The sequence below is a fragment of the Dipodomys merriami genome, unplaced genomic scaffold (genome assembly GCF_024711535.1).
Source record: "Dipodomys merriami isolate MVZ:Mamm:240054 unplaced genomic scaffold, mDipMer1.0.p SCAF_33, whole genome shotgun sequence".
Classification (NCBI taxonomy): Eukaryota; Metazoa; Chordata; class Mammalia; order Rodentia; family Heteromyidae; genus Dipodomys; species Dipodomys merriami.
In genome coordinates, this window is record NW_027204826.1 from 11129041 (window position 1) to 11273219 (window position 144179).

General features: G+C 41.4%; 2 protein-coding genes and 1 long non-coding RNA gene across 13 annotated transcripts; 2 read left to right on the forward strand and 1 right to left on the reverse strand.

The window, feature by feature from the left end:
- The first annotated feature begins 5985 nt into the window (after nt 1–5985).
- Lysmd4 (LysM domain containing 4) lies at nt 5986–12299 on the forward strand. 3 transcript variants are annotated; one of them, XM_070043149.1, is made up of 3 exons: nt 5986–6012; nt 7998–8276; nt 10640–12273. In XM_070043149.1, exons 2-3 carry the CDS (start codon nt 8004–8006, stop codon nt 11255–11257), a joined length of 891 nt encoding a protein of 296 aa, XP_069899250.1. In that variant the 5' UTR covers nt 5986–6012; nt 7998–8003; the 3' UTR covers nt 11258–12273. The 3 variants fall into 3 exon arrangements, with proteins under 3 accessions (XP_069899250.1, XP_069899248.1, XP_069899247.1); XM_070043147.1 differs by lacking the exon at nt 5986–6012 and adding an exon at nt 6206–6686; XM_070043146.1 differs by lacking the exon at nt 5986–6012 and adding an exon at nt 8943–8968 and having other exon boundaries at nt 6712–8276; nt 10640–12299.
- Nucleotides 12300–15210: 2911 nt separating this feature from the next.
- On the reverse strand, nt 15211–100197 carry Mef2a (myocyte enhancer factor 2A). 9 transcript variants are annotated; one of them, XM_070043157.1, is made up of 13 exons: nt 100131–100197; nt 79729–79813; nt 69753–69943; nt 68484–68683; nt 58602–58805; nt 44020–44157; nt 40652–40871; nt 39365–39424; nt 32927–33114; nt 27059–27082; nt 24377–24503; nt 20714–20840; nt 15211–19250 (listed from the first exon to the last, which is right to left on the reverse strand). In XM_070043157.1, the coding sequence occupies exons 5-13, from the start codon at nt 58773–58775 to the stop codon at nt 18896–18898; spliced, it is 1413 nt and encodes a 470-aa protein (XP_069899258.1). In that variant the 5' UTR covers nt 58776–58805; nt 68484–68683; nt 69753–69943; nt 79729–79813; nt 100131–100197; the 3' UTR covers nt 15211–18895. The 9 variants fall into 9 exon arrangements, with proteins under 9 accessions (XP_069899258.1, XP_069899259.1, XP_069899251.1 ...); XM_070043158.1 differs by lacking the exon at nt 68484–68683 and having other exon boundaries at nt 32927–33012; XM_070043150.1 differs by lacking the exon at nt 68484–68683.
- A 31679-nt stretch (nt 100198–131876) lies between these two features.
- On the forward strand, nt 131877–133977 carry LOC138841837 (uncharacterized). The gene is made up of 3 exons (XR_011376514.1): nt 131877–131950; nt 132089–132156; nt 133909–133977. It is a non-coding gene; the product is annotated as an uncharacterized lncRNA (long non-coding RNA).
- Nucleotides 133978–144179: the final 10202 nt, after the last annotated feature.

Here is a 144179-nt window from a genome sequence, read left to right on the forward strand (position 1 = left end):
AAATCAGCCTTGCTACCTAATAGGGAACTATGAAAGATGATATAATCAAGATTCTTGTCCCTTCTATTTGATTTAAAATGCAAATGCAAAACACATTAGATGTGTCTTCTTGGTGGCATGTAAAGTACAGAGGTGTAGTTTGTGACCATAACATAAACACAACGAACCATCTGCAAAAGAAAGCACAAAAACAACCCATTTACAGCAGCTACCCCAAAACAAATGGCTGAGCATGGTGGCCGGCACCTGTAATTCCAGCTACTTGGGAGGAGGAGACTGAGAGGATGAGAGTTTGAGGTCAGCTTAGGCAAAAGTCACAGTTCTGACAAACACACACAGATTAGACAAACGGAAGGCTTCAGTCATCAGAGTAAAAAGTCAGCTACAGAGTGGGAGAAATGTTTGCAAATGGTGCGGCAAGTGGCTAAGATCCAAAGCATCTAAGGAACACAAAGGGAAAGACACTGCGCGTGGAATGTTCCACGCCGAGGGACAGTTATGAGAGGTGTGGAGGGGGGCCGGGTGGGCTGGGCAAAGGCTGCTCCGTGTCTATCACTAGGTCAGAATTACGTAATGGCAAACTGTGTGCTCCGAATCGGAGAGTGACTGCAAGTGATGAGCATGTTCTGTTCAAAAAGCTGTAAGGCTTCGAGTGTTTCCACCATGCAGATAGGACAAATGGGCACCCGTATTTTCACTTCTCAAGAGGCTGAGATCTGAGGATCGCAGTTTGAAGCCAACCCTGGCAGAAAAAGTCCGCAAGACTCTCATCTCCAATGAACCAGCCAAAAGCCAGAAGTAGAGCTGTTGCTCAAATGGTAGAATGCTAGCCTTAAAGACAAAAGATCAGAGACAGTGCCCAGGCCCTGAGTTCAAGACCAGCACACACACACACACACACACACACACACACACACACACACACGATCAATGTTATCAATGTTTAGAGAGACAGATACGTTTACTCTGACTTAAACATCACAGTTCACAGCTGTACGCTGGACCCAGGATCACACTGGGTCTGTGTGTGAGAATAATTAGCCCAAGCCAATTAGTAGTCTTAGTTCCTTCTACACTGGAACTCCTCCCTGCAGTGTGAGCAAACCTTTTTCACAGGTTCTGGGGTGCAGGTTGTGATGGCTTTGGGGGGGCGTTACTCTACTTTCCACAGTGGAGGAGCCTGGCTTCCGGACACAGCTCCAACCCCAGCCTGGACTCCCCCAGCTCCCCATCCGGTGAGGGACACTGATGGGCAGGTTTGCTCACAGACATGTCTGTAAGGTGCTCGGGTTAGAAGCTGGGGCACACAGGGGAAACCCTGAGGAGCAGGGCCTGTGGCAGAAGTTAACACACTCCGAGTTAGGCAGCTGCATCCTGCACCCCAGGAAACAGCCCAGGACTGTGAGAATATCACCAGGTTGGTTGATCATGGCCAAGCTGGCCTCACCGCAACACCACAGCGGCCCCTGCTGGCAGAGCGCGCTCACTGCACATGATGCCCCATGTGCTACACCTGGGCTGAACCGGGAATGGCCGTACAACAGCGCCACAAGGTGGCCAAGAGCAACCACTGCACACTCTGCTCCGTCTACTACACCTGGGCTTGAACTGAGCTGGCCTACAATAACGCCGCCTGCTGGCCATGAGCGCTCACTGCACACTCTGCTCCATCTACTACACCTGGGCTTGAACCTGAGCTGGGCCATGCAACAGCGCCGCCTGCTGGCCGAGAGCGCTCACTGCACACTCTGCTCCGTCTACTACACCTGGGCTTGAAGCTGAGCTGGGCACACAACAGCGCCGCCTGCCGGCCATGCACCCTCACTGTGCACAATATGCCCTCCCCCGGGGCCCCACCCCTCTGCCTGCTAGGCGCACTGGCTGGACACACAGCCCCTTCCATTGCACCTGGGCTAGCCGCACTATAGTATGCCCTATGCACACAGCGCCACCTGCTGTCCAGGCGTGTTCACAGCACCCACAGTGACACTGTACCCCACCCCTCTGCCAAGCACTCAGCCCCCTTCACTACATCTGGCCTGTACCTGGGCTGTCTGCACAGCACCGGCCCCTGCGGTCATTACCGGCATAGCGCGCCCGTGCTGGCCGTGTGCACTCACTGCACACAGCGCCCGCTGCCAGCAACTGCACTCATTGCATCCACAGCGCCTGCTGCCAGCAACTGCACTCATTGCATCCACAGCGCCCCTGCTGGCGGGGCCCTCACTGCGCACGCAGCGCCCTCTGCTGGCGGGGCCCTCACTGCGCACGCAGCGCCCTCTGCTGGCCGAGCACTCACGGCGCACGCAGCGCCCTCTGCCGGCCGAGCGCCCACTGCGCACACAGCGCCCCCTGCTGGCCGAGCGCCCACTGCGCACACAGCGCCCCCTGCTGGCCGAGCGCCCACTGCGCACACAGCGCCCCCTGCTGGCTCGGTGCTGACTGCACACACAGCGCCCCCTGCAGGTTGTTTCTGGTGCGCGCGGCGCCCCCTGCCGGCCGAGCGCTCCCCGCGGTCCTCAGCACGGGCAGCGCGGCGTGCCAGGCGCATGAGGTGTTCGGGTGCCTAGGGAAGGGTGTGTGGCACGCGCGGGTGCACACGCGGGCACACGCACGCAGTCTGCGCCGCGGTCTGCCGCGGCACCTGCCATCCAAAATAGCTTCGCTCGGATCGTCTCGCGTTCCAGTTTGTCACCGCGCGTGTGTGCGCGCCCCGCGTGCGTGCGCGTGCCCTGCGTGCCTGGCGTGCCCGGCGTGCGCGCTGCCAGGGCTGCAGCTGGACGTGGGCCCTGCGCAGCTCCCCCGCTCCGCGTCCCCGCACTCCGCCCTGCGCTCTCCCCGGGCTGGCTTCCACGCGCGACCCGGGTCAGGAGGAGGGCCGGGCGCGGCCTCACGCGGCCATCCCGCCGGCCCCGAGGCTGGGAGGTGAGGACCCAGGTTCAAAGCCGGCCCGGGGAGAGGAACGTCCGTGAGAATCTACCGAGTGGCCGGGCCCGGGCTCAGGGGCGGCCACTGGAGACTGAGCCGGACGCGCAGGCGCGGAGCGGCCGCGGCCACGTCCGTGGGTCACCAGGGCACGCCCCCCGGGTTCCGGTTCCGGCTCCGGCGTCCTCCCGACCGCGTCAGCGCGGATCCTGGGGGTGGCCTTGCCAGCGTTACTGAAGCTGCTGCTGTTGCTGCTGCTGTTGCTGCTGTTGCTGCTGCTGCTGCTGTTGCTGCTGTTGCTGCTGCTGCTGTTGCTGTTGCTGCTGTTGCTGCTGTTGCTGTTGCTGCTGTTGCTGCTGTTGCTGCTGCTGCTGTTGCTGCTGTTGCTGCTGTTGCTGCTGCTGCTGTTGCTGCTGTTGCTGTTGCTGCTGTTGCTGCTGTTGCTGTTGCTGCTGTTGCTGTTGCTGCTGTTGCTGCTGCTGCTGCTGCTGCTGCTGTTGCTGCTGTTGCTGTTGCTGCTGTTGCTGCTGTTGCTGCTGTTGCTGCTGCTGCTGTTGCTGCTGTTGCTGCTGTTGCTGCTGCTGCTGTTGCTGCTGTTGCTGTTGCTGCTGTTGCTGCTGTTGCTGCTGCTGCTGTTGCTGCTGTTGCTGTTGCTGCTGTTGCTGCTGTTGCTGCTGTTGCTGCTGCTGCTGCTGTTGCTGCTGTTGCTGCTGCTGCTGTTGCTGCTGTTGCTGCTGTTGCTGCTGCTGCTGCTGTTGCTGCTGTTGCTGCTGCTGCTGCTGCTGTTGCTGCTGTTGCTGCTGCTGCTGCTGTTGCTGCTGTTGCTGTTGCTGCTGCTGCTGTTGCTGCTGTTGCTGCTGTTGCTGCTGTTGCTGTTGCTGCTGTTGCTGCTGTTGCTGCTGCTGCTGCTGCTGCTGTTGCTGCTGTTGCTGCTGTTGCTGCTGTTGCTGTTGCTGCTGTTGCTGCTGTTGCTGCTGTTGCTGCTGCTGCTGCTGCTGCTGCTGCTGCTGTTGCTGCTGTTGCTGCTGTTGCTGCTGTTGCTGTTGCTGCTGTTGCTGCTGTTGCTCTCTCCGCACGTGTGCGGCGTGGCCTGCGTTTCCCGGGCGCGCGTGAAACCCGGCATCGCCGCCGGGAATATCTACCCACAGCCCTTCTCCACGCTCCCTCACTGCTGTCTTTACAGGCGAGTTGTATGTCTTCTCTCCTACATATGTGTATCATCATCACCATCATCATCACCATCATCACCATCATCACCATCATCACCGTCACCACCATCATCATCACCATCACCATCATCATCACCACCATCACCACCACCACCATCACCACGTCATCATCATCATCATCACCATCATCACCATCATCACCGTCACCACCATCATCATCACCATCATCATCATCATCACCACCATCATCATCACCATCATCACCATCACCATCATCATCACCACCATCACCACCACCACCATCACCACGTCATCATCACCATCATCACCATCATCACCATCACCATCATCATCACCACCATCACCACCACCAACATCATCACCACCACCACCACATCATCATCACCATCACCACCATCACCATCATCACCATCACCATCACCATCACCACCACCACCACCAACATCATCACCACCATCACCACCATCACCATCACCATCACCATCATTGTCATCATCACCATCACTACTACAATCATCACCATCATCACCATCACCACCATCATCACCATCACTACCACCATCATCACCATCATCATCACCATCACCGTCATCATCACCATCACCACCACCATAATCATCACCATCATCACCATCATCACCATCACCACCACCATCACCACCACCATCACCATCATTACTATCACCACCATCATCATCATCGTTGTTGTCATTTGCTGGTCCTGGGGCTGGAACTCAGGGCCTGAGCACTGTTTCTGAGCTCCTTTTGCTTGAGGGTAGCGCTCTACCACTTGAGCCACAGCACCACTTCCGGCTTGTTTGTTTGGGAATACAGAGTCTCACGGGGGCTGGGAAGGTGGCTCAGTGATAGAGCGCTTGCCTTGCATGCATGAGGCCCTGGGTTTGATTCCTCAGCACCACATAAGCAGAAAAAGCCAGAAGTGGCACTGTGGCTCAAGTGGTAGAGCGCTAGCCTTGAGCTGGAGAGCTGAGGGACAGCGCCCAGGCCCAGAGTTTGGGCCCCACGATCAAACAAAAAAGATTTAAAAAAAAAAAGAAGAGTCTCACGGACTTTTCTGCCCGGGCTGGCTTCGAACCGCGATCCTCAGATCTCAGCTTCCTGAGTAGCTAGGATGACAGGCAGGAGCCGCCGGCAGCAGCGGGGACGGGGGCGGGGATCCCGGCGGGGACGGGGCCGGGGATCCCGGCGGGGACGGGGGCGGGGACGGGGGCAGCGGGGATCCCGGCGGGGACGGGGGCGGCGGGGATCCCAGCGGGGACGGGGGCGGGGATCCCGGCGGGGACGGGGGCGGGGATCCCGGCGGGGACGGGGGCGGGGACGGGGGCAGCGGGGATCCCGGCGGGGACGGGGGCGGGGATCCCGGCGGGGACGGGGGGCGGGGATCACGGCGGGGACGGGGGCGGGGATGGGGGCGGCGGGGATCCCAGCGGGGACGGGGGCGGGGATGGAGGCGGCGGGGACGGCGGCAGACCCGCCCGCTCTAGGAAGCCACGTGCACGTCCATCGGATTCCTTTGGAAAGTTAACCGAATCTTCCAGGCTCCTCTTCACGTCGGGGGGGGGGGTGTCTCAGGCCTCCCCCGCCCTCGGAAGGCCCGGTCCGGGCCGGTGGGCCGGCGCGTCACGCCTGGGAGGCGCCTGCAGCCGGAGGGCGGGGCGAAGGCCCAGCCAGCGGCCGGAGCTCCGCCTCCGCGGCAGACCACGCCCCCAACCACGCCCCTCAGCGGCAAGTCCCGGGTCTGACCTTCCCCCCCCACCTAACACTAATTTCATTGGCTGTGCGGCAGGTCCCGCCCCCGGAAGACGTTATTTTCACAGCCAATCAGCAGGCGCGGCGACTGCGGCGGGGCTGGGCGCGGCGGAGTCCGGCGGCGGAGGTACCGGAGATCGGGAAGGAGGCGGGGGTCGCGGCCTTGGGGGGGTCGCGCGCGAGTCCGCGGCTGCCCGCCGCCTGGCTCTGCTTGTGGGCGCGGGGTCGGGCTGCCGGCCCGGTCCCTCGGCGGCCCTCGGGGCGGCGGCGCCGTGGCTTCGAGGGGGTGGGGGTTTGGGCCGTGTACAGTCTTGGGGTCCCGCCCAGGTCTCCCTGCGGGGCCCGGGCGGGGTCCGCGGCAGCCCGGGGCGCCCCGCCTCTCCCCACGACGGGGCCGCACGGGAAACAGGCCTGAGCCGCGGAAGGGGAGCGAGTCGAGATGGGGTCCCTGGCTGACCCCAGGGGCCGCACCCCGGGACCCCGGAGGCCCAGGTCCACGCCCTCGGGCGGTGTCTGCGGGTCTCGGCCCCGCCACGGGCGGAGAGCGGAGAGGGGCTGTGGCCTCGGGCTCGGGGGTGCTGGGCTGCGGAGTGACCCCGAGAAGCCGAGTTCCCGCCCCGCGCCGGCCTGGTGGACGGGTCGGGCGGCGTGTGTCCTCAGTCACGGCTCCCTGACGGAAGATGCCTTCGAGCGCCTTCTGTCCTGCACGGGATTTTTTTTAAAAATTTTTGAAACATGTTTGGTGGTGGTGCTGGGATTCGAACTCACGGCATGACACTTGCTAGGCAAGCACCTCACCACGTGAGCCATGCCCCCGCCGTCCCCCCCTTTTTTCCCTCTCCCCTTTAGGTATTTTTCCTGTGGGATCTTTTTTTTTTTTTTTTTCTTTATTTTTAGGTCCGAGATTGGGTCTCAAACTCGGTATCTGATGCTTTTCACTTACTGGCCAGCCCTCCACCAATTGAGCTACACCTCCAGCCCCTCCCGAGAGGATCTTGTGGTTTTGCTCTGACTGGCCTGAATCCTGACCCTCTCTACCCCAGGCCTTTTAAGAGCTGGGATGACAAGGGCATGCCACCACACTCAAGTTAATGCTTGAGATGGAGTCTCTGTTTTTTTGTTTTTGTTTTTTTGCCCAGGCTGGCCTTGCACTGTGATTTTTCTGATCCTTGCCTCCAGTGGAGCTAGGATTACAGACATGAGCCATATCACTGAGCCTTGAATTTCTTTTTATTTTTGGTCAGTTGTGGGGCTTGAAATCTGGGCCTGGGCACTGTCCCTCAGCACTTCAGCTCAAGATGAACTATCACTTGAGCCACAGGACCGCTTCTGTTTTTCTGGTGGTTCATTGGCACTAGAAGTCTCACAGACACTCCTGCCTGGGCTGCCTTTGAACCATGATCCTCAGATCTCAGCCTCTTGAGTAGCTAGGCTTACAGGCGTGAGTCACTAGCACCTGGCTTTGAGCCTTGAATTTTTTTATGAAAGGTTCTGAATATAAGATGAGGTCCATGGGTCTGTTTCAGGGGTCCAACCACTTTTTTTTTTTACCACTCTGAGACCAAAACTAGAAGTTGCTTCTTTATGTGTGCCATGCAGGAGACATAGATATGAATATAAAATGACAAGAGAAGGGTAGGAGACTTGCCTTCTGCATCAGAACATGCAGTTACCAAAAGAAAGTGGAGGTGGTTTGTTTGGGTGCTGGGACTTTGAACACAGGCCCAGATGCTGTCCCTTAAAGTTTCACTCAAGTTAACATTGCTACTTGAGCCACACTTCCACTCCCAGCTTTTTTTGGTGATTAGTTGGAGATGAGTCCCTCAGATTTGCCTTGCCTGGGCTGGCTTTGAACCCTGATCCTCAGATCTCAGCCTCCTGAGTAGCTAGGATGACAGGTGTGAGCCACCAGCACCCAGCAAAAGAATGTTTCATTCTGCCTGTATTTCCACCTCAGCCAGCACAAGGCCATTCTTTGGAGTTAGACTGATGGTGTTTGCTGAGTGTTTACATTAGTTAGGAATAATGATTACAAGCCACCTGCTATTTGACAAAGCCAGGGAGGAATGAGAACATCTCCTTGTGGAATTAACCCTGGGGTTTGGTTTTCAGTTAAAAATGAGAGAGAAGGAGAGGCTAAGCAAGACCTTCCAAGGCCCAGCCACTGTCTGCCGAACTCCAGGCAGCCACGCTCGCGCGTTCCGCAGTGGCAGCGGGGACTCAGAGGACTCCTCGGAAGAAGAGTCACAGCGAGTGGCTCTGCGGCCTCGGGGCAGAGAGCGCCAGAGGAGCCTCCATCCTCAGCCTGGAGCAGGCTCCGTGGTGCTGCTGCAGCGCGAGCTGGCCCAGGGCGACAGCCTCAACAAGCTGGCTCTTCAGTATGGCTGCAAAGTAAGCCGCCCCATGCTCCGCGGTGTGTGTGTGTGGGGGGGTGGTAGCTAAGACCAGAAGGCAGGTGGAAATACCTTGCATTCTGAATCCCAGGGTCAGTAAGCAGGAAACCTGCCTTCCGCACAGTTCTGAAACTTGGGAGGGTGTGTGTGCGCGCGTGTGCGCGTGTGCGCGCGCATGCTGGTACTGGGACCTGAACTCGGGGCCTTATGCTCTTGCTTGACTCTTGCTCATAGCTGCTCCTCTACCACCTGTGCTGCATCTCCAGTTCTGGCATTTTGCTTTTCCATTGGAAATAAGAGCCTTGAGTATTTGTCAGTCTACCCATGGTGGCTTTGAACTGAGATTCTCAGATCACAGCCTCCCGAATAGCTAGGATTATCGGTGTGAGCCACTGGTGCCCCGCTCATTGTTTCTTTTGAACACATTTTATTTACGGCTTTGGGGGTGGCAGGTAGGGGGAGGGTTGCTGGAGATATAGACAGAATTTACCCAGGATTCCTTTGTCGTGCTTGCTTTTCTCACTGCCTTAATTTTTCCTGACTTTTTCTTGGAGGTAGCTTATCTGACTGGTAAAGTTTGCCCTTTGCTCCTTTAGAAATGCATGATTTTTCTCTATGCTGTATATTCTTATAACCCTCTTTTTCTCTTTAATTCTGGTTTTAGCACTCAGAGTGATTAACAATGGCAAAGTAAGTAGGAAAGTATTTATAGAATTGCTGCACTTTATTTTTCTAGATTGAAACGTGTATTTTATTTTTGCCAACACTGTGCTACATAATCCTATGGCCTTCTCTAGGCTGTATATGTTACTTACTTTTAAAAAAATCTGTCTTTGCTTCAACTGTCTGTCGTTTCCCTAATGACTGAGCAGATGGGGGGATGGCGGGATGTGGGGCTTTCCCAGGCGCAGGAGCTCTACAGAGACAAATGGCATCATTAAATTGTTCTGACATTAATATTTTTTTTACAATCAGCTTCTGTTGCATAACATACAGTTTATAGAATATGGGCTGAAGATGAAATCCTACCTTACAAAGACTTAGATCAGGTGGAAAGGTGATACCTGATAAATCTACAGAGAACATCTGATCGTTTTTCCTACTGGGACTAGATAAGTTTTGCTATTAGTGTATTAAGAGACAAAAACCCAAAGCTGTCAAACATCGATATTCACTAGTCTCAGAACACAATAAAACATGTCCCCCTTTGCCAATGCCAGGAAATGGTAGTTGCTAAACAGAATAATAGACAGTTGCCAGTTGTCTTGAATGAGGGTCTGTGTAAATTTCAGTGCGCTGTATTTATATTCTTCTTTACGTTAACCTTCCAAGGTAAAGTAAAACTTTGAGTCCATTTCTAATGCTTTTGGGATTCTGTTAAAATGAACTTTTAAGAAGTGTATGTATATCTATGTGTTTTGTGTCTCATTTAGCTTTTTTTTTTCTCATGGCTGGTGCTCTATCACTTGAGGCATACCTCCAATCTGGCATTTTGCTGGTTAATTGGAGATGGAGTCTCGTAGATTTTTCTGCTCAGGCTGGCTACCTCGATCTTCAGATCTCAGCCTGAGTAGGTAGGATTGTAGTTGTGGGCTGCTAGTCCATAACCTTTTTCCCTCTTTTCCCAAAGGTGGTGATCAAACCCAAGGCCTTGTGTACACCAGGCAAGGGCTGCATCAGTGAGCTGCATGCCCAGCTCTGCACGTCTTCATATTTGCCGTGCACGTCTCCTCCTTTCTAAAATTTAAAATCTATCCAATCACAAGAGGAGATGGTGTGGATTTTGTGTTGAGAAAACTCACAGCCAAGCCGTTTGGCTTAAATTTTGAATGGAACACCTTAGTCCAAAAAGTTTCACGTGCCCTGATGAGCACTGTGGCATCTACAAAGTTAACTACCAGTCAGTCACTTTAATTTGTGTAAAGTATATATGCCCAGTGGTGTGTATGTACAAGGGCCTTACAGGCAGAGGCGGCTCTGATGTGTGGCCAAGCTGGGGCGCCTGTGGCAAATGCTGTTTCTTTCCTTCAGTTCCCGCGTGGCCTTGAAATCATAGGAGGTTACTGTTGCTCCCAAGCAAAGAGAAACAGAAGAGGCTACAGTCACTTCATTTTAGGCTATGACTGTTTCACCTCTGAAAGCTTTTTTTTCGTGGAAGCCACACTTTATGAAGTTTCTAAGATTAATGTCAGATCTGCCGATTAGTGAGCTTTTCACTAAGAGTAAAAGCCTCCAGATAAATGCTTCAACTCTTGGTTAGGGAGGATATGGCCTGACCTTGGCCGGGTTTGGTTTCAGGGCCCGATCAGTTTTAATTATCTTCACGTGTATTTTGACGTGTGCATCTTTGTGGCTCCCTAGGTAGCAGATATCAAGAAAGCCAACAACTTCATCAGAGAACAAGACTTGTACGCGTTGAAGGCGATCAAGATTCCAGTGCAAAACCATGGGATTCTAACAGAGACCCACAGAGAACTCAAACCGCTCCTAGCCCCGTCCTCAGACACCAGAGTGACCGTGGAACTCCCGGACGCAGAGGGACCAGCTGCCCATGGGGATGCAGCCACGCAGGCGCACACCAGTCACCTGACAGATTTCTTCAAGGGGATCGATCAGAATATTGAGCGCGCAGTGCAGTCAGAGGTCTTCCTAAGCGAGAGCTACTGTGTGGAGACCCCCGACCAGCCACTGCTCCCAGCTCCGCCCAGGACCCCAGCAGATGGGGCCGACTGGGGTATCCAGTGGTGGAACGCTGTTTTCCTCATGCTCCTCGTTGGGATTGTTCTGCCTGTGTTTTACCTGGTCTATTTTAAGATCCAGGCTACCAGGGAGACCCCTGCTAGCCTGAACACAACTGCCAACCCCAATGGCTCCATGGCACTGAGCGCGCTTGCAGGACCGGCCCCTGGGTTAGGGATCCCTGCGCCTACCTCCTCTTCAGCCAGCCAGCTCAGCCACCTCTCCCAGGCAAGGACCTAAGCTCTCGGGTTGCGAGAATCGGCCCAGCTTTAGCAGGTGGCTTGTGTTCTGCATCAGTTCTTGTTGGCCACATGCTGGGGGCAAGGCTGCGTTTTGTTTCCTGGTGCTCTGGATGGTAACTGGACCCTGAGAAGTGGCCTCTCCTGATCCAAGACCATCCTCCCCCTTCCTCCCCCCCCCCCCCCGGGCTACCCAAAGAGATGCAGGAGGAGAAACGTTGACAGGTGACTGGTCGCAGTTTCTTGGTGGCATCTGGCAGGTTGGCAGTGCTCAGAGGGAAAGGACCGGCCTGCCAGGGCACCTGCTGTGTGGACACGCGGGGTTGGGTCAGGTAGCGGTCGTGATGTTCCCCACCCGCTATGGAGGGGCTAGGAGGTTGTGTGGTGTCACCGCCGCCCAGGTGCTATGGAAGAGTACTGCCCGTCATCCAGGTAAAACCATCACGAGCCCTGCTTCCCCTCAGTGAGCCTTGTAGAGGGGAATGCCACTTCTAGGATTGAAAAGGCCCTCAACCCAAACCACTATCTGATTGGGTAAGCACCGGTTCTAGCCCTGGTACTTTGAGAGCAGGTAATCCACGCACCCAGGAGCCATTGTCCTAATTCACAAGAAACCCTCGTTTTACCCCCCCCCCCCCCCCATGGCCACCTGCAGTATCTCAGGTGGCGTCTTGGAAGGAGCGCTTGCTGCCTGACTGCCAGTCACCAAGGTTCCAGCCTGTTCCAACCCAAGGCCGAGCAGCTGCCTGGCTGGCATTGGAGGAACCTGTGTGCCCGCAAAGCAGAGTTCTCTTCCCGCTGCTTCCCTGGCTCCGTCCTTGGGAGCCAGAAGGTGGTTTAGCCCTTTCCTTCTGAGGCCTTGCCCCTAGAGTAACCTTTTTTAAGCAGTGTAGCTAACTGTTAAAAGAGGAGATATTTAAAGAAAGGCCTGGACAGGTGTGGTGCTCAGCTCTCTGTTACTGTAACAAAATACTTGATATAAACAATTCACAAGGCAGAAAGGCTTGTTTGGGTCTGATTTCACGGGCTTCAAACCATGGCGGGTGGGCCTGCTTTGAGGTTTGTATTGGGTGACACGTGGCAGGGAGTATGACAGCTGAGACAGGGAGGAAGGGGCTGGGGTCCCAAGACTCCCCCTCTCAGATGCCCCGTGACTCTCCCACACCCCTCCTAGGTCCCCTCACTTCTCTGTGGTGTCGGCCAAGCGGAGGACCAAGCCTTTAACACACAAGGGTCATTGGGAGACACTGAAGATCCACACCACAGGATGGCTGTGGCCATCAAAAGCCATAAAGAGACCTGACACCTGAGGTTTGCTCATCCCTCTTCTCTGAGAGTCGCCGGCCATTGCAGGAGAGCAGGTTTGGGCTGCTTTGGCCTCAGCAGGAAAGGTGTGAGGTGGCTGGCGGCCTGACGAGAAACTTGCGGACAGGGAGAAAACCCGACATGAATGTGATCCTGGGACACAAGTGCGGCATTTGACACCTGAGGGCTCACCAAGTGTAGGGAGGGGGCCACCAGCATTTGAGCTAGGTTTCCAGCTGCTGTCTCCTCTGTGTGGAAAAAGACGGCTTGCCCAGGCTTCAGTGAGCGTCTTCAAAATTAAATGTCTTCTTAGAGACCAAAATGATCTTCAGGATAAAATGAACTGGTGACCTTTGGTGCAGGGACCATTTGGGCCACATACATGCTCCGCCAACTCAGCCTGTGCCCACGGTGCTGAGTGCCACAAGTCTCTTAACGTTTGTCACCAGTCAGGGGGAGGGAGGGGGGATGGCTTTTGCAAGGAGTAAGCAAAGAATAGATGTCTCTATCCATTACTTTCCACCACTGGAATAATTTTCTCTGTGAAGGAAAACAGAAGGCCCCGTCTTTTTAATTTAGCATCAGGTCATTGTACAGGTTTCACGTGGACACGTCCACATATGCATCCAAAGTGCATTACCCAGACTCACCCCTCCACCCTTCTCTCATCCACTCCACCTGCTCCCCAAATCCCAATAAGCCAAGCCTCAGAGAATCATCTTGTATATCTAGCTTGGAAATAGAGTACTGATTTGGGTAACGAGCCTATACATAATTACAAATTTAAAATGAGAACACTAATGGCTGAGCCCAACTGTATTAAATGTGCAACACACACACTGAATGGGGTGGGGGAGGAGGATTGGCACAAAAGGAAAACACTGGATAATAAAAAGCCCAAACCAAAAAAGCTGCAACTACATAGATCTCCCACCTCACGAATACATGTGCGTTCCTCACACAGGTCTGAGTTGGTGGCTCTGGAACTGGTTTATGTATATATTTGAACTGAGTAAGAGACACTGTCACTAGCAAGAACTAGATTTTTTACTGTGAGAGAAATAAGCCACAAGTAAAAAAGGCAGACAAACCAAACCTGTGAACTGGAATCTGACGCACCTGGGATTGGGAGAGGCAGGTCTTACCTGGTGGAGTTCCTGGTGGCCAGAGCTGGGACAATGTAAGGAAGAAAGTAGTACATTAGAACAAATCCATGATACACAGATACTCATTCCTTACCGTAGAACTCCAATTGATATGACTGGATGAAAACAGGCGATGACTACAGACATGGTCCATCAGTGGGTGAACGTTCATGGAGAAACTATCTTCTCAAGGTGTAAGTAGCTTGGAGAAGATATTTATCATTACAAAGGGAAAGATGGTAGAAATCGGTTATCCATGAGATGGTTATCCACCTGTAGTAGAAGACCGACCCCATCACCTCCACGGTGCACTAGAGACACATCACTGCTGTGATGATGTTGCCCAAATATACAATCTCATGCCAGTCCAGGAGAAACATCAGAGAAACCCACAACTAAGCAGACCTGCAGACCTGTGAGACACTGGATGAACGAACGAACTATGGTGCAGGTCTCCAACTGAAAGGTATTATGGAGGCTGCTACCACTTACAACCTATGGTAACACCTAGGGCACAGCGCCAGAGGGTGGAGAACAGACTAGGAACTTGCAGTATTTTTGCTCTTGTTTTTGGTGCTAATTCTGGGATTTGAACTCAGGGCCGGGGCACTGTCCTTGAACTTTTGTGCTCAAGAATACCACTTGAGGCATAGCTCCACTTACTTTCTGGCTTTTTTGGTAGTTGGAGATAAAAGTCTCACACTTCCCTAACTGGGCTGGGTTCGAACTGCTATCCTCAGATCTTAGCCTCCTGAATAGCTGGGATTACAGGTGTGAGCCACCAGTGCCTGACTGCAGTGAACTGATTAAAGAGCTTTCACAGTAGCCAGTTTTAGCCACAGGATTCAAACAGCTTTCTAAACCATCTAACAAGAGCCTCACTGCAGTCAGGGAAAACCTGTACAAAAATTTAGCTTGGATTACCTCTACACCCAAGAATCTGCCTAGCTCAGAGCTGGTTTACAAAAACAAATGAGACGAAGAAGAGATTTTCCAGTTTCAAGGCTAGATACGTTTTTCGTTTTTTTTAAATAGCTATGAATAAGAAAGATGTCCACTGAGATGTACGTACCCAAGTAAAAGCTGCCTTCTGGTGCTTCTTCCTTGATATGTAAACTGGACAAATTGTTTCACTTCTGAATTCTAAAGTTAAATGGATCTAGTGTAACTGCTGACAATATCTGCTCCCAACACACACTCTCAAGGTTTTCTAGTGTCCCTGGAGCCTCGAGTTTGCAACTGATCCACATCAGAAAAGACAATACCCCGGCTAACCCCACACCCCAGGGCGGGGTGGCTGGCTGCTTCTTGAGGGCTCCAGTTCTGCCTAACACTGCGTGTGGGGTGAGCCTGGTGAATTCTGGGCAGTCTCCTAAGCGCATCTCCAAACGAGGCCAAGGCCCTCATGAGAGCACAGGAAAAGGAGAGTGGTGGGGGAACAGGGCTGCCTGGTGGCCAAGCCAGTGTCTACTGGTCCCCAGGGAAACATGACAGAGTCTGGGTGTGCGGTAAGAGTCAGGCTGTCTTTACTGGGTGAGTGCAGGAGACAAACAGTTCACAGCAACCTCTAGCATCGTCTTAACCATTTGATAAAAAGTTCACTATAATATTTATTGTATAATGAAGAAAAAACAACACATTCAGGGAAAAAATTGAGATTAACTTATTTTTCTTAAAAGGTTCATCTCAAGGATGGCAACAAAGTCCAGCTTGTGCCGCCAAACGGTTTTCCATGATCAAACCGTGTACAGCTTCTTGTGTGAACTGTTGACTACAAACAATTACCAAATACATAAATCTCTTTTTTTTAAAAAAGCCATTTTAAATATAGCAAAGCAGTGTCTTCTTGCACAGCAAAGTGAAGAAAGTTTCTACAGAGAAATAAAAGTTTTACATTTGTAAAATCTTTTTTTTTCACATTCTAATTATCTAGCTTTTTAATGAGCCAATGCCAGGAGTTTTCAGGTTCCTTATTTACTATGTATTTCTTGTGTGCACGATGGTGAAAACAGAAATTATGTGAATGCATTATTACTTGTCCTTACTGTTAAAAGGAAATGGCAAAACATGAATTGTTCTCTTCGAACAAACCCCTGATTTAGTCACTAACACAACGGACATAATTAGGGCTCAAAAGATGGAGTTCTGATTGGGACCACCTGTGTTCCCCCCAGGGAGACTTCCATTCTCAGTGCTGAACCACGCAGGGTACCGCGGGAAGTGCAGCTGCTGGGGGCTGCCTTGAGCCAGGGTCATGGAAGCTTTTGTTGTTTTAGTTTTACTAATACTTCATCTGAAGGGATAGGACTTTCCTGTGGTGGTGTCTTCTACAAAACACACGAGTCTAAAAGGGTCACAGGACTGTTCTAAGTCACCCGTCAGTGTCTTCCTTGCTTAGGTTGGTTTCTACTGAGACATGGAGATGTGGATGTGTTCACACATGGGCGTCTGGGTGAAGGATGTCTGTCGAGCCCATACGCTCCAAAAGTCATACTTGGGCGTATGGGAAAAAAGGTTAACAGTCAAAGATTCAGTTCCTGAAAACGGAATACATTGTTACTTGGTCAGTATAATTTAAATACAAACTCCGAGCCTTGTGTAATAGAATTTTAGAAAAAACAGTAGTTGTACTGATTATAAACCTGCATAGAAAGAAAGACTAGTAAGATACAGTCAGAAAAGCCATCTCATAAGGCACACAAGAAAATAGACAGTAAATGTGAATGTGTTAACTCCTATTCCAATATACAGCAGAAGTTCATGAACATGCATAAATAATAACAAAAGGATCACTTAACACTTCCAAAGTTATAAATGGTTTACAAAGTGGTAAGGATTATCTTGGATATTCAGTGTTGGGAGACTGTCTTGATTCAATGAGGGGTGACTTCATGAAGAAAATATGCCTAGAAGTAGTTTAATTAAGTACATTAAAAAAGAAAAATGATTTTTTTTTCCAGAATAAGAGCCAAATGTCTATGCTGATGAGGAGACAGTATATCATCCCCTTTCCTCCTCTGTTTCTACCAAAACTTACTGTGGAAACTGCCATGACAACAGGATCTCAGCAGCCCGTGAGAGCCACAGGCTGCCGCGGTCAGGAAGGAGCTGATGATTTGTCACAAACATCAGATGAGGAAAATGTCAGGAGGACATCACTTAGGGGAAATAATGTGTAGTACAAATTGTAGGTAGCTGCTCGACATTAAGTTTAAAATATAAAATAGCAGCAATTGCTCGGCCTTCTTTTAAGGTTCTCAGGAAAAGGCGTATTTAAAAATCTACAATAAAAGCTATACAGGACTTTGAATTCTATTCATGGCACAAGCCCAGAAGGCAAATGGACTGCCCTCAGCAAATGGAGGGTGGCACTGAGCTCAGGCGGGCTGGCAGGTCACACCTGGAGTCTGCACTGGCGCTGCTCCCCCACACCAGGGCCAGGCCCGAGAACAGAGGGGTGTGCAGTAGTGCATTCGGTAACGAGCGACGCCATTCCGTGTTAAGAGCGTCAGCAAACAGTTCCTTTCCCTGTGAATATTTTCCCCTAATCAGTTACCACTGAGAAAACCTTTGTGCTCATCTACTATTTTGCCATTTTTCTAGTATTAATTAAATTAGGTCATCTTTTTCTACTATATTTTCTTCCTCACAAAAGGCAAGTTTTAAATGCCTTATAAAATCTGTTACAACACATTTTATATTTATGCAGGATGAACTTAACACCAATTTTTTCTGCCACTTTGCTATTTATGTACACATATAAAATATATAATGATGCTCACCCCATATAGCACAAAGATTACAACGTAACGTTACACATTCACCACCAGTGAGGGGAGAAACCCCTTTATACAATCCTCTGAAAAAACTGGGCTAATTAATAATTAAAATTCAAAGTACAGTATATTTAACAAAATAGTAAATATTAAACAGTGAATACTCTACTTAATAAGGACTTCGCCTTTTCCCCCAAATTGGCGGCAATCCACAAAAATATACTTTTTAATCTGGTGACCATACAATACATAGGTACTTACATCAAAGGTGATAATATATTTAAGATGCTATGTACACAAAAGAGTTTGGCTCAATTTTAATTTACATATAGAATAATAAGTGTTCATGGCTTTTTTTTTCCAAGGTTCTGCTTGCAAGATATTTTTGTGGTTTTTTTTCCTCCCCTCTTAAAATAAAAACTAAAAAGTCAAAACAAGATAAAGCTATTTTCTAAAAAAAAAAATGTTACAACATCAGCTTTGGCTTATATAAATAATTCATAGCAGAATGTGTTCAAAAGTAGTGAATATAATTTTATATATAATCATCAATTCATAAGGGCGTTTTCTTTCATATAAAATATACATGAGCTAAAATCAGTTTAATTTTTAAGATATGAATGTAAAAAGAAACTTCTGACATATTCCAATTATAACTTAATATATTAATTTTATCTTGTTAATGCTCTATATTTCTAGGCTAGTATTTTCTGCATATCTCATGCGTGTTTTATATTCTTTCTTTCTTTTTATTTAGCTAAAGATCAGTTCTTTGACCCGATACATTTTTGCACGTGCAAAACAGTTATGTGTGGGGCTTTTTTGTTTTGTTTTTTTGTTTGTTTTTAATATCAACAGCCCTTTTCCATGCACCTCTTTGCAATAGAGACCCATGCCAGGTTGGGTAATTAATACAAATGACATTTATATACAGTATTGCTTTCTTGGTTCCTGCTTTTCTACTGCTCTGTTCTACAAAGCATTTTCTGAAGTAACTACAGTCACCACACAGTTAAATAAAACAAGTGGGGCCCTCTAGGTTTCTGCAAGCTAGTGTGGGAGAATTATATATGGGTACACATTTCTCTGCAAAAACTGGTTACCATATGAAACAAGTAGTCCAAGGAAGTGCCAGACTTGTCTGTGCCTACAGGGTGCTTTGTCTGCCGGGGACCCACATCTGCAGATGTGCCCACATCTGCAGACCTACAGGGAGTTTGCAGTAAGTGCCTGATTTTGTGTCTGCAACACACACCCACACATACACACTCACACTCGCATACATATATATGGAAAGGGATATATATGTATGCATATACATATAAATATATTTAACTCATGTCCTTATTTACCAATTTAGATATGTAGGGCAGTTCACTGCGGTAGCACAAGTACAAATGCAAGCCGGAAGCCCTAAGTCACCCACGCGTCCATCCTCATGCGCTTTACAGAGGGGCTTTCTCTGTCCTCAGCATTCGGAGGTCGGCCAAGCACAATCGGCGAATGGAAGTCCCCCCGTGGATCTTCCCGGTCGCTGCCATCGTAGGAGCTGCTAGAGCTGCTTAGACTGTCCACGGGGGAGCGCCCCATTTCCTGCCGGGGCTGGGGCTGAGGCTGGGGAGGTTGTGGCGGTGGCGGTGGCGGCTGCTGCTGGAAGCCTGAGGGGGTCATTCGATCCCGGGGAGGTGAGATTGGTTCTGACTTAATGTTGATATTTTGGTTGGTGTTAATGGACAGATTGGAACCCTGAGATAACTGGCCTCCAGCGCTGAGGGAACAAGAGAGAGGAGGTCATTTGGGAGTGGGTTTGGGTCACACAATGGTACTGCACACACACTGCTTGCCTGAGGAGAGTCCAGGGCCTAAAATGCTGACACAACGCCAGGGCTGGCTCTGCCATCTCCTTCCTTCAAGAAGAAACTGCATCTCCCCAGACTATATCCTTGGCAGTTTTGCAAAACAGTGTGTGTCTAATTCTGTGCCCAGAAAAGACAGAGGAGCGCCGGCCGCTCTCCCCGCTCAGCACTTTCTCTGCTCCCACCCTGTGGCAGGCAGCATCTCAGCCCGTCTCACGACTTGGAGGAGAGGTGCAAATTATTACCATGCTTGCTTTCCACGGAAAGCAGCCGTCTCAGAAAGGCTGAGGAATGCTGAAAGGGACAGGAAGGCTGGTCGGGGCCAAGCTCTTCCCATGTGCTCTCTCAGGACCTTTTGTATTTGTTAGTTGTTTTGAGTTGGGGGACTGGGTCTCACTCTGTTGCTCATGTCAGTCACCAACTCCTGGGCTCCTCAGGAGCTGGGGCCACAGGTGCACACTGAGTGCTTGACTTAGGATGTTCAGAACAGCTGTGAGGGTCAGCAGTTGTCTAGGCAAGAACTTGGCTGAATTACTCTGCTCCTTTCCTAGTGACATAACTGAGGAAATGACTGGATATAACATGCATGCAGAGTTCTTTCAGGATTCAGGAGGATGCGTTTCCTCAGATGAGGCCCTCTAGGCATTCTCTGGGCAGGAGGCTGGGAGGCCAGGGCGGCCTGCTGCCTGGAGTAGGTGTGAGGCAGCCAGCGGAGTCAGCTAGGCTATGCTACGCTATGACGCACGCTATGACGCCCACAGGCCTAACATCATCCTGCTTCAACGCAGACCGGATCCTTCACCGTGCTGCGCAGCAGTCTGCTCTCATGTCCTCACAGCCTGCCCATAGCAGTGCTCTTTTTGTGAATGAGGTATGGTGAGGGCACTGGGCTGAGACCAATTACCTGACCCTCATGGACCCTGACTCCCAACAGCATAGAGATCCCATTTCTCCTCCCCTGAGAGCGAGGGAGGAAAGACAGACGGCTCGTCTCCTTCTCCTCCTCTCCTTTTCTCCAGTCAGTGCAGCAGGGAAGGTGGGCAGGGGAGTCTGGACGCCTTTGCACTGAGCTGCTTTCTGTAGGCAGCAGAGTCAGGGGCAGGTGCTGGTGGGCAGGTGAGGAAGCCACTTTCTCTTCAGTTCTTAGGAATGTGTGGGCAGCGTCTGCACCATGGATACCAGCTGAGTGTCTACCTCAGTATGTCTGGAAAGAAAAGACTCGCTCCCTGAACTCCTTCAAGAAATGCCTGGTTTGCTCAGCATCTAAGCTACTATTTAGCGCCATGTTGGGAAAGTATCTTCTCATACCCATGTCTGTGGGCAGGGTTATTGACATGAACAGTCTGAGAGGGGAAGACTGCAGCCAGTTACTCACACGAGAGAGCTGAGGGCGGCTTGTCCGAGGTGGTGCTGCTGCCAGGCCGACGCCTGCCCCAGAGACAGCATTCCTGGGGAGGTGAAGCCTTGCAGTGCCGACAGGTCAGCGCTGGTCAGCGAGTAATCTGCAGAGGGAGACAAGGCAGCTCTCCTGGACTGTTCCGATGGTGGTGTTATTTTAAATAAACACACCTGCCATATCATATTGGAACAAGAAGCAACAGTGGAGCTCATCCAGACTGCATCTGGATCAGGAAGGCTTGAAGAAGCACAGGGGCACAGGAAAGACATAGTCGATCCGCAGGTGCCAGGCTTAGTGGCCAATATCAGACAAGGCATCACAGAACTAAATGCATTCATTTTCAGGACTGCTTCTGGATGGCATGCTTGATCATGCTGGAGTTATGAAAAACTGTGTCACGAGAGTATTTGACACGAATGCCTTAGTCATAATTAACTGTGACCGAGACTTATTAGTTAGCACTCACACATAGAGTTATTTCAGCTCATCATTAGCACTTGGCTTTTCCCTTTAGTTCCAAAGACAGGTGGCAAAAACTCTTCTACTTTTAACTTTTCTCTCAGTCTCAAGAGAGGTGTTCAGAGAAGTTGGTCTGCCTAGTGAATTAGCATTTTGTGAAAAGAAGAAGGAACTAAGTTGAAGCTGCATGGCTGGAACTCGGTCTTTCAGGACTGTCCTTTCTGGGACTTCAAGCTAAGAGTGTGTCAGCTGGCCCCTTCCACTGAAGCCCGCTCCAGCCCTCTCCAGCCTACCACTCTCCCCTGAACTCATGGCCCTCCCAGAGGTCCACCTGGCATGTCCACTTGGATGCTATTCCACTCCTCAAATGTAACATGTCCCAACTGCCCTCACGCGTTCCTCCTTAGACACTCCAGAACTCTGTAAGTGGTGAAGTGACGCTAACACCCACCGATGGCTGGTGCCAGAAAGCTGTGGTGTGATACTGCTGGCTTCACTTCTCACGCCCCACCATCCGTCTGCTCAGCTCCATCTACTGTCGCTCAGGTCAGCTGGCTTCCCTGTCTCCCAGCCATTGCTACTGAGACCACGGTACCATACTAGACTCTCACATGGCTTCCTGCTCACTTAGTCCTTAGAGACACCAGAGCCAAAGTGTTGTTTCTATATAACAAAATATGATCATAACACTCTTATTTAGCAGCCAAATGTCCCAAATCTACAACATGGCCACAAAACGCCTACTTCCTCTCCAGTCTCATGCCTGACTGCCCTGCCTGCAGCCCTCTCTCCGTTCTGTCTGGCTAAGTCCTGAGCCTGTTACCATGTCCTGGCTGGCAGGCATCTTTCTCATGACAACACTGCTTTCCACTTGCTGACTACGGACCTGTGTGTTCCCAGTACTCTGCAGAGCACCTGCCATGCTGTGTCTAAAAAACATTCGCAGGACAGTTGCACAAATGCCTTTTGTCGCTGGGAGCAACGCTACCTCAGCAGCATGAGATGTTCTACAGGGTTTCCTTGAGGACACTATTTTACTTTTATTTCAGTTTCTTCCTATTCATCCCTTTAGCTTCTGACTGACATGAATTTGTCAATAAATATCTACAAAAAGTAGGTGATATGTTAAAAAAAAAAGGATAAGTGTTTTAAAAAGGCAAATACGTTAAAGATAATAGGGTAAAACCAAGCAGAATAGGCATTCTGAGATAGAGAATTAGACTGAAGCCAGGGGAAACATGATTTCAAGAGGGCCTGACTCCATTTTTGTATGTTTCTATAATTCCTTTTTGACTTTAGAAAAAATGTATACACACAGCAATTTATTGTATGTAAATAAATATATATATAATATCTTTCTAATCTAATAGTGTTTATACAATTCAGTATAGTTGAACGAGTACCGTGAAAAGCCTATAATGACATGCAACCTATTTAACACCCACTCCAGTTCTACTTTTCAGTCTCTGAACATCTAGCCTCTGAGCAACTCCTTTGCTAACTTCTCAATTTCAGAGTATAAACGCGAAAGCTCAGCAGTACTGCACCTCTCTCCCCAGGGGGAACAGCCAACTATTTCCTCTCTCCTTACAGAAAATAAACTTCAGAGCAAAGTCATGTTCCTAGCACGGTATCTCTCATTTTAGCAGGTGATTCATGTACTGAAACGACTTTCTATCAATGTTTAATCTCTGGCTTTACTCTAGAACCTGTGCTGTGTAAGTCATAAATATAATTCACAGGCCCTGAGCTAGTTTATGGCTGACAGATTTTGGCATTCTCCCTTTTTTTTTTTTTTTTTTTTGAACAATCAAATCGGGAGTTTTTATAAAAAAAAAAAAAAAAAAAAAAAGCCAGCAACTGCACAGTGGTCTCCTGTCTCAAAGACCAGCAGCCCCGCAAATACACCACTGTCAGAAAACTGATCCATGAGAGCTGGAGAGGAAAGAAAAAGCAGACAAATAATACCAACCAGCCAGATCAGCTCCAATGGAGAACTGAAGTGGGTTGCCATGGTGACCAGAGGAGAGCCAGGAGACGGAAGACAGGACACGAACACGGAGACATGTGGCATGGCGTAATGGTTCATTTTAAACTTTTCTTTGATCTCTTTTTGTTTTATGGTACTGAGGATCGAACCCAGGACATTGTACTCGCTAGGCAAATGCTTTGCCACTGAGCTACATCCCAGCCCCTTTGGCATTTTTTTTAATACTGACTGCTGAAAAAGTAGTGGGTATTTTCTATAAGTCTTTTCTTTTTCAGAAAACCTTTTCAGATTGTTTCTGTTTTAAAGGAGTAAGAGCTTGAATTAAAATGGTAATTTAACATGTCAACTGCTCTCCCTCAGCTCAGGTAGCTCCAGACAGCAGTAGTCCAGGAGCAGTATGCCAAAGCAGTTACCGTGAGGGCTAAGATTAGTTGATTTCTACCACAGTGTACTTAGAATCATAAAAGAGTAACTTCCCTGCAGTGCTGTCTCAGGATAGCTGGCAAGACGTAATTTACTGCCTTCTTCCTTGCTCCTTTGAAGCAACAGGTGTCCGGCTCAGGTAGGGCAGGAGGGAAACTATAGGCCAGTCCAGGGGAACCGCTGCACACTGCGGCTCTCGGCACTGCACCGCTCCCACCACTGTGATACGCTCACACCTTCCTACAAGCCCCCACATATGGGCACTTTAAGAGGAGCTGTGTAAGTAGACACCAATGAGGGTAAAGCTCTTCTTAAGGAAGAAAGAGTGCCTGGCTGGGGTCCTTGCTTTACCCATCAGGGGCAGTGCCAGACCATGGGAGTAGTTATGGAAGGAAAACATACTTGGGCTTTCTCAGCTAGCCTAGTAACTGCCATGTCCCAGAAGGGACTCAAGGTCTTTTCCAAAACACAAAGACAAGCAGTTTCCTCCTCCCCCCTCCGCCTCCCCAAAGCTGAGCAAGGTACTGTGTGGTGAGATTCTATATGAAAATACCTGAGCCACACACAGGGCACTGCCACCCATGAGTTGGCAGAGCTCTGTCAACTCATTCTGCTGTCAATATGCTCTGTAACTTTTAAAGGCTTGAATCTAATAAACTAAGAGGTGGTTTATTTCAATGCATGTAAAGTTGTCATAAACCCCACAGAAGCACATATGGACCAGAAGACAGAGACAGCAAAGGCTGGAAGAGGCCTGGGGCACTCACCAGTGTTGTAGGCCGTCGGCATGGCGGAGTACACGAGTCCCTGTGGAGGCAGGCTTGGGGTTGTCACAGACACCACGGGGGTAGCGAGAGGTTGAGTGGCTTGAGAGCTGCTTATCCTTTGGGTATTCTGTGAGAGATCAGAGAAAAGAGTAAGTGTTATTACGTGCGCTTAGGTTCAGTCTCATTACTTTTCAAGTAACTTTCAATTTAAATGTGATACTTTTCACAGTTTTATGTGAGTATCATTATTTCCATACAATACTAATGGGAATAATTAAATACATAATTTCAAGAGGCCTGTTTTTCCATTAATTATCCACTTTTTCTTCTTAAAATATGGTTTATGAATGTCAGAGGCACAGCCTTAAAATAGAAACTGGCCTTCTGAGAGTTAGCACTTTACGTGTTAGTACATTGAGGACTTGGAAGTCACTGCAAACATTTCTAGGCTCCTTTAAATGAAAAGTGTGCGAGTTTCAATGCTGAGAACAAAGGTCACATGTATACACAGGGATTCCAAGTTCATAGGAACCACGAGGGTCTGTCTTTGCAGCACTGATGTATTAACATGGTTTGGAGTTGGGGCTTAGGAAGTAAGTGCAGCTTATATTCTGCTTTCCTGTTTTGATTCTGTACATGGCCTATTTTGTTTTTAAACAGTAGAGCCAGATCTGTATTCCATTGGTCCTTCTTAAATGAGAAGCTTTCATTAAGGAGCTTTGAAATAAATAACTGCTGATAGGGAAGCAAACACATCACTATTAAATGCTCACTGATTGCAGCTACACAGGAGATGCCACATTGAAAATGAAGAAAACAAGAAAACTATGAAACAAGCAAGCTGGCTTAAGATAGTCAGATAGCCATAGTCTTCTAGGTGTAGGAATCTGATAGACTCAATTTCTCCTTACAGACTTACAAGTAACATTTTTCAAAACCAAACATTAGAGCAACAGAACAAATTCCACAGTTAGTATGCAAGAAGGTCAAGGCACAACTCCAACTAAGTGTTTTATACAAATGAAGTTACCGTTACATAATTGATATTTCAGAGTCTAGCAACAATGAAAGTGCATCTCAGTGCTCTGGGATTTTGAAGAGTTAGAATATGACTTGATTTCATCTATCATTTTCAGAAGGATGAGATGACGGTGTCTGGCTAAATACTTGAAAAATAATCATTTGAGGAACCTGATCTCCATTCATTCATTTGTTCTTCCCTCCTCTCTTTCATTCTCTCCGTGCCCATTGGGGATAAAACTCAGGTTATTGAATGTGCCAGGCAAGCACTCTACCACTGAACTTGGCTTACTACTTTTAGTTTATCTTTTTAGACTCAGAGGATGCCAAAAAGACCATGCAGTGTGTGTCATACTGTCTGAGGTTTAGTGACAGGTTCACTACTTCCTAAGCCTGGGGAAATCATTCAGTCTTTATGAACCCGTAATTTGTCATATAGGGAAAATAACAATCCTTGCCCTGCCTGCTTGCAGTGCTACTGTGGTATGTCAGAAATGTCCTCAAATTCCTAATTTCAACAGCACAGGGTTTTGTATGAGTAAGTGACTTTTTGAATCACTAGGGGGCAACATAGTGCCAGATAACTCAAACATGCATTTTAGGACACCTTAAGGGTAAACAGAGAGGGCCAATATGAGATGAATTATTTCAATCTAAACCCCAAACTTTGATAAAGAATAAAATTTTTTATTAATAAGCAAACATTATTTCCCCCAGATATATTCATGATATATTCTAATATAACATTTAAAGCTAACCAATATGAAACCACATCTTAAACTAATCACAAAGCTAAAAACAAAACAATCTTCTCTTCTTATATAAAAAGCAATCAAACCATGCAAACACACCAGCATGCATGTAATAGCAAAATGTAAATAAAACCAATTGAGCCTTTATTCCTCATGCTCTCATGCATTCTTAGCCTTGTCCATAATGAAAACTGAACACTTTTAGTCATCTAATGAACAGCTGAAGTTGGGTTTTAGTTTCCAATTTAAAAGTAAATGATTTTTAGTCAAGTTTTATTTTCCAGAGGAAAATTAAAAAGAGGACATTTGTTTTGGAAAAGTCATAGGAGCTACTTTTCAGGATAGAGTGTTTCTTTTAGGAAAGTAAATTTGTATATGTTCAATTACAGATATTCCTTTTAGTAAACAGGGAACCCCTTGTGGTTCAGACTGTCTCATGCAGGATGAAATAATTCCAACTCTGAAAAAGGTGACCTCACCAAAAATGATGTAATCTCTTTGAAAGAAAGAGAAATAACACAAGACTCTGTTACAATCTGAGGAACTTTGAGGATGAAGTCATTTTCTAAAAATACTTCAATAATTTCAAGAGCCATATAGAGCTATATAAGGTATTTCACATATTTTCTTAAAAACAAACAAACCTAACAAGTGTCCTGTGCTCATGGACAGCTGTCTTTAAAGGCTCTACTCCAATGTTCCTTCCAACAAATAAGTCAACAAATAATTATAAACAGACAGATTAGAGTATGTAGCACCAGAAGATTGCTTTCTTCAATCAGTGTTTGGATAGTGATTAATAGAAAAGTATTGTGTAAACAAAGGAACATTGGTTAAAAAAACACATTTAAGAGAATTAGTACTTTCCATATACTTTTTCAACTCCAATCAAGCAGAAACCCACACTCACCAACTCCAATTCCTCTTCCTCCGACTGGACTCAGCACATAAGAGGAATAAGAGAGTTACTAAGACTGTCAGGACTAGCCATGAAATCTTTCTTTAGGAAAACAGCACTTGGACATGAGCAATTTCTTGGAACTCTACATAGATGATTATATACACAACTAAGAGAAATAAAATTCTGTAGGGTACGTCTTCAATCTCCTGCCCCCTTCCCCCTGTCCCCAACCTGCTCTTATAAGGCTAACTTCTTCTACACACAGTGGTGCTCCTGGGACATCTACAAAGCTCATCATCATAACTGCCGTCCGTAGTGGGGAGTCCCGAGAGTATTCTGTACTTATAACTCGATCCTCCATCACTACCCCACACCTAGCACATAGCCCCTGTATCTCCTGCTGGACTCTGGGCTCCCTGGAGGAAGATGCCTACTGTGTGCTCCATTTCTAACAGGAGCCACCAGTGTCATGAAATGACAGGAACTCAAATACTTGTTAATAAAAATGAACTTTTTAAATAACATTTTATGTATTTTATTATTTGCAAAACACAGCTCTTTTCGTTTTTTTTTGGGGGGGGGGCTGGTCGTAGGGCTTGAACTCAGGGTCTGGGCACTATCCCTGAACTTTTTCGCTCACGGCTAGCACTCTACCACTTTGAGCCACAGCACCACTGCTGGCTTTTTCTGTGGTTGATTGGAGATCAACGTCTCACAGACTTTCCTGCCTGTGCTGGCTCTGAACTCTGATCCTTAGATCTCAGCCTCCTAAGTAGCTAGGATTACAGGCATGAGCCACTGGTGCCCAGCTGAACAATAGCTTTGATATAAATGAAATACTTGTAGCAGAGTGAAAGCATGTATATAAGGAAACAGACTGGGAAGAAATGAACTTATAAGTCATGAACGGTAAAGAAATGAATGAGACATACTTGCTCCTTCTAAACATTTGAAGAATATTACTATGCTGGAAAGTCTACTCATTCTTTCTCTTTTTCATTTTACTTATATAAGCAATTGTGTTGATTTTTTTCCCAGTCTGTGTAGTGTCATTATAAGCTACATTGATACATGAAGCCCTAGTCTCCAAGCTTGTTTCTCTGCAAATGAACGCAGTGCGGAAGAAGGGAGGCTGACTACCCACTCTACTGCACCTGCTGCTGCTGCTGTCTCAAGTGCAGATAAATGCGTGGGTGCTGCCCCTGAATTTCTTTTGCTCAAAGCTAGCACTCTTACCATTTGAGCCACATTGCTACTTCTCACTCTTTTCAAGTACTTTAATGGAGACAGGAGTCTCACAGACTTTCCTGCCTGGGCTGGCTTTGAATCATGATCCTCAGATCTCAGCTCCCTGAGTAGCTAGGATTATAGGCATGAACCACTGGTGCCTCGCCTATATTAAATGCTCTTTAGCTCTTCTGTTACACAGTGAGGACATACTCTTAACTAGAGGATGTAGATCACAATACCATCAAGCACTCTGTGTGTATGTGTGTAAAATAGATAATTTTCACATTCATCTACAGGGATATGGGTGTGAATAGTTTCCATGGCAATTTTGACATTTCCTGCAGAGGCTTCACGACTTTAATAAAAAATACATAATTTTATTCAGCAGTGTCTAAAATGCCCAAATGTAGTTTGGCATTAAACTTTTCAGTTTACTAACACTAATAATTCTTATAAACGTATTTCATTTAAGTGGAACTCTTAAGTCTATTTCTGAACGATCTTGCACATGCAGTCCCTAAGGTGAGCCAAATGGCCATCCAAATGTCCTCTGTTTGGGCTATGTTTTTAGCTTTTGTTCTGTATGTGTGCAAACTGATCAAAAATAACAGCAGCGTAAAGAGAGCTCCTTATACCTCGGTTCCCCCTGGGTAACATTCTAAATAAGCACAAAGCCTTGTTAAACTAACAGCAATAATAAAAGTTTTCTGATTTCACTAGTCTTTCTACCAAGATCCTTTTCCTGACCGTGGACCCCAAATGCCTGTGTTTGTGTGTATGCAAGTTTGTACATGCAATGTGTATATGCAAGTGTGAAGGAATGTATGTTCTCATTTATGGTACTGGGGACTGAACTCAGAGTCTTGCTCTTGTAAGACAAGTACTCCACCACTTAGGTCACACCACCAATTTTTTTTTTTTTTTGAGGTTGTTTGTCTGTTAGGGCTCATACTAACTTTGCCCAGGATGGCCTCAAACTGTAATCTTCCCTACTTATACCTCCTGAATAGCTGAGATTCTAGACATGTACTACCAACACCTGGCTATGCTGCTTGTTAAAAAATTTATCTGTTTTCTATTTTTCACTTTTCTTCTTTTTAGAAGACTGTAAGAAAATTTTGTTATCTCACTTCTCCTCTCAACGGACTTACACACACACACACACACACACACACTTTTCCCCATTCTTCTCTCCTACCCATTATTGTCATATTTTTTACATGTTCTGTAGACACAAAATTAATTAGCATTTTGCTTTATCTAGTGGGCTATCTTTTAGGACAATTAAAAAAAGAGAAAAAACATGCAGATCTTAGTTTCCAGTTCCATTCTCCAACAAAAGGATCCAGGGTTCCTTGGAGAAATGACTGAGTCTTAGAGGTGCAAAAAAATCATTAAAAGGGCCAGAAAATAAATATTTACCCTATTCCTACAAATTTCATAAGGTTAATGGTATGTCAATATGATATAAAAACCAAGTGAACAGCTCCCAAAATCTAATGCTGGAATGATTTGAACAGCATTTAAAAAAAAAGTGGTATTGCACTATAAGCTAAAATATAAATGCTTATGAGCCTATATTTATACAAGTAAGGAAGAGCAGATAAATCTTTTGCACTGAGGAACTTTGATTTCTGTAGAAACTTTCATCAAGGAGATGGTTTTATCAAGAAGGTAGAGAGTAACTCCTCAGTCCTAAGAGCATGCGTAGAGTGATTTCCTTCCAAAGACTACAGTGTGAAAAGGTGAAAAAGAGTAAGTTTACAGTAGAGAAACCTGTGAGTCATACAGTTCATCAGCTGGGTGGCCAAGTTAACATCAGTAGTAATTGGTTGGGTTGAGACTGGCCAACCCTGACACGATAAAAACACCACCTTATTATGTATGGCTTCCTCATTCCAACCAACAAACCCACACTAATCATGAAAAACATCAGGTAAATCTCAATGGAAGAACATTATATAAAACACAATACTCCTTAAAAAGCAAGGAATGCTTTAAGAACTATCACAGCCAAGAAGAGTCAAAGAAGACATGCCTACTAAAACAAATTATTTCCTAGCTCGGATCTTTTTTTTTTTTTGGTTGGTCGTGGGGTTTGAACTCTGGGCTTGGGCACTATCCCTCAGCTCTTCAGCTCAAGGGGAACGCTCTACCACTTGAGCCACAATGCCACTTCCGGTTTTCTAGTGGTTTTTATTTATTTATTTATTTAGTGAGATAAGAGTCTCATGGATTTTCCTGCCCAGGCTGGCTTTGAACCATAACCCTCAGATCTCAGCCTCCTGAGTAGCTGGGATTACAGGCATGAGCCACCAACACCCAGCCCTAGATTGGATCTTGAACATAAAAAAAGGTTACAACTAAGAAATTCTGAAAAATAGGGCTTTTAGTTGATAATAATCTATCAGCATTGGTTACACTCAACAAATGTACTGTACTAATATATTAATAAGAAGAATTGGGAACTTACTGGCCATCTTTGCATTCTTTCTATACATCTTTTTTCTTTCTTTCTTTCTTTCTTTTGGCAGTCCTGGGCTCGAAATTAGGGCCTGGGCACTGTCCCTGAGCTTTTATTGCTCAAGGCTAGCAGTCTACCACTTGAGCCATAACACCACTTCTGTCTTTTACTGTTTGTGTGGTACTGAGGAATTGAACTCACGGCTTCATGCATGCCAGGCAAGCCACATTCCCACCCCTATTCTTTCTATGTATCTAAAAACTGTTCTAAAATAAAATGTTTATAGAAATTGTAAACAGAAAAAAAGTAATTTAATCTTCATTTATTCCATTTCCACTCTTTCTTGTCTAAGACTCAGGTATTTGTTAGCATCTCCATCTACAGGGGCCTTTCTTTAACATTGTGTTTTTGTAGAGTGTATCCCTTGGCAGTCAATTCCCATTATCTTTGTTTGAGAAAGTCTGTTTTGCTTTCATCCTTTAAACATTTTTGCTGGATATAGAATTCTGGGTTGAGCTTGATTTATTTTTAATTTTAGCACATTAGATAAATTACTCCAGTGTTTCCCAGCTTGCAGTTTCTGAAGAGAATTATGGTGTTAATTCTTATCTTTGTTCTCTATGCAATGTGCCCTGCCTTGCCTCTGGTTTCCCTGGCTGTCTTTAAGATTTTTTTTATCTTTGCCTTTTGCTTTGGGCAGTCTGGGTGTATGTGTATGTATGTGCATATCTGGTAGTTTTTATCCTATTTGGTATGTGTTATTATTCCTTAAAGTATTATTGCTCCTGCTGTTTACTTTTTGGAATTCCAATTCCAATTATAAATGTTAAATGTAATCTGACAAAGTCTCCCAGTTCTTGGATGTTATTTTTTATTCTTCTTTTTGTATTTCAGCTTGACTATTTCTTACTATTTACAGTCTATATGTCTTTCTTTCTGCTGGTTTTGTGGTACAGGGTTTTAGTTCATTTTCTGGGAAGTAAACTGGCTTTGAACTTCACCCCACCTGCCCTTTGATTAGGGAAACTGTCTTTCCCATAGTATTTGTCTTTCCCTAGCCTCCCCACCAGATGGCTGTCCTAAAATCTCAGCACTCAATGGGCTGTGAACTCAACTGTGAACATGCTACACGTTGAAGTTCTTTTTCACTATAATGCTCAAGTGAACATGCTATACTTTGAAGTTCTTTTTCACTAGAAAGCTGAAAACAATACGGTTTTCAGTATTTTGTTATCTTCGAATTAATAAGTATTTCTTTGTATCAAGCCTTGAACAGATTAAAAGGTAAAGGTCCCAGCTGTATTTCACACTAGCCTTTAGCTCAATTTTCATCTCTCCCTAGTTATAATCACAGGCTTACTATTGTGTCTAGAGGGAGGAATACATACATGATGGAGTTTGGGAATCTGTAAGGCATTAATATGAATGTAGAATCAGGGCCTAAACCTGATAACATCTTTCCACTTAGCAGGTATTTGAAACAGCAAGTGTCACAGATGGCCAGCAGAGTGACTGCCTGTACCTCACCTGTACCTCACCCACTCACAGCTGCTAGGTTAAAATGGTTGTAAAACCTGAATGTACAGTCTTAACTTTTTCTACAAGAAGCTAAGGACAATTAAAATGTTCTCCTGTTTTTCACATACAAACACACAATTCAAAAGCATCCTCTAGAGTAACATGAAAGGTTATTTGAGAAGGAATATGCCAAGACACTATGCAAAGAACAACTCATTCAAGGGTGTATGCAGCTTTCTATAGATATTTTACAACAGTTTTCTTTGGTGTGTAGACATTTTTAATGAATTAGTGTTTCTCTCACAGAAAAAGCATGTAATAGATTACAAAAAGTATACCAAGTACAGAAAAGAAATAAATCATGTTTAACTCATAAATTAGGAATTAAATGTCTAAGCCAAGTGCCTAGTGTGATAAATTTAAGATGAAACATAACAAGCTCTCCATATTTACCTTTAATTTTAAATAACTATTAAGCAAATTGACTTCCTATCCTCTCATAATTCAATGTTTGTGCAATTAAAATAGATTCATGTCTTACAATGCTAATTCTGAGTTGTAACACTATGATGTGGACTCTGTGGAGGAATACACAATCCCACAGGAAGATATGACTGAATGTAAACATGTGTGTGTGAAAGAGTGACGGGAGAGGTTCAGCTCACCAGGGGAGGCATCATGCCCTTGCTTGAAGGGGGGATGACAACGCGAAGGTCAGGCTTCCGACTGCTCATTCCAAGATTGCCACCACCTGGGGGAGGGGGAGACTTTGTAGGCATGACTTTGCCTAAACTATTTGCACCAGTATTTCCAATCATATTTGGAGAAGCTCTTGAGTTTACAAATCCATTTCCTAGAGAGAGGAAAAAAAGTATTACTGTTTATGTAGAGAGCCATTAAAATATTTTAGATTATTACTAAATCTACAATCGTGTTAATTTCCCATAAAATAGATTCCTTATTTTTAAATGCCAATTTTATAAACAAAATATAAAGAACTTAAGGATTACTAGGCATACAAGGTGCTGTTAGTAATACGAAACAATATCATGAGTATTGTACCATTATTCTATTTGGAGAGTCCTTAATATTTAAGTCTCTAGTACAGTACAGAGATAGTAATTTAAGAGCACTGGGCAAGATCAATTTGTTGGTTGAAGAATTTCATTCTTAGTGTTTATTATAAAGTTGACCAAATGCAATACAAAATACAATAGTGAACTACATGTTCCTAAAGGGCTGAACAGACCTTTTGAAGTCTCTGTACAACTCAGTATTCAAAAGGCATTAATTCTTGCAATCAAGTAAAATCAGATTAAGCCTATAAAACTATCTTTACTAAGTGAAAAATTTTTAAAAATGTAAATAGTCACTATCTATAGAGCATTGTGTTGTGGGGAGGGCATAAGAAACAGAATTGCATAAATGGTCTTCAAGTAGCTTTTACTCTAGTCAGCAACAATAGGAACATACACACAGGCATGACCACGCCAAAATGCCATTTGACTTATGGCTATGGGGAAAAACAGCACAACAAATATCAACCACACAAAATCAGAGGCAAAGAGTAATTATCACAAGTATGTAGGCTTCATTAGGACACAAACTGTAACAGCAAATAAAAAAACAAAAGAACAACAGAAGCAGAAGGCAAGGCTAATGGGTAAATGTGAGAAAATGCTCTGCTCAAGCAGAATAAATGGTATTAGGAAAAGCAGCATGGATAAGCCTGGGGAATCCATGGCTCCAGGAACCATCAAGAAGAGAGGATAGCTGTATTTGTTTCCCTCCTTCCCTTCTGGTATAAAGCAAAAAAGAAAACATGGGAGTCAACCAACAATAGGGAGACAATAGATGGTAAGTTATTTACAGACACACCCAGCTACCCTAACCTTATGATAACATATACAGGACTCACAGAACTGACCGCTCTGTACTTAATACAGATCTTCCTAATGATCTCACCCAGAGAGACCACATTCTGAGAAATCAAATGATTTGCTCTAAAGAAATACAACAAATAATCAAAACAACGAAAATACAAAAATAATCCAAAAATATGCTTGAAGAGCTTTTTTACTGATAGCTGTATCATTTCAAGTCTATACAAATTTTCTGAATGGAACAGAAATATGATTATTTAAAACCTGCACAATACTTGGCAGTTTACAAAGTACTTTCAGGGACATTAATCCATCAGAGTCCATTGATAAACAGATAAATATGAAACTTTAAAAAAAAAAAGAGGAAATTAATTAAGAGCTTGTAAAAATAACCTGTGGAAGTAACCTAACTTTACATTCGTTCTTTATCTGAACACCTAAAAAAAAAAAACTAATATTTTTGCCAATGTGCTATTATTAACTTCATTGAATCCTAACCACTACATTTCCAAGTTTGACATCTCAATATCACAAGGCAAAAAAAAAAAAAAAAAAAAAAAGAGAGAACTGCAAAGCACTCAGGAATGGCTGGCCTCTCCCTAGAAGGAGCCATTCAGAAATTCAGGGATATATATGGTTCTTCCTCCCCTGCCCCTTCTGTCACTTAATTCTTGTATTCTACAGAACTCGTACCAAGTAACCTAACAGTTTGATTACTTCTGTGACTTACTAACTGGTATTTCAGTTAACTGTATGAGGCTATTTCCTGAATTCTGCTTCCATTATCTAAAAGGAGCTTGTTATTAGGTCTCGGATGAATCTCCTTTCCACACCCTGTAGAGTAATTTCCTGCATCCTGTTTAGGCTTCAGAAAGCCATGCTGTTCACAAAACTACCTCTGCTCCAAGCCTTCTCCTGGGGAGTAGCACTCTTCCCAGAGCTGGACAGGGGCAAATCACTAATCTAGACATCTGGAGAACACGAAATGCCTATCAAATAATTATCCAAAATAGAAAGACTTAATAGAAACTTTATAATGCAGAGCAGTATGAAAATTATAGATTGACAAAGTTTTTCTTACTATATAATGACCAGAGCAGTATGAAAATTATAGATTGACAAAGTTTTTCTTAATATATAATGACATGGGTGTGTGTTCTGATTCTCTGTTGAAGATTAATTGATTTGCACTCCAATATGAATGATTAAGCAGAATTTCCTCTTCATGGTAAGTTGATACAAATATATAATTTAGAGGAATATATCATCAGGAAGCACACGTTCAATTTTCCCATGTGGAGTCTATGGTGCTTTTTATATGGTACCCTCATAATCCATGAAAATCAGATTACAAATGTAGGGAGATCTAAAGGCACAGCATTTTAGTAGAGTCCGTCTACAGCAGATAGTCATTACAGGATGATGTAGGCATCTGGTAACTTGCCAGGGTGAACCTGATTTCACATATACAACTTGGGATAGCACAGGATTTAGCAATGTATTACCCAATATATGTTTCTTACCTTCAGTTCAATTCTTATGACAAAAATAAAGACATTTTTGAGGTGTCATAGTACGTATCTTTTCATCACAATTTAGAAATGTCTGTTGGGTGTCTACGGTTCATGTCTGTAATCCTAACTACTCAGGAGGTTGTGCACTAAGGACTGAGGTTCACAGCCAGTCCAGGTAGGAAAATTTGCACGATTCTTTTCTCTGATTAAGCATCAAGAAGCCATAATCAGAGGTATGTTCAAGTGGTAGAGCGCTAGCCTTGGGGGGGGGGGGGGGAGCTCAGAGACAGTGCCTAGGCCCTGAGTTCAAGCCCTAGGACAGGCACAAAAAAAAATGTAATCTTTAAGTGAATAAATTGAATTTGATTGTTATTAACATGTCTTCTAAGTATACATGCTAATTTACTATTCCTAAAAAAAAATTTAAAAATGCTTTTGGGAAAACTGTATAACTCCAAAAACTTAAACCTAGTCTCAATCATGGTCCTCCATCTCTAAGTGAAGCTTTTCAATTCTGTTAGCCTTACTCATATTTCAAAATGTAAGTCACTTCAGCTGAAATAATGCTTTTAGGTGGCTGGCATGCATTCCATGTCCTTAGTACTATTCATCTAGGGCTAAACTGTAGTCAGTGATGTTATTCATGTTTTACTACAAACTTATTTTACACATTAAACTGATAAGGAAACTTCAAAAGATCTTGAGTCGATAAAGCATCCATAATTGATTTTTTATCATATTTGGCAAACTTTTTAAAAATTTGAGAAATGTTCAGTGAACCATTTGATAAGTAAGCAACAGTTTTAAAATCCCAGCTGGGCACTGGTAGCTTATGCCTATAATCCTAGCTACTCAGAAAGCTGAGATCTGAGGATTGTGGTTCAAAGCCAGCTTAGGCAGGAAAGTCCAGAGGCCTCTTATCTCCAACTATCAAAATGTCAAAACTAGAGTTGTGGCTCAAGTGACAGTGACTGACAGTTTTGAGTGAAAAGCTAAAGGACAATGCCTAGGCCTTAAGTTGAAGCCCTAGTTATTGGATAGATGGACAGACACTGACACACAGACACACACAGAGTTTTAATATTATATCATTTATGTAAAAAGTTACCTGAAGTTCCTGATACTAAAAGCCAAACCTAATGAAAACATGGTTTTGAAGTAACTGATGGTAAATGTATCTAATTGGGGGACAAGTCTTAGGCGATGGACAACACAGGTTCACACATATGGGATACTTCTTTCCAAATAATGAATTCCCTTCCCAGTCGCTCTTGGGTTGGCAGGTACAAAGAGGCAATTTTCTTCTCTTGTGTCATGAAATATGATGGCCCAAGCAGGCCTGCCTTCAGTGGGAACAACGCTTCAACTTGAATTTCTGATTCATCTCTCTATCAACCATTAAGCGGTCACAAAGTCACAGATATGCTGCTGTCACTGCAACCCAATCTGTTCAGCTTGTTCTGATACTGTCTTCTGCTATCCCTGTCTTCTCTTTACAGAGCTACCGAGCTTTTTTTTCCATTCTTAACTTCTTTCCCCTCATCTATTTATCTGCCACTGTCCTGCACCAGGAAAACCCGTATTTCATCTTCACTCAACAATTCCAAGAGCATCTTGAGCTTTTCTGTTTCTACTCCCAATCTATTCTTTTCTTTCTCAACCTCTCTGTAAAAAGTGAAGTTGATGGATTATCTGTGATTTCATTTCATGTTTTATATTTAAACATATGCCTCAAATTAAAAGGAGTCTCCAAAGACATCAGAACCACAGTATAAACTGAGTATTAAATGTAAACTTCCAGTAGGAATGTGAGTCTAGTAAATCATAATTAAATGTCTAGATCACCACCATAAAAGATATGCATTTTACCATAAGAACAAGCTGTCAAGTTTAGTTTGCACAGATAACATAGACTTAAAAAAAAAAAAAAAACAAGAAATTACCCAGTTATGGGAGAAAGGGCCAATTTCAATTTATTATGATAAAATGATAGAAACTACTGGATGACATATAACTACAGCATCACAGAAAAAATCCAAAGCAGAGAAGGAGGGAGAAAAGCATTTCTATTTCCATTATCCTAACTACTGTAATCAGTTTGGATTTTCTCTCTTCTTTTTATTTTCCATGAGCATATATTTTGCATAGTTTAAAATCACAAGTAAAAAGAATTCAGCTGAAATTACTTAATTTTCACATTGCTGAATATGCTGATTTCTTCCTATTATTCATTACTATAAATAAAGTTATGATGAACCTTTGCATATTCAAATTTACTTCTAGTGAGAGATTCTCTGATATGAGATTAATAGGCTCAGAGAATACACATTTTTACTACTGAAATCTCGCCAAATCCTTTCCAGTGAGACTGCTACCAATTTACAATGCTTTTTTGCACTGGTTGTTTTTGAGAAAGGGTCTTGCTTTCTGCCACATCCCTCTACCACATCCCCTGATGTACATTCAACTATTTTAGTCTTTCCAATATAGCTGGAATTATATGCCGCCAAGCCCAGCCCAGCTTTCTGTATTTACAGATTTAAATTTCTTATAAAGTATAGAGCCATTTGCATCCCATATGGATTTTCATAAGGCTTTCTGAATCTGTGGCTTGTGGGATGTTTTTGTTGTGGGCTTTTGTGGCGGATTTTACTGGTCAGTTTTGGAAATTTCTGTGATTATTGTTTTAAGTACTTCTACCCAATTTTCACTGTTTTTGCCTCCTGGGACTTCAATTTAATATATATTATTAAACATTTTTGTTGTATACTCTAGGTCTTATTCTTTGTTTTCATTTTATATCCTATTACATCTCCCAAATTCTGATTTTTTTCCCCTGTTTTATTCTTCCTTCTTGGCAGCCCTAGGGGACTGAAATCAGGGCCGGTGCTCTCCCACTTGACCCCAGCCCTTTTAGATTTTTAAATAACTTCATTTCTTTATGTTCTGGTCTCTTTGGAAACATATTATTCTGTTGTAAGACTCGGTAGTTTGCTAACAGTCTAGCTCTGGTGGTGAGGAAGGAAGATAAAAGAAATGTCTCCTTAAGAAACTATCTTGAGGGGCTGGGAAGGTGGCTCAGTGGTAGAGCGCTTGCCTTGCATGCCTGAGGCCCTGGGTTCGATTCCTCAGCACCACCTAAGCAAAAAGAAAAAAGCCGGAAGTGGCACTGTGGCTCAAGTGGTAGAGAGCTAGCCTTAAGCTGAAGAGCTGAGGGACAGCGCCCAGGCCCAGAGTTCAGGCCCCATGACCGGACCAAAAAAAAAAAAAAGAAATTATCTTGAAGCCAGGTGCCAGTGGCTTACGCCTGTAATCCTAACTACTCAGGAGGCTGAGATCTGAGCCCGGGCAGGAAAATCCGTGAGACTCTTTATCTCCAATAAACCACTAGAAAACCAGAAGTGGTGCTATGGCTCAAGCGGTAGAGTGCTCTCCTTGAGCTGAAGAGTGCAGGGACAGTGCCCAAGCCCAGAGTTCAAGCCCCACGACCACTGGAAAAAGAAAAAAAGAAATTATATTGACATAAACGTTGCTAATGCAATGGAGTCTTTAGAAAAGGACAATGTCTAGAATGGAAGCACTGAGTACTTAATGAATGAAGCATAAATGAACTTAAGGCCACAGTGAAAGGGAAAGGAAAAAAGCAGGGGTATTGTGGGAAAAGTTGTAAGTATCCTACAAAATCAAACAGTAGGAATTTACTCACCCACTGGGCTACTTCCAGCTCCATTTGGCACTGTGAGGTCTGTAGTGTTCAACATCCCACCTAACAACATTATAGAGAGAAGACAGTGTAGATGATATATTTGAATGAATTCTATGGTAAGGATAACCCTCACTCAAGTTCTAAAACTGAAAAACTAGCCCAGTCTAAAGTTAAAACCTGTCACTGGATATAATTACATATGCATATACCCCTGCATACATATAGTTACACATACACACTTTCATGTGTATGTGTGTGTGTGTACTATATAACACTGTGTATGTTTGTATACAACCGCACACATGAATTTACCTATGCACCAATACACTAATAAGAATGAGCACAATATATACCGAATATGTTGGGTACCCTTAATATAGTATGTAAGGGAGACAATGCATTGAATACATAATGTATCAAATGAACTTTAGGTTTCTACTAAATTACTGAACTAATTCAGGCAGGAGGATGCACAAAACACTCCAAGCAGGTGAGTGTATTTAAACATGAGGGTCACATTTAGCTTTAGGTGTTTGCTCATGGTATCCTGATTACATTTTCTGCCTATTGAAGTATAGCTGTCTCATGATAAGAAAAGCTTACTGATGGAAGGTTCATTATATTATTCTGCTTTGGCTGACATTAATTTTGCCTTCATAGATTTTTTTTTTTAATCTTAAAATAGGGCTGGGAAGGTGGCTCAGTGGTAGAGCACTTGCCTTGCATGCCTGAGGCCCTGGGTTTGATTCCTCAGCACCAAAGAAGCAAAAAGAAAAAAGCCGGAAGTGGTGCTGTGGCTCAAGTGGTAGAGCGCTAGCCTTGAGCTGAAGAGCTGAGGGACAGCGGCCAGGCCCAGAGTTCAGGCCCCACTACCGGACGCCCCCCCCCAAAAAATCTTAAAATAGCCAGGCATTGGTGGCTCATGCCTATAATCCTAGTTACTCAGGAGGTTGAAATCTGAGGACCACAGTTCCAAGCCAGCCACACAGGAAAGGCCATGAGACTCTTATATCCAATTAACCACCAGAAAACCAGAAATGGTGCTGTAGTTCAAGTAGCAGAGTGCTAGCCTTGGGGAGAATTGCTCAGGGACAGTGCTCAGGCCCTGAGTTCAAGCTCTAATACCAATAATAAAAAAAAAAAAAAACCTTAAAATAGATCCAATTATATTGCAATGACTTTTGGCTATCCAGATAATAACACTAAGACAGAGTGAGACATTTCTTATGTTAGCAATTCATTTTCTATCATCTTTGATAAAGAGCCAGCAAAGATATCATCACCTACTTGCATTGCCCGCACTAGGTGGTCTCTGAGGAGCTCCGGGGGACACATTTCTATGCAACGTGGCTGGAGGTGGAGAGAGCATGCTTGTATCTGTTAACGTTGAGCTGGCTGCCAAAGACGGTGAGACAAGGGAGCTCCCTGGGTTAGTGTAGGACAACGCATTAGGGCTTGTCACAGGGACGGTGACAGACATTGAGAAGTTTTGAGGCGGCAAACCCGGCTGTAAAGAAACAAGGAGAAAAATGTTCATTTTCCTCTATGTTAAATAACTTAATTGTACTCGAACATGAATATGTTTGTTATGACCATTTCATCTTCAATATTCTATATATTAATGCACATACAGTAACATGATAAATACATGCTATATTTCAAGTACTCATAGACATGATAATTTGATTAAAATCTGATATTGTTGAACTTAGACATTACAGAATACATAGTTGTTACCAAGTAAGCATTAGCATTACAATGCAAACTGGTTTTATAACATTATCCTTCTACTGGGAGACCCCAAATGTAATGGAAGTGGGAGCATTTGTCATTTTATTATTAATGCATTATTAAATTAATAAATACATCAATTTTGGGGACACTTTAAATAAAGCTAGCCTGATTTGATTGACATTATTCACGGTACAATTAAAGAAAGAACAATTAGTTATAAACAGAATACAATATAATCTGAGTATAATTTAAAAAAACAAAGAAACAGTCCAAACAACAAACTCAGTCATAAGCAAGTACTAAATATTCTGGTATCTTCTTTAAATCACACAAAGATTAAATTACAAAATTACACAAGATTAAATTACAAATATATCCATGCTACCTTCTCTCCTGCCAAAATATTCCACATTCCTTTAAAAGGGTATTTTCCTACTTTCTTATTGTATTTCCTCCATAGACTATTTATAATACACTTGTCAACTATGATAAATGATAGGACTCTTTATAATTTAAAGTGACAGAGGGGAAGAAAAAAACATTTCCTCAACCCTCATTTTAAAACAGTAACTTGAAAAGTAAAGTACCACTGTTAATTAACTCAGAATTAGAAGAATATAATTAAAGTCTGTGTATTCTATTCAATGGTTAATTTCAGTTGGAAAAACTGTATTTCATCAACAAATATAAAACAACAGACATATAAGAAACTTTGCAGATATACACCAATTTGACTTGGGAAATACTTTTGCAATTTTATGCTAACTACAACAACAACATCACTATGAGGTTAGAGGGGATTTTACTTTGTCTGGTAGAATTATCTTAAGAATAACAATATTAACCCAAAGACGTTTCCTTAAGGGTATTTTTCGATAGGACTACTTTGAAGAAATGATATATGATGCCTATTTTAGGGCATGGTTTCTTAGAAAATGAACTCTGACAGTAAATAAGTATCTGCACTGGAACCAATTTACTCCTTGAAGGCTGCACTTATATAGAGTTAGGAAATTTGATCTAGAATGACAGTTTTAAGTAGCTCTTGCCAACTGCGCTGTACCAAGTTGATGTACAGAAATGTCACAAACACTTGTATATGTATGGAAATGTCACAATGAACCCTACTTCCCTGTACGCTAATAGAAAAAAAAGATTTCTCATATCCAGGAACATAAGCTCAAAAAAGTACTGATTTCACTATGGTTAGATAAAAAGATTTATGTCTAGGAATAAAAGCTCAAAAAAGTACGTTAGATACATGGCACTAAAAAATTTACAGTAACTATTTGCTTTGGAATCAGTTTAAGAACATTTTTTCTTTAAATTACAATTAACCCAGGTTTCTGCCTTAGTTCCAACATACAGAAAGAGTAATTATTTGGTGATATTACTGCCAAGTGCCATGGGACATATTCAAAGAGCCAAACAGTAAGCTTTGTTCTTTAATATTAAAACAATTATACAAAGTAATTTAAAGCTGGGCACCAGTGGCTCATGCCTGTAATCCTAGCTACTGAGGAGGCTGAGGTCTGAGGCTCGTGGTTTGAAGCCAGCCTGGGCAGGAAAGGCTGTGAGACTCTTATCTCCAATAAACTACTCAGAAATAGCTAGAAGTGGTGCTGTGACTCAAGTGGTAGACTTGAGCATGAAGAGGCTCAGGGAAGAGCCTAGGCCCTAAGTCCAGCCCCAGGACTGGCAATAATAAAAAAATAATAACAATAGTAAATCATTTAGAATAATTTCAGAACATGAAATTCTGCAACAAAATATAAAATCCAACTACTTTACATTTGGTGCTCTCAAGATTTGAGTACCTATTTTATATATAAAATAGTTGTTTATATATACACATATATAATTTGTATATATGACATGTATAATATAAAACTTATAATTTATAAATAATATATACATGCGTATATGTGTACACATACATACAGTTATGGAAAAGAGAGAAAAGCCTTATATATAAATATAGTAAATACTATATACTTTATAGTAAATACTATAGAATTTTAGAACTGGAAGGGACATTAAATTATGTAAGCCAACACATTCACTTTATTAGATGTAATCAGGAATTCAGGATATTTGGGTTACCTATCTGAAGATACAAAGAATAAGTAGCAGAAGCTTGACTTAGGATGTTTTCTCCTCTACATTTAAGATACTGAACACGACAATCCACCAGTGGCTCATACCCACAATCCTAGTTATTTAAGAGGTGAAGATCAGAAAGACCACTGCTTCAATGTCATTAATGTAAGACCCATCTCAATCAATAACTGGATTTGGGAGTACACAGCTAATATTGTAGCTATCCAGGTAGCCCAAATAGGTGGGTCTTGGTTCAACATGGCCCACGCACACACGGAAGACCTTATTCAAAAAATAAAGACAATAAAAGAACCTAGGGGTATGGCTCAAGTAGTAGAGCACTTTCCTGGCAAGTACAAGGCCCTGAGGTCAAGCCTAAGTGCCACTTTAAAAGAAAAAAGAGCCAGGTGCTGGTGGCTCATGCCGGTAATCCTAGTTACTCAAGAGGCTGAAATTTGAGGATCATGGTTCAAAGCCAGCCCAAGCAGGAAAGTCCGTGAGATTCTTATCTCCAATAAACCACTAGAAAACCAGAAGTGGCACTGTGGCTCAAATGGATGAGCACTCGCCTTGAGCTGAAGAGTGCAGGGACAGCGCCTAAGCCCAGAGTTCAAGCCCCACAACCAAAAAAAAAAAAAAAAGAACATGTACTATTATGAGATTTCAGAAATTTGAAAGTTCTATAAAGCCCCCCCAAAACCAAAAAGAAGCCTTTATTTCCTCTTCTACTTATTACTGACATCAATCCACCATATAAGATGTATGTATGGTCAATTTCTTCATGCACAAGATAAAAGCATAAACCATACTTTAGTACTCACTGCGATTTTATGATTCCGCATCATATTATCAAACTCCTCGTTAATTTTTTTATACTTTTCTTCTGTATGTGGAGTTAGCACATAGGAAGTATCGGGGTCTGGGCTGTCGCACCCTCTGTGCTCCTTCTTGTTCAGAGCCTAGATGACGAAGTTAACAGAAAGATCAACAAATAAAAAGTAGAGGTAAAGTGAAAGTACTTACAGGGCCTCGTTTGAAAATAAAATCACTATCTTCATTTAGTTTGCTGAATCTGTCCTCCGAGAGTGGACTGTGCTCAAAGTAATCGTCAGCATCAGGGCTCTCACAACCATTAAGGCCTTTCTTTCTTAACGTCTGAAATACAATTGGAAAATTCACACACAAAGAATACTAACTTGCCATGAGTTTTTCTGTAAAATTGATTAAGAGAGCACAGGGTTGAATGAACTTAATTATGTAAGAGCCACTGAAATATGTTCAAATGACCACAAATGTACTCTGATTCTTCATGAAAGGCAAACCTAAGATAGTGGCAAGATTAATTCTTCCATTGTAAGCTAGAAAATAGGACAGGCACTTTGTAGTACTGTGTGGAAATTAGAAATTGTATTATTTGGAATTAGAAATCTATCAAAATGGTGCTTTATTTAGTGTGCATTTGTACACTGAACATCCCAGCTACTTCATCTACTGACATTCCTTTCTGCCTGTGAGAACTTCTCCTGTCCAGAGAAATTAGCCCCAAATCTCTCTCATTTCTTTTTGAGTATTATCGTTTTCTTGTATAATTAAAAATATAAAAGCTCAAATCTAATATTTATATCAATACTTTCCTATGATGAATACTCATATTATTACAGACTTTACATGCTTCAAAATTTGTCATCAAGTTATTCAGAATGGGGCCGGGAAGGTGGCTCAGTGGTAGAGTGCTTGCCTTGCATGCACAAAGCCATGGGTTCAATTCCTCAGCACCACATAGGCAGAAAAAGCCGAAAGTGGTGCTGTGGCTCAAGTGGGACAGCATTAACCTGAGGGGAAGAGCTCAGGGACAGTGCCTAGGCCCAGAGTTCAGGCCTTACGAATTAAAAAAAAAAGAAGTTATTCAGAATGGCTCACTCTCCCCTTTGCTAGCTCTTCTATAGAGCTTCTTTTATGATTTGCTTTGTGGACTGACTTTCCAGATAACTTTCTTGAGTGTCGTTTTCATATCTTCTGGATCATGCTATTAACTTTTTTTTTCTTTAGGGTGAAAATTTAGTGGACAATTGGTTAAATAATTTTTTTAAAACACGGTCATCTGAAATAACTAGTATTTAAAAGAATAAATTTTAGCCAGGCTCTAGTGGCTCATGCTTGTAATCCCAGCTATGCAGGAGGCTGAAACCTGAGGATCCCAGATCAAAGCCAGCCCAGGCAGGAAAGTCCGTAAGACTAGTATCTGCAACTAACAACCAAAAAGTTGGAGATAGAGCTATGGCTAAAAGTAAGAGAGCACTAGCCTTGAGCACAAAAGCTCAGGAACAGCACCCAGACCCTGAGTTCAAGCCCAGAATAAATTTTAAAATCAAGAGCTTAAAGAACAATGATTAGTAATCTACTTGAAGAATGTCTAATTTTTAAAAACCCAATAGGTTTTCATTTTTAAGGTAGTTACTGGGTTCAACAATCTAAATAGCTTTAAGACAATGAATTTCCAGCAAACTTGAGAAGTGTTAGGACATTAAAAATTTCCAAGTATGCCTAACTATGAGAGGCTACTTAGGAAATAGTTTGATGATAACACTAATTCAAGATAAGTACATCAATAAATTATTGTTTAAATTAGATCTAAAGTACATTTTAAGTTTGTTCTGAAAGATATTAGTATCACTTTAAAAATGAAAACAATTTGCAGTAATTATGGATGCTTACTGTATTCCTTTTTTCCTGAAATAGAATGCAAACATAGTATATGAAGATCTAAGAAATTTTTTGTTTCTCCGAAGCCAAATTACCTTAAAACTTCATTTTATCTAGTATGTTTTTTAATTTTACAGGCTCAGAGAAAGTCACAAGCAGTTATGAATATAAAATATGTTCACTTCTCCAACTACTTGTCACCTGTTGGGAATCTCATACACCATGTCTCTTATTAAAGCAATCTTTAGCAGGGATGTGATGATATATGCCTGTAATCCCAGCACTTGGGAAGCTGGAAGGAAGATTTTCAACTTGAGGCCAGCCTGAGTTACACAGTGAGACCTGGTCTTGAAGAAGATGGGGAAGGACTGAAAGTATGGCTCAGGTTGAAAGTCCCTGCCTAGCAAGCGCAAGGTCCTGAATTACAAAACAAAAAAATCCAAACACAAAAAGGCCCATAGAAAATACTGCATCTATTTCCTCAACTGCTCCATGGAGTTCCATTATTACATATGGACATCTATGTGTACTTAACCACAAAAGGACCTGTTATTCAAAATCCTAAGGGATGGAGACATTTGTCCTCTTCCATCCTTGGTAGCAAGTCCTACCTGTCCAATCTCTTCCAGTTGCTATCAGCAGTGAAAATGCGAATACTCTGAATAACAGAACACACAGAACACTTACAATCTACCCAGCTCAAGAAACAGAATAAATATAGTAGGTGCCCATAGATCTTATTGTGACACTGATTATTTACTCTAGCCTTACTCTATTTGGCTTCTTCATCCTAATTGTCACATATCTTAAAAGTAGTTAATGTAATCTTGCTCTTGTTGGTATACTGAAATATTTATCACCGGATTTTCTTTTTTTCTTTCTTTCCCCTTCCCCTTCCTTCCCTTCCCTTTCCTTTCCTTCTTTTTTTGTTGGTCATGGGGCCTAAACTCTGGGCCTGGGCGCTGTCCTTCAGCTCTTCAGCTCAAGGCTAGTGCTCTACCACTTAAGCCACAGCGCCACTTCTGTTTCTGTGGTGCTGAGGAATCAAACCCAGGGTCTCATGCATGCGAGGCAAGCACTCTACCACTGAGCCACCTTCCCAGCCCCTGAATTTTCTAACAATAGGAATCATCAAACATATTTTTCCTCTCAAAATTTTTAAATCTATAAGAGAAGATGAGCTTTGTTCAAAACTTCCATGAAATTTTTATCCTACAAAAGGAGGGCTAACTCTACGTGTACTTCTGGACCAGAAAAGTGCTCTGCTATCTGTAGCTCTGCAACCCTTCACTTCAGATAGGTTCCTGGCACAGGGAGGGAGCTGAAGAGGCAGTATCGGCCCTGCAGATAACAAGCTAGTGTACCTCTGTTTGACAGCCAACTAGTGTCTCCTTATCACAAGCATGAAGAGTTGCTGTGAGGACCCAGCTTCCATAAAAAGACTTTTTCTGTCACCTTTATCATTACTAAATAGCATAATAGTAAATGTTTCTCCTGTGTCGCTGGCATTAACAAGAGTGGAATGTTGTAATCTATTAACAAGGCCAGGCCAGGCCCACCAGAGAGAGACCAGCTTCAGCTGTCACTCACGCTTCAGGTTAGGTACAATAAAAACACTTGCTCAACGACAAAAAACTGTCTGAGTATATGAGGGAAAGAAAATATCAAGAACGTGGCTACTGTTGTTCTCTTTGGCTTCTGAGGCTGGTTATCATGCCATGTACTAAAGTAAACAGAACCCCAGCAAACTTCATTTCTTGCAATGTGTTTTCACAGCCACTCTGGCAAACCTAAGGAGGAAACTCAGATGTGCCAAAATAGCTTCAAATTTCAGTGGTATATACCATTCAAGTTGATTTATCCCATTTTCTTAACTGGATCCTGTGCCAAAAAGATCATTTGATAAGCCATTGTTTATTAATTTGAGTTGATACCATCTGTCTTTATAATAGTATTCTAAACATATTTAAAGGTTCTCATTGATTTGATGAAATTATTCTTTTTATAAAAAAGTCCTAAAACTAATGTACCTAAATTTCCTGTCAATCCATTTCTATATAAGTTTATTTTTGGAGAGTTAATAATTTGCTTTTTTGGGGGGGGGGGGCGTTAAAGGGCAGTACTAGTTTCAATTCAGGGTCTCAGGCTTACTTAGGTAGGTCGTCTCCCTACCATGTAAGCCATAGTCCCAGCCCTCTTTTACTTTAACTTCCAGGTAGAGTCTTGTGCTTCTGCCTGGAGTCAGAGGTGCACACCACCATGCTGGTCTAGCTTACTGACTTAGACGAAGAACAGCTTTTTGTCCAGGGTACCCTCAGACCCATTTCTCCATTTCTGCCTCCCAAGTCGCTAGGGCCATAGGTACAAGCCGCTGTTTCCAAATTCATTTGGTCTTCTTAACAGGATTATATGTTCGTATCTTTAGATTTATGTTAACCAGTTGTGACTTTTTAAATTTTTTTTTTTTTTTTGCCTGTCCTGGGACTTGAACTCTGGGCTTGGGTGCTGTCCCTTAGTTCCTTTTGCTCAAGGCTAGTGCTCTTACAACTTGAGCCACAGTGTCACTTTTGGCTTTTTCAGAGTAGTCTGTTAGAGATAAGAATTTCACAGACTTTCCTCTCTGGGCTGGCTTCAAACCATGATCCTCAGATCTCAGTCTCCTGAAACTAGGATTACAAGTGTGAGCCACTGGTACCCAGCCAATTCTGACTAGTTTTAAAGAAATTGTAAGTAATCATTAGTATAGATTCTTACAGATATTAATATATTAAATCTTGGTACTTGCTCATTTTACATTTAAGAATCATGATTTTGTCTTTAAAAAACAAAATTGTTCTTAGTTTAAAGGATGCTGAGTTACTCTTAACCTTAATAATATCTGAAGAGATAGCTAATAAACTTTGACAGGACTTAGTATTCGACTATAAGTTTTTGAAAGAAAAAAACACTGAGCTCTTTTTTTAATCCTGAAACTGTTTGACTATGTAAGTATCCATATTAATTCATTATGGTATCAAATACTGAAGAAATGTGATTAGCGAGGGCTTATGACTTTTCAGTACTCTTCAAGAAATTAAAGAGTAATTCTTAAGTCCTGTGACAGTATTTATGATCACAGTATTAAGGGTGTAACTGTCTGAAGCAAGACACCCCACAATCCCTGAAGCAGGGTTCCTTTCTATCTGAAGCTACTGTGACATAAAGTGAAACTGAAGCTGGTAAGGTAGAAGTAGGTTGTGTTCTGCTAGTATGCTTTTATATTTATGGGCCTAGAGAGTTATTTCAATAAGTAGATAATTAGATAGATAGATTCTTATATCCTATTGTAACATAGGTAATTTATGAGATTGTAATTTTTATAATTTAAGATAAAACAGTGTTCAACCTTGAAATTTAGTGGATGGAACACCTATTTAGGCTAGTTACCTTTGTTTCTTTGACTGGGCTATTTTATAATCCTATAAAGATGGAAATCAGTTAACCTGCAGAAAATAGTAGCTGTGTATGTAGCAATCATTTCCTGAGTAGTGTCATTATCACCCTATGAATACGGATGGAATTTATTTATATAAATTCATCTCCAATAGTTTCAATTAAATTCATTGCGTTCACTTGGACATGGACAGCATTATCTTGTCTCAGAAGACTCATGTTGCCAAACATCTTTGGTGGCAGAGAGAACATGGAGCCCTTGGAGACAGGTCTCTTTGTGTCAGCCTTCAGGAATCCATATGTCTGTATCCTTTCAAGAAATTACTCTTTTAGCTTAGGCCATTTTAAGTGGGTTTCTCTTCTAATCAAAAAAACTTAATGAAGGAAACCATTTACATATCTCATGAAGGAAACCATTTACATATCTCTTTACATGTCTCTTTATAAACCCTTAGCCAAGTCTTATATTTTTCTAAATCTGGCTACTATCTCTACAACCAAGAATTCAAAAAGGGTCTTAACCCTCTAAGTAAATTATTTGGCTAAAGAAGGACTGATACAATTCAACTTGTCTCTTGTTTACTAGTATTCACTTAGAGATCTTACATTGTGAAGAATTTATTTCTCTTTAGAATTCTGTTGGCTAGCTCCATATGAAGAAAGAAGAGATCCATCCATTATTGTCCGAAGTTCATACAATTTTCCCCCTTAAAAATCTGTCAGTACTTGCTTATGAAATCATTTGGACTTGGAAGTTTTGTGGTAAACATGACAATAGTATTAAGAACGTTTTTTTTGTTTTTGTTTTTATTGATCGTGTTTCTTTTCTGGGAATCTGTCCACTGAGTGAAAATTTTGATGAATGGTGGGACCCTGAGATCATATTTGCTCAAAAAGGTTTGTTAGCTGTTAAATTAAAAGTTAATGATACTTTTATGACTCTGAAGTTCATCTCCTATCTTCAGAGGAGACTAAGGCTGGGAGACTCAACCATTCATCTCATATCTATTTGATCACACAACTAGTGTGGGACAGAACTAGGATTAGAGTCTAAGTCCCTCATTTCTGCTCTTTCCACCTCACACCAGACACATAGAATAAGGAGTCTTTTCAAATGGAAGCAAATGTGCTTCTTCCAGGTACCTGATGAACTAGTTTTCTTAAAGTTCTTGTGTTCTAAGACTGTGGCATCAAATTCCACCTGATGCTGATACTTGGTTTACAAATGCTCAGAGGTAAAATTCTTTTCTTCCTTTTCTCATTTTTTTTTTACCTCATTTGTTCAAAACTAATTATTTCTGCAATCTTTTGGGAGCAGAAAGTAGTTGTGAGTCAACTGTTGGAGACAGTTTATTAAGCTCATAAAATAAAAGTTCCCTTGCTTCTAAATTTGTCAGAACCTGAAGTTCTGCTTTTTACTTCTTTGTCCAGACGGATAAAATATCTGAAGGTGTCTAGAGCTTTAAAAACTTCTTTACCTTTGTGTTCTCACCTTCCCTTAGACTTCTGATACATTCTTTAGAGCTCTTTGGCACTGAAAAGATGGCCTTTTATAGTTTAGCTAGCATTTTTAGTTGTTTGCAGCAGGAGAGTTGGTCCAGATAGCATGACCCCAAAATACTGAAATTTTTTAAATCAGTATTTTTAAAAAGAAATGAACTAAGAATTTTCTCATAAAGGGCTGTTTTTTCTTGATGCTTTTCCTTTTTCTTTTTAAGATGTAGAAAATAATTTGGCAGTTCCTCAAAAATTAAACCACAGAACTTACCATACAACCCAGGAAATTCCACTCCTAGCTAGATACCAAAGAGAAAATAAAAACATATGTTCACACAACTGTGCACAAACTTCAAAGCAGTAAATACAATGGATTCAGCCACAGAATGAAGTACTAATTTATGGCACAATATGGATAAAATATCCACTTAAGTGACAAAAGGGTCCACAATGGACTACATATTATATAATACCATTTACACAAAATGACCAAAACAGGAGAGTTCATTGACCTTTCAAGTAGTTTAGTAAGTTAATATCAAGTATGTCTGGCATATAAATCAACATGCTTCAATTCTATAATAGTGAAGGATACTTGGGGAAGTGGTTTCTAGGGTACTAAGTAGTACTTCATGTAGATTATTGAAAGCTTTGGAAATGTTTACTATGAACATGAATAATTATCATTGGTATTTACATGGATTAAGTGCTGATTAAATGCTATCTCTAAGTATATTAAGATTTCCAATGAACACACCACATAAAACAAAAACAAAAAAACTTAGGGAAGTAGCATATTTTAGAACCAAAATAAATTTAGGAAAATAAACAATTCTAAAAGGAGAACTATAAGAAATATTTTTGAGTAAATTCACATATCAAAATCCTAAATATTTAATGAAATGATTCCCAGAATATAAGTAGAATGCACAATTCTAGAATACTTAGAATTGTGAATCAACCAAACAAAAACCTGAGAAATTCTAACTATGCATTTACATGTCCAAAATGTAAAAATATAAAACTCTCATACAACCAATTGGAATGTTTTATAGATATGATCTGAATCATATTATTATAATCTTAAAAAGAGAAGCCAGGAAAAGTAGCTTAAGCCTGTAATCCTAGCTACTTGAGGGGCATAAATGGATGGACTGTAGGTCAAGGCCAGCCCATTTCAATCAAAGGCTGGGCCTAATGGCACTTATCTATTATCCAAGCTATGGGAGAAGCACAATGACTGGGAGTGGTGGCTCATGACTGTCATCTCTGGAGACAAGGAAAGCAACGTAGGAAGACCTCGGTTCAGGCTAGCCCAGGAATAAAGTGAGACCCCTACTTTGAAAATAACTGACATAAAAAGGAGCTAGAGAGTGTGGCTCCAAAGGTAAAGTGCTTGCATATTAGCAAGTGTAAGGCTGGAGCACAATCCTAGACAGTCCCTCCCATAGCTGGGATGATAATCATGCACCACCATCCCCAAGATTGTTTCAGGTGAGACAAGGTCTCATGAACCATTTTTTCCTGGGCTACCCTGGAATTACAATCCTTCCAATCTCAGCCTCCTGAGTAGCAAGGATGACAATCACATACTACCATGGGATTGGAGGTCGTACAAACTTTTTGCTATCTCTGAACTTCAGTCCTCCTATCTGCCTCCTGAGTAGCATGGGTTACAGGTGTAAGTTCACTGGCACCTGGTGGAAATGCCTAGTCTCTTATAACAGGTTATGAATGAAAATGAATAATTACATGATATCCACTTATGCTCAACTACGTAGCAAAATAAAAATAGCAAAACTGAAAGTGCACGAGTGCTAGCGATTGCTGTGTGAGGTGATGGCACAGACTTGGGAAGAGGAGAGGACCATGAGGATGGCATGGTGTGCCTAACCCTGTTAATCACCATCCTGTTGCTCCTGGCTATGAGGAAGGAAGGCTGGTGCAGAGGGAGGAGGGGACAGGGAGGGGGAGGGGGAGGGGGAGGGGGGAGGAGGAGGAGGAGGAGGAGGAGGAGGAGGGGGGAGGAGGAGGAGGAGGAGGAGGGGGGAGGAGGAGGAGGAGGAGGAGGAGGAGGAGGAGGAGGAGGAGGAGGAGGAGGAGGAGGAGGAGGAGGAGGAGGAGGAGGAGGAGGAGGAGGAGGAGGAGGAGGAGGAGGAGGAGGAGGAGGAGGAGGAGGAGGAGGAGGAGGAGGAGGAGAGCTTAGTCTTACAACCAGATGTCTCATTATTTGTTTCCCTTCCCTGCCACTCCAAATGAAGCTCTGGAAAACATTAGGCAAGCCTCTTAAACACTCTGTGTCTGTTCCATTCCTTCTCTATAACATGGTGGCGCTGGGAGGGTGATTGTTTCCAAAACCTCTTTGAGGATATTATAAAACTGCCAGAATACCAAAAACAGCACCATGCCCTTCAAGAGACAAAAGACATTTCACTTCTTTTTTGTTCATCTAAGAAACCAGATTCCATCTCCCACTAACTCATGCCACTCTCATAAAGCACCTCTGAAAGAAGTTCTCATACCATGTAGTAATAGTGAAATATAAGTCATTACAACAGTCAGTGTTCACAGGTACTAGTGACAGGTCAGTGGCCTCACAACAACTGGGCTGTGACCCTTCCCCAGGGGCCCATCAGCATTCTGGAAGCTTACAAAGGTCTCCAATAGAGTTGTCACTTTTATCCCAGCTTATATTTTGGTGTTTGGTTTTGTGTTAGCTCTGCTTGGTTGACACTTCAGGACTCCTGTCTTCCTGTTTGGTGATAATTATGAGTTACACAGCTTATTCTCTCCCCTCCTCAGAAAGTACAGGCCGCAATAAAGAACTACTATTCCTTTTGGTAGATCCTCCTTCAGGGAGGCAAGACTGTATGTCACTAAGGAGTTTCTCCATTCTTAGACATTCCCACTGTTTCTTTGTGGCTGGGTGAGGTACAGCTGTAACTAATTCAGTCACATTTCAGTTGCCTTTGAAGGCAGTGAAACCAACTGGGAATTGGGAAATGACCCAACAGCTCTGGCCTAGTTGAACATCTGCCCTTGTTTCCAATGAACCAATAGGCCTTTTGCCTATGAGCCCACCTAAATGTGTGCCTGCCCCTAATACAATCAATGAAGCTTGGGGGTAGACTCCAACTGAGAGAGAATAAAAGGAGGTAACCTGCCCAGCCAAAACAAACTCCCAATTTCTAGGTGCTGCTGTCTTCTCTTCCAGGCAAATTTTCTTTCACTTTGCAATAAACTATCTTTATTCTTTTTTTTCTTTGTTTCTTTACTGTTCCAGAGAAAAAGGATCCACCTGTTTGCGTATCACTAGCATGCTATTTTTAATTACTTTTTAAAGGGTTTTTAAAAAAATTACTGTTTCATGTTTACTCACTGCCAAAAATTATTTCTGTGGATAGTCTTCAAGCTAAAAACAGTTTAAAAGCTAGATATAGCCATTTCCAAGAGATTCTGTGTTAACTTTCGGCTCACAACTACACTTAGGACAAGTTAATACAAGATTATTTAGACTTCTACTAAAACTGATACGGTAGATCTGCGGTAAGACCCAAGAACTTCTATTTCTAAAGTGTTCTCTAGTACTGACCAGTATCAACATGCTGGGCAGAATACCACATTTTGAGAACCACTGATGCTCCTGGCACATGATCACTTTCACTGGCATCTGTTTTAATTTTCTAATTGATAGATGTAACTAATCTTAACTATTTTCTTCCCCTCCCATCCCCTTCATTGCCATATAAGCTACATGTCAATAATTTATATGTATATGACATATACATATAAATATATATAAATATATATATATATTACTAGCTGAGTATGGTGGTACATGTCTATAATCCTACCACTTGAGGTGGAGGCAGGATGATTCTGAGCTCAGTGCCAGCCTAGGCTAAAGAGTGAGCTCCAGTCCAGTCTGAGGTCACTGACCCTATCTCAAAAAAACCAACCACCAGTAAAAATTGTTTTTTTCCAATAGAAATATGTACTATTTCTACAAAATGAAAGGGGGGATACAAAACAAAACAAACATTTCTTATGTAGCAGCTACTAAAACTCATTTCGTGCATTTTAGCATAACACTTATTTTGATGCATAGCTCCAAAGCTTCTACTAGTTCTAGACTTTTATTTAGTATAAATTCAACTTATATACACATGCATGTATATAAATAATGGGTGACTAGTAATGTTAGTGATTTTAGTCTCTAGTTTCCTACATGCTAGGCCATATTGTTATAAAATTACATAATAGAGCTGGCCATTTTCTAATCTGAATTTACTGACAAGAAAATATAGGAGGTTCTAATATTTTCTTTAAATGCTTTAACTACTTCTCTTTGCAGGACCAAAAAAAGCCTGCCACCTAGGGCTGGGGGTGTAGCCTGGTGGCAAAGTGCTTGTTTAGATGTGCAAAAGGCTCTGGGTTTGATCCCCAGCACTAAAGGGAGAGAGAGGCCCCTGTCACTTATTTTGGTGCCAGTGCTCAATAACATGAAAAGACTCCACTGATATCTTTGATGGCATTCACTGTGGACTGTCACCTAATGAAATGCAGGAAGTAGACCTTTTAGGTTGGTAAAAGCATCTAGTGTTGGGGTGGAGGGGTGCCCCTCAAGTCCACAAGGACAGAAGCTCTGCAGTGAGGACCCCGTTCCTTTCCCTTTGTAGCTCTTCATCATTCTATTCATCTGCATTATAATACACTGCAGAATAAATTGCAAGAGGTAAGCAAGGGCACCCCTGAGTTTTGTGAGCTATTCTAGCAAACTAACCAAACCCAGGCAGGGGCTTGAGGGAGTTGGTTTGTAACAACTGGTGAGGAGCACAGATCACAACCTACTATGATATGAGCTAAGCTCTCATCCAGTGGTTTCTGACGCTAAGTACTCCAGGAAGTATCTAAACTTGGGAATACGCAGCTGGATACACAGAACTGCTTGATGTGTGGGTTAAAATCCCATTTATATCTGGTTACACAACTGTTTCGTGTGTTGAGTGTGGCAGTTTATTTTTTCCTTCAAAGCTGTATTAGTAGATTATCAAAATGATATTTACTTACTACTGCATGTATTCCTATTCACACACCAGAAATGGTTGGATAAGTAGTAAAATAAGGATATGTATTACTTTTATATATATCATATTCATTTTCTCATCTTTATTTCAGTGAAATCATTCTGTTATGAGCAAGATTTTCAAATAATATGTGTTCTACTGATGGCAATGAGCTAAAGAGTTAAAAAATTGTATGCAAGTAGATCTATACTCAATTAATGTAAAACTAAAATTATTTTAATGCTTTTAAATAGTTTTTGTGAAGGTCCTGGCCTGGGCCCTCACTGTTCAAATCTGGTGCTCTACCACTTGGCTTCTGGGTTAATTAGAGATAAAAATCTCATGGACTTTCTTGCCTGGCCTGGGGTGGCTTTGAACCATGATTCTCAGATCTTAGCCTCTAGAGTGGCTAGAATTATAGGCATGAACCATTGGTGCCCAGCCTTTAAATGCTATTTTTAATAATTAAATGATTTTTTACAATAAATATAAAATATAAAGTCTAATTATTAAGATTTAGGTTTATAGAAAGCTAACATTTTAACTTTTTGGGAGTTGGTACTGGGGTTTGAATTTAGGGCCTCATGCTTGCTAGGCAGATACTGTACCACTTGAGGCAACCACATTCACTTTTGCTTTATTTTTCAAATAGTGTCTAGTAATTATGTCTAGGCTAGACTGGGCTATGATCACCTACTGATCTTCCTCAGTAGGTAGAATGACAAGCCCAGTTTTTTTTTTTTTTTTTATCAGCTGAAACAGGGTCTCATGAACTTTTTCCCCAGGCTGTCCTTAAACCACTATCCCTCCAATCTCTGCTTCCTGAGTAACTAATATGACAGGCACAATACCTGTCTTATTATTTTAATAAAAATAAAGTTCTTTGTAATTCAAACATTTAATGGTAATTAACTACCAATGTATTTTCATGTTTGGTCTTGTTAGATCTAGACAAGCATATATACAAATTTAAGAGTAATGTGAATTTCTCATTATAAGGAAATGTTCCCAGCTACCCTGAGCAATATGTCCTACTAAGAAACAGCACAGCATTATGTAAGAAAGCAGTGCAAACCAATTGAAAGGAAGGTTTTGATAAGCTGATCAGTCTTCCCTAGTTACTTTCACTGTTCAAATCATCCTTGAATATTTTGTTTTGTTTGTAATTTTACACTGATTAGAATTTCACTTATTCTCTATATCATCATTTATTGGGAGGCAGGCAGTACTGGGATTTAAACTCAAGGAAGGCTTCATTCTTGCCAAGCAGGTACTCTTATACTTGAACTATGCCCCCCAGCCCCAAACTGCTTATATTGCTCTTTAAAATGCATCCAACAGCATTTAAATGTTTTAGCTACATGACATAAGCATCGCCCTCAGGGTTGATTTGGATGACCTTATTAACAGTTTTAGATAAATGTGTGTATTATCACCACTAGGAGGAAGAACTGAGATCCAGACATGCACTACAAGTAAGGGTGCAGGTGCATCATCTTCATAGGAGAAAAAAGACCAATTTTATGTGTTTAGCAAACTACCTATTTGCAACCTAAATTCTTGTAGCTTCCTTGAAATATAGTCCATTATCATTAACTATACAACCTTGCTAAATAACAGAACACTAGAACTTATCTCTTCTTCTTTGGGGTGGCACTAGCATTTGAACTCAGATCCTTTCACCTGCTAAGCAGGTATTCTGCCATTTGAGCCACAGTCCCAGGCCTTTTTGCTCTATTTTTCTTTTTTAATAGATCTTGCTTTTTGCTTTGCATGTAACTAGGATAACAGGCCTGAGCTACCATGTCCAGCTTTTTACTGGCTGAGATTAAGCTGACCTAAAACGGTGTTTCTCTAGATTTCAGGCTCCCAAGTAGCTAGGATTATAAGCATGAGCTGCTATGTCTGTCTGACTATGGTTTTGCTTTATGAAAGTTTTATTTTTTTGGGAGGGGGGGTCCGGTTGTGGGGCCTGAACTCTGGGCCTGGGCACTGTCCCTCAGCTCTTCAGCTCAAGGCTAGTGCTCTACCACTTGAGTCACAGCGCCACTTCTAGCTTTTTTCTTTTTGCTTATGTAGTGCTGAGGAATCTAACCCAGGGCCTCAGGCATGCAAGGCAAGCACTCTACCACTGAGCCACCTTCCCAGCCCCGAAAGTTTTATTTTTAAAAGACTCATTTTGAATAGATAAAAAAATCATTCTTTAAGAAGCAATTTCTTTTTCACACAATTAAGTTGACAGAACTATACAAGATACTGAATGGGTTATGGATAAAAAGAAAACAAAACAAAACAAAAAACCCAAAGATGTTCCTTCCCTCCCCCAACTAAAGCGTTCTTAACAAAACAAATTATTTTCTTCCCTTTCATTAGTGTTGAAAGTTGTGAGTTACTGCTGACATAATGCAATTACTAAAGCCTATTAAAATTATAGCTTTTCATTTAAAACCATAGAAAATACATAATCATAGGCAAAATGTTAAGATTATACTGGCTGTTAGATTTATGTGGGAAAAGAGGCCAGTTTATTTTGTTTGAATGAATAGGATCTGTTTATAGCACAAGTGGGTCATCATACAGCAATTTTAGATCTTTATAAGAAATGGTTCAATATTTTGGACATGCAAAGCAATCTGGCAGTTAATGTTACTTAACAGAAGATTTAATTGTTATCTGCAATTCATGCATTACTACATGTGTGTTACCTCCACAATATCTGAGTTGGTCCTGCTTTCATGAGGCTCATTATACTCTGTGTACTTGAGGAGAACTTTGTCCATGTCGGTGCTGGCATACTGAAACAGTTTGTTAGAGCTGTTGAAGATGATGAGCGCTATTTCACAGTCACAGAGCACACTAAGCTCATAGGCTTTCTTCATCAATCCAAACTTCCTCTTTGTAAATGTGACCTGCACAATCCAAGAAAAAAGTACCTTTTATTGAAAGCAGTATAGTACTTGACATTTAGGCTATTTGAAACTGAGTCTTTTTTCAATATGGAGCCAGATTTCAAAGATAGGAATTAGTCTTAGCCTCAAGCTCTACCCGTGCCTCTTCCTTTCCCCATTCTACCACAGGACTACAGTTTTTCCTTGGTCAAGGTTTCTCCTTATCCTTAGTTGAGCTACACAGAAGGGGAAGAAACAGAAGGAAACACTAACCAGTGAGGTCTTTTACTATTCAGCTTGAAACTATTATAACCTATCCCCCAACTCCATTTTAGGTAATCCAACAGCACCCAGGCTTTAATCCCTAAACAGCTAAATCTATTCACTAATCTAAGCTTTGCTTTTCTTCACTCTCAAACCTTCCTACTGTGCCCACTGAATTCAGTTTAGAAACAGCAAATTCTCTGATGCTGTCAAATGTTCTTTTACTATTTATTCTTCTAACTGAAATCTGCTACTTATAAATCCTTTCACAGAACCCCTCATTTTTTCTTTAAAAATATTATACTCAAACCCCCTAAAAAGTAATTCTTTTTTGTTCCTTATTTCCTACTCTTTCCTTTGAAAATCTCAGATATTCTGAAGTCTATGCCATGAAATCATACCACCTAATAATCCACCTTGTGGTGAGTCCAAAGTGATCCAGCCCAATTAATCTTTCTCATGTAGTTGCACCTGACCACCCTGCTTTTCTAGTCTACTTCTACGCCAGCTGATTTCAGTGCCTGTGCACTAGACTCCCTGTTCCTTTCTCTCTCCACCTCGGATACATGCCCATCACTCCTATGGTCACATCTTCAACTTCCCCTTCACCAAGAATGTCAATTTCATGCAATTTCCCCTTTGCTTCTTCTCCAGTTTTTCTAATTTGTATTACCTCTCCTAAAACTGTTTGTTACACCTTATTAAGTCCTCCAATCCAGTTTCCATGTCATTTTATTGTTACAGGTCAAGTAGCCCTTATCCAAAATACTCAAGACCATATGTGCTTCAGATGAGGGGTTTTTGTGGACCACCTGCATGAACACAATGAGATAGCTTGGAGGTTGGAACCCAGCTCAAGCCATATATTTATCTTTCAGATACATCTTATACACACACCTGAAGGTAACTTTACACAATGTCATTGTGTGTGTCTGAGTTTTGACAGCAACCCATTACATGAAGTCAGGTGGGAAATTTGTCACTGTGTGGCATCATCACTGCACTTGAATGTTTCAAATTAGGAGCGTTTGGGATTTGGGGCTTCAGATTGGGATTAATTCTTTCTAGTTGATAGTCCATCACTGTTTCTTTCTTTTGTACATATAACACCTTTACATAGTTTCAAGCAAGAACTGACTCCCTAAACATACCCAATTACCTTTTTCATCTCTATGCTAGTAGCTGATTAAGATAATTCCTAGGAATGGAACCTCTCACTCCCAAAACCTGGTGCATCTGACGTGAGGCCTGATATTACTAACTTCATTTGTTTGGTCATTACCCCATTCTGAATCACATTTGTGATTTTCCTTCTTCTCTCCCACAACTTCACTCCTCTGATAACCTCACTTCTAATTCTGAAGAAAATGGAAACAAAAGAATTACCTCACGTCTCCATCACCAAATCTATCAGTCCAACAGTTTCAGCTGTACCTTTCCCAACCTTGGTTCTCTGCTAATGCTGACATGCCTGCTCTTATTCTTTCCTGTGTTTCCCAAGCTCTTCCTCCTCATGGTCATCTTCTGCTTTACTAGATGAAATACATTAGCATTTCCACATGTCCTGACATTTCCTTAGACAGTCTCCTACCCTTCTCTTTGATCTTGACTTCAGAATAAGAACGTCTGAAAGAAATGTCTACAGTCACCTATTTCTTACAACCAGGTCTCTCCTTAGCCAATTGGAAACAACTTCCATTCCCATGTTATACCTAGACTGTTCTTATCAATTGTCATCTTTAATTTATGTGATTAAAGTTCAATGTCATGTAAATTCTTATCTTTACATATCAGCCATGTGACTTGATTTTTTATGATTTTTTAAAAAGTCTGTTAGCTGGGTACTGGTGGATCATGCCTGTCATCCTAGCTACTCAGGAGGCTGAGATCTGAGGATCGAGGCTCAAAACCAACCCAGGCAGGAAAGTCCATGATACTCTTATCTCTAATAAACCACTAAGAAAACCAGAAGTGGCACTGTGGCTCAAGTAGTAGTGTTAGCCTTGAGCTGAAGAGCTGAGGGACAGCGCCCAAGGCCAGAGTTCAAGCCCCATAATCCTCCTCTCCTCCCCACCCCGAAAAAAAAAAGGAATAGGAAAAGGAAAATCTGTTAGTTGTACAAAGAGGTTCAATCTGACATGTCAGTTTATAAGATAATGTCATCCCTTCACCACTCACTCTTCACTTTCTACTGGAGAAACTCTGGACATGACATGCCTGGAGTTCACTGGCTGCTCCTCAGGTTTGACTGCTATCTCCTCTTCCTTTGCTTAACCTCCACACTGAGCAGACAAAGAGGCTTTCAGCTTAGGTTCCCCTCTCCTTCTATCCTGTTTTTGCCAGTGATTATATCATGGTCTTAAAATCAATAAGCTTTTTCCACACACATTTGTTTCAATGAAGATAATGCCATCAAATAACAACCACAAAAACAACTGAAAGAATTACCCTTGATCATTCTTTTTATTTTTTTATTTTTTGCCAATCCTGGGGCTTGAACTCAGGTCCTGAACACTATCCCACTATCCCTGAGCTTCTTTTGCTCAAGGCTAGCACTCTACCACTTGAGCCACAGCACCACTTCCGGCTTTTTTTTATTTATGTAGTACTGAGGAATCGAACCCAGGGCTTCATGTATGCTAGGCAAGCACTCTACCACTGAGCCACCTTCCCAGCCCCCCTGATCATTCTTAATAGTCCATCCAATTCATCATCAAATTATGCCAATTTAACCTCTAAAATATATCATAATTCTTTCAATTTCTATCTACACAACTACCATTCAAGCTAAGTTACATCATAATGTTCTTACATATAATGACCCTAATGAATTTTCTGCTTCATCTCTAATTTCCTAATTGTCAAGTATTGTAAGTTGATATTTTTTTAAATATAACTTTATTGTTATATTGAGAAGTTGTACAGAGGGGTTACAATTCCATGAGTCAGGTAATAAGTACAATTGACATTGTCACCCCTTCCTTCGTTTTCTCTCAGGTTTCCCCTCCTATCTTTGAGTGGTATTTTTAAAATAGGGTTTTTCCTACAAAGAAAATAATATCCAAAAGACAACTGCCTGGCACCCATTAGACCATACTAGCTACTGACCACAGCTTAAGATAAGAATATTCTACCCACAAGACTGTAATAAGACATAAGACACAAAGTACAAAAATAAGCCATTAGAATCTACACTTTGCCTTGATTTTAGCATTTTACTTCAGAATAAGCCTGGTACCATACAAAGGTTTCCCTCACCTTTAGAAGACATATAAAACTGAAAATCAATAAATATCAACTGATTAGTAGTGTTCATTAGTAATGTTGCCCTACAGCCCATTACAATTCATACATTTTATGCGATACTGACAACTTGACCTAAAATTAGGCAAGTCAGAGAATGCTAACTACATAATTACAATATACAATTTTACAACTCCAAGACAATGAGAATTTCTTAAGGCAACTATATTAATTACACTAAAATAAGTTGGGCATTGGCAGCTCACATCTATAATCCTAGTGAGTCAGGAAGTTGAGATATAAGGATCATAGTTCAAAACCAGCCTGGGCAGAAAAGTCTGTGAGACTCTCATCACTATCAAAAAGCCAGAAGCAATGCTATGATTCAAGTGGTAGAGTGCTAGCTGACCAAACAAGAGAACAAGCAACATGAGGCTGAGTTCAAAATCCAGTATCCAAACAAAAAGATTTTAATCCTCCCACAACAGTTCTACATTCAGTTAAAAAAAAAATTAACACTCTACGGAGAGGGCTGGGAAGGTGGCTCAGTGGTAGAGTGCTTGCCTCGCATTCATGAGGCTCTGGGTTCGATTCCTCAGCACCACATAAGCAGAAAAAGCTAGAAGTGGTGCTGTGGCTCAAGTGTTAGGCTGCTAGCCCTGAGCTGAAGAGCTGAGGGACAGCGTCCAGGCCGAGTTCAGGCTCCACCACCACCACCACCACCACCACTACTACCACCAAAAAAAAAACAAAAACAAAAACACTCTAGGAAGATACTTGATTGTTGTTGGATTAACACTAACTGACAAGTAGCTCCATTTGGAAACAAAAGGGGTGAAAACTGTCAGCCAATTCTGCAGAAATACAATGGTAGAGGACTATGCTAGCAGATATAAAATGACAGTAATTATAATAGTACAGAATTGAGAAGGATAAACAAAATAATCAAATGGAACAAAATAGAATGAAGAAATAGTCCCACACATATATTGTTACTTGATTCATGACAAAGGCAGTGAGGAAAGGATGGCTTTTGTAATAAGTTATGCTGAGCCAACGGACGATTTCACTTCTAAAGTAACACATCTTGACCTCCTACTCTTCAAGTCATACCCTCAAATAATTCTAAATGGTTAACAGATTTCTAAAACATGAAAGAGCAAAACTAAAACAATCTGAAAAATATCCAACAAGAATTATCTTGAGAGTTTGCCTGAAGGTTCTAGCAGAAGGGCACAGCTACTCATACACAGATGCTTGAGCCAAGAAAGGCTCTCTGGGAAGGTCATCCTCTGCCCAAGCATGTCACTCTGGGAGAAAAGCTGATGGAGTACTAAGAGACACCACTTTTCCAGTCAGATTAGCTGAATCCAACCTTAGTGATCAATGGGGTGACAGATGTCACAACCAGACCACCCTTACATCTTATGGTAAGTATCCTCACAGCCTTGCAATATGCAAAGATTTCTTAAATGGGATACAAACAGCATTACCAATAAAGGAAAGAACAGAAAAGGTGATACAAGGTTGGCATTGTGGTACATGCTTATAGTCCAACCTAATCAGGAATGGTAAGGTGGGAGAATCATATCAGTCCATAAGTTCAAAATGAGACTGACAACATACTAAGACCTTATTTTGAAAAGGGGGGGGGGAAGGAAAATGAACTAGAATGAACACCTATAAGCCTAGCAATTGGGAGGTAAAAGGATAATGAGTTCAAGGCCAGCCTGAGCTACACAGAAAGACTCTATCTCAAAAAGAAAAAAGAAAAAAGAAAGAAAGAAAGAAAAAGAAAGAAAGAAAGAAAGAAAGAAAGAAAGAAAGAAAGAAAGAAAGAAAGGAAGAAAGAAAGAAAGAAAGAAAGAAAGAAAGAAAAGAAAGAAAGAAAGAAAGAAAGAAAGAAAGAAAGGAAGGAAGAAAGAAAGGAAGGAAAGGCAACAACAAAATGAGGTATTTATAAAGAAAAGGATTAAGAAAGAAAGGAAAAGGCAAGCTAACTATGATGTGGCACAAAATATTTGTCATGCTTATAATAGAAAAAACACCTTTGACAAGTATATGTATAAGACATATTACATGTTAAATATTAATTTATTTACATTAGCAATATCTCCCATTAGAGAAAACAGAAAAAAGTGAATAGGCAAGTCATAAAAAAGGGTAATTAAATGGCCAATAAAAAACATAAAAAGGCAACAACTTTATCAAACATTGTAAAAACAAGATTAAAATAAATGACTACTGTTCATTATTAGACTAACTAAAATGAAAAGCACAATACCAGCACAGGTGAGGATTTGGAGCAGCTGAACTCTTATATACTGCTAGCAAAACATTAGAAAACATCTGTCAACCGTTACAGTAGTTAATCGCATGTATGCTCTATGACTTGGTACAGTTAGATATCTAAGTGTCCACATGTCCAAAATAAGAATATTAAGTAATATTAAAAAAGCATCCTTCAAACTAGTATCCATATAGAAAACTGAATTTCTATTTATTTTTTGTATATATTTTTATTGTAAAAATACTGTACAGAGGGGTTATAGTTACATGAGTAAGGTAATGAGTACATTTCCTGTCAAGCATTTTTACCTCCTCCTTTGTTTTTCCCCTACCATCCCTCCCCTCCCCACCTCCATGACTTCTCCCTCACTCCAGCCCCAAAGTTGTAAAGTTCATTTTCAACATACTAAATTTCTATTTAAAATAGTAAAAAAAAAAAAAAAGTGGAAAAAGCCATGAAATTTTGAACAAAAAGAACAAGGCTGGAGGTATCATAATACAAATCACAAAACACAAACTATTCTACCAAGCCACAGTTATAAAACATAAGACACTGACACAAAAAGAGATATGAAGACCAATGAAACAGAAAACCTTAAAATAAACCTATATTATCTATAGTCATCTGATTTTTGATGGAGGTGCTAAAAACATATTAGAGAAAGTACATTCTCTGCAATAAATGATGTTGAGAAAAATGGATATCCATATGTACAAAAATAGAACTAGATCCCAATCTCTCAGTCATGTACAAAAATCAATTCAAAGTGGATCATAGATCTTAATGTAAGACTTGTAACTTTGAAATTATTACAAGAAAACATAAAAAACTTAAAGATGTAAGCATGGGCATAAACTTTATGAATAAGACTCCAATTAATCAGGAAGAGTAAGAATTTACAAATGTGACTGCATCAAACTGAGAAGCTTCTGTACACCAAAGGGAACAATTACCAAAGAAATAATCTACAGAATGGAAGAAAATCTTTGCCCGCTATTCATGAGGCAGAAGATTAACATTCAGAATACAGAAAGAACTCAAAACTCAAAGAAAAACAATTAATAAATGGGCAAGTAAATTGGACAGTTCTCAATAGTAGTACAGATGACAATATATGAAGAAACATTTGACATCCCTAAACATAAAGGAAATGAAAATTAAAATAACAATTAGATTCTATTTTACCCAAGTCAGAATGGCTATCAAGAAAACAAAAACAAATGCAGAGTATGGGGGCAGGGAATGACCCTCATATTAGGGCAAATCAGTATGAAGGTTCCTTAAAAAACCAAAAGTAAGTCATTTGAGGTACTGCTCAGCAGAAAAGCACCAGTCTAGCACACTCAAATACCGGTGCCACAAATAAATGAATAAATAAGACTAGAACTACCATTTACTATACAGTAGAGATAAAGGCACACCTATGTTTACAGCAGCACTATTCACAATGGCCAAGCCATAGGATTAGCTGAGGTACCCATCAACCAATGACTGGATAAAGAAAATATAGCAGACACATATACAATGTATATTTAACATATAAACATATATATATAATGGAATATTATTCAGCTAAAAAGATGAAACTATGTTATTTGCAAGACAACAGATACAAAAGGAGATCATCATGTTAAGCTAAATAAGTCAGACTCAGAAAAATAAATATTGCATGTTCCCTCTAATCTATGGAGGGGGCATATGCATAGTAACACATGCCTATAAATCCTAGCTACTCAAGAGGTAGAGGTGAATGAATCACAGCCTGAGGCTGGTCCCGGCAAAAGCATGAAACCCTATTTGAAAAGCATGCTAAAGCAAGAAAGTGCTAGAGAACACAGCTCAAATAACAAAGCACTTGCTTAAGCAAGTCTAAAGCACCAAGCTCAAAGCTCCTCCAAAAAAGAAAAAGAAAAATCAACATAAAAGGAATACTGTTTGGTGGGGGCCAGAGGGAGATGAGAGTGAAAGGAAGAGTACTGGGGGTGAATATAATCAAAATACTTCATATCTATATATAAAGCTAGAATAATAACATTCACTAAAAACTTTTTTTAAAAAGGAAGACACAAGATCATTTGCACAACTAATATCTCTAATAAAAATTATATCCACACATGGAATACTGTGCCCTAAAGAAAATGTACCAATATGTTTGTGTATATGTATATGCAACAATAACATTGGTGGATTTCACAAACATAACGCTGCTTAAGAGTATACACTGTTCAAGTAAATTCAACAACAGCAATAATCTACAGTGTTACCAGAGCAGGTTGCTAACTTTCCTAGAGCCAGAGGGATTGTGAGGCAGGTCAATGTGCCTGAATGTACGCTGGCTACATAGCCATGTTCTGTCTTCCAAATTCACCAAACCACACACTAAAATCTGTAAACTTTCCTTTTTGTTATACTTTAATACAAAGTTTGCTTTTTAAAAAAGTTGATTAATCAACGCCTTCAATGATTAATGCAGTTTCACTAAAACCCATCAATGGGAAGCGAAGTGAAGCAGCTCTTCATGTGCACAGTATGGTCATTTCTCAGATTTTCCATGTAGTCCTGAGTCCAGTGACCTACCTTCTCCAGCAACTGTTCCCTGAGCCACCCCTTTAAAAGTCAGTAGTTTGTATGTAAACTTCCCTGGTCCCTAAATTTACTTCTATGGACCATATACTTAAATATATACCCAGGCTACATAATTTAATGACTTCCAAGAACCAACAAAATACATACTTATCTGGATAAAGGGCATTAGAAACAATTTCCTCCTTGAATGTGGCTTAATGGTAGACTGCTTGCCTAGCATGCATGACACCCTAGGTTTGATTCCTCAGTACCACATCAACAGAAAAAGCCAGAAGTTGTGCTGTGGCTCAAGTAATATAGAGTGCTAGACTTGAGCAAAAGAAGCTCAGGGACAGTGCCAGGCCCTGACCTGAGTCCAAGCCCCAGGACAGAAAGAAAGAGAGAAAGAAACAGAAAGCAAGCAAGCAAGCAAGCAAAAAAGAAAAAGAAAGAAAGAAAGAAAGAAAGAAAGAAAGAAAGAAAGAAAGAAAGAAAGAAAGAAAGAAAGAAAGAAAGAAAGAAAGAAAGAAAGAAGAAAGAAAGAAAGAGAAGGGGATCGTGGGAGGGAGGGAGGGAAGAAAGGAACAGAGAAATAAAAAGAGAGAAAGAAAGCAAAAAAGCAGAAGTGGAGCTGTGGCTACAAGTGGTAGAGTGCTGGTCTTCTGCAATGGAGCTCACAGTGCCCAGGCCCTGACTTCAAGCCCCACAACTGGCCAAAAAAGAGAGGGGGGGGGGAATTTTACTCAGAATCTATAAATTTAAAAAACAGTAAATTTAAGGTATCATTTTGGTTTATGAAAAATTGTGTCTAGGGGCTGGGAAGGTGGCTCAGTGGTAGAGCGCTTGCCTTGCATGCCTGAGGCCCTGGGTTCGATTCCTCAGCACCACATAAGCAAAAAAAAAAAAAAAGAAAAAAAGAAAAATTGTGTCTATGCCCTCAAAAGTCAATTGCATCACTGTGTTTTTCTTATCTTTTCTTGGTTCTTTGTTGAAATGATCTGAGAGAAAGATTCAGATAGCCCTTGTCCTGTTTGGCAGCATTAGTTAAAAAGATGACTTAGCAGATAAATCCATTAAAGAAACAGGCTAACCGCAGTTGCTCCAAGCAGAGGCAGGTTCCATCTTTTTAACAAAACTTAAAAGCTTAACAGCAAAGTTACCTACGAATTCCTAGCTCCTGTTTTCTTCTAGGCATGTAGATTCTATTCCACAGGTAGGTCCAGTCTAGCTAGACCCATGGAAATATGATTATCTGTAATATGAGAGCTCAGGAATTTTACGACTGCTGCTACTTTCCCACTCGTGTTATTCTCAAATGAACACTATTTAACACTTACACAATATACATGCACAGAGAGAGTCCCCTCCTCTACATGTCACAACCTTCAGATTTGTGAAAGGAGATTTACTTGCACCCTTGCTTGGAGAATCATTCCTTTGGGATGATGATGATCATTTTATCAATCTGGCCTGGTTTATCAGCCTTCATAATGCATCTGCATCACACTGTGTGAGCCTTTCTCCTTTGCTAAGGAACCTGCATGAGTGGAAATGGGGCTCTGCTCAGTCGATGGGCTACTGTGCTTGCTCCCACTAGCTGTTCCACTGAGTTCTGTCCCTGATTCTACCTACATTCAGTTAAACTACAACCCTGATGGCAGAACACATCTTCAGGGTTGTTGTGTTCCAGTAAATTCAGAAACTGCACTTCAAAACTTCCCCAGTGTTCTCACAGATAACATCTCTCCTTCTTGTACATGCTTTAAATAGTAGTTTATTTCTGATATTCTACAAAATTATTTTTTCTTCTTTTTTGTAAACCAAGGAATTAGCAAACTTTATTTTAAAAGGCCAGAGAGCAAAGATCTTAAGCCTATAAGCCATATATGTAGTCTTGGTGGCAACAACTCAATTTTGTTATAATGAAAAAGTAGTCACAGAAAATAAGGAAATGGATGCATTTATCTGTGTTTTAAATAAAGCTTCATTTCAAAAAACAGGCAGCTAGCCTATGGGCCACAGTTTGATCCAAACACACCTTTGGTCTCTTCATACATCACTGTCATCATCATCATCATAATTATTCTGAATTGATAAGGATTTACTGATACTGGTACTGCAAATCTATCAATTAAAGCTGTTATTATACATAAATGTTTTAGAGATGTGTGACACTGAATTTAAAAATCAGCAACAAACTATTGTCATTACTTCTAAGTTAACCAGAAAGTGTAGACAAGAACACATTCACTGATAATTTCAGTGAGACTTTACCTAATAATGAACAGAGATATTTGAAAATAATAATCAATATAAGACTAACACTCATACAAATAATGCATCAAATGCTGAATATCGTATGAAAAATCTATGCCATTGATAATAGCAGGACTATAGTGATTTGACTTTTTGCATATCTAAGTCATCTATATAATTTCTGTAATAAAAAATATCTTTAATGCACAGAATGGTCAGACATAATCTTATGATTATAAAACTAAAAAATAGTTAAGACTCAAAATTAAAGTTAAGAAAATATCAACCATTCTATCCTAGGTTTAAAAATAAAGTCTGTGTCAAGTAAGTAAATTAAAATTTTCATTTACCTGCCGGTTCCTTTCATCCATTATGCGTGTGATTTGTATTTTCTTCCGCCCCATTTTCAGTCACCTTTCTTTCCTTATATGCCAAATATTTAATTCAAAATTAATTTTCTTCAATACCCTAATGCATCGTACACAGCTTCTATTATTTCAGTTTCTAGTCCAAGGGCTACAGCTGAAATCTTCTCTAAGATCTAAAAGAAAACACAGATTAGAAGATTTCAGTTCTATAAGTTTAAGAATCATAAAAATGTCATACAAATTTCAAATCTACTTTTAGGGCATAAAAGTAGACAGCATTACTAACTGAGATTTCTGAGTAGATACCATTAGTAAATAAGTTGAAATATTACTCATTTTCCACCTAAAATATCTTTTGAATCTCTTTGGGCTCCTAGCTCTGGCTAAAGTAACTCACTTGCAATGTTGAGGTTTTTCTTCAATAAAATAGTAACTGCAACAACAGCAACATTACCCAGATTCTTCTATGTGCCAGGCACTTTTTTTAAGTATGTACAAATCCTAACTCATTCAATCTTAACTAGAATCTATCAAGTTAGATAAAATTATCTCCATTTTATGAACAGGAATATTAAGACACAGAAAAGTTAAGAAATGTGCAAAGGCACAGGATAAGGAAGGACAGAGTTCTGCAAGTCTGACCCAGAACTTCTCCTAAACATCATGATGTATCTTTATAAGCTTTGATGGTCTTCTTGACAAAGGTAAAGCTGCCTTTACAAATTCTGGTACAACTCCAGTCAAATTATTATCTATCAATTTACAAAGACGCTGGTAGAACTTTCACATAATATGCCTTTAAATGAAATACAGCTTCTTTGGTTATTTAATAAACATTTCCTTGTCAGTCAACACTCAGTTCAAATATCATTTCCCTGATGAAACCAACCTCCTCTTGGTAGAATAAACTGTAACATCTTTGAGAAGAGAAAGATGGAAGAGAAAGAAAATGAGAATATGAGAACAAGTAAATTTTACATTTTTCTATCTTTCAAGAATGTTTTATTCAATTTATCTTTAAAGAAGAATGACAATAATATGGACAATAATATGCTCTGAAAGATGGTTATATTGCTTTAAAAATCTGCGACTAAAACCTACATAATAAAAAATAACTAATGAAGGAATGAGAAGTAAACACTTAAAAAAGTAATAAATCTACGGGCAATATTTTTGAAGTATTTTAATCTATAAGACTTAAGTCATATTGTGCAAATCTGATTAAGTCTGAACAGGATCCCCATGTTTTATCACTACCAAATGATCATCAGTGCATCCTTTCTTACCTATCTTCCCTCATTTACTGTATTTTTTGCATTCATACAAGTGATCACTTATTGACAATTTAAAACCTATTAACTGATCACCTACTTTTTTTTTTTTTTTTTTTTTTTTGGTCATGGGGCTTGAACTCTAGGCCTGGAAGACCACCTACTTACAGTAAATTTACTTCCAAACACTGAATGAGGCATAAGGAAAAATAGTATGTGGGGGACATGGTTATTATTCATAGAGTTCAGATTCTATAGAGAGAAAAAAAAACCATCAAATGATTGTATAAAGGAGTTTGAACAATTCAAAAGTTAAAAAGTTCATTTATCTGACCTAAATTCAGAATGTTGTGACTCCTATTCAAAACTTGAGTATGAAGATCTACATGCCAACCAGAGAGACTAGCATGCCCTGATGATCCAGGACAAAAGCCTGTAAGAAACATCAGAGGAACTGAAAGATGGGGACCCAAACAAAGAAACTGCTGTGTTGGAGATCACTTCTCCTTTCCTTATCAGAAAGGCATTATAAATGGAAGAGCCTGACCTACTTCAAACCATGTTCTCTAACACATTACACTCTGCCATTATAAAAATGTGTACTGTAGAATGTAAGATAATTATTCATAAATTTCAAGTATTCAAGATCTGCTACTGCTTGTAAGATATACACATTGTACTATCTATCTTCCATTTTTTGCTTATGAATTCCAAAACTATAGAGTGAGGAACTGAGAAAGTAGACTGAGTTTCTGAGAGATCTCCAAGTAGGGAAACAAACATTAGTTACAAGGGTCTGCCCAAGAGTACTGGCCCTAGTAAAACATACCAGCCATCTGGAGAGGCTCCAAAGAACTGTATCCCAGGCACAGAGATAAACCAGAAATAGACTAACACACATGGATGGAAGGAAGAATCACTACGAATCATCTCAAGCCCAGATCAAATTAGAGGTAATCTAGACTAGTAAGGGTTATTAGTACAGCTACATACCAGTAGCAAAGGTAACATTAACCAGAATTGAAATTATAATTTTACCTATTTTCATATAAAATACCTAGAAATAAAAAATAAGCAACAAGATATAAGCAAAAATTCCCAAGATTTAAAAATGGCATTAAAAACAGACTTACAACTGGGACAAATAGAAAAGGTCAAAAGCTATATACATATGACCAGATAAGATGAAGTTAAGTGAAATGAATCCCAAGATAGGGACACAAGTGTTTTTTTTTTCCTTCCTTGCTATTGTTTCTAACATATTTATAAGGTACTATGTGATTATTTTGTTGCTTTATATGTTCCTCCCCCATGGTATAACCCGTTTTCATTGTATTTGATGTCGGTATAATTTGGGGATGGGAAGGGAAAAAAACAAAATGTTTAAATAGGAATATAGGTTGACCCATTGTATTAATGAGATGTACAAGACACTATATTGAAAAACGAACTTTACAATTTAGGCTGAGGAGGGGGAGTGTAGTTGTGGAGGTGGGAGGGAAGGGATGGTAGAGGAAAAACAAAAGAGGAGGCAACAATGCTTGATAAGAATTGTACTCATTACCTTGCTCATGTAACTATAACCCCTCTGGTATGGTATTTTCACACACAAAAAAAACGTATTTAAAAAAACAGACTTACAAAAGATCCATTAAGGATTGAAATTTTAGTTAAAACTGTTCAAGAAATTTAAAAAAATCTTCATAGACAATAATAGAAAAAAAGTATGAATCTGAAAAATTAACTTATGGACTAGTTTATTAACAGGTTAGGCATCAGAGGGGAAAAAGCAACAACCAATCAATCACTCCAGAACACAGAAAAGAAGAAAGCACACTGTTCAACACAAAGATATGAGACTGACAAATACAGAAGAGTATTTAAAAATATGGAAAATGGGCTGGGAAGGTGGCTCAGTGGTAGAGTGCTTGCCTCACACGCATGAGGCCACACATTTGATTCCTCAGCATCACATAAACAGAAAAAAACGGAAGTGGTGCTGTGGCTCAAGTGACAGAGTACTAGCCTTGAGCTGAAGAGCTGAGGGACAGCGCCCAGAAATTCAAGATCCATGACCAAAAGAAAAAAAAATATATATATATATATGGAATATGGAGAAAGGAGCCAAAAATATGTGAATGGAGTCCCAGAAAGGGAAGAGTAAAATATGGTAGAGAAGTAAAATAAATATAATAAACACACTTAGCCTCATCAAAGAAGGATGCTGATCTCCCATAGAAAGATGGTCAGAGGGGCTGGGAAGATGGCTCAGTGATAGAGTGCTTGCCTTGCATGCATGAGGCCCTGGGTTCGATTCCTCAGCACCACATAAGCAGAAAAAGCTGGAAGTGGGGCTGAGGCTCAGGTGGTAGAGTGCTGGTCTACAGCTGAAGATAGTGGGGATAGCGCCCAGGCCCAAAGTTCAGGCCCCACAACCAACAGAAAGGAAGGAAGGAAGGAAGGAAGGAAGGGAGGAAGGGAGGAAGGGAGGAAGGGAGGAAGGGAGGAAGGGAAAGAAAGGAAAGAAAGGAAAGAAAGAAAGTCAGAGCGGGTTGCTTGACCTTAAGACACAGAGTAAGATTTACAGCTAGCTGACTGTTTCATGTAAATAATAAAGGGAGAAGCCAGAGGAATGCTATCTTCAAAGTGCTAGAGGTGGGGAAAGAATGCCAAACAAGAATTCTTTATCTGAGAAACAATATCCTTCACTGTGAGGAGAAGGGAAACAGAACTGTCAACACTGAAGAGACTTCTTCAAGTGGAAAGAAGATAACAGAACAATCAACAGGGTAAATAAATAACTGATGAATGAATATTAACAAAATATCAACAACAATATTTTGTAGGTTTTAATATTATAAACAGAAAAAGCCAGAAGTGGCACCATGGCTCAAGTGGTAGAGTGGTAGCCTTGAGCTGAAGAGCTTTAGGGACAGAGCCCAGGCCGAGTTTAGGCCCCATGACCGACAAAAAAAGAAAAAGAAAAAAGGCAGAACACTATTTAAAGACAAAACCCAATTGTAAGATGATTATAAGACTACATCTTAAAAGAGAGGACAAAAATGAACAGAAATTCAATTCAGGGACTGGGAAGGTGGCTCAGTGATAAGAGTGCTTGCCTTGCATGCATGAGGTCCTGGGTTCAATTCCTCAACACCACATAAGCAGAAAAAGCCAGAAGTGGTGCTGTGGCTCAAGTGGTAGAGCATTTGCCTTGAGCTGAAGAGCTGAGGGACAGTGCCAAGGCCCAGAGTTCAAGCCCCATGACCGACAAGAAAAGAAAGAAAGAAAGAAAGAAAGAAAGAAAGAAAGAAAGAAAGAAAGAAAGAAAGAAAGAAAGAAAGAAAGAAAGAAAGAAAGAAAAAGAAAGAAAGAAAGAAAGAAAGAAAGGAAGGAAGGAAGGAAGGAAGGAAGGAAGGAAGGAAGGAAGGAAGTCAGTCAGTCACCAGGAAGAATGTAACAATTCTAAACTTGAGAGTACCTAATAACACAGTCACATTCCTAACAAAAATCAGATATTCTGTGCAAAAACTGTAACAAAAGGTTTATTTGCTATTTAAGTAGGGAAAATTATATCCTTACACATTAACACATAATCCCCAATCATTTCTCTTTTAAAATTTAACTGCAAGACAGAAAATGCCCACTTATAGTAGTTAATTATCATGGGTAAGATGTAAAATGCCTACTACATGACCTTATGGCAGGTAGCTTTTTTTCTCTGCTCTACAATTTCTCAACACTTTTGTATACTCTATAAATCAAAACAAAAGTAAGGGCTGAACATGAAAGACAATTAGAAAGGTGTTCAGGACAAATACATGGCAATGAGGCAATGTTTTTAATGTATTAACACATCTTGCTAATTGCAACAACATCAAAGATGCATGCTCTTTTTTTCCGACACTAAGTACACTTCTAACCAATATTTACACGTGACTCCAATATTCCACCAATTGTAGAATACTGGAATGGGATGTGTGAAATTTCCCATACACAAGTCTGTTTAAAGATTGTACTGAATTTTGAAGATATAAAATTATACTCTTCCTAAAGTCCAGCTAAGAAACGTAAGTATAACAATACATATAAAGCACAATCCCCGTAGCACGCATACTTATAGCCAGCTGATTTAATAGAACCAGATCAGAATGAATAAGCAGAATGAAATAAAAAGAAAAGGATTTAACAAGGTTAAAATGTAACATAGAATACTACACCAAACAACTAAAAAAATACTTTCTTCATAACTACATACAAAACAGACATGTTCTCTGATCTCAATCTAGACATAATAAAAACGCTACCTATGTGTAAGCATGAAGCAATAACTGTAAATGATCCACACTGTAAAGCAGTCACAGTGAAAATGAGAAAATATTTCAAATAGAAGGCTGTTAAAATATTCTGTATCAAAATTATGAGATACAATTGAAGTCATATTTACTAGAGATAAACATTTCACTTTAAAATAGGTATATATAGGGGAGGAAAGGCCAAAATTCAATTTCTAAATAACAATCTTAAAAAAGAATAGAATCTCAAGCAGTAGAAATGAAGAAATAAAGGTTAAAGTAAAAAAATAAATAAAACATACAATAAAGATCAACAGTTCCTTGGAAGAACTGCATAATAAAATTAATGTCACTGGCAAAAGTAATGGTGAAAAAAAGAAAAACAGTCTCAAACACACGTGGTTACCAAAGGTCTTCTTACATAAAGGAACATGGATATTTTAATTAGGCCTGAAAACATAACTGTCACATAAATACTAATACAAATAACCCACAAAAATCTGCTAATAAATTACTTGTAACAGGCTAAATTATTAGACATCATCCCTATTACCTCTTATGTTTCCAGTTTACATACTCTAATAATCTAAATGCAACAATCCTGATTCTACACTGTCCTGGAAATAACATGTCTACCACCTTCCCACTGTCCCTGGCCCACATTTTGTTCCTTACTTGGCTCCTATTCTACTTCAATTTTCACAAGCTCTCATGTCTCTTGGTCTCTATCCTTTTGCCCCTCTCCCTCCATCCCATGTCTCCATATGATGACAAAATTCTATTCTGGAGAGGATCTGCTCCCTGCAATATAGGTAAAAATGGCTACAGGGGAAAAAAATGTTTTTCTGTTCACAAATGTCAATGGACTCAGGCCTCAAACACCCCCTTTGTTTTTTCCCAACAGTCTTCCATGTCCTAATTTCCAGATTAATTATTTTTATCTCTCGTGTTCATGCTCAGCTGAGAGTTTTGCTATCTACTCTCCAGTCAAAGTACAAGCCATCAGAATTTAGGACCTCAAATTCTTGCCATCACAACTAGCTACTCATCAGTGATTTCTCATATACTCTGCTCTTCTTTCTGTTTTAGATCTTGGCTCTAACAATTCTTTCCTATGATATAAAACATTTCTTCTATACTGGATCATTCCTATCAGCAAAGTACATAAACGAGTAAAGCATGTGAAACAAAACTTGAAAAAAAAAATTTCCAGACTGAGAGAAACTTAAAATATACTGAATAAGACATCACATTTGCAGAATTTCAGAAGATTCAATTTTATAAAAGTACTCTTTCCAAAATAATCTAGAGATTTAATATAATGCCAACAAAATGTCAACACGTTTTCTTTACTGTTGTGGTGGTACTGGAGTTTGAACTCAGGGGTTTGTGCTTGCTAAGCAGGTGCTTCTACTGCTTCAGCCAGTATGTCCAGGTGTTTTTATTCTGGTTACTTTTAAGATAGGGGTTCACATTTCCTGAACCATGATCCTCCTATTTCCATTAGAATGTCAGATGTACACTACCATGTCCACTGAGATGGAGTTTTGTTAAGATTTTGCCAAGGGTAGTCTGAAACAGTGATCCTCCCAATTTCAGCCTCCCATACAGCTGGGATGACAGGAGTGTGACACTGTGCCTGGCAACTGGATAAGATGGGATCTGGAAAACTACAGAAACAGAAGTGGAAAGAATATAGAACAGGCTAAATCTTGAAATCAAATAAGAGTTGGAGAATTTATACTATTTGATTTTAAGACTTACTATAAATCTATAATCAAGAGAACGCAACATTATTGTATGGCTAGACATATAGATCAACAGAGCAGAATTAACCGACACATAACAACTAATTTTCAACAAAGATGTCTAAGTAATTCAACAGAGGAAAGGCTTTTCAAAAAAGTTGCTAAAGCCAGCACTGATGGCACATGCCTGGAACACTCCGCTACTAAGGAGACTCCAGGGATCTCAATTTGAAGCTAGCCTTGGCAGAAAGCTCCATGAAACTCCATCTCCAAAATAACCAGCAAAAAGCTGGGCTGCAGAGGTAGTTCAAGTGGTAGAGAGCCAGCTGAGCAAGGAAGAAGAGCAAGTAAAACCTTGAGATCAAAACCAGGATGTACTGCCCACCCTCATCCCAAAAAAGCTACTGGAACAAACCAATACACATATTCAAAGAAATCAACCTCAACCTTCACTTCATACTACATTTAAAACATAAATAAAAACTGAATTACAAGCTCAGGGTTCAATCCCTAGTATAAAAAAAAAGGACAGACAAAACAAAACAAACAAAAAAAGAATTACAAGCCTAAATACAGTCCAAGGCATGAGTAAAAAAGCAAATGCTAAGAAACAATTTTGCCCAATCCCTGTGACAAATTCCAAATTTCTACTCTTAAACTAGGGCAGAACTATAGGGAAATTCCTATCTGACATACTATGGTCTACTATGAATCTCTTTAAAAGAGCATCTTCCTTTAAGAAATACTTGAGTAACTCCCACGTGAGTCACTATTAATGCAAATACAATCAACAGAGCCACAGAAAACCTGCCATGAATAAGACATACTACACTGGGAGGGCCCAGTGGAGGAGGCAGCACCTAAAAAGTGATGGACAGCATTGTTACACAACCACTGAAGCTGTGACCCAGCTGTCAAGGATTCACAGAAAGTTCAGAGGTCTATGATTTAAACAAGGGAGTAGCTGAGATTCACACAGTGTTTTTGCTCAAGTCATTCCGTTTTGAGCAGTCAATGAATAAAATACATGAGAAATGGAATCGAGAAAAATTTAAAAATTCAAACATTTACAGAGGACTTTATACCCAGATTTGTATTTCAAAATGAGATTTAAAATTTGTTATCCCCACTTGATTTGTACATATAGAAGTTCTGGGCTGAAGGTCACTTTGGGTCAGCTGGGAAAACAAGCCCTTTTCTCCTTATTCCTAAAGGATATATTATATTTTATGTGATAAAGGATATCATAAATCAATCAACTTATAAAAAGAAATATATAGTCATATGAAACTGACAACATACTATGATATTTTAAAAAAAAACACTAGTTCATAAAATGTTTTCTATTATTTCTAAAATATTTTTCTATTACTCAGTAAAAAACTTAAGATGGTGTGCTTTTTAAGTTGCTAGGCTATCCCTGAACTTGTGATTCTCCTGCCTCAGCTTCCCTAAATGCTGAATTACTATGCCCAACATCCAAAGTATTCTTTTTTGTTTTGTTCTATGAGATAGAGTCTTGCTGTACAGCCAAGGCTGCCTCAAATTCACAATCCTCGGGCTTTGTTTAGCTTCCTGAGTGCTGAGTATACCACCATGCTCAACTAAGCAAAATGAAAAACAGAAACTTTTAACATACCTTCCCCAAGGTTGTTGTTTTTTGTTTTGTTTTGTTTTCAGTTGTGGGGCTTGAACTTGGCCTGGGTGCTGTCCCTGAGCTCTTTTGCTCAAGGATAGCACTCTACCACTTTGAGCCATAGCTCTACTTCCCCAAGTTTTTATTAATAACATAATCAGCAAGAAGTTCAATAATACTTATTATTTTAAATGTTAAATTTTTCATAACCACTGAACATTACTCCTATGAACATGTTTTAAAATTACTTACTTTCTTTTCTATATTAATTTGTCTTTTCTATTTTAAGTAGAAAGTAGTCAGATGAAGTTACATTCATTAAAACTTTTGAAGAAGATAATCTTACTGACATGTTATGAGCATAAACCTAAGCCAACATAAAATTTTCAATCAAAATAACCTTCACTGGTACTTTATAAATATCAATCTATGAAGCGATCAATTTTTTTTTTCTTTTCTTAGCTGTACTAGAATTTAAACTCAAGGCCTCATGCTTGCTATATTGGTGAGCAGTGAGCTACACTTCCAGCCCAAAGGCACAAAAGTAAAAATAAAATAAGAAGTCCATATTTTAAGATTCCCTAAAATTTGCTTATTTTTTCCTCCAGTCTCTCCTACCTCTTCTGATATTTTCCTACTTAACTGTTCATTTAAAAATCTTTCTAGGATAATATAATTCATGTCCCCAATCCTTTGTCCTTTACGCTGTGACAGTAAATAGAAAGGAACTTTTAAAAATAAAAACTTATATATTGATGGTTATACTGAATGAGAAACTAAGCATTAGGAAGTGTAAAAGTTCAAATAGTGTTATCTCTGCAGTATTAGACAAAGTGCACCACTATTATACATTTCAAATAGTTTATTAACTTAATTGATCTGCAGTAAACCCTAAGATAAAATTCTAAGATTTCTATGATCCACAATCACAAAAACAGCTTGATTTTGAGACAGCATTTCCATTGTGTTTTATTTACTCCATAACATAGAAAAAGGAAAATGTCTTACTAGAAATAAAGTATCAGCAAAAGTGCTCTGAGAGGCGATCCCTGAAGAAGCAGGCTTTGTTGTTCCTTTTTCAAAAATGCAATTCCTTAAGAAGGAAAAAAATTGAGATGGGTTATTGTTCCTGATTCTAAAGGAGAATTAAAAATACATGCTATTATTACAAAATTCTTGCACTCAACATCATTCTTGGCAGACAGCACCACAAATACTTGCCGAGACAGAAAATTAAGCTGGTAGTCATTTGTTTTATTTAGCTGATAAAATTAAATGTCTCTAATGTCACTAAGCCACTTTTTTTAATGAAGTATTACTCAAATGTTTAGTAATAATATGTGTACTGCAAGATTGAAAAACTGGACTCATGGGCCCTATTTTCCTATCCTCTGCCTCCTATATGCTTGTACTTATCTATACTGTATACATGGCTTATTAAGCGTGTGATAAAAATTTTCAACCAGTTGAAAATGTTTATTGCATTATGTTTTTATTCAGAAAGGTCAATGATTTGTACCACCATAAAATATGTCTGCATGCCAAAACAATATTAATACTTATGCATTCCACTATCTTTAAAAGAGAATAATGAACACAGAACGAAAAAAATAAACAAAAAAAAACCCCTATTCACTGCCAACAATTCAGGCTCAATAAAGCTGCACTGGTTAACACAACCCAAAGAATTAGATGTATAAATTAACAACCCAGTCCCTTTACATTCTTACTTAGAGAGAACAAGGAATTGGGTGGAAAGGAAAAGACAGTAAATGATACTCATGTTTCCTCACCCCAACTGACCAGGATCAATATTCTACTGCTAATATCTATATAATATATAACTACATGATTGAGCAACTCAATCAATCTCTAAGTAAATCTGCTTTATTATATGTAAATGGGCATTAGTTCTCCATAGAAAATTAAGAACTTGCTTCAGCAGTGTTAATTGCTATGACAGTATAATTTTATTTCTATTTGGAAAAGATACCTTCTTTAGGGGCAACACAAACTGCCAAATATTCTTTTTATATTAATGCAGTATTAAAAGCATTAAGACACACACACACACACACACACACACACACACACACACACACACACACACACACACACACACAAGCCCCTTTTTATTTTTGCAAGGGTAGAGGGAAATTGCTGTTAAAAAAAAAAAAGTTCAAATGCAGCTTTTACCATAATTGTGAGCTAGTGGATCACCCCTGCAATCCCAGCTTCTCAAAAAACTGAGGCCTGAAGGATCATAGTTTAAAGCCAGCCCAAGCAGAAAAATATAGCAGACCCCATCTCCAAAATTCCAAAATAAGGAGCAAAAAGACAGGCCAGATGTAGTCTGAAGTGGTGGAATGTCAGCCTAGCAAGTGAGAGGACCTGAGTTCAAACCCTAGTACCACAAAAATAATAAACAAAGTAAAAACCAAGCTTTATAATTATAACTATAAAACACTATAAACTATAGCTAGTTATCATAAAATTTCATGCAACTAAACCTACAAACCTTCTGCTACTCAAGAATAAGACAGGTGTCTCTCTCCCTTGGAGAGCATCCATTGTCTGTCTGCTTTTTGTCTGTTTGTCTGCTTGCGTGCTTGCTTCCTTACTCAATAAAGCTCTGCCAAACTTTCTTACCATTAAAAAAAAAAAGAAGCCAGGCGCCTATAATCCTAGCTAGTCAGGAGGCTGAGATCTGAGGATCACGGTTCAAAGCCAGCCTGGGCAGAAAAGTCCAAGAGACTCTCAAATACCACCCCAACGCCCCCCACCAGAAAACTGGAAGTGGAACTGTGGTAGGGTGGTAGAGTGCTCACCTTGAGCTGAAGAGCTGAAAGACAGTGCCTAGGCCCAGAGTTCAAGCCTCACAACTGACAGAAAAGAAAATTAAAGAAGAAAGGAAAGGATACCCCTCTATCCCTCCAACCTTTCATCTACAATGCTGTTAACTGGACCACAAGCGGTCAAGCTCTGTAACTTCATTTAAATTTTTACTTATGCCTGAAAATGACTTCCCTTTGTTTCTTAGTTCAAAGACACTTTCCTAGGAGGTCATCCTTAAGATAGCTTTACCATAATTAACTTTTTAAAAAATCACTAGTTTTGCAAGCATGAGCCTCCTCTGTATGTTGTATATGCTTTTTAAAATTAAAAGAGAAAACTTTGTTCTATTTGTGGTATTGAGGTTTAAACTTAGAGCTTCACACTTTTAGGCAGGCACTCTACTCTTGACCCACACTTACAGTCCTGTACTTTGTTCATTTTGTTGTTTTTGTTTTTGTGCCTGTTCTGAGATTTGAACTCAGTGCCAGGGTGCTGTCCCTGGGCTTTTTTGCTCAAGGCTAGTACTCTACCACTTGAGCCATAGCTTTATTTTAAGCTTTTGGGGGTTAATTAGAGGTATGGATTTTCCTTCCTGGGCTGGCTTTGAACTTCAATCCTCAGATCTCAGTGTTATGAGTTGCTAGGATTACAGGCATGAACCACTTGTAACTTTGTGCCTTTTGATATCCAGAATAGCCAGTCAGTATCTGGCATACAATTCAATACAATACATTTAGAATCTATTTACCAAGAACCTAATAAATACCAGGCCCTCTTCTAAGTGTTAAGCATAAGCTTCTATCCTTATCCCTGACCTGTGGAGCCAGAGAACCATAACACAAAATGAGTAAGGAATATACAATACATATGGCATATTAATGGAAAGCCCTTAATAAGAAAAAAATACAAAAATCAAGCAGGGAAGGAAATACAGGGAAAAGGAACCAAAAAGTATAGAAAAGGTATTCAGAGAAAGCCAAACACAGCAACAGTTGCAAACAAGGCAGAAATATTTCAGTCTTATGTAGGATAGAGCCACACACTAATTGCTTTACATACATTACTTGATGTACAGTCAGAACTTCCTTACTACCTCATTATTATTCTCATGAGAAAATTGAAGTAATAAAGTAGCAACTTCTCAAAGTCACACAACTAGTAAAGTGGTGAAGCACAGATTCGAATCCAGGAATTATTCTGCTATGCATAACTATAATTGAGTTCTTGAATAAAGAAAACAAGTGAAAAAAAGAATACCTCCAAAAGCAATAGCTCAAGAAGGCCAAAGCTCAATCTCAGAGGACCAATACCTTTCAGCAGCTTCAGATCCACATTACATATCAATACCTAAGAGATGACAGCCACCATGCCAAAGAAACAAAACCTACTATAAACAAAATATTATAAAGACTGATAACTTTTCATTATCCCAAGTATACTTTTAAGTTTCTATATGACTAAAAGTTACAAGAATATCATGCCTGAGGCCCTGGGTTCGATTCCTCAGCACCACATAAGCAAAAAGAAAATAAACCGGAAGTGGCGCTGTGGCTCAAGTGGTAGAGCACTAGCCTTGAGCTGAAGAGCTGAGGGACAGCGCCCAGGCCCAGAGTTCAGGCCCCACGATCGGACCCCCCCCAAAAAAAAAAGAATATCATACCAACCACCTACATAAAGTTATGTGAACTGTGATACACTAAGAAAAGATATATATGTATATTAACATATGTACATATATGTATATGATCTCTGCCCCTAGTTCATTCCTTCCTAGGAATGTCTGAAGCAATCATGGCATCTTTTCTATGCTAACGAGATGAGACTGATTAGAGGACCCTAGAGTTAAGAACTTCTGGATATGTACACATCAGTCACCAGGAAGACCAAGGCACGATTAGAAGAACCATAACAATCTAACACATTCCAATGAGGTTTTCCCTCACAATAACCTCTGAGGTGGGGAGAGGGGCTAGAGGTTGAGTAGATCACTAATGGCCTAAGACATAATCAGCTGTGTCTATGTAATGAAGCCTCTCTAAAAATTCAACAGGACAACATTTGAAGGGCTTCCAGAGAATAGCACATTAGAAGAAAACTCTGTACTCTTCCCCACATCCTGTGCCCTATGCATCTCTTCCAACTGACTGTTCACTGCTTGAGAACCATACTTCAAAAATCCACAATCAGAGGAAGTGGCGCTGTGGCTCAAGCAGTAGAGTGCTAGCCTTGAGCTGAAGAGTGCAGGGACAGCGCCCAGGCCCAGAGTTCAAGTCCCACGACCAACAACAACAAAAAACAAACAAAATACTGGCCAAAAATCCACAATCAGAAATGTTCTGAACACCAACAGGACCTGACATGATGTGTGACTGTCATGTGATAGACAGGACAGCATTTGAAACACGCAAAATACTGGGTAAAATTACTTTCCAGCTATACATAAGGAATGTATGAGACATAAACAAATAGCATTGAAGACTTGGATCCCATTCTCAAGGTTTCTCATTATGTTTATGCAAATCTTCTAAAATTTGGGGGAAATTTTTCTTAATGTTTATAACCAGAAGCCTCCAAAGGGTTTTTAGGAATGAAACTCTGAAGCTCACAAAGTGAAAATGGTATCTAAGAGTTAAATCCAAATGACTAATCTATTTAAAAGAAACAAACAAGAACACCTACACTAGTGGAAAAATAACATTTGTGTGTTCTTTCAGAAGTCATTTGACACTTCTACAGTCCTGATTTAAACCTTAAAAGAAAAGGAACTGGCTTAAGGTTATCTTTATAGCATCCCCTTTGCTTGAATTCTGATATTCCTCCTTCAGAAAGGGAGTTGAGGGAGATTTACAGATACTACCATAAGAATTACATATTATCTACTACCTGTTATATGTACAATATGTCCCTGCATAGTTGTCACTATTTACTTCTCTACTATAAAAGTCCACTGTAGTATATCCTGTGTGTACAAATTTTACTTACTTTATTTAACAGTATGGTGGCATACAACTATAATCCCAGCTCCTCCAGAGGTGGACATTGAGAGAATCACAATCTGTAGCCAGTCTGGGCAAAGGTTAAGACCACTATCCCAATAAACAAGTTTAGTAGAGTGGGATCCTACCTACACAAGAGGACATTGGTAGGAGGATATTAGTCTGAGACTGGTCCAAAAACAAAACCTTATTCAGAAAGTAAAGCAAAAAATAAAAAATTAAAAGGCTTGGGGTGTTGTGCCAGTGGTAGAATGCCTGCCTAGCCAAGCACAAGGCTGAGCCTGAGTTCAATCCTTAGAACCACTAAAAAGTAAGTAAAGAGTTTAAAACAATTGCTCTAGGCAAGGCCAAGTTAGAGATGCCTTAAAAGTCAGTATTTTACAGCTTTATCTAAGTCCAAGTCAGGTAAATAACAACTTCTCAAAATGTAAAAGCCCTGAGTCACTTGTATGACAATAAATTCAAAAAAGAAAATGGGGGGAATTTGAGGTCCCACAAGACAAGAGAAATTGAGAAAACTGAAATTCTCACAACTGTGCTCCAATCATTAAAATAAAAACCACTGAGGTTGAGAAGACTGTTCTATACTCACCAATAAGGGAAATACTAGCATCAGAACACTGTGAAAACAAACAAACAAAAAAAAACCAACCAACAACAAGAACTCAAACATAAAAATGAACAGACAGAAAGTGAGGTCCAGAATTTGACACCTATCAAATGGGGAATGCCTTCTACCCCCAAACAATCACCTCAAAACAGGACAAAGCAATAAGCCAATTATTTCAAACAATTAAACATGCACACAAGCATTATTAAATATTAAAACCAACTTGAATTGGAACTCTAAAAACTAAAAAATAGAAATGGACAAAACAAGCAATTAAAATTGCTGACTGAATTCAGACAAAAAAGTGGGATAAATACAAAAGTATTACTACAGAGGTTATCATAGAGGACTGACTCCTGAGCTACAATAGTCCACATGTTATGAGACACAACCACCATCCACAACTGGTGTTCTGTTTCATCTGATTTCTGGTCTTCTCTCCTATCACTTCACAATGACTCACAAGCCTCAACACTTGGGGGATAACCACATAAATAAGTGCCACAGCGTTTTATCATATGGAGTATATGAAGCAGTACGTCTTAACAGTTTAACATGTTTGAAAGCATGCTACTGTTTTTTAATAAGGCTTACTAGGGTTCTCATTTTTCTCTTTTAAGTTTTACAAACTTTCAAGTGTTGTTTCCATTACCTCACTGATCCTTTGAACCATGTGGTTTTCACAGGAGGAGTTTGTGACTTTGGGGATGGGGAAAACTGAGGTTTGAATTCAGGGGCTTCTCACTTGCTAGGTAGACACTTTAACACTTGAGCCACACCTCCACCAACCCTTTTTGCTCGTTATTTTTGACACAAAGTTTCACTTTTTCTCCATGCCAGCCTGATCTCTGATTCTATTTACACTTCCCACTGAAGCTGTGATGACAGTCACACATCATCAGGCTCAGCTTTTTCTGTAGAGATGAGGCGTCAAGAACGTTTTTACCTGGGTTAGTCTTGGAACATGATTCTCCTGATCTCTGCCTCCCAAGTAGCTAGAATTACAGGTGTGAACCACCAGCACCTGGCTAGCATTGCAATTTTTAGAAGCACATATCCTGTGTTACAGAGCTGAACGTTGGTGTGTGTATATATGTGGGTCAGTATACAGGCAAGTATTTCTAAGCACCATCTGTTCAGTGGACCTAAGGGTAAAAACAATCCTACTGTAGCAATGACCACTCCTAGCATCAGATCTTGTTTTTTTAATTAGAAATTAGAATAGCCTCAAAGCAGCTCCTAAAGATAGGTATCAACTATAAAAGCTAAAACTGACTTTACAGAAAAGAAACCAGCAGACACCACTTTAACTAAGTGAACAGATTAATATTACCAGTAATAAGACATTGACCACATAAAACTTTCCAAGCCAGGTGCCCATGGCTTGAATATCTATAATCCTAGATACTCTGGAGGCTGAGATCTACGGATCTGAGTTCAGGGCCTGAGCACGGTCTTTGAGGCTCAAGGCTACTGCTCTACCACTTGAGTCACAGCTCTACTTGTAGCTTGTTTCATTTTTTGTGGGTTTTTTAAAATAGTTTATTGGAGATAAACACCTCACACTTTCCTGCAGGGGCTGGTTTCAAAAGGCCAATGCTCAGATCTGAGCCTCCTGAGTAGCTAGGATTACAGGTGTGCCACCAGCACCCAGCTTCAATAGACTTTTAAGCAGTATTACATTAATATTACTTTCCTGGTTTTAAAAAGTTGTGTTATGGTTGCATGAAGCTGCAGAGCTTCTGCATGGCAAAGGACATAGCTTGCAAGATCAATAGAAAGCCCACGGATTGGGAGAAGATCTTCATAGCCATACAATGGATAAGGGTCTCATATCTAAACTATACTTGGAACTCAAAAAATTAAATCCCCCAACAACAAATCCTCAAAGAAACAACTGCCCAAAAAATAAGTGGGCTAAAAACTTAGAAACTTCTCTGAAGAGGAAATAAGAATGGCCAATAGACATGAAGAAATGCTCAACCTCTCTAGCCTTTAAAGAAATGCAAATCAAAACAACATTGAGATTCTACCTCACCCCAGTTAGGATGGCTATAATCAAGAACTCTAATAACAACAGATTCTGGAGGGGATGTGGTCAGAAGGGAACTGCATTGTTGATGGCAGTGTAAACTTGTTCAACCACTTTGGAAAGCAGTATGGAGGTCCTCAAAAGACTCCACATAGCACTCTCCTATGACCCAGCAATCCCACTTTGGGGCATTTACCCAAATGATCACAAACAAGACCATACTAAAGCTACCAGCACAACTATGTTTAATGCAGCATTATTTACCATAGCTAAGATATGGAACCAAACCGGATGCCCCTCAGTAGATGAATGGATCAAGAAAATGTGATATGTAGAGAATGACATTGCCCCACTTGTTAGGAAATGGAAAGACTTGGAAAAAATTATATTAAGTGAAGTAAGCCAGGTCCAAAGAAACATAGGTCCCATGGTTTCCCTTATTTGCAATAACTAGTATATGTCTGGGACAAGCAGAAAAGGTCAAAAGCTATGTGCATATGACCAGATAAGATGATGTTAAGTGAAATGAACCCCAAGATAAGGACACAAGTGGTTTTTTCTTCCTTGCTATTGTTTCTAATGTATTTATAATGTACCATGTGATCTAGTATAACCCATTTTCACTGTATTTGATGTTGGTGCCATGCATCTTGTATATACACTTCTCTAATTTGGGGAGGGGAAGGGAAAAACAAAATGTTTAAATAGGGATACAGGATGATCCATTGTAACAGAGATGAACAGACACTATGTTGAAAAATGAACTTTACAATTTAGGTGGGGGGGGTAGTTGTGAAGGTGGGAGGAAAGGGATGGTAGGAGAAAAACAAAGGAGGAAGTAACAATGCTTGATAGGAAATGTACTCATTACCTTGCTCATGTGCTCATGTAACTGTAACCCCTCTGTACAGTATTTTTACAATAAAAAAGTTGTGTTATGGTTATGGAAGATGTCTAACATTAGAGGAAGCTAGATGAAGAGCCAGTCATAAGCATTCTATTTTGCAACTTTTTTCCATGTCTAACACTAATAGTAAAAATTTTAATTTTTTTTTACTGAGACTATTTTTTAAAGGAATACTCATAGTAGTAGTCTAGTTTATATAAAAACTAATAATGACAATTCCTATGGCAATTCAAAATGATTCAAGGACACAGGATCCCATCATTTTGGTCCAATGTTAATATTCAATTACTGAAGTGAGCAGATAAGCATTTACACATGAACTGTTTGTAGAGACATAAATTAGTACTGCAGAGTTCAAAACACTACTGTTCACTGATCACTTAAAAATGAATGAATGAACAAGGTGAAAAGGTCTATTGTATTTGTCCTATAAAGTAATCATTACACTACTATTCGCTATCATCTTGTCTGCCCAGTGTGTTTCATAATTTTAGGCACTGTTAAAAGAGTATTTTTATTATTTTAGGCAGTTCAGTCACTATTGAGGAGCATTTTTTTATATGTGGGCAATGAAATATCTCCTGATTAGGAAAAATGTTTTTATGTGGGCTTTTAGGACAGTATTATTGAAAATATAACAGCTAAGATTTTCATTTTTATGTTCCAAGACCAAACAATGAATACCTTGAGGCTATCTGAAACAGGGCAAACTTGTCTGTGCAATTTTCTCTCAGATAAATCCTCTCACTTCCCTGACCATTTGCAACCTTCACCTTTACTTATTTTCAAACACCTATGCCATGGCCAAATTCTAGGCTAGGTCACTGCCAGAATCTGTTGTCCTTCATCTACTAGTAAAGTCAGATTTTCCATTCTCTGATGACATCTTTCCAAAGCACTCTCACAGACTCCTTACTGACCTGCCAGATCTGCTCCCTCATGCTTCTTCACTCCCTGAGCAGCCCATTCCTTCCCCCATTGCTGAAGCTATCAACTTACTCTGCCCTCTAACCATATTTCTCTCTCACCTTCAACATATAGTCCATCACTGAGCCTTGTAATTCTACCTACTACACAGCTCAAATCCATCTTTTTCTTCCATTGCCCCAAGCCACCTTATGATTTTCAAATACTTTTAACACCTTCTTAACCATCTTAACTCCCTCCAGGTAATTCTCCACAATGCAACTGGATTATCTTTTCTTTCTTTTCCTTCTCTTTCTCCCCTTCTCCTTTTTTTTTTTTTTTTAAGATAGAATCCAGCTATATCCCAGGCCAGCCAGCATTATCTTTTCAAATAATTTCCTCTTGGGTTTATGATAAATCCCCTCACACAGTTTGAGAGCTCTTCATAATCTAGCCCTCTTTCGGCCTCATCTTTCTCTGCTCTTTGGTGCCTGCCCACTTTCGTACTTCCTCTGCACAAATTTAAATCCAACTCACTCTCCAGGCTTCACTGAGCACTGAGCAAGATACTCCTGGTCTCCCTGACACTGAGTTAATTGTTCCTTATACAGTGCCCTCTGCACTGTACACAGTAAGTGTATTCTGCACTGTATACATTAAGCACACATTAAAATCAAGCCACTAAATCAAAGTGAGTTACAAACACATATGGCTAATACTCCCCATCTAAGCATGAAAAGCTAAGCCTTGCTCACAGGTAGGTAGGTATTCTACAGCATCTAGTTCAGTGTACCAAATAAATAAGGTTGTGAAGACTAAAGTGAAAATAGCAAAATAACATAATGGTTACAAAGAATTTGAACCCAATGAATGCTTCCTGATCAAGATAAGATACTCTTCTTACTGTTCATTGTGGCATTTAATTTTGCTTTCAAGAAAAAATGTAATGTTGCTGGTGATGGACATGCCTGTAATGGCACCTACTTAAGAGGTTAAGGTAGAAAGATCATGGCCTGAAGCCTTCTATTTAAACAAATGAAATTACAGCCCCAAATGGCTGGAGGCCTGGTTCAAGCAGCAAAGTACTGGTCTAGTACTTGACTCTGATTTCATACCCTAGCACAATAAAAAAACAAACTAACCACAAAAGACATGTAATTAGCTATAGAGCATGTAACACAAACTTTGAAAAAAGAGTTTAAGATTTCACTTTACAATTAGATTGACATTCAGAAAGGTTATTACATTCTGAAGAATAAAACACTAGCCCCTTGTTTTGCCCCAGCTCCCTCTCAGCCTTTCCCTTCCCCCGGTTCTCTTCCCTTGCAACCCCTGCACACCTCTAGCTTGTGCAGGCTGGCTGGCAGTATACTCCTCCCCAGTAAATTCTTTTCTGTCTGGGGGGGAAGGGGAGGAGGAAGCACTAAAACAGCCACACGACGCATTTTGATGCTCTGTAATAGATACTTTTTTTATATATATATTTTATTTTACTTTTAATCTCAGGAATTAGACTAAATTTTAAAAAGTGTGTTGAAAATGTTGAAAAATGTTGAAAAGTGTGAAGGTTTTCATGTCATCTAAGACAGAAAAGTTATTCAAATCAGGAATTACCAATTCACTGAAAAGAAAGTGCTCCACAAAATTAACTGAAATGTTTTAACAAACAGATGAATATTTAATTCTGCTATTAAAGTAATAAAGATAAAAGAGTCAATATTATAATAATATGTCAAAAACAACATATGACTATCAACTATCAACAATGGTACAAATTCTCTGAGGAGACAGAATTATAAAATAGTATTGCTACTCCTAAGAAGCTAAAATGTATTTTGGAAGATAATATACAACCACTGCAGAATAAAAGAATCAGGTGAAAGTAGTTAATTAAGATTAAAACTTTGAAACTGTTAGGCATTTGGAACGTAAGGAGAAATTGTAATCTACCTAAAGAATCAGCATAAACTCAACAGGTCTTAGCTTGAGACATTGAAAATGGTCCTAAAACAATGCAATTTCAGTATCAACAAAATACCAATTACCATGCCAAGGTCATGATTGCCTTACGCTCTTAACTAGTTTAAAAGAAGAAGAAGAAAAGGCCTTCAAGTAATGGCTGTTTCTAGGACAGTAGCAGGAAAAGCCTGATCAGCCTGGAATATCTAGTTTTTCCAGAAAGCAAGGAAGTGCTCCAAAAAATGATGAGAACATATCAAAACAGCCAATGAATTAAGTTGAAGGAATTCCCATGGACCAAATCTGGGTTAATTTGAAACAGCAAAATGAAGACAGATAACAGAGAATAACCTATTTAATAAAAAAGGATCTATAAATTCTTATTGATGTCAAATAAGCAAATCAGAAAGAAAATTCCTTCACAACAGAATACCAAGTAATTAATGTAGAGGAATAAAGGGAAAACATCGTTGGCAACCATAGTATATTTATTAACTGGCTGAATCAAGAATCATCAATAAGTACTAAATTATTAGGTGAACATTTTGGGGTATTCATGTATCGATGTTGTCTCAAAGATACTCAACCATAACAAAGGGGACACAATGACACTATTTACAGTGGAGAGAACCAATGACACTATTTACAGTGGAGAGAACCATCAGGCAAAACTTTCATAACTGACAGATCCAAAATATTATCAGCATGGCCAAGCTGCCTTCTGATGAGATGTTCTATGTAAGAGGGTGTGTCATCACTTACATGGGATTTCTATCCCAAAAGCATAACTTGAATGAAATTACAAAGAAGTGAAAAGACCAGTCCAAACTGACAGCCTGTAAGACACAGGGTCTGTACTCTTCAAGAGTATTAAAATCAGGAAAGACCAAAAAAGGTTGAAAAACTTTCAGATTTAAAGAATACAACACTATGACAAGTAAAATACAATGTATATAATATCAGAATTGGGAATTCTTTAATTCTATTAAAGAATGTTTCTAGCTCAATTGGAGAAATTTAATTATGAACTATATATAGTAGTATCAATATTAAATTACTTGACCCCACTATACTGGGATTATATACGAACACAACCTTGGTCTTAGAAGATACCAGCTGAAGCATTTAGGGATAAAGCATCGCATGTGTGTAACTTATTCTCAAATGATTCAATAATAGAAATTTTTAATAGAAAGAGAAATAAATGAGGGAGAAAAAGAGAATGAAAAGAGCAGTCTATATAGTAGATATTAAAGTGCAATATAGGTATGTTCAGTGATATTCAATGTTTAATATGTAGTCTCCTCAATTATCAATGTATACAGTGCATTACTTAATACAGCATTTCAAGCCATTATTGTAAATGCATCTATATGTTTTGCCTTAGGTGTTATGTCTAATTTTAACTAAACATGTACCTTTAGAATACTCCAGAAGATGCAAGCAAAGGAGCTCCGAGCTGTAAATAAAGTATTTTTCCCAACTTTGTGTCTACTTTGGAAACATAAAAAGAGGTTTTTTTTTTCTAAGGAGTGATAATGCCAGTACGAAAACTGGTAAATCTAGATTCAGGCATACATATGGGAGTTTGTTTCACTATTCTTGCAACTTTAAGTTTTAAAAAAAGGTCTCCCCATCATAATCTGTGTCATCAAGTTATGTTTAACACCATTAATTAAAAGGTTTTCAGTATCAAAATAAATATTTTGCTATAATCTTTACTTTGCAAATGTAATAAATTATAAGGGTCATCTGTGAATTAGCTGTTCCAAATATGTAAAGATTTTCACTATCACAAAGGATCTTTAGGTTCCTTATGTTGGCCACAAAAGTTCTTCTCCATTAGTAATACAGCTGAATTAGCAGTGTACTAAAGCTGTATTAAATTAGAAACTTTGAGATAATATGTAAAATTAGCTGGATAAGCTGAAAGAAGTGAATGGGAATAGGGAGAAGTTTGGTTAGTAAGAAACAAGGATATACATTTCAAAATGGAGATGGGGCTCTTACATACTGGCCACTAAGAAGGCAAAACAGAATCTCAGGAAATGCCACTGGCACTCAAATTCCTTCCCTTAAAATGTTGATGAAAACATGCTAATACATACTAAAATGTGTAAGTTAAGACTTAAGATCTAAGAAGTATCTTTGTAATGTTTAAAGTCTGATTTGGTCTGTGATTATTTCAGTTAATTTGGACCACATCTATGCATTACAAGGTTTCCTGAGAAATCTCTCAGCATCATACCTTGAATACTGAACAGCCAATGATTTTGGCTTGCTGTCTGCAAGCTAGTCTCTGACAGAGGAACTCAGACTAGCTGGAGAAAGTGATACCAATTATAATACTCTAAAATGGAATTTACTCTACAAAAGTATACATAAAGAGCTTTAGAAACATAAAGAAAAGGACAGAAAAACTTTATCTGGATATATTATAACCAGACCACAGAGGAGAGATGACACTGACATAGCTAAGACTTTACGGATAAATGGTTCAATAAGCATATGAGCAAAGGAGTGTCACAATCATTGGGCAAAACATGAGTAGAGATACAGACACATTCATTCGATGTCTTCCATATACCAGGCAGTGTGTTGCTAATGCCTGGGGTAGAAGCTATGCAGAAGATTGCCCAGGCCTCTGCCTACATGGAGTTTACCTTCAGTTAATAAAGGAAGATTAAAAATGGGAAAGGATGTATATAGAGATGGAGGAGCACACTGAGGCCCTAGTGGCCAGCACCAATGAACAAAGGAAAGGATAATGGGAAGGAGAAATACAATGTAGTACCATTTAGCTCATGGAAAGGAGTAAAGGAACTATTTTGAAAGGAATGGGAACCTATGGCAAGATTTTAAGCAGAAACATAGTGATTAAAGCTCTGAAAATGATCCCTAGGGCTGCAGTGTGAATAAATTGTTGTATGGAGTTTTGTTTTTTTTTTAAGGGAAAGAAAAGAAACAAGCCCACCGAGTCTATTGCAATAGTTCATTCAAAAGGTAACAAGGCACTGGTGGCTCATGTCTATAATCCTAGCTCCTCAAAAGAGGCTGAAGTCTGAGGATCTCAGTTTTTTTTAAGTCAGCCCAGGCAGAAAAGTCTGACTCTTACCTCCAAATAGAGAGCAAAAAGCTGAAAGTAGAGCTGTGACTCAAGTGATAGAAAGAAAAAGCCAAGAAAGAGTGTGAGCCCTTGAGTTCAAGATCTAGTACGAGGAAAAAAACAAAAACAAAACAAGACAAAAAGACAGGTAACAACAACTTAGACTAAAGAGGAAACGTCAGAGCAGTACACAGGCTCAAGATAAACAGGATTTGTGAATAGACTGTATCTGAGAATAAAGGAATCAAGAATACCATAAATTTTTGCTTCAATGTTGTCATTTACTGTGATGTGGAAGGCTAGCAAAAGCATAAGGTTTTGAAAGAAAGCTGAGGGAGAAAAAGAAACTGAATTTTAACCACATGGCTCATACTATGTTTGAGATCCCAAGTATCTATGCAGGTATCAAGCTCAAGAGAATTATGGGCTAGGGAAATAAAAATGGCAGTTACTGATTGTAAAAGGGGGATTTTAGTGGGGGATCAATGAGAGGAAAAGAAGAGAGTGATAGGGGTATTAGTAAGTGCATTGTAAATATGTATGAAAGCAACATAATGAAATCTCCCCACAAAAAAAAAAATGTTAAAGAACAGAAAAAAAAAGTAATACAGGAGTGAACTTGATCAAATTACATTATATGCTTGTATGGAAGTATTACAGTGAAACTCTTTCATATAATTAATACATGCTAATGATTTAAAAAAAAAAAAAAAAGGTGGTAGTCCTTAGAATAAAAAACACACTGCCAGGCTGGGAATGTGGCTTTGTGGGTTCAATTCCTCAGTACCACATAAACAGAAAAAGCCAGAAGTGGCACTGTGGCTCAAGTGGTAGAGTGCTAGCCTTGAGCAAAAGAAGCTCAGGGACAGCGCCCAGGCCCAGAAGTGGCACTGTGGCTCAAGTGGTAGAGTGCTAGCCTTGAGCAAAAGCTCAGGGACAGTGCCCAGGCACTGAGTTCAAGCCTGCAGAACTGGAAAAAACAAACAAAACAAAACAAGGAGGAGCAAAAGCTGGCTAACACAGGAACTGAAGAGTCACAGCTGACAATAAACCTGGAAAGGCAGGCTGGACTCATGATAAGCCTTAGGCTAATACTGGCCATAGCTGTAATAGCAATAGCAGAGGTAAAATTACTGTGTACTATGTGTCAGTGACTGTTTTATAATCACATCTGGTTGGCTTCCTTCAACAACTCTCTGCAGTATTTAATGTTATAATCATTATTTTATTCACTGACCCTCAGAGAGACAAGAAACTTGCCAATGAACACAGTAAACAGAGAGGATATTCTCCCCTAGCAGTCTGATTTTAGAGGTCCATCTTTGAACTCTTACATTATGGCCTCTCTATTAACCTTAAATGCCCTCAGAATATTTTTTTTTTAAGAAATGATATATCAATCTGAATTTTAGAAACACAATTTCAATCTCTTATGTGGTATATGGATTAATGAGGATAAATATGAAAAGTGAGACAGGCACAGTATTACTCACTGAGAGAGCACTTTGTTTATAATAAGCCCCAAAGTTACAAGTTATCTTACCAGGTCAAAGCAGCAGCAGCTCCTTGTTTCAAGGGTCACAAACCACAACTCAAACAAGTCCAAATCAACCTGCATGTGCAAGTCTCTGGTCATAGAAATAAGTGAAAAAGGACCAGCTACAACATAGAAATTCACCACCTACTAGTGAAAACAATTCCTAAAGCATATGCACCCATACAGTTTATAGTTTTGAGTATGAAAACAAAATTAATTTAATTCAAAAGAACCATTAAAAAGATGTTGCTTAGGGGCTGGGAATGTGCCTAGCGTGTACGAAGCCCTGGGTTCCATTCCTCAGAACCATATAAGCAGAAAATGCTGGAAGTGGTGCTGTGGCTCAAGAGGTAGAGTGCTAGCCTTGAGCAAAAGAAGCCCAGGCCCTGAGTTCAAGCCCCAGGACTGGCAAAAAAAAAAAAGTACCTTAGCTTAGAAATTTGGTCAAACTTCCATTTTTCACCCAGCTTAACAATTCTTCTGGCTTTCTGTATCACCAGCTGCTACCTGATGAAGTTATCTATAGTTACATGAGTGTCCAAATGGTTTTCCACCTCACATATGAGCTAATGTTTTTAACATGTTTGTGACTTTATCTTGAATATTAAGACAACTAATATTAAGTAAAATATTAAATTCAGTAAAATACAAATATTAAACCTGTAACATACCTATATAAAATATTACCTGCTCAACTTATGCCAACATATATTCTATTCTATGCCTGAGACTTACTCATTAACAAATGAGTTTATACTCTTTATAATAATAAACTGGATACGGGTACACAAAGTATACAAAGATAAAATCATTTCACTTTACAGACCTGAAAAAGAGCATTAAAAAGGTACATACTACCTACTAAAGAAAACTTATTAAATATACTTACGTTTCTAATTTCAAATATTAAAGATAGTTTCTTTGAGATAATTATCTCACATAAACTCACTAAAGAGTAGAAAAACTACTTACACTTAACTTTAATTTTTAAAAAAAGCTGGGGGGAGATTATAGGCAATAAAAACAAATTATTAATGCAGATCAAAAACCTAATGTAGACCATCTAAACATTTTATGTACTACCTGATGATTAATTTAAGAAGGACTTCCTGATAAAATCCTTTTGGTCACAAACCCCAACTGGGCACTGGGTATGTATGGAGATCATCATCAAAGAAAGGAGGAGATGGAAAGAGATTGGCAATATGAATTTGTACACTAAGCTCAGGTAGTGAGCTAGAAACTTTTACACTCACTATCTCATTTAAATTCTAACACTACCATGAGGTAGACCTTGCAATTCCTCCCCATTTTACAGAAGGTATTTCATAACTTTGGGGCTAGAAAGGTGGCTCAGTGGTACAGCGCTTGCCTTGCATGCATGAGGCCCTGGGTTCAATTCCTCAGCACCACATAAGCAAAAAGAAAAAAAGCCAGAAGTGGCGCTGTGGCTCAAGTGGTAGAGTGCTAGCATTGAGCTGAAGAGCTGAGGGACAGCACCCAGGCCCAGAGTTCAGGTCCCACGACCGGACCCCCCCCCCCAAAAAAAAAAAAAACATTGGGAGCATAATCTGATTATAAAACAGAATATTTAAAATTAAAATATCCCACCCCCCCAAAAAAATCCACGGTCATTACCTCGGTATGTTAAACTAAATTCCTCTTGCCAGAATATAAGCAGCAAAGAGAGGGTACAAGATGGCTTTCAAAACTGACTGACTAGCATGCTGTCTTTCCAGTAAGAAATTTGCTTATGGCTTCTCCTCCTAAGCCAGAACACAAATCTAAGATTCAATTAACTATCTCAAACTTCAAAATCATTTGCTAATGAATATTTCCATAATTATTTAACCAACCTCAGAAACATTTCAGTATTTCTCTCACTGGTAATCTGACAATTAATGGATGACACAGCTATTACTTGAAGATTTGCAAAAATATTAACTTGTATTCTAAGTGGAAAATACAGAGCTGTAATGAACCTGCTCTCAAAAAATACAGCATCAGCACCTGAAATAACATCTTAAAAGGATTATTTCTAATTATATTTACAAAAAAAAAGTTTGTCTCATATAACCATTATGGAAACATATAATCTCTACACAGGAGAGAGAGAGAATGATGGGAAAGGGCGACATTGATCAAAATGCACTGTACTCATAAACTAACAAGATTCACTGAAACCCCTTTGTACAACTATTTAAAGATAATAAAAAATTAAGCATGAATGGAAAAAAATTATATACAGGAGGAAATTTTTCTAGAGGCATAATTTAACAGGCTGTTATTACAATTACTTTTGAGCCTCAAAAAGTTATCATTTCTTCCCCTGATCATCCTTCTGATAATTAAAAAAACCTCTGATAAGACTAGTTAAGTGTAATTAATTGTAATTTTAACACCTTTGTTATAACGTGAAAATAACTAAAATCCATAGTGTGAGTTAAATGAAATAGGTAAGCAAATAATTGTTTATAGAGAGGCTACAAGTATTGACTGCTTTAGTAAATGAGTGTTTATGAGAAGCACTCTTCCAAGAGAATTAAGAGAGTCTACAAACAATTCAAAACCCCTAGCTTGAGCTCGTCTAAGGATTTTCATTATTATAATATCACTATCTAGGATTTTGCAACCACACTCACTGAACACTAAGTGATACCAGTGTCAATGATTGCATCACCGTATACAACGAATGAGAACCATTACGGTCTAATATGACAGGCACGTGTTTAGCAATATCCCCTTTACATAAACATTACATTTAATATCACCTCTAATTTAAATCGGCACCTGCTTCGAAAACACCTCACTCTTGCCCTGAAAGTTGCCTTTTACAGGAAAATAAGTGACAACGCTCCCCCAAAACAACTGGACACACCAATGCCCAAGAAACACAATACAGTTATTTTTATCCTCACTTCCTAAACCCACATTATTACACGAAATGTCATTGTAATGCATTTTTTAAAAATCTATTCTGTTTACTTTTTCCACGGCCTGTTCAAGTACTGCCAAGGCAACACAGATTTTAAAAACTGACAACTACAATACTTAGCAGTTGCCAAAACAACACAGCTGGATTCTTAAAGGGAAAGTACTCTTGTGTAACCTACACCTAATTACAGTTCCAGAGCGCCTCATCTTATAGTAATAGACGCGACAAGACACCGGGGGAAACGATCAGCGCTACCAACGCGAAAACCTGTTTAGACAATGTGAGTTTAAAACCTGTCTAGTATTTATCCACACATGACGGCTGTTAGGGCTTCCAAACAGCACACGGTTACTGGAATCCCCTCCTCGGTGATAACTCAACCTGCAGGTTAACACGGGCTGGATTCAGGCTGCACATGAACTACACCCCCCCCCACACACACCACATCGGATCAGCACAGGAGAGACTCGTTGCACAACTAGGAAATCCCTTCCCAGATTTGTCTGAACCAAGAATTGTTATAGTGACACTTTCACCAGTTGTTGTTGTTTTTAGATTCTCTCCCCTTCCTTAAGAAAAACCACCACCACCACCTCACTCAGAAAAAGGCTCACCTTTCCCCAAACTTGTTTGCACTGTCACCTAGTGTTTTGTATATATATATAGAGTCCTCACGGTTGGAGTGACAGGAAATCGGAAGGCGACCACCCAACGCCGTCCTGCCTGCCTGCTGCTGGGGGGAGCCCTCGGCGGACCCCTAGATCCCGAGAGGTCGCCTGGCAGCGTCCGGCGTCCGCACCCCGCAGGTGTCCCCCCCCCCCACAACACACACACACACACACTCGAGTTCAAACCCAAAGGTTCCACCCCGTTACATCAAGCTTCTCCCACCACCCAAGTGGGAGAACTTGTTCAAGTCCAAGCCCGAGCACCCCCCCCACACACACACACACTCACCCCAACACTCGCGGGGTGCGAGGGGGAAGATCGATCCTCCCAGGGGAGGACCCCTGGCCCGGCTCCGCAGCCCCCACCCCCACCCCACACACACACCCCGCTCCGGGAACTCCTTCTTCAACTTTCAAGGAGGAGACCGCCGCCGCCGCCCCTCGGCCCCCCACGCGGTGCGCGCACCCCGAGGCCGCCCGCCGCGACCCCGCGTGGCCGAGCACCCCCCCCCCGCCCTCCAGCAGCGCCCCGCCGGACCCCCCCCTCCCGGGCCCGCCCGCGGGCACCCCGCCCCCACCGCGAGGGCGCCTCGCCCCTCGGCGTCCTCCCCCCCCCCCCCCGCAACACACACCCCTGCGCCCTCCGCGCCCCGCCGCCGCCAAGCCCCGCGACCCCGTTCCCGTCCCGGCCGGACCCGGCCTGCTCGTGGGGACCCCCGCAGCTGCTCACTCCCCCCGGCCGCCCCAGCCACACACACGCACACACACACGCACACACTTCACGGCCGCGCCGTCCCCGACCCCTGCACACCCCCCCCCCACCTCAGCCCCGGCGTCGCCACCTCACCGGGCCACCGCCCCCCTCCGGCACCACTGCCATCCCCGGTGGGGAGCACCCCCCGTCGTCCGCGGCCCTCACCGTCTCTCCGGCGCAGCTGGCGGGCTCACACGCGCCGCAGCCCGGGCCCCGCCACCACACTCCGCGCGCCGCCCGCCCGCCCGCCCGCCCGCCCGGAGCCGCCGCCTCCTTCAGCCCGGGACTCGCCGGGACATCCGCGCACGGATCCCCACACCGGGGCTATTTTTAGGAGACAGGCCTCGGCCAGACCGGAACTCGTTCTTCGAGGCGCGCATGCGCCCTGCGCCTTCGCGTTCAGTGTCCCTCCGCCGGCCTTGCTTCTTTCTCCTCCCCCCCCACGCCAACCCCCCCCACCAGCTCCGACGCCCCTCCCCCTGCCTCTCCCGGAAGGTTTCTTTTCAGGGATGATTTCTCCTCTCGGTAGGTTCTAGAGTGCTTGGAATTTGAAGGACAGCTATAAAGGCAAAGGGAACCACGCGGTGTAGAAGCGAGCGCTAATTCCAGAAGGACGTGAGGGACGGACTATGTTTTTTTCCCCCGGTGGGTGAGGAAGGAGACGGATCACCCAGCACAGGAAGGAGATGACGGCGGTTTGGCGCCGGTGCTACATGCTGGAGCTCGCTTGAGGGACCGTGTTCTCCTGGAAGGGATACTGGTCACTTGACAGGAGCCTCGGGCGCCTCCTAGGGCGGGGCGGCCCCTGGCGGCACCGCTGCCGCCCGCCCCCGCCGCCCCTGCTTCCCTGACCAGCACGCGGGAGCAGGAGCCGGGAGCTGCCCTAGTGACGCGGCGCGTGACAAATAGCCGCGCGTGGCTCGTAGTCCCAGCCAACCCGGGACGCCGGGAGGCGGGGCTTTGCTCCTTGGGCGTGGCCTTAGTCTTGGGGGCGTGGTCTGCTTCCCGGGGGCGGGGCCTCGGATGGGTGCGTGTGTCCAGCAGTCTTCCTGGGGCAGGTGCCCACCGAATGCCCTTCGGGTCGGCCCCCAAAGCCCCCTGCGGAGCTGCGGGGCTAAGGCTAGCTCCCCCGCCATCAGATCCCACTTGGTTTCCGCAGACCTCGGGGGGGAGGGGGAGTGGGGAGATGCACCTGTGCTCCCACGAGTGCAACCACCTGGTCACCCTTCCTGGGTAAGACCATACTTGGTCTCCACACACACACGATGCCTGAAGAGCGGCCACTTGGTCCTGGCCCCGAGATCCTAGGACCTGAAGGAGCTTGGAAAGCCAAGGACATCGAGGTTCAACCAGCCCATCTCCCTCCCCCGTGTCCCAGGAAAAGAAGCGACCCGCCTACCTTCACTATTAATCAGTGTGCCTTTAAAACTAAATGGTGTGATGACCATTTTGTGAAGCCGATTTCAGTTTTTTGTGCCCATTTTACAAATGAGGAGAAGGAAGCTGAGAACCAGGTGAACTATCACGTCACTGGGCTTCAGGAAAGGGCACCGAACACCTGGCCACTTTGCATACTGATTTCTCTGTAAGAAGGGCAAAGGGGGTAACTGTTGTGTTTCGGGTTAGTTTTGTGAAGAGAAATCTTTAGGGGCTGAGCTATATCATCCTGAAAGCTGCTCACCCTCTGGATGGGTCCTCAGAGCTATGCTGTCTGCATCTGCACCCAGAAGTTCCTCTGTAACAAGAGGCCAAGGAAATTCAATCCTGTGCAAACTGCTTTGAAATAAAGTGGCAGGGATGGGCAAGCCAGATGCAGAGAGGCTGTGGGTAGAGGAACTGGGAAGTTACAAAGGAAGCTGGAGGCTCTCTGGTCTCCTTGCACAAGGACAAAAAAGCAATGAGCTGGGGAGAGTCCAACATCAAGACAGCACAGAGACACCAGACACTGAGAAATAAAGGCAGAGCGCTGCTCAGAGCCCTAAATCAATGTCCAGTGGGGGGGGGGGGGGAGGAGAAGCTTTATCTTCCCCCATAACCCTTTAAAAGAAGTATTCAGCCTCGACTCCAAGGATTTTAAAACACATTAAAATTTAGTGTAAATCAGCAAGTCCTGTTTAAAAAAAAAAAATGCCTGCCAGAAACTGTGGAGCCAGCTGGATTTGGCACCTCTGCTCCAGGAAAATAGGACGCATTTGATTTTTTTTTTTCTTTTAAAACTAAGGTTCTAGGGTGAAGGACAATGAGGAAGGGTTCCTCTTCCCAACCTGCCCTTCATCTTGAAAAAGAAAGAAGACCCTGAAGACAGGCTTCCAAAAGCACCCTCAGCTGGCTTCACTTCAGCACCCACTAGAAGATAAGCCTTGAGCAGCACAAAGACTCAGCCTAGACTGCCCACCACCACCTAGTCCAGTGGTAGAGAGGCCATCCCTGAAGCCAGAGAACATGGCCACACATCCAGCCCAGGCAGAAATGATGAATATTTGAATAGCTTTAGAGAGAACTTTCTGCCTACCACCTTCTACGTCATGAAGCCCTTCTGTAGGAATTGCCTTGGGATTAAAAAGGAAAAGAGGGAGAGAAAGAAGGGAAGGAGGGGGAAAGAAGAAAGAAAGGAAAGTAGGAAGGAAGAGAGAGAGAGGTAGGGAAAAAAGGAAGGAAGGAGGGAAAGGCAGGGCTTAAATTTTGGAATACAACTGTTATAAAATACATTAGCGGAATACCATCAACAGTTATTTATCATTTAAGTAACTAACTGGAGGAAGTCGTTACGGCCTTGGTTCAGATCTTGAAAATCTACTCCTAAAGCCAACATGCTCTGACTTCTAGAGTTCAGCCCGGCAGGGACATGTGCTATTTTCTTGGATGGAACTTCTGAGAAACAACATGAGTCAGTCCTCCTACTCTACCTGGCTTCCTTAAAGGCACGCAGGGTTCCAGGTGTGTGTGAAACTGTGTCTCAGTGCCTTGTGCAATGCACAAGAGTTGTGAAGAAGAGCAGCCTCTCCCCTTTCAAAGAGGCTCTCAGGGTATTGGGAGAAGATAGAATTTAGAACATAATCCAGTTTGACAATACAGTGAAAGGAAGTTACCTGAGCAAAGAACACAGACATTGAACATCTAAAGAAGGAAGATAGGAAAGTTTTCTTAAGCCTCCTAGAGGACAAGAAAGGGCTGCTCCCCTTTCTCCCCGTCTTGATAGGAAACATAAACCCAAGCTGCCTAGGAAAAGATTCCTGATCAGAGTGGCCTTTTAAACCTTCTCCCTGCCTGTCACCTCCCTGTTCCTATCTAGAACCCCAAGAAGCAGATTTGTGCATATCTGATTTTTTTTCCCTTTATATCCATCAAATCTCCACTTAGGTGTCACTTTCTCTAAGGGCTATCTCAAAGACAGTGCCTTAGTCAAAATATAAGCATTTCTTTATGTATGTCTGTCCTCCTTCCTTGGAGAGAGTTAGTTTCTTAAAGACAAGAACTGTGATTTACTTATTTTGTTGTCAGAGTCTGGCATATGGTACAATCAAATGAATGGTTTAGGAGCAGCCTTTAGACAAAGAGAGTGCTACATGTAGGAATCTCTTGACTGAAGCCTAGGAGAGGACCAGGGCTGGTGTTGTATGCCTAGAATCTGGATGGAGTTCCAGGAAGTGGTGGGAGATGAGGTTAGAAGAGCGGTTGGGAGGGAGATGACTCAGAGCCTGAGCATGTTGGATATTTTCTTGTAAGGCCATTTGCATTTTGTTCTGCAAGCAATGGAGAACCAATAAGACATTAAGCAGGTTAATAGCTGGGTCGTTTGGCATATTGAAAAGAACACTAGGGAACTAAGCAGAGAAACAGTCCCAACAGATTCAAGGAGACCAAGGAGACCTGACCACTAAATGCAAAACGGGATCTCAGATTGGATTCTAGATCAAAAAGAAAACGTAAGTGAAATTTGAATAAGGTCTGTAGTTCATAATTGTATGATGTAATAGAGTCATGTTGATGGTTTTGCTAGTAGTCATATCCTTCCATATGATAGTAAACATCCAGGAAATAAAACAATGAATTCTGTGCAGCAGTTTTGAAATTTTGGGTAAGTTTGAATTATTTCAAGATAAAATAATTTTAAGTGATAAAATATTTTAGTATTTTTATAATTCATACAGTGTCCCAGTTATAACCTTCATATGGAGTTAATAAGAAGCATTTCTGACAATACCTTAAAAAAGAATTAAGTTTAATTTCCATCTGAACATATTGAACCCATTGGTAAAATGTTTATAAGTGTGAATATTTTGAGGTTACCAGTGCTCTGAATTGGAGGGAAAAACAAAGAAATTAAGAAAATATGTTCACTTACTACAAAAGCAGTAAGATTTCATGTCTGCTATGTGGTTGTTCCTAAATATCAGAAATCCATACATCCATATGCGTAAGTTCTGGTGTTGCTAGTTACATTCTTTACAGGCATTAATAGTGATGTTTTCATTTTATTTTCCCATGAGCTTTTATTCTTGAATGTCTGATAATGAAAAGGATGAGTTCAGATTTCTCAAAGAAGGGGATAAAAGAGCTTTTCTGGGCTCGGTTTATATTCTTACCTGTAAAAGTCTACATAAAGATTAAATAAACTTTAAAAGTCTAAGAAATTCTATCTTTGACAGCTAGATGGTTTATACAATTGAACTTCAAATAAGTCTTTCAATTTCTATTATATGTTGTCATTTTGTTATAGTCTTTCTTCGGCATAGAGTTTATTCAGACTTTGTGATTCTTTCTAACAAGCAACAATATGTTCACATATCAATTATAGTGCATAACTCCAAACCTTGAATTTATTTTCTTTTCACATTCTGTGTCCATCCAGAGAGTCTTTCACATACACACAATATTCCACCCACATATGCAATATCAACCCTTTACATATGAAACTATTGTGACCTCCTTTACTGTTCTCTTTATCTGTATATTTTGTCACAAATATTTCTCCTCAAGACTGGAGCTGTTCACCAAGCAGTTACATTTTGATAATGCCTTTCCAAGTACATTTCAGGCATGACCAGTCTTCTCCCTATGTATTTGAATGTCCACTCAGATCCATCTTGGGACTATGTTTCCTTAAAGATTTCATTCAGAGAGAATAGCCACAAGAGCAAACTATACAAATTCTCAAATTACAATCAGGACCTAGCAAAGATTTTTGTCTGGTAGAATTTTATAGTAGTGAGATTTAAGATCGATTGGATGATCACTGATCACTGAAAAATTAAGACCAAACATTGGGGAAATGAATGGGTTTGTTTTGTTTTGCTTTTTATTTTTTGTCAGTCATGGGTCTTGAACTGTGGGCCTGGGTGCTGTCCCTCAGCAATTCAGCTCAAGGCTAGCTCTCTACCACTTGAGCCACAGTGCCACTTCCATTTTTCTGAGTGGTTTATTGGGATAAGAGTCTCACAGACATTCCTTCCCGGGCTGGCTTTGAACCAGGATCCTCAGATCTCAGCCTTCTGGGTAGCTAGGATTACAAGCATGAGCCACCGGCGCCCAAATGGGAAATTAATGTTTAAATCATATGTCTCCCATCTTCCAGGTAGGTTATATTAGACAGGTTGTTCAGACTCTCCATACCTTAGTTTCCCTACACATAACCTAGTAAGAATACTCACTCAAGGTTATTTCATGGATTGAGTCATCCATGGAAAATGCTTACAATAAGCTATATGATTCCTACAGAAATAACAGCTCATCCATGTGGTTGTTCATTAATGGATTCCATAAACATCTTTAAAGCCTGCCTATGTGTCAGGCATTGTTCTCAGTACTGGGAATACAGAGGAGACCTGGGTTTTCTTAGAGCTTGGGGTCTGGAAGTAAACCCCAAATTTAAAGAATACATAAACAAGAAAATGTCAGACAGTGATAATAGTGTGATAAAGACAACAGACCATCATGAGATGGATAAGTTGCATAGTACCTTAGCTTTGGGGAAAGTTGAGGTTTCTCTGAATCAGGGAAATTTAAACTGAGTGGCCAAAGGAGCTAGCAAGATGAACAACAGAAGAGTGAGTCAAGGAAAAGAATGAAACGCTTGGGGCAGCATGGTAATCATTTAGCTCCAAGAACAGAATGAGCAGTTGGAGGCCAGGGAGAAGGTTTTTGAAGCCACTGGAGGGTTAGGGTTGCATTGTTGTAATCCAGGCAGGATAACCAGAAAGAAGCAATAGATTAAACCTCCAGCAGGTTAGTATAAAAGGAACAAATGAAGCACCTATTAGTCCATTAGTCAGTTGTGTTTTAGCTTCAAGTGACAAGAGCTCATGTCAAACCAACTTACACCAAAAATTAAAAGAGGGAGAATGGATCAGCTTATTTACCTGAAAGATTCAAGGGCACCGTAGTTCTGACTTTTCCCTTGGTTTTGTATCTTACAGCTTCAGTGGCTAGCAGTCAACATTGAAGGGTGAGTACTGTAAAATAAGGTATTTTTTCTGAAGCATAGTGGCTCACGCCTGCAATCACAGCAACTCAGAAGGTAGAGATTGGGAGGATCATAATTTGAGGGCAACCTGGGCAAAAAGCAAGATGCTTATCTCAATCAATAACACATTATCATGCATGTCAGTCATCACAACTAGACTTGGAAGCGTAAGTAGGAGAATCAGGACCTGTGGCAGGCATGGGGAAAAGTGCAAGCTCCTACCAGAAAAATAAAGCAAAAAAAAAAGGGCTGAAGATCTGGCTCAAGTGGTAGAGCAGAGTGCCTGCCTAGCACAATATGAGGCCCTAAGTTCAAATTGAACACCACCAAATAGTGTGATGGGGCAGGGGGGAGGGGGTGGGGGGAGGAGAGAATAAGTATATCAAGAGATCACATTCATAAAATTTTTATTATGGTATATTATTAAAAGTGTTCCAGTCTGTCATTAGTTGTTGAGGCTGTTAACTTCTTTCTGTGCTTATTTTATGAATTTAGCTGTAGCATAGATAACTCTACATAGGAAAAGCATAGTAGAGATGGGGGAAACTGTATAACTGAAGCTTCAAGCATTTACTGGGAGCCCTGGATTATCATCCCCTACAGATAAAGTAGAACCACCAGCATTCTTAGATTGGAAGCTGAAAATGGCACTCTCCTTCCGCATCCCTCTTCCCAGTATTCTGTTCTGTAACCTTTTCTGCTAACCCTCCCTCATGGGCAGTCCCCTCTTTACATCTGATCCTGCAACAAGTCTAGTCTTAACATTTCCAACTTAACAACCTTCATAGAAAGCAAGCTTTGGTTTTTATAGTTCATGTGTCAAGTCATGTTTGAGCCTGGTCTGTGTTGCATCCCTCTCTATACCAATCTCTGCAATAAGATGCTCTATAGTTAAGCATGTGTCACAGCCCACCGCTAGAGTCTCTCGAACGGATTTGAACTCAAAATTGATCTCCAGATTGGGAAGTTCTTTTAATATCAGCCAGGGAGTAAGACAATAGACATCACAAGGGTAGAGCCTTGAGTGCTAATAGTAGGCTTGAGTTTAGGCTGTAAACAGCAAAAACCTGGCCCAGACCGTTAAAGCTAATCCTAGGCTCCTGTTAGAAAGTGATATAGAAATCTGTAAGCAATCTAATGGATTGTATTGGAAGGCCTGAACTTCCACGTGATGCATTGACATCTTTGATTCCCACCCAGGGCCCAAAGGCTGAGTTCCTTCTGCCCTCACCAGAGGTGCCTTCCCCCACCCAACTAGTCCCTCCATTCATCAGGCCAGCTGCCTGTCATCTAGTCCTAAACCTGGTAGGTAGGTTTCACATTCTTAGCAGCCTGCAACAGGACTCAAGCAAAACCATCCCATCCTCCTACAGGAGCTGGAGGGCATCTCACCCACTCCATCTGAACAAAGCCTGCTGAGCACAAGCCCTGCAGGTTCACTCTGTGTGGGCCCTGCCTGTCTCTATATGGCATGTACCATCCTCTTCCCGCAGGCTGTGAGTATATGTGGCTAATCAGCTGCAGCCAGGCTCATCTGTCCAGTGCCAGGTGTCCTGCGACTGCCCATCTCATGTTAATTAGGGCAAGGGATGCTTCCTTCATCAGTGGTAGAGCAGGAAATGATCAGATCATGAACTTCAATCACTTTTCCAAGAAGTAGAACTCTTGGGGGGCAAGTCTGTTCATTTGAGCTCAAGAATTCCTGCTGGTAGCCTAAGATTGGCCACCTAACACACCCAGGCCTCAGTCCCTGTCTTCAGATTATTTTCTCTCTAATGGAAGACTTGGCCAGCAACCACAGTATCTTCCTCATTAATTCCTTCCCTAGGGTCCAATGGGGACCCAGTCCGCTGTAGGATTCCAATAAATGTCCCCTGAGTGAAAGAACAGATCTTTGTGTTCAATCAAACAGTGGGAAAGTATGGGACACTCTGGTCTGATTCAAAAACTTGGTTTAAGCTAGAGCCAAAATGACCAACTCAGAAAATTCCAGGATGGAAAATCTATTTCATCCTGAGCCTTATGGAGGAAAATAAACCCTGGTGATCAGAAGCTATGGTTTTCAATGTTTGTGTTAGTGATGTGCTAAAATGGTAAAGAGAGATAGAGAGCAAGAGCTTCATCTTATGCTTAGATTTTCAATAAAGTCCCAGGGTTGTTTTTTTTGTTTTGTTTTTTGGTCAGAAATTTCAATCTCTACAGGATCATTGCACAACTCCTGACTCCATTTGGCTGCAAAGTCTTGGCACTGTTGGCTTTTTTTTTTTTTTTTTTTTGGTATTTGCTGTAGGCAATATTTTTATGAGGCTTGATTCTTGTCTTGACTTTATTTGATCATGTATATCTGTAATTCAGCATACAGATGAAAGCAGACAACACCTCTCAGCACCAAAAGGGGCGAACGGCACAGAAAATGATAACAAGTATTTATCCTATACAGATCTATCTACGGGAATGCAAAAAGCTTTCCAGAAATCATGTCCTGGCACGTTTAAGCACACCGTTTCAAGGGGTTGGGTCCTGTTTCTGCCAATCATCTGCAATTTCCAGCAGCTTGAATAAGTCGCATTCAACTTGCAGAAAGAAAGAAAATAAAATAAGAAAAGCTAAAATTCTTCTCCACCAGCACTCTCTGGCCTGGCCTTTGGATTTATAAGAGGGTACGTTGTGGGAACAACTTATCTTCAGAATACTTATTCTAGAATTGAGCAGAGCAGCAGAGCTGAGGTTACAAAAAGGGTCTATTTTTCACATGCCAGACTAAAAAAGATGAAAAGTCGATTTTTTTTTTTACCTGCTGAGTTGGTAAGGATAGAGAGAAACAGACATCCTCATACATTGTTAGGGAGAATAAAAATTGGTACAATCTCTTGGAAGGCAGTCTGATTAATATCTGCCATAATTTTAAATGTCTATACTTTTGACATTGAGACATTCACCACATAGCGATCCTTACACATAGTTACCGCAGCAAAATCATTCAAAAAGTATCTATCGGAGTAAGACTGGCTAATAATAATTTAGTATATCCATACAAAAGAACGCTATTCAGCTATTATATTTGTAAATAATAGTCCCCACACCACCCCCTATCTGCAGGGGATTTGTTACAAGACCCCAGTAGATATTTGAAAGCATGGATTGTATGTCTACTCATTCTATACTATGTTGTGTTTTTTTCCCACTTATGAGTCCTGCAAGGTTGCCACATAGTTCCAGAATTTATCAGTTTTTTCATGTGTGTCTTTCCATCATTATACTTGCTATTTGTGGGCCATAATTAGGCAAAACAAGGATTATCTGAACACAAGCAATGTGATACAGCAGCAGTTGATTTGATAACCAAGAAAGCTTCAATGTACTAACAGGAGGGTAGCATATAGCACATGAATAGGATGAATGAAAGGACAATTTACATTCCTGGTAGGACACAGCAGGAGAATTCAAGATTTCACTAAATTACCAAGAATGGCACATAATTAAAAACTCATGTGTGGTTTATTCTGGAACTTTCCATTTATATGTTCAGCTCATGGTTGGAAATGTGTTCTTGAAACCACAGAATGCAAAACCTCAGATAAGGGAAGACTACTATTATGACAGCTGATTGATCGGTGTGTGTGTGTGTGTGTGTGTGTGTGTGTGTGTGTGTGTGTGTGTGTGTGTGTGTGTGTGATTTTCAGCAGGAAAGATACCTATCATCACGCTTGTAATCCTAGTTGCCTAGTTAACCAGGAGGGTAAGGTCTGAAGATCCCAGTTGGAAGCCAGCCCAGGCAGGAAAGTCTGTGAGACTCTTACCTTCAATTAACCACCCCAAAACCCAGAAGTAGATCTGTGGCTCAAGTGGTGGAGCACCAGCCCTGAGCAAAAAAAGCTAAGAAAGAGTGCTCAGGCCCGGAATTCAAGGGCTAGTATCGCCCCCCCCCCACACACATATTCACACACACACACACACACACACAAACACACACACAAACACACACACACACACACAAACAAACATAGAGATAGGATTTAAATCAAAGAACCCCTAACTTAGAATTCCACATGTATCTTACTATCCTGTGTTAAATACTACCAATGGTACATACCATGTTATAGTATGCATCGCACATTATATAACACTGCACTTGACCAAACATCATACTATACCATGCTACAAATTACACCCCATGCTTTATAATACTATGGGAACACATGATAGCATACCACACTATTCTATACTATGCAGTAATTTTAAAGGCACTTGCCTTAAGTTACTAATAATGCTTTTTTTTTTTTTTTTGTCAGTATTGGTCTTGAACTCAGGGCCTGGATGTTGTCCCTGAGCTCCTTTGCTCAAGTCTAGTGTTCTACAACTTTGTGCCACCGTTCCACTTCAGTTTTTAAGTGGTTAATTGGAGACAAGAGACTTCATGGGAACTTCCCCCCCCCCCCCCCCGGGGTTGGTTTTAATCTTTGATCCTCAATCTCAGCCTCCTGAGTAACTAGTATCACAGGTGTGAGCCACCAGTGCCTGGCTGCCTTTTGTTGTTGTTGTTGTTGTTGTTGTTGTAGTAACTTCCTGATGATAATCAGAAATCATTTTGCATGGGAAAGAGGCTTTCATTGTCCCTCACATTTTTAAATTGCCCCATAGAGAATGAACATTTCAAAGATGTTAAATAACTTAAGAGCTAAGACAAGGGACAACATTTCCTGCTCAGGAAGCCTGGGAACTCATCTTCATTTCCTTGGGGTCAGGAGGCGGAAAGGACAGAGCCCTTGCATCTCTTGTCTGAAACGAACCCAGATGGAACATGGGTAGGTCATGAGGTGACCAGGCCAGCTTCCATTCCTGACGCTAGCTCACAGGCTGGGAGCCTTGGGCATGCCACCCCGTGGGAATTCAATCTCCTCATGTTTTAGAAAGCGTATGTGAGACTAGCTAGTCTTACGTAAGGTTTCCTCTAAGGCAAATAAACAATAATTTTATAGTCCAGACTATATTATATTGTTTTCATTTAAAAAGCACACAGCTTACCAGAGTATTATCTATACAATAATCCAAATAGAATCTGAGACTACATACAAAACTGCTAACCAAAAAATCTCTGACTTCCTTTGTGTTTTTCTGCCTGTATGTATTATTTTGTTATCTGAAAAAGAAATGTAATTTTTTTTTAAAAAAAAAAGTTGGAACTGCAAAGGAATCAAAAATAGAATAAAGCAACCCAAATTTTAATATAACCAGGATACCAGACAGAAGGCCCAACAACCCACATCTTCTGGAATGCTCAAAGAGGTCAGGGGGTCAGCATCTCATCTGACAGATGGACTCACCAGTATCCCTGCCTTCTCTGCAACATCTGGGGACAGTATTTTTGGTAATGATTCACAGAGATGGTGTCATCCAGGTCCAGATCGCAGCCGTTTCCATTTTCAGCCTCAGAGTCATGCTGGCCTGATGCTGTGGTTCTCATGGAATTCTGAAACCAGCCTGGCTTCATAATGAGTGGCCATTCAAGGCAAACAGTGAGAAGGAGGGGTGGGGGTGACTAATGACTTTTGGAGGAAAGATGGGAATGAACCCAAAAATTCCAGTGACTTTCTGGTTAGGCACAGAATTGTGTCTTCACAAATCCAAGAGTATGTGGCCTTGGTCAAAGGGCCAAAGGCAAAAATAAACAACAAACATGCCCAACTTGTCAGTTTTCATGAATGTCTTGACATCCAGGCTGAGAGTTGGGCAAGAGGCCACGTGACAGGTGGACTCCTTCAGGACTGAGGGCACAGTTTCTTGGCTTGGGCACCATAGAGAGGAGAGCCATCCTAGCATGAAGAATGTGTCCTGTTGTCCGGTAAACACCAGTTTCTCTCCGGTGTACCAGAACTTCCCTGGTGAGTACCTCACCATTACTGTGGCAGATCCAAATTGAATCACCTCTAGTTCACAAGTTGAACCAATTATGTAAACCTCACACCTCTCAGGTCCTTCCATTCTGTTAATTAAGACTGAGATTCTTATTTTTGATCCAAAGATCTCCAAGGGGGGGGTCTGTGGACAGAATTAGGGAGCCCTTAAAGTTGGATGAGAGAGTGAAGTTTATGTTTATTTGTACTCTGCTTGAAGTTTAGCACTCCCTTCCACAAAGTACACTGGCAAGAAATCACTGTCATATTGACAGTACATTGACATTGTCATTAAGAGAAAATATGGGTATCTTAAAATCACAATACTATTTTTACATGGATCTGAGAATGTCACTTATACTTATTACTTGGAAAACTAGTTACTGTATTAGATTCAATACTATACCTTGTGACTTAGTGCATTCATTAAGAAGTGTATCATAGCTGGACACTAGTGGTTCATACCTGTAATCCTAGCTACTCAGGAAGCTGAGATCTGAGGCTGGTGATTCAAAGCCAACCAGGGCAGGAAAGTCTATGAGACTCTTATCTCCAATAAGCCATCAGAAAACCAGAAGTGGCACCGTTGCTCAAAATAGTAGAGTGCTAGCATTGAGCAAAAGCACTCAGGGACAGCACCTAGGCCCTGAGTTCAAGCCCCACAACAGAGAAAAACAAAAAAAAGTACAGCATATGCTATGCCTTTTCCCATGTACATATATCTATGGTTAAGATTAATTCATAAGTTAAACATAGCAGGAAATTCACAACAGTAACTAGTGATATGATAGAATAATTATAACAATATTCTCTAATAAAATTTACATAACTATGCCTTTTTCTTCTATCTTTCTCTGAAAGTATCTCATTGTCTTCTTTTTCTTCTCTTTTCGTCTTCTCCACTTCCTCCTTTTTCTCTTTCTCCTTTTCTGTCTCCTCTTTTCTTCTTCCTTTTCCTTTTCCTCCTCATTTTCTTTCACTTCTTCCTTTTTCTCCTCCTCATCCCCCCCTTTATATCCTCTCTATGGCTTCTTCCTCCTCCATCTTGTCCATGAGTATCTAACACAGCAGAACACAACATCTCAGATAAGGAGGAAATGCTCTAAAAGGTCTGCAGTGGTACTGTTCCAGTCACCTTGCTTATCTAGCTGGCTTTTAGCATGTTCCCGTCGTTCCTTAGTCTTGCTCATTTACCAGTAGCCTTAATCCTAGTTAGGACCACAGCAGCTGCTCAATCTGCACATATGGCATGGACTGGAAGGAGAATGAGAACTAATCCAGAAGGAACTGCAAAGCCTTTAGAACCAGTAAGAAAAACAAATCTCATTTCCTAGCCCTAAGAGCAAGTAAGAGTAAAATAAACAGGCCTTGAAAAAACCCACACTTTAGAGAGTACCATGGCTATACAAATATTACCTAAAATTGGAAATAAAAGGGAGACTGAACTTTTCACAATCTATCAATTCTGAACATTTTTTGGGGGGGGATAAGAGTGGTGGCCATGTTATTGAGAGCCAAATTATTGAGAATGAAATCCAACTGGGAACCTCCCCCCAAAAAAAGCATTTCTCAGATGAAAACTGACATTCATATTTTATTTCATTACACTAAATGGATTTTTTCCCCTATTCTGGTTAAAGGAAGAAAGTTTAGGTCTCACCATAGGAACAAGAGCATTCTACTTACTGTGGTTCAATGTATGACTTTGTGATGGTGTGAATAAAATATATGATATATATGTATATATATATATACTTTATAAAATACAGTAGGGTTTGTGTTAGATGGGTTTGCCCAAATGTAGGCTAATGTAAGTGTTCTTAGCACAAATAAGCCAAACAAGGGCTAAGCAATTGTATATGTAGGTTAAGTGTAATTTATTTTGACTTAGGATATTTACAATGTGTTTATCAGGCCATCATCCCATGGTTGGTCAAGAAGTATCTACGTAGTGTTTAGGGCACACACATGCCTGACATATTGTAGCAACATGTGTGTGTGTGTGTGTGTGTGTGTGTGTGTGTGTGTGTGTGTGTGTGTGTGTCAGTACCAGCGCTTGAATTCAGGGTCTCATGCTTTGCATTACCCTTTTTGCACAAAGCTGGTGCTCTACCACTTGGGCCACAGCTCCACTTATGGTTTTTTAGTGGTTATTGGAGAAGAATCTTGTGGATTTATCCGCCAGAGCTGGCTTCAAACTGTGATCCTTAAAGCTCAGCCTCCTGTATAACTAAGATTTCACGCAACTGTTTTTGATAACTTAAATAATTACAGTATTATAGTAACAATATAACATAGTTTTAATCTGTAGGGTAACAGTTCCTCTGATGGTTAAAGTATGAATGTCACTGTGGTGAAGTAGTTTTTAGTGAGATGAAAATGTAAGCAATCAGAAACTTCGTGGCACTAACACACACTGACCTTTCTGCTTTTGTTGTTGTTGTTGTAGGGCTTGAACTCTGGGCCTGGGCGCTGTCCCTGCGCTCTTCAGCTCAACTTGAGCTCTCTACTGCTTGAGCCACAGAGTGCCATTTCCTGTCTTCTATAGGTTTATTGGAGATAAGAGTCTCATGGATTTTCCTGCCCGGGCTGGCTTTGAACCGTGATCCTCAGATCTCAGCCACCGTCATCTGGCTGTTTCTGCTTTTTTCTTTTTTTCTTTTCTTTTTTATTGTAAAGATACTATGCAGAGGGTTGCAGTTACATGAGTAAGGTAATGAGTACACTTCCTATTGAGCATTGTTACCTCCTCCATTGTTTTCTCCCTACCTTCCCCGAGGTTCTTTTTTTTTTTTTTTGATTGTGATTAACTGATTACATAATTTCCCTATTATTCCCACAGTATTGTGGAATAATGATGCTCATTTAAAGTCACAAGTTCATTCTAACTTTCCTGGAGCAAATTCTCTATCACAGTCTATAACATATAACGGTGTACACATGTTATACACCATACATGTGATGCTTTTTCTTTTTTAAAATACTTATTTGCTTCTTGTGGTTTGCCAGAAAAAGATATGCCTGTCTTTTATTATCATTGGACAATTTTCAAATATTTCCACATATGTTCTAGTATCAAACAGGTATATTGAAGGTAGGGAAGTTTAATGTCCTAATTTTCCATGCATTGCCTAATCATTTATCTTAAGGGAAATAAATCTATTCTAAATGTATACGTCTGCTTTTGGGCCTTGATAATGTACAGACATTGTATTTATCTTTGCACCTAAATGACTAGAAACTTGTTTAAAAAAAAGTGAAAGAATTTTTTTTTTGAGTTATCACCATCAGACAGCGCTGGGATGTGAGAAAGGAGACAAATCAGATGATCCCTAAAGATTATTCCAGCTTTCAGCCTAGAGGCAGGTTTGAGGCTATAGCACAGCTATAACCGAATTTGGCATTAGGAAGTACTTAAGGATAAGTGAGACCGTAAGGGTTGGGGCCTGGTACTCTAGGATTAGAGTCCTTCTGAGGGAACTGAGAAAGGCTGCCCGTCACCCTCCAGGCATACATCAAGTCAAAGCCATGTGAGAACAGAGTCAAGGGGGAAGGTGGCTATCTACAAGCCAGGAAGAGAGCACTTACCACAAATAGAATCGAAATCCAGGGCTTCTGGCCTCCAGAACTATGAGAAATACTTGTCTGTTATTTAAGACGCCAGCCTGTGGTCTTTTGTTAGAGCAACGGTGTTTTCTTGTAGCAGCAACAGACTAAAACAATACTATACCAAGCAATTTTTGGAGATAACACAGTACTATGAATAGTTCATGTTCCCATAGAAAGACTATTTAACACACAGGACCTGGGATGGTAGTAGAATAAACTTATCTCAAGACTCTGTACTCATTAGAACACAACTGGAAGTCAACTTGAAAGAATCAACTTTCCCAAGTACCTTATATGTATGTTGGAACAAAGGTTAGCACTATTTGAAAATCATAACATTGATCAAGAGCATTTGTTCTCGGGGCTGGGAAGGTGGCTCATTGGTAGAGCGCTTGCCTTGCATGAATGAGGACCTGGGTTCGATTCCTCAGCACCACATAAGCAAAAAGAAAAAAGCCGGAAGTGGTGCTGTGATTCAAGTGGTAGAGCGCTAGCCTTGAGCTGAAGAGCTGAGGAACAGCGCCCAGGCCCAGAGTTCAGGCCCCATGACCGGACCCCCCCCAAAAAAAGAGCATTTGTTCTCACAAATGGACAGGTTGAATTGAAACCTCTACCACTACTTAAGGAGAAGAGATTTTTTTTTGGGGGGGGGGTCCGGTTGTGGGCCTGAACTCTTGGCCTGGGTGCTGTCCCTTAGCTCTTCAGCTCAAGGCTAGCGCTCTACCACTTGAGCCACAGCACCACTTCCGGCTTTTTTTCTGCTTATGTGGTGTTGAGGAATCGAACCCAGGGCCTCATGCATGCAAGGCAAGCGCTCTCCCACTGAGCCACCTTCCCAGCCCCAGGAGAAGAGATTTTTAAGAAGAAAAATAAAACAAATAAAATTACAACAAAATCCAGCAGCAAGCACTGTAAAATTCACGATGTCCAAATACAAAGTCAAGTACAGAAAGAACCAAGAAGCGTGTTCCATTACTAGAAGAAAACCTCAAAAAATAAAGCTTAGATTGGATTAGAAGTGTTCAATCTTTTAGAAAAAGTCATTAAGGTAGCCTCTATGACTCTGCTCCACATGTTCAAGAAGATAGAACAAAATAGAGTAGAAGATTTAAGATAACCTAAATGCAACTTCTAGAGATAAAAAAGTATTTCCAAAAGATTAGTGATATTGTTCAATGGTAGAATATTGACCTAGTACATCTGTGGCTTTGGATTCAGTTCCCAGGACCACAAAAATTTTTGTTTATTTGTTTAAAGATATGGAATGAGATTAGTAACACATTAGACACACCAGGGAAAGAGATCAGTGCCTTTGGAGATATAACAATAGAATATCCAAAATGAGGCGCAAAGAAGAAAAAGTCTGAGTTGTAAATGAACAGAGCACCAGGACTCAGTAGTTCACATCTATAACCTAGCTACTCAGGAGCTGAGATCTGAGGATTGAGGTTCAAATCCAGCCCACTCAAGAATGTCTGTGAGACTCTGATCTTCAATTAACCAAGAGCCAGCAGTAGGTTTGTACCTCAAGTGGTAAAGTGCTAGCCTTGAGCAAAAAGCTCAGAGACAAGGCCCAAGCCCTGAATTCAAACCCCAGGACTAGCACAACACAACAAAACAGATCATTAGTGCCCAGTTAGACTATGCAAGACATAAGCAGCATGTGGTTGATGTCCCAGAAGCAGAAGAAAACAAAACAAAACAAAACAAAGGAAAAGTAATGATCAAATCTTATCCAAATTGATAAACACAATCGACTTATGAAAGAACTCTCTAGTACCATAAAAACAAACAAAGCAAAATACCAAAAAAAAATCAAACCAAAATAACATCCCCAAAAATAAGAAAAATGAAAGATTGAAAAAAAATGAAAAAGGAAAAAGTGAAGCTGAAGATCAGATCCAGTTGATAACCTGTTCATACAGAGAAAATAATTATTTCCAGTAACTCACAAGACTGAGTATATCCTTAGAGGTGAGTGAATTAGTTTTTGAATAATTTGGGACAGCAGACCTGGGAAAAGTAATAGTAAAGAAGAGAGTAAGTATGATTAAAGTACTGTGTATGAATGTGTGAAAAACCACAGTAGAACCTCTTTGAAGAAGTATCCTATGTTAAACAAACAAAAAGACTGTGAATGTAAAGAATGTAAAACCAGATCCTGTCTGTGGTGTGGGCAAAACTGGGGGAAGAGCAAGCAGAGAGGATAATGGAGGAGGGTGAAGCAGGTCAAAACACCTCCTGTACACACGTGAAAATGGAGCATTGAAGCTTGTGGAGACTGATTTGGCAAGAGGGAGGGGAGGAAGGAGAGCGATTGGGGAGATTGATCAAAGTCACTTGCTTGCATATGTGGGCTGCCAGATGAACTCTTTTGGACAACTAATTGATGCAAATAAAACTATGAGAGGAAAAAATGATGTTGATGAAGTAAAAAAAAGAAAAGCAAGAAAATATACTATAACAGTAAGCATAGGAGAAAAGTCTCAAGAGACATCATATTCTATTCAATAAGTTTCTTTATGAACAAAGATCTTCTTTCACAACTCTTAATTATCTGGTGTAAACCAAAAACTTAACAGGAAAAAGAAACATGAGAGAAAGGCACTAGTGGTTCAAGTTGTTAATCCTAGCTATTTCAGATACTGAGATCTGAGGATCAGGGGGTCAAAGCCAGATTGGGCAGACACATTTTAGAGTCTCTTGTTTCTAGTTAACTGAGGTTGGGGATGGGGAAGCAATATGAGGTGTCTTTTTGATTATCATTGCCCAAGTAGAGAAAAATACAATGATACTGCCAGGGAAACTATTGAAAAGATTACAGAGCTGATTGGTAGAGTTTGGAGAAGAACATTCCAACAAAACTGCTGTGTTTAATAGGACTTTAAGCTGTGTAAAGCATGTAATTTCTTGCGCTGTTTTCTTAGTGTGGTGTATTTGGGGTCTGTGGAAGATGGTTTGGTGTAAAGAGTGAACATGATGTTGCTAGTTTAGTAAATGAAAATAAAAAAGTACTTGGTAAAGATCAATTCACCACAATCTCTGTAGATAACTTGATTGAAAACAAAGAAGGTCACAGAGAGGACTAAGTCATGCCTGCCAAGCACTTCCTGTTTGCCATAGACATTGCTCAACTAAATGATAGAAGGTTTGCTTATAGTTAAGCCAGAATAACTAGAAGGCTTTGATCTTTGGCATTTGCTATTATCAGGAAGCAACTCCTCATTTTCCAGAATTTTGAATAAAATTATTATAGCAAAAGGGAATGTTTTTACTTTTAGTCTTTAAAAAGACATTTGAAGGGATGACACTGGTCTAGATGCATCACACTCAAATTGACATATTGAATCAAAACCCCTTTGTACAACAAGATTTAAAGATAAAAAAATAAATGTTATTAAAAAGACATTTGGGCTATTTAGAGTAAAAACAATGGATTTATAATATATTATGGATTTATAATATATTGTGGATTTATACACACATAGATAAAATGTATGACAATTGTAACATAAAGGTCAGGCGAATAGAAATGGAATTTTTTCGACCATTATAAGCTTCTTATATTTTGTAAGTTATAAAATGTTATTTGTAGTAAGATCAGGATAATGCCAATAGAAATAAATATATGTGATTTCATACATCCTATATATACTTTTATATATTCTATATAAACACATAATAAACCTAGACCAACCACGGTAAAAAAAATAAAGCCAAGAGGTAACAGATAATGAAGATATGAAGAAATTTTTTTTCTAAAATAAAAGAAAAACTCAAAAAAGAAGGAAAAGAGCAAAAATCAGAATCACTAGTAAAAATGTATCAAGATAGAGATTTAAATCTAAACTTTACTGATAATCACCTTCAATATGGATGATTTATAACATTTTGCTAGAAGGCAGGGATGTTAAAGATTAAAAAATAAAGAGAGAGAAAAATAACATAATTTGTGTGCAGAAAAGAGTTGGCATAGACCAGGCACTGGTGGCTCATGCCTGTAATCCTAGCTACCTAGGACACTGAGATCTGAGAATCTTGGTTTTGAAATCAGATTGGTTAGAGAAGCCCATGAGACTGTTGTCTCCAATTATTCACCAAAAAGTCCAGAAAAGGAGCAGTGGATCAAGTAGTAACGTAATAATGTTGAGTGAAAAAGCAAGAGTATGAGACTCTGAGTTCAAGTCTGAGTAGAGGCACACACACACACACACACACACACACACACACACACACACACACACACACACACCTCACAAGGATGTAATTTTGTCCTCATATGGAAGCTGGAGAATGAAAACACCAAAGGAATACAAGCCCTGGTCATTTGTTCATATTCTGAATTGAACTCTCAGACACAAAACCATCTCTTTTTCCCCCATCACCCAGAAAATAGTTACTATTCTAGGAAGAAGCTCCTCAAATCCTTTTTTTAAAAGTTTTTTTTTCATAAACCACAAAGTATAACTGAGCACACTTTATGCCTAGGGCAAGTTCCGAGTGCTCCTCCAATTTGCCCCCCTAATTTGCCAAACCATGGAACAACAAATCTACAATTAGAGTTATATTTTTAAATCATCTAAGTTTTATGTGGTACTCTCCTCTTTCCCCTACACACATAACGTAGCCCAAATGCTGTTATTTTTTGCTGGGGAAATACAAAGAGTGGGCTTACAATTGCAAGTCACACACTAAGTCAGGAAAAGGAAGTGGGTTGTCTGGGACAAACTCCAGGCTGGACTCTACACAGTTGTCCTAAATTCAAATGCCACCAAAGTTCAGCATCTAGAACCAGCCAGGGTGTGATCCTGAACTGAAATGGAAAGATTCTTGCTTCCAGGTCCACCAAGATTCCTGTAATATTTTATTGTCCATTGGACACGTGCGTCTTAGTTGGACCTTACACATTTGAAACGTTTGGCCTCTGGCATCATGCTATTTAAACCTTAGATATGTTCTCAATGGCTCCATGGGCAAAATGGTTGAGTTTCCTTATTTTGTTGTGTTTTGTGTTTGCCCCATCCCCCCTTCCACACACACACACACACACAAAAAGCTTATGACATTTGCGTGTGACATTTCATCTGTTCTAGAAATGACAGAAGACAGGTCCCTCTGGGATTCACGCGCCTCTGCTGGGATTTTCACACCATTCGCCACGTTAGCATGAAGCAACAGCTGGGTTGAAGAGAGCTGATAAAAATAGCATCATCACCCTGCAAGTGAGCTGCATGGAAAAGAAGAGAGTCACGTATTTAATGCAGAGTGGTACTGATTTCTTTACTCTGACTCCAGAGTTGCATTTCCCAGAACCTCAGGTTATTTTCGGTACGAGAAAAATGAGTTAACTAGAAGAATGTGGAGAGGGCGAGGCTCCTGGCTGTAATTATTTTGTTGACCTGGTAACTGATAGATCAGACAACCAGCCTCTGGAGAAGAGAGCCCACCAAATAAATTTATTTATTTGTTTGTTTGTTTGTTTGTTTGTTGTGCAGACACTAAGACTTGAACCCAGGGCCTGGACACTGTCCTTTAGCTTTTTTGCTCAAGGCTGATGCTCTACCATCAGAACTAAATTTCCAACTTTTTGGGTGGTTAACTGGAGATTTGACTTCCATGGAGGACTTTCTGCCTGGGCTGGTTTAGAATTTGGATCTTCAGATCTCAGCCTTCTGAGTCACTAAGAGTATAGGTGTGAGCCACCATCAGTCAGCTAGTTCAACCAACTTTGAGAACATGGTTTTCAAGGTGGTTGTGTGTGAAACTTCCTGCTGGTACCTTCCCTTTCTATTCATTAAAATGTAGCATACAATTGAACATTCTGATATAGCATAGCTGAGATTTTTTTTGGCAGTCATGTTGACCGACTTTAAATTTTCATATCCTCATGAATGCTAACCACCTTCCTTTAATAACTTAAAAAAAAGCTTCTCTTAGAACTTCGTTGTTCCAATATTCCCCCTTTAACACATTTACTCTTTTTAGAAATACGTGAAGTGTGTATATTTATACAGTCTGGTGGACATAGGTGGGTTAGAATTTGACATCTTATTAAAAAGTCAGCCATCTGAATGGACCTTAGAGAAAACTTAGTAGACAGCTAGTATTTTCTTCATCAGACCATATTTTTCCTCCTTCTACACTATTTGGTCATGTCACCACAAAATTATATTTTGTCAAAAAGGGTATATTCACTAACTCTTAGTCTTGGGATTTGAAAATAGCCTTTTACATCTCTAAGGCAAAAAAAAATATATGTAGGGAAGTTAAAATGGAGAGTTGGGGAAAATGAAGGTTTCCTTTTATTCTGCCATAATAAAATGTACTTATATACATTTATTCTAGTAAAAAATTTAAATGCCAAATTAATTGGCTCTAAATCTCTAGCTATCTAGACAACTGGAAATACTGTTTTTAAAAACCCATGCTCATTAAAATGCAAAGTAATAAAGGGCAAAATGTAATGGGAAGACAAAACAAATTCATAATTTCTAAGTGCCAATACAATATGGGAAGTCTATAGTCTTCTTGGATGGCAAATGATTTAGTAAGTTCTCTGATTCAAACAGTATTTATTTGCAGCCTGAATGATGGTAGCAGGGTTAGGGTTCCCCCAAACTTGAAAAAGCATTATATAACCTAACAGGATATGGTTGAAGATGGAATTGAACTCCACTTATGAGATCACTAAATCCAATGAACTCCATTCAAAATTGGAAATTAAGATATGGCTGTGGTTCTGTATGGCTGAACCTCTCCTCATTGCCAATATTCAATGTATAAACAGGATTAGGGCCTGAATAGCCATAATACTCATCTTGAATTTACACTTCAAACCCTTATGTTACTGATGAGGAAAGAGAAATTAAAACCTTGTCTGAGCTGACATCCCTAAATGGGACTTGCTGGTTCGCAGACTCCAGCCTCGCCAATAGAACCAATTGTGTGATCTAAAAATTGCTGCTTGAACTTTATATGCGGCCTCCTATCTTTTTTCTTTTGTGCCAGCACTGGAGCTTAAACTCAGGGCCTGGATACTGTCTCTTAGCTTTTAGTTTGCCCAGGGTTGGTAACCTACCACTTGACCCTTACTTCCACTTTTAACTTTTTGCTGGTTAATTGGAGATGAGTCTCACAGATTTTCCTGCCTGGGCTGGCTTCGAATCACAATCCTCAAATCTCGGTCTCCTGAATAGCTAGTATTAAATACATGAACCATCATCAGTACCTACCTCTCCTGTCTTTGTGTGAACTAAAATTAAATAAGATGTTTTTTGTTGCCTTTTCCCCCTGAATATGTGAAACACCAAAGAAAAAAGATTCCAGATGGGATTCTGGGATATGATTTCTACAACAAATGGTTTTTATACATGTATCAGGCTGTACTCGCTTAGGTTGGCCAGATGCTAAAATTGTATCACCATAGTTTGGGCAGTTTCAGAGGAAATGGGGCCACTTCCTGCATGTTTTTTTGTCAAGTCTGCTGTGGCTTTAGTCTTTCTACCCACTAAGGTACATCTGGCCAGAGCATGTGTCCCAGGCAAAAGGGCCAGGGTCAGCCACACCAGCAGCCCAAGAGTACAGAGCCCAAAGAGTGGAGTTATGTGTGAATTTTGGTTTCCCAGAAGAAAATAAAAATACTATGGGGAGTGTGAACCAATAGCCAAAGCTGCACAAGAATCAGAGGGCAATCGGGTGATGTATATGGTAAGAAGGAAGGGAATGAGGGGATTGCAGGGATGGAACATCTGACCAAAACTGTGCCAGAGGGAGAGGAAGGGAGAGAAGGGTATGTAAAGGTACTCGGAAGAAAATCAAGTCTGTGCTGGGAGGAGTCAGTGCCCACTAACAGGCATGAGGGACAACCAGCTCTAAATCTAATGGAATTCGAGAACCCCTTCCCCTTCCATTCCTTCAACTTAATCAGACTTTTTATGGTTTAAGGTGTGTAAGGAAAACTGAACTGAACAATTTGTAGGTAAAATTAGAGAAATATATTGCCTCCTGCAGCCAGGCCACCAGGGAGACCAGCCCTCCATGGGAACAATGGAGCCCAGAGCATCTGAGAGCAAACCATTCTCTGGAATGTTCTTTGCAACTCTCTATTTACCATCTGGGCCCTTCTTTATGGTAGTAGTCTAATAGTCTAAGACTATTGCCCCAGGAGGCAAGACATGCATGGCCCTTCCTCTCAGTTACATTCTGGCTTAAAGGCCAGAGTAGCAAGATCTTTCCTGACTCTGTAGACTTAACAATACTAGAGATCCAGGCAAGGGTAGGCCACGTGATAAACCCTCTGAGCCAATCCCTGTAGCAGAAGCAGGTAAGCCTCTAGAATTGGCCCAGAAGTGGCCATGTCTCCACCTCCTGACCAATAGCTGCATCCAAAGGTAGGTAAGGTACTCTGATTGATGTGACTTTGGCCCTATGCCTATGGATGGAGGAGGATATACAGAGTATCTTACAAGGGTGCTGTGCAGATGAAAGAGGTGAAGACCTAACTGACTGCTTGTTATTGTGTTCTGGCAAGGAGTGATCTATCAAGGCTCGAACTGAGAACTGCCAAGCTATCATTGGTGGAGGATGCTGTCTGTCAAGATCCCGGGGGTGGAGACAGTTACATCAATGTAATACATCATATGATTCATTTGTTTGGCTTTGAATTGCAGTACTGTGTTTAACTGCATTGAAAACGTCTAATACATTTGAGGAATGCCACACAATGTTTATATTTATAGAAATGAGGGCATGGATTAAAAATGTTTGCAAAATTGCATTATAACTGGAAGCTTCTCCAACAATCTCTCATGGGTCCTAGTGGCTGAGTCCATCCCTGTTTGGATGGAGGCTGACTTGGTCTCCTGTGGAATGAATGTCCAAAATGATCAAGACACACTCTGAGTAGACAAAAACAGAAGTGCCCATAAACATTTTTAACATGTATCAGACACATTGTGAGTACTTTCTCAAAGTGGACCCTGCTTCATTTTCCTGGCATCTCAGGGAGGGGTGGCAGCTTGGGTTATTTGTCATATGCACACTGGCTGTGAGAAGGGCATCTTGGCCTCTTGCTCAAAGTCTCAAGATGCATCAGGACATCACATCTGCGTCAGTGGGCAGAGGACGGATGATATTCTGTTGGCAAAGTCAAGAACGATGAAGACGCTGATTTTCTGTTCTGAACCCTTATTAGGAAACCAGAGAGTTCTCCCAACCCAGCATCCACGAGGGTTTGGTTCTTTAAAAAAAAAATGTTTATTTTCATTTCCTTGCTCAGGCCAGCTCTCAGCAGATAGTAGCAGGGCTTAGTGGAGGTCTGGGTGACACAGGCAACAGAGCCACATGGCCCTTGCCCTGAGATTGGAGGTGACAAAGCACATCTTCAGTGGTTTTGCTAAGGGACAGGCCAGGCATGACATGTTTCTGCTGCAGCCTCTAATGGGCACACTGGGATGTGCCAGATACAAAAGAGCTAGTGTTACAAAGGGAACCTACACATCTGCCAACTTGCTTTTTATTTGTTTACTTATTTATTTATTTTTACCCTGAGCTCAGAGGCTGCACTTTGCACAGCTCTCTGGATGGCAGCCAAGTTAAATTAACACTCTTATCTTCTGGCCCCTGCAGCTGGCAGCCTCCCCATAAGTCCTTGCGACATTTACTTTTAGGCTCAGCCATGTGTGCTGGGAAGCTATCCTGGGCCATGTCCTCCGTCATGGGTTCCTTCACCTACTTGCAGGGGAGACCCCTCCCCCTTCCCGCTTCCTGGGCTGTCTTTAGGGCCAGCTGAGTTCATGCGTTTATCCAGGCAGAGGGAGGTCAATGAAGCAGTCCAGAGTCCTGCACACGGAGGAAATCCAAACCATCTCACTTGCTGGAGAGCAAAGGAGCAGGGTGCTTAAATATTCAAAACAACCCCCTAGTTTTGCCAGAGTAGACAACATGATATATTTGAGCTATTTAGCAATCTGGACTATGACATGGGATTTTTCTTTGTTCTTTCCCACCCCCCTCCATTTTTTTTTTTGGTTAGCATCAGTTAGTTGTCCAAGGGCTTTCATTTTGACATGTCTGGATGTGCATACTGCACCTTGGTCAGATTCAGCCACTCTATCACTCTCCCCTAACCCTTCCTCTCTTTTCCCAAACAGATCTCAGTAAGCTTCATTGTTCCATTTTTTTCTCACTGGCACACAAAATATTTTTCTAACATAAAATATTTTAACTATACTCACCTGTTCCATTTATCCCTCCACTTAACCTGTCCCCACCCACATCCCAGAAAGGACCTGTTTCACAGTTCTCTCATTCAGAATAGTGATGACAGCTCTCCAAGAAGCTCAGCTCCGTGACACAATTTCCCCAACTTTAGCCATGGTTTCTGTCATATACCATCTGTGTGTGTGTGTGTGTGTGTGTGTGTGTGTGTGTGTGTGTTGTGTGTGATTGTGATGTGTGTGGGGCTTGAACTCAGGACCTACCTAATGCTTTCATTTGGCTTTTTCACTCAAGGCTAGCACTCTACCACTTGAACTGCACCTGCACTTTTGTTTGTTTTGCTAGTTAATTGGAGAAAAGAGTTTCACAGACTTTCCTGCTGGGGCTGGCTTCAAACTTCCATTCTCATCAGCCTCCTAAGTAGCTAGGATTACAGGGGTGAGCCACCAGTGCCCTACTAACGTATGCATTTTGATTTCCATGAAGTCATGGCGTTACTGAGTGATTTTTTTGCTATATGACACCTTACAAAGACAACATCAACCATTAAAAGAGAAAAATAGTCACCGATGGTAATGTTAGGTCTTACCAGTGGTGTGTCATCATTGTTCTAAGCCGCATTGGTTTCAGAGGCTTGGGAAGAGCTATGGCCGAGGCCACCCAGAATTGATGGGGTTTTGTTTGTTTGCTTATTTTTTTTTTACTCTTGAATTTCAGCGGTCAGTAGTTTCTGCAGGATTCCTCTAAGGGTTATGAAAGGGCATCAGGATGATTTGAGGGACAATGAAATAACTACAGGAAACAGCACCTTCCCCTGTCTGGCATATCATGAGAAGCTAGAGCACCCGTCAAGACCCGGACCACCACAGAGGGCAGGGGGACGGCCACAGAGTCTCTTCCAAAGCTTCCATCCAGATTGGCTTTTCTTTTTTTTCTTTTTCAGTTAGCCACAGTTTTGTAAAAACCTGTGCAGGCAACTAGAGATAGAGTAGGGGGAAAAAAACAATCCAAATTCCCTGCTGACTCTGAGGTGCTTGTTTACAAAGTAAAATGTCCCTGGTGGATCATTTCATTTATAATTAAATCTAATAATAAACCATTGTGGCTAAATTAATTTTGAGCTAATTCCGTGGGAACTCCATGTCCTGTATGGCTTGTGAACAAAAGAACCTGATGTGGTGCAATCTGACTCATTCTTGAGGCCGGGCCTCCAGGGAGGAGCTCCAGGAGGCTGATGAAAAAATACTATGTTAAGAGAGCTAATCATCAGGACCCCTGGAGTCCAGAGACACCTGCATGATGGCTTCTGAAAGTTCTGGAGTCTGTGCAGAGTTGGCTTCCAGGAGACTGGCTTTCTGCTCAGACTCCCAGTCTTCGTAGCCTTAGACTGAAAGGTTAGAATTTTCCATTAGAACCTGGCCCTATGGGCTGGGAAGGTGGCTCAGTGGTAGAGCGCTTGCCTTGTATGCATGAGGTCCTGGGTTCGATTCCTCAGCACCACATAAGCAGAAAAAGCCAGAAGTGGCGTTGTGGCTCAAGTGGTAGAGCGCTAGCCTTGAGCTGAAGAGCTGAGGGACAGAGTTCAGGCCCCACAACCAATGCCTAGGACAAGCCTGTTGGCAATTCCTTTATGCTTGAAAGAAATGGCCACAGTCAAGTCTCCCTTCCTTTGCTTTCTTTCCTCCTTCCCTCCTTCTCTCCCACTTTTCCTAACTTTGTTCCTTCTTCTTTTTCACATTGCTATTTTTCTGGCTTTGATTTACTTGAGTAATGAAACAAAGACAACATCTTCCCACTTTGTCCCTAATTTCCCCTGGAGTTGTACAAGTTCATGACTTAGTCAATTTTTTATATAGGTTGAAGTATCCAGAAGAAGACACAGGGTTATGGTGCCATCTAAGGAAACTCAGTGCCCATGCCATCGTCTCCAGAATCAAGGCCCTAGTGATGAGTGCCTTCACTGGCACAAGCAATTACCACAAGCGGCTGTGGAGGGTTTTCAACCATATTAGAGCAGAATCTTTTCCCGGTTGTGCAACTGGTTTGGATTATTAAGATGACCTTTGAAAGAATTCATAGAGTAGGTCCTTCATTGGGTTTCAGAAGTGATGCATTCTAATCTGAGTTGTTGTTTTGAGAACAAAGAGATTAGGTCAATGATACCACTCCTGGGCTTCCTGTTTGCTTGCTGACACTGTGGTCTCATGAATATCTTGGCCTTTCCACGTTGGACAGGTTGTGTCTGAAGGCAAGGACAGAGCCATTGCTTGGAAAATTTGGAGTCCTAGGGGCTGAACAATGCAAGGCGTTTTGGCTGTGTTGGGGCCTGGGGAGAAGGATATTTATGTCCCAGAGTAGGCCGTCATTTCTAACAGAATAGCCTGGGTACTTACCCAGCCTTCACTTCAGCCCCAACTGTGTGTTTAGTGAAACCAACATCTCTTTGAAAGGCTCCTAACAACAGCCTGAGCTGGTGTTTTTCTTTCTAACCAAAGGAAGTTGGTGGTATTAGAGAGAGGGACAAGTCCCTGGCGCATGGCAACTTCAAGAGTTCAAGGGGTGGGAGGAGCCATCAACCAGGCAAATTGGTGAGCAATGGCCCTGAAGTATCTATTTCTCTTCTAGGCTCTGTTCCTTCTCTGTCATCTAGTGGTTTATGTTTGACCTTCCCAACAGGCTGCAAAATAATAGTAATTGCTTCCTTGGGGGAGATGAGCTCCAAATGGAAATATTATCCCTGTAGACAGGAGGCCACAGGCAAAAGGTCATTGATGGGCTGGCTTCAAACTACAGTGCTCAGATCTCAGCCTCTTGAGCATCTAGGATTACAGGCATGAACCACTGGCACACCCAGGCCCCTCCTTTTCTGCCACCGAGTATATCTTATATGAAAGAAGACCTTGTGATTTGTTTTGATTTCTCAAGATTGGGACCTTGATCTTTATTTGGAGAATTGCCAGATCAGAGGGGAGGAGGTCTTGGTGAAGAGCAAATCCATGGTTCAATAGGTATTGCAACAATCAGAGATTTCCTGTTCCCAGCATGCCTAGCAGCTGGAGTACAATGATTGGGGCTTCACCTCTGCCAGGCAAGTGCATCTATGGCAGATTCAGGACAAGCGATTCAGGGAGAAGGGAACAATGGTGGTTATGGGGTCAAAGGGCAGCCACAGGCAAGGCTGTTTGGTGGTAGTGGCCTGTTCTGTGCTGTGGTTTCACTACTCCTCAAAGGTTAGCTTTGAACTTGACCTCTAGGACTCCACTGTTCCTACTGGTACTTGAAGTTCTTTAAAGAGATATCCCTTTCTTAATTTAGCACAAGTGGTGTCTACTGCCTGTTTTTCATAGCTTTATTGCCAAGGGATGGTATCTTCCTCTACATTAAAGCACAGCATGACCGCTGCCAGTTGAGAGTTTTCCTTTGTTTTATTTTCCAGGTAAACCTGCAGATTGCCGCTATATGTGGAAAGGAGGAAAGGAAAGTTGTTTGAATTTCTGAATGGGTTTTTAAAAAACATATAGCAATGCTACAAGTCTTTTTAAAGCCTAGGCTTTAACCAGCTACCGGTGGCTCACACCTGTAATCCTAGCTACCCAGGAGGCTGAGATTTGAGGATTGCGGTTTAAAGCCAGTCTGGGCAGAAATATCGGTGAGGCTCTTATCTCTAACCACACACACACACACACACACACACACACACACACACACACACACACACACACACACACACACACAGAGCTGGAAATGCAGCTGTGGCTCAAAGTGCCAGAGTGCTAGCTTTGAGTAGAAAAGCTCAGGGACAGCACTCAGGCCCTGAGTTCAAGCCCCATGACCAGCATTTTTTTTTAAAGCCTAGGCTTTGGCTTCTTTATTATAGAGCAGTTGAAGACAAGCGGGAAAAGCAACAGGATAAACAAGTCTCTATCTTAGAGTAGTCCACGTACACCATATTACCAGGATGGTGGCAATCAGGCCACGGAAGGAGAACAGGCTGAAGAATCTCAGAGGACACTGAAGAACCTGCTTGAATCTTTATTCCTGATTATAAGTGAAGTCGAGTAAGTGTCAATGTCCTGAGGCTAATGAGCACTGACGCATAGCCACACAGTTCCGCCTAACCCATAATTTACCCAACTCAAAATTTAACATCTGGAGAGGAGGCGAGGGAAGTGGAATGGAAAAAAAAAAGAAATCATAGCCGATTGGATTTTTACCCAGAGGACACTGAACACAAATCTGATAATGACCAAATGTAAACAAAAGTTTGGAAACCTAGTAAGTTCAATGGAACAAAAAAAGAAATGAAAGCAAGCAACCTGGCTGCGCGAGTCTGAAGAATTTGTACTCTTCTTACCTTCTGGGGGTTATCCTGTTTTGATATGTACTAGATTTTGGCAGGGGTGGAGATCAGGAATATATATATATTTTTTTAATCCATCTTCCTACTCAGCTTTCTCTTTCTCTAAGAACTCCAGGTTTGGGGCTAGCCATGAAAGAATTGATTCTACTTTCCTTCTTGCTTTTGTGACATCTTTACGTGGGGCCCACAACACTTGAATGTCTCCTGTGCACGTGCCAGCTCATATACATTTGTTGTTTGGTGCCCCTGCCTTTGAAGACAGACACTGTACCTGTTGCAAACTTGAGACAGGGGTTCTGACGCATGCTCCCGAGGAGGCTCACTTCCTACCTTATGCAAGATACTCTTCCATGTGGCCTCAGCCTTCTTTTGCAGTGGACAACACACACACACACACACACACACACACACACACACACACACACACACATACACGTCTCATACACATATTTTTCACACCACTGTGCCTTTAGCCACGTTGTCTCCTCAACTCAGAATACCCATTAGCCTGCCTCTCCATCGTCTCCTATAAGAGTCATGGTGTCATTAGACGCTTCCACCGAGATTTCAGAGGCAAGCCTAGGAGGCCAGGCAGTGCATTGCAGGTCAGATTCCCCTACAAGCAGCTCCTTGCCGTGTGATATGTGGAACTGTGAAAGTGAAGTGTAAGCTGTAATGGAGGCCCCCACGAAGGAAAAGGGGCTGGTGATAGGAGATGCCTGCTAAGGGAAGTTGTCTTATGCAAAAATCTGCCTGAGAGGGGCTATGTGAATCCAGCAAAGCCGCAGGACCCAGGCCGACCGAGATATCGGGAGCCCACATCCTGACCTAGTGTGCCCCAGATGGTGGACATGAAACTAGAGAGTGTGTTGTTTGCCCTGCTGGGTTTTAGTCTTGTTTTGCTCCCATCCCTCATCATTTTTTTTTATTCTTACTCCATTTGAAATAACAATGTTTACTCTGGACCTGCACCATCATCATATCTTGGAAACATGTGACTTGTTTTTGTTTTTTTTTTGTTGTTATTGTTTGCTTTTGATTCTTGAAAGGACTCATAGTTGAGTTTGCCTTGAGTTTCAGAGGAGCTTTTTGGACTTTGACTTTTGAGCAATGCTTCAAGAACTAAGATTTGGTTGGGGGTGGGGGCAGCTCTTAAAGATGGACTTGACCAGTCTTCCCCAGGGGCGGAAGGCACAGTTTTAGATCTTAAATGAGCCTCCTTCCTCAAAAAAAGCCTATGTGTCAAAGACTTACTCTCAAGTAGAATCTTTAAGGGGTGGGGCCTAATGGGAGGTCCTCAGGTTATTGGAGGCGTGCCCTTGACAGCATAAGGCTCCAGCCTCCTCCTCTTTCTCTTTCTTTGTTCCCTGGCTGTGAGGTGAATGGCTTTGCTCTGCCACATGCTCCTACCATGATGGGTTATCTCACCATAGACCCAAAGGTGAGGAGGTCAAACCACTATGGAATGAAATCTCCAAAACTGTGAGTCCCTTAGACATTGTTTGTCTCATATATGTTGTATAGCAATGAAAAGCTGACTGAAACTCCATCTCCCTTCATCCCCTCCCTGCCATGATAGCATGACAGGTTCTACTAATGACCAGACTCCATGAAATGGAGAAGCCAAGATCACCAGAAACATTCTTGGTAAGTCTGAACCCACCATGAGTGGAAGATCTGTTGGTTAGTTTATCTAAAATGAGATTTTGAGCCAAGACCACGGCTAGGATATGAAATGGATCAATCCGCCAAACCCCCTCTCTATCTGCTGCTTCACCTACAAGCTGATAAGGTTGGGTGGATGGCCCCTGTCTATTTTAGCCGGCTGCTGTAATTCTGGGCCTATCCCATGATGGGGTTGCTCATGAAACTTTGGAAAAGAAATCTCCGTTTATTGCCTGATAGAGCTGCCCAGGAGGGTGTTTGAGTAACCTGGCAGAGAGAGCCATCGAGGAGGCTGTGTGTCACAGGACTCCTAATCCAAATTAATTAGATTAATCAGTATCTTCCCAAAATCTTTTGGGGAGAGATTCTTTAGGAGTACCCGACTGCAGGATCTGTATATTCTGCCCTTTTGTTGCCCAAGGAGGCTGAACCCTAGAGAAAATCACTGACCTCCAGACATCCATGGGGTGACCCCAGGTGACTCTCACGTAATCTGTTTTGACCCTGGACGATGGAGAGCTGATCAGGAATGTCTAGTTTGCCTCCATGCAGAATATCAGCAACTTCCTCACCATTTTGGAGGTGGGGGGAGAGAAGGGATGTGGGAGGCCTTTTAAAGAAGAGAGAACTCTGAAAGGGACTTTAACATTTTAATCAACTAAATTAAACCCTCAGTTGTCTGAGCAATTATACGAAAAGAGATTAAGTTTTTAAACGAGAGGGCGAAGTGGCCTTCAAGCAGTAAGATGCGTTGCTTTATTTGTTCATTTGTTTTATATTCTGCTTTTAGTGGAACTAGAAACTTCTGAGTTTGATAAAGTAGAATTTAGCAGTCCAGCCCTCCCTCCCTCCCACCCTCCCTCCCTCCCTCCATTCCTTCCTTCCTTCCTTCCTTCCTTCCTTCCTTCCTTCCTTCCTTCCTTCCTTCCTTCCTTCCTTCCTTCCTTCTCTCCTTCCTTCCTTCCTTCCCTCCTTCCTTCCCCTCAGGCCCTTGCACCTTCCAGGAAAGCACTCTGCAACTTGAACTATACTTCTAGCCCTTTCGCCTTTATTTTGTTTTTGAGATAAGAATCTTGCGGGCTGGGAAGGTGGCTCAGTGGTAGAGAGCTTGCCTTACATGCATGAGGCTCTGGGTTCGATTCCTCAGCACCACATAAGCAAAAAGAAAAAAAGCTGGAAGTGGCGCTGTGGCTGAAGAGCTGAGGGACAGTGCCCAGGTCCAGAGTTCAGGCCCCACAACCAGACCCCCCCCCCAAAAAAAGAATCTTGCTAACTTTGCCCCAGGATGGCTTCAAAACTGTTACACTCTTGCATTAGTCTCTTGAGTAGCTGGAATTATAGGCACATGCCACCATCCCTGGAAACAATTTCTTATAAGTGGTAATTTCCACTATAAGAATTTCCACCTACGCTATGCCTAGTTATTAACCCCAAAGCAAAGAAAGCATATGTCTACATCAAACATTGCACAAGAATGTTTATAGTACAACCCTCTTTGATCAACTATTAAGTGCCAATAAAAAATCTTCACAAAAGAATGTTTATAATAACCATACCCCTGAGAGTTAATCACTGGAAATAACTCAAATGCTTGTGGACAGAATAGAGGCACTAAATGTGGTATATCTGTTCACCGGAATATTGCTCGTCAAAACAAAGAACCATTTACTGTTGCATCCACCACCAGATATAGAATGAGAGATACTATGTAATTCCATTTCTGTAAATTTCTAGGAACAGCAAAATATACCAATCCTGATTGAAATCCAAAGGAAGTCAGAAGAAGGGACCTTTTGAAGATGCTACACCTTGCTTTCAATGGCTGTTGCGTAGCACGTGCAACATGTTGAGTTTGAGTCATGGTGCATGGGTACATTCTATTGTACATAAATTCTATTCATTTTAAAAATAAAGACTCAATAAACACTTGATAGAGTTCGGATTCAAGTTCCTTCTGTTTATAGGCCTGACAGACAGGATTTATACATGAGACCCAGAAGGTTCTATGTCTTTGAAAACATCTTGCCAGGCACTGGTAGCTCATGCCTGGAATCCTAGCTACTCAGGAGGCTGAGATCTGAGACTCAGGGTTCAAGGCCAACCCAGGCAGGAAAATCCAATTAAGTACCAGAAAACAGGAAGTAGAATAGTGGCGAGTACTAGCCTTGAGCAAAAATGTGCAGAGACAGTGCCCAGGCCTTGAGTTCAAACCCCACAGGCCCCCCCCCAAAACCCCATCTTTTCTCTCTAGATCTATTATAATATTCATACATTCTTTTTTTTTTTGTCATGGGGTCTGAACTCTGGGCCTGGGCACTGTCCCTCAGCTCTTCAGCTCAAAGCTAGTGCTCTACCACTTGAACCACAGCACCACTTCTAGCTTTTTCTGCTTATGTGGTGCTGAGGAATCGAATCCAGGGCTTCATGCATGCAAGGCAAGCACTCTACCACGGAGCCACCTTCCCAGCCCTTATACATTCTTAAACTATACAGCGCTGTACACTGGAGGAGCGTGAGCATGCACACACACACACACACACACACATACACACACACACACACACAACAACCCCTTCTTCACACCCAGAGGTGACTCCTTCCCTGCATATCCTTCCTCTCACCTGAAGCCTGGAGGAACATTCCACCACTCCATCTATCCCTCACCTTCCTGCCCACACTTCCTAACTGTGTTAGTGTCATCTCCAGCTCTAAACCTCTGTACACTCTAACTCATAGTGTACGTGTGTGTGTATGTGTGTGTGCATGTGCACATACACGCTCAGTGAAATAAAGATGCTTCTGAAACCACTCTCCCTTCTAAAGGCCTCCTTCCTCGTTAACTCTGGCCTTGGCAGTTTCATAAATAATGCAACGCCTTCTCAATTACAAATGTGGAGCTCTCTTTCTCTCTCTCTGTTTGAAGGATTAGCCCAGCCTCTTTCAAGTGGCCTCCTGGTCTCTTGAGTCTGGCTAGCAGCCACCCATGCCTTGTGCTGAGACAGGTCATCTGACTCCCTTAGAGAAGGCTTTGCTCCGTGCTCAGCCTTCTGGTAAAAAATATATTGATTTTGCCCTATGATCCTCTCAATATCCATCTTCTAAGTAGCTGGAATTATAGACATGAGTCACCACGCCTGGTCCTCTTAAATTCAATTCGTTGAGAAGTCTTGTTTTCAACTCATTCGTAGGAAAAGATGAATCTCATTGATCCGAGACAGGTTACCCTGAAGTTGCAAGTGTATTCGTTGTGGTAAAACACAGAATCTTTGGAGAAACTCTCTTCTCACTCTTGCTCGTGAGTGCAAGGAGGTGTACATCTGCTTCATTGTGGAAGAGATCACCCCGCGGGTTGGCATGTCACCTTTAGCGGGTGCATGTCACTCTAACTTACTACTGGATTCCCTAATCTCTGCCCTCTAGAGACAAAAGTATGGAGGCCACGTGCTCAAACTGTAAGCCTCTCCCCTGTGATGCTCTTCTCATTCTTCCTCCAGTCCATGAAAATAGGGGCAACAAATTGTGTGGCAACAAATTGAGTTTATGAGGACCGGGCATGTCTGTAATTCCAGCTGTTCAGGAGGTAGTGATTGAGAAGATCATAGTTTGAGGCCAGCCTGAGCAAGAAGTGAATGAGAATCCCCATCTCAACAACAACAAGCCACGTATGGTGGCTCAAAATGGTCATTCCCAACCACATAGGAGGCACAAATAGGAAGTTGATGGTCCAGGCTGGTTTGGGCCAAAACACCAGACCCTATCTGAAAAATAATGCAACTCCAAAAGGCTGGGAGTGTGACTCAAGTAGTAGACTACCTGCTTATCAAGCACAAGGACCTGAGGAAGAAACTTCACAAAGGTGACCTTTCTGTGCATCTGGGTCTTCACCATGAATGTTATAACTGTTACTGATAACCTGAGTATGCATCTTGTCCTCAGTGAGGTTCAAGGCTAACAAGCATTCCTTGGCTCTCAGAGCTGTTTGGTTCAGAGCTAGGTGGGGCCTGCATGCAGAAGCAGCATCTCCGTGTAGAAAACAGTTTCAGATTTCTCCCTTGGGCATGGTGCCACACGCACATATTGTAGTCACGGCTGGCAGCCCTATCCAGAGTATCGGCAAGTCACTTGCCTCCAGACTGCCAGACCACTTGTATATTCCCTCTCCTACCTCTCCCTTTTCTTTTCCTCCCCACTAGGCCTCTCTCTTCTGCTCCAGGAAAATCATTTGGACATTGCCTGGCCCTTTCATCAGAAAATACAAAAAGGTGGGTTCAGGATAGCTGAGGACATCTCATCCCCACAGCCCCCTGGGAGACATGGGCTGAGTACCTGCTACCAGTCAGTCAGTGGTGGGAAGGCATAACCATTCAGAGCATTAGTTCATGGGTACAAATTTGAGCTCTACCCCTGACTAGTGGGTATAAAAACTATAGGGGTTCAAGCATGGAAATGTGCAGAATTCTACAGGAGAGGATATGTCAGACATGTGTAACAAAGGTTAGCAGTTAGAAATAGCAGCAGCTCAAATTAAGATCCAGGCATGTTTACTTTCTGGCTAGTGATTTTCCTCTGCTTACATACTGCGAATCCCTTGTTCTCATGTTTATCCTGCTAAAATTAATAATGGTGAGAATGATGAGGAAGAGGAGAAGGTTGAGAGAAACTAACTACTGGTTTGGATAAGTCCACCCCACCCCCTGCACCCTAAGTCTTGTCCATCTCGAGGTACTATTGGCAGGTGGTTGAACCACTAGGAAGCTAGACACAGTCAGAAGTCTTCTGGAGACACACACACACACACACACACACACACACACACACACACACACACACACATGATTGTGCCTTATATGTCAAAGGAGATATTGAGGTCCTGGGCCCTCTTCTTTCTCCCTTTTCAGCTCCCAACCACCATAAAATAAGTCACTTTCTCCACTCTCCTTGTAATGTCCTACCTCATCACCGGATCAAAACAACAAAGCCAAGCTACCATGAAGTGAAAGCTCTAAATCCATGGACTTGAAGAAAGCTTTCTTCTTTTATTAAATCATTACAGTCATGGAAAGCTGACTAAGACATTACTGTTTACAGAGTCCTGCAATATTCCAAGAATTTTGCACCGCTCACCTAACTTCAGTGCATTAAAGAATGTTTTGAATCAGACCAATTGTTATCACCACTCACTGATAGGCCTTTGAGGCTTATTGAGGTTAGGTGATTTGCGCAAGGCCTTGGAAGTTTGAAACATATCCACATTGAGATCCAACACTGGTCCTGCTCCATCCCCTCATAATTGGGTAATGAGCCAGTTACCTGACCACTCTGAAATTTGCTTTCTCTGCCTATAAAAAGAATAAAAATACTCTTTCTCTCAAAACAACTAAAGTCTGCTATGAATCTTTTCATCCTGTCCAGTCATTGGGTAGAAGAATCTTTGTATCCTTCTCTTAAATCTGGCCTGACTTTAGTGACTTGCTTATTTAAAAAATGAGAATGAAGTTCAGCTTCAAGGTCTACTCAGAAAAGGCCATGCTGTTTGGGCTTGTTCACATCGGAACACTTGTCTTTGAGGCCCTGAGTTGTGATTGAGGGGTGAGTTGAGCTACTGTCCAAAATTCAAGTGTTGGATTGCTAACCATCAGACATAAACTTCTTTACAAAGGTAATCAAAGTTAGGTCATTAGGATGGGCCTTAATCCAATATGACTCATGTCCTTACTTTTTACAAAGAAATTTAGACAGGAAGAAGATAACCATTTATAAGCCATGCCAAGGAGAAAGGCCTAGAACAGATCTTCCCTTTACAGGCGAAGAGTGAATCAACTCTACAGATAATTTGACCTTGGATTTCTTGCCTCTAGAACTGGGAGACATTACATTTCTGATGTCTCTGATACCCAGTTTGTAATATTCCATTACAGCAGCCCTGGCAAACAGAGTTTTTATGTGCTGTATCTGCCTCCATGCTACGAGGAAGCCCAGGCCACTTGAGGAGGCCACATATATGTCGCTATGACAACCATAGTGTGAAGTCCCAGCTGAGAGCCCGTGCCAATCACGAGACATGTGAGCCAAGATGCCTCCAAACAATTCAGCCCCCTGCTGTAGGTTCATCTCCAATGTGTGCAGATGAAGAGGTAGACATCATGAAGAATGTAGATCGCACCACACCCCAGCTGAATTCATTATCCAAGGGAATCTGTGGCCACTATAAACAGATGTCTTACATCATCAACTTTTGGAGCTTTCTGTAGCATCAAGAACAGGTACTGTCTCCCAGCTAATGAAGTCCCAAGCCGACTTGTGGAGCCAAGGAATGCCTCTGGAAGGCAGCCTGATCTCTACTCTCAGTGCAAGCTCAGCAATCTTGCTGTCTCAGGACACAAGGAAGGAAGATCTTGACTGAGTCCTGTCTCCGGAGGAGACAGGCCTGTGGTTAACCCACAATGGCCCTGTGGCCCCTGAGGAAGTGACACTGCCCCTCCCCTCCATCTTCCTTCAGATTTGGAGGGTAAAGCAGACTCCTGAAAATAGCCAGCAAGCGTGATGCCATCCTAGTCTGAGCATTCATTGAAGACTGTAAAACTGTAGGCTTTGCTCGAAAGAATTCATTTTGCTAGTGGGCTCATATAAGATTGGAACTGCTGGAAGGCAAAATACAAGCAGAGTGTCTGAATGCGTGGGATTAAATTCTGGCTGTACCCCCTTTGCTAGCCTCATGGTTCTGGAGCGTTATATATGTACCCTTACCCCTATCCCCAAAATAGTAGTACCTGAGGTTCTCCTGAGGACATTTGGAATACCAAGTAGAGATCAATTGAGCACACAAGTATCTGTTAGTCCAAGAGTATTTGATAATGATTATCAGTGATCAACACTATCAAGGGAATCTATCTATCTCTCTTCCTTAATCTTACTTTTGTGTAAAATAAACCCAAGCACAATGGTTCCTTTAAATGTTTAAAATTTTAAAAAAAGCTGGCACTGCTGGCTCATGTCTGTAATCCTTGCTACTCAGGAGGCTGAGATCTGAGGATCTTAGATCAAAGCCAGCCCAGGCAGACAAATCTGAGAGACTCTTATCTCCAGATAACCAGCAAAAAAAGAGACAGAAATGGAGGTGTGGCTCAAGTGGTAGTGTCAGCTTTGAGTGAAGAAGCCTGAGTTCAAGTCCTTGTATTAGCATATACACGTACACACACACACACACACACACACACAACGCATGCACACATGCATGCACATACACATGCACACACATATGCACAAAGTTAATTTTTTAAAAAGATTCCAGACAGACAGGCCTGAGGTAGTAGTGTTATTACTGTTTTTATAGTTCCAAACGACCTTAAAAAATGAACTCTGAAGCTCCAAAGGGTAGTAATTAGGTCTCATAGAAGCAGGGAAGTCTTACCAAGGTTGCAGCTCCTATCCCATTGGGTGGTCCCTGCGTCATCTGCCTCTGTCCACCCACCTGTCACGTGTGGCAGGAGGGACATGGTCCCTTTTCTCTTCTGCCAGAAATGCTATCTGCCACTTGATGGTTTCCGGAAAGAAGAGGCAGATAGGGTGATTCAAAAGTGAACCATCTCCTCCCCCTACCCTGCACATGGCGCCCTGACAAACCCCTTCTTCGTAAGCACAAGGTTGAATTGCACCCTGGGATGCTCAGTGGGCCCTTTTGCCCCTGTGCTGGCCGTGAGATCCAAATGCAGGGTGCCTTTATGGAGCTGAGCTCCTTCCCTCCAGAGTAGCAGCTGGCCACTCGGCAGCACTTTGCCAGAACTGATCTCAGGGCTTGCTGCTAGCAGGCTGCTGCCTGGCTGCGAAGACTGCATCCCGCTCCATGCGGGGTAAGGCTTGTCCAAATATTTGGCTTGATCCCTGCTTTCTGATTCATCATGTGCAAGAACCTCTGTAATTTCATCTACTGCGTGACTCAGACAAGAGCTTAGCACAAAGGGCTGTGCACCCGAGGCCTTGCAGCCTGCACCACGGCCAGGCTGGCAGCCAGCGCCTGCTGCTTCTGGGCCAGCCCCGCCTGGGCTCACAAAGAGAGGCAAGCACGCTCCAGACCAGCTAGCCTGAGATTAAATCTCTTTAGTCTGAGATGATTAATGGTGCCTCAAACTCGTCCCAGCATAGGGTGTGAAATGCACTTTGTTCCTTTTCCAAGTTGTTTTTTTTTTAGCCCCCCCCCACTCCCCTTTAAAATGCTAAATCCTATTTGCATCTCCTAAATTATATTGGTTTCTAAATGAAGGCCTTCTGACACCCAGCTTCCTGGCGGTTTAGAGACCCTGCGAGAAATTCTGCTTATCGACCGACTGGAGATGCAGAGCGTGACCTAGATTCCCAACCTCAAAGACAGGTAGAGCTGGCTCGGCTGTCTTCAAACGGATGCTGAGCACCGGGTTCCTGAATTTTGGAAGGAGCCAGCAGGGAGGGAAGCGGCTTCCTTGTGTCCCAGCTCAGAAACTTCTGCTCAAGGATGACAGGGTCATTTTCTCCTTTGGCAGCTTTAACTGCTTAGGAAAGGCCCTACGTTGGGCTGGTAGGGTCCCTGAGCCCCCCACCCTCTCCCCATCAATCACCCTAGATGACACCAGATGGGGTGGGGGACTAGGGGGTAAGGAGTGGGGTGGCAGATGAGATATTAGGGTCTCCAGGAATCCAAAACCATGAGATGGAAACTTTCCTTCCATCACTTTCCAGCTCTGTGGCTTTGGAGAAGTCACCTGCCTTCTCTGTGCTGCTGTTTCTTCATTCCATGCAACATCAATTCCATTCTTAGACTTCCCCTGTGGTCCGAGTGGGCCAGAGAGACTTCAAGCCATCCGTGAGTGAGCTAGCCAAGGCTGGGAAGACAAGGCCGTGTTCTTCAGCCATTTCCTATCTCTTCAAGTATCCCTGTTGCCCATTCAGAGCCTCTGGAGCACAGGTGACTTTGTTTCACATCATCCCCCTACCCCCCAAAAGGTCAGGAGGCTGAGGTTTCATGAGCCCGCATCCCAACCTGGGGCCTGCACAGGGAACTCAGGCCTCCCAATTTCCATCCCGGACCAGCTGCCCAGCCAAGCTCTGACCCATCCCAAGGGCACAGTGGCTGCTAGACAGGGGTGGGGCAGGCAGGGGAGGAGAGAGCCAGGCCTGGCCCAGGGCCACTGTCCTTGCAGAAACAGCCTGAGCTACGCTGGGCCCTGGAGAATCATGACCTGGGGTGCTCTAATCTCTGTGGGAAGGAATAATGATATATATGTAAATGCATATATATATATATATATATATATATATATATGCATAGATATAAATGCAGCTATGTGTGACCCTTTTCTTCTCTTTTCTTTTCCAGGGGTCATAGAGGAGGTGACTGTCCCTGTGCTATAAATGAACTCAGAGAGGGCCACAGAAACGAAGCCAAGAAATGGTAGCATGCCATTTTTCAGCTCTGGGTTCCATTGTCATTCAATATTGGCCAGGGAGCGAACGGATGCAGTTGGGCGATTTATTGTTCCAGGGAATAGGAGGTGCTGAGGATCACCCCCAGCGCCTTGTACAGGCCAGGCCAGTGCTCTACCACTAAGCTCCAGACCCCAGACCCACTATGAAGCCTTCTCAACTCAGCTTTCCTATTGCTCTATTGATGCAGATGATTTTTGTTTTGAAGATTTAAAAGAGCCAATAGAAGAGGATGGGGTTGAACCCAGGCATTCCCCCTTTTCTCTAGGCCTCTCCTGTGTGGTCCATGCCAACACTGTGGCCTGGGGTTATCTTGGGGAAAAACAAATAAACAAAAAACTTGCAGACAGAAGGATCACCATGAAACCCACATTCAGCACTTTTTGCCCCCTCCCTTCCGCTTTCACTTCCGGCCACTATTTGGGGTTGCTCCTGCTTCTTTACAGTGTGTCTTCTGGCTCTCTGGGTGGGCGCCAGACACAATAGCTTCTGTTGGGGGCTCGCTCTGTGTTTTCACCATTGCTTTCCTCCCCATAGGGAGATGAGGAAGTTCTGGAAGCCAAGGCCAAGGCCCAGCTTGCACAGTGTGTGAGCCGTCTGCAGACTCAGCCGAGAAACACGATTGTATCCAGGCTTTCTGTTAGCCAGAGACTCCCATGTGTCTGGCTGGAAGGTGGCAGTCAGCCTCTACCTCAGCTACTGCTACATAACAATTCCAGCGAGCTGGGTACAAAGGAGAGGCTGGAGGAGATTTTCAGGGAAGCAAAAGGAAGTCATCCTTACATCTTGGGGAAGTTAAAAGACACCTAGAGAAAGAAAATCTTTTGAGGTTTTACTTTTCTGAAAGGCTGAGGCCGGCCATAATTCTCTGCTTTTGTTCTGGTTCTTTTGTCTCCCAGCTATCTTACACCTGTGTATTGTCATCCCTTTTTTTTTTTTTTTAAAGCAGGGTATAAATCAGGCAGTGAAAACATTTTAAATGTAGCTCTTTAGTCTAACATCTAAGTGGACAAAGAGGGAAAAATAGGTACTTAGTACAATGCCTTTGGAGGCTCAGGATTGGAGCAGGGCATCTGATAAAAGACAAAGTCTGCTTTGACACAACACATACTGAACCCAGGGCAGTCCTCTGGGCTCTGCTCATGGTATAATTTGTGTTGGTGTCTTGGTCTGCAATCTGGAGATACAGAACCTCTGGAGACCATTTGTCCCAGGGCTACTTCTGAACTTAGCAATAAGAAGGGAGAGGCCAAAGTTTCTGCTCCTGGATGCAGCTGGCTGAGGTTGCACCCCTTTAAATGCTTCAGCAGAAAGTGGGGATCCTGGGGGCAGAGTAAAACCCCCATTTGCCCTGTCAGTATTAGTTTCCCCAGGGTCTTCCCAGGGAGCTGAGTAGAAATCTAAGAATACTAGGAATCAGGATCTCAGCTCGCAGTGTGAACTTGAACTTGTGCTGGCCTCCATGTTGGGCACACACGTGACCGGCATGGTTGGAGCATGAGAGGGGGTGGCTGCGAAAGGAGCTGAGCTGTGTGGCAAAAACGAGCAGTGGTTCTCCTGACTTGTGGAAAAGATCCAAGGGAGGGTTATAAAATGCTGGCCAAAAGATAAAAAAGGAATGCTCTACATTCTTGAGACAAGTTGTAGAGGGAAATAAGTATTACACCCCGCCACCCACCTGCAATTGCTGCTCTTGTTTGGGAAGGCAGCCTCGATGGAAGCCTTCAAATGAAGTCAAGGTCAGTGTGCCGTTCTGAGTCATTAGCCATACATAGATTAGTAGGTTAATACAGAACTGTCTCTGCACAGATGAATTACACCCAGAAGCCGCATATGAGTTCTGGGAGTTGACATTGAAAGGTTCAGTTATCATAGAGGGGGATGCCTGCTTCATTTTGATAGGACTTAATTGCGTGTGATCATGTCCTTGGGGTTTAACTCTTCCAATACACTCAAAATTACGGGTTGTACCTTGGTATTCCCCTCATATTCGTAAGAATGAAGTCATAACTTCCAGTAGGATGGTGCTGGGGAAAGCTTGGAGAGACGGTTATGTTTAGGAGAGGCGGTGAGAGTGGATTGATGTCCTTGTAAAGATGAGAAAGAGATTGAAACTCTCCTCCTCGTGAGGGTCCAACAGCAAGATGGTTCATCTGTGAACAAGGACACTGGTGCTCACTACTCACTGGATTTCCTTGTGCCTTGACCTTAGACTTTCCAGTCTCCAGAATAGTGAGATATACAAGTATTTGTTGTTTAAGTTGTCTAACCTCTACTGTTTTGTTATAGCATTTTGAACTAACTGAGACACTCTGCTAGGGTTGTCCAGAGAAGCAGAACCAATTGGATACACACACACACACACACACACACACACACACACACACACACACACACACACACACACACACACACACACACACACACACACACACACACACACAGATCTCTATATTAAGGAACCTGGCCCATGTAGAATCGGAGGCTGAGAAGACCCCAGATCAGCCATTCACAAAGTGGGAGAGCCTTGAAAGCAAGAGGGAGAATTC

Coding starts and splice junctions, on each gene's coding strand:
- Lysmd4 (XM_070043146.1), top strand. CDS start 7,952: ATGAGAACATCTCCTTGTGGAATTAACCCTGGGGTTTGGTTTTCAGTT. Junction 8,277..8,942: donor CTCTTCAGTATGGCTGCAAA/GTAAGCCGCCCC, acceptor TTCTGGTTTTAG/CACTCAGAGTGATTAACAAT. Junction 8,969..10,639: donor GAGTGATTAACAATGGCAAA/GTAAGTAGGAAA, acceptor GTGGCTCCCTAG/GTAGCAGATATCAAGAAAGC.
- Mef2a (XM_070043150.1), bottom strand. CDS start 69,806: ATGGGGCGGAAGAAAATACAAATCACACGCATAATGGATGAAAGGAAC. Junction 58,806..69,752: donor TGGATGAAAGGAACCGGCAG/GTAAATGAAAAT, acceptor TGGATTGTGCAG/GTCACATTTACAAAGAGGAA. Junction 24,504..27,058: donor AGGAAGAGGAATTGGAGTTG/GTGAGTGTGGGT, acceptor GATCTCTCACAG/AATACCCAAAGGATAAGCAG.